The sequence below is a fragment of the Spermophilus citellus genome (assembly GCF_964194105.1).
Source record: "Spermophilus citellus genome assembly, chromosome: 17".
Classification (NCBI taxonomy): domain Eukaryota; kingdom Metazoa; phylum Chordata; class Mammalia; order Rodentia; family Sciuridae; genus Spermophilus; species Spermophilus citellus.
The window spans coordinates 25,127,527-25,265,049 of NC_138199.1; the positions used below are offsets into that span (position 1 = coordinate 25,127,527).

Consider the following 137,523-nt stretch of genomic DNA (forward strand, 5'->3'; position numbering starts at 1 on the left):
AAGTGGCCAAGTACAGGAGTGAGGAGCAGAATCCAGGGCATATTATCAAGTGGAAGGAGGAGACTTTGCAATTTGTTAATTGCAATTCCTCTGTTTTTCCACTCATTCTCTCTTTTCTCTCTCTCTTTCCCATTGCTTGCTACCTGTCCAAAGAGACCAAGAAAGAGCAAGGAAAAAAAATTAAAGAAGAAATCTCTAACTTGAAAGAGTCTTTTTAAGTTTTGGGGAGGATTCTTGGGGATTTTGTTTTGTTTTGGGGTTTTTTGTTTTGTTTTGTTTTGATTTGATTTTTGTTTTGCTTGTACTTCTTTTCATTTTTATTGTGGTAAAATATATAACATACAAATATTTATACGTAACATAGAATTTACCCTGTTAACCATTTTAAGCGTACAATTCAGTGACAGCAAATATGTTCACATTGTTGTGCATCCATCTCCAGAACTGTTTCATCATCCCAAACTGAACTCCTGTACCCACGAAACAATAACTTCCATTCCCCAACACCACCTCCTGGAAACCACTGTTTTAATTTCCACCTCCATAGATTTAACCATATTACATGGTGTTTTAAATTGCAGTGACTGAAAGGAGACTTTGAAACTTGAAGTGACCCAGAAAATGTTTTATCAACAGAGTGTTCCAGAGAAGACATGAGCCTACTCTATGTTCAATTCAAAAGAGTAGTGATGTGGCTGGGAGCTGTAGTAGTGGAGCACTAGCCTAGAATTTGCAAGGCCATTCGTTGGATTCCTCAGTGCTGCAAAGAAAAAGGGGGGAGATGATGGATCATCCCCACAATCTTCATTTGAATGAAGATTGGGAGGTTGTTAAAAAGTTACTTTATGCCATAAACATACATTGGAGAAAAGATGGCCTCTTCAACAAATGGTGCTGGGGAAATTGGAAATCCATATGTAGCAAAATGAAATTAGACCCCTATCACTCACTCTGCCCAAAACTCAACCCAAAGTGGATCAAGGACCTAGGAATTAGACCAGAGATCCTGGGCCTAATAGAAGAAAAAGTAGGCCCAACTCTCTGTCATGTTGGCTTAAGAACTGAATTCCCCAACAAGACTCCTAAAGCTCAAGAAGTAAAATCAAGAATCAATAAATGGGATGGTATCAAACAATCAAGAACGTGAAGAAAGAGACTACAGAATGGGAGAAAAATCTTTTCCACCTGCACCTCAGATAGAGCATCAATCTGCAGGATGTATAAAGAACTCAAAAAACATAACACTGAAACAATAAATAACCCAATCAATAAATGGCAAAGGAACTGAATAGACACTTCACAGAAGAAGAGATACAATTGTTCAACAAATATATGAAAAAAATGTTTAACATCTCTAGTAATTAGAGAAATGCAAATTAAATGTAGACAAGATTTCATCTCACTCCAGTCAATTATCAAGAATACAAGTAACAATAAATGTTGGCAATGATGGGTTGGGGGGGAGATACACTCATACATTGCTGGTGGGACTGCAAATTGGCACAACCACTCTGGAAAGCATTCTGGAGATCCCTCAGAGAACTTGAAATGAAATCACTATTTGACCCAGTTATCACACTCCTCATCCCATATACCCAAAGGGCTTAAAATCAGCATACTATAGCAATGCAGCCACATGAATGTTTAGAGCAGCTCAATTCACAATAGCTAAGCTATGGAATCAACCTAGGTTCCCTTCAACAGATGAATGGATAAACAGAATGTGGTATATATATACAATGGAATATTACTTAGCCATAAAGAAAAATGAAGTTATGGCATTTGCTGGTAAATGGATGGATCTAGAGACTATTATGCTAAGTGAAATAAGCCAATCCTCCAAAAAAACAAAGGTCAAATGTTCTCTCTGATATGCAGCTGCTAACATACAATAAGGGGTTGAGGAGGGAAGAATAGCAGTTCATTGAATTAGACAAAGGGGAATGAAGGGAAGGGAGGGAGGTTGGGAATAGGAAAGACAGTAGAATGAATCAGACATAACTTTCCTATGTTCATATATGAATACACAACCAGTGTAACTCCACACCATGTACAACCACAGAAATGGGAAGTTATACTCCATGTATGTGTGATATATCAAAATACAATCTATTGTCATGTACAACTAAGAGGAACAACTTTTTTTAAGGAGTTTTTTAAAGTTTTTTTAGCCAGGTGCAGTGGAACATGCCTATAATCCCAGCAACTCAGGAGGCTGAGGGAGGAGGATCACAAATTCAAAGCCAGCTTCAGCAATTTAGCAAGACATGGAGTAACTTAGTGAGACCCTGTTTCAAAATAAAATATAAAAAGGGCTGGAGATGTGGCTCAGTGGTTAAGCACCCCTGGGCTCAATCCCTCGTACAAAAAAAAAAAAAGTTGCCTTATATCAATACCCCGTGAATTCTATTTCTTCAACCTCACAGCTACACAAATAAGTTTCTTTTCCCTATAGGACCCAAAGTGTGAATGTAGGGAGTTCAGGGCTGATATCATTGGTTGAGGAGTCATCAGAGCCCACACTCCCTTAGCTTCTTGCTGCACCATCCTCTAGGTCCAGGTTCTGAGTTCCAGGCAGGAAGAAAGGAACAGAAAAATGCTTTGGGAAGAAGCGGGGAAATACCACCCGGATCATTTCCTGTGCTGTGTGGTTCAGAAGAGGGATGACCCAGTTAACAAAACCTGTTCCAAAGGTCCAAGGAAGCAAGGAGCGTGGTAGTGTCCTGGTAGGACCAGGCTGATCCACAATTCCTATTTCCATATGGAAGTCACATGTTCAAATTCAGAGAGGGAGGAGGTCAACCGAACGTAGCCACACATTTGCCCAGAGGCTGTATGGTAAGGCGGCATGACACTGAACATTATTAGCCTCTGTCATACAAATAGGCTAACATGGGCCCTGCATATTAGTCCCTATGATTTTTACTTCTTCACAACAGGACTGTTAGAGACCCGTGGAGCCAAACTCAAATGTTTACACATCTAATTGCCTCCAGCACAGTCCAAGCAAGCACATGTTCAGCCACTTACAGCCTGCCTGTTTTGCAGATTCTACCAACACCTGCTGGCCATGAAAAGGCCAAGCCCTGCAACTATAAAAGTCTGAGCCACTGCTGCCCTTTGGAACTTCTTTGACCCAGAGACACCCTCGTCATGCAGACATGTAAATCCCCTTTCTGATCCCTCTCTCTGGGAATTCCCTTGCTTTCTTCCCTTTCTGGGTGGAGGCCCCACAGCACTATCCATAGAAAGTCTCCTGCTATGAGGGATTTCCCCTAATGAGCACCCTGGCCAAGCCCTACCCAAAAGTTCATTGTGTGCTACTGCCACCTGGTGGTCATCTTCTCCCTTGCTCAGCCCCCAAATCCTAGAACTCAGTACCACCTCTCACCAGGACTCCATATGATAGAGGAGGAATAACACCCCATTAGAAAATCTAGATTCAGTTAGGAGAATAGAGAGAAAGGAGCTAAAAACCTGATGAATGTTCACGAAGTAGGTAATGCCTACAAGAAATAAGACTCTCAGAGGCTGGGGATATAAGCTCAGTGGTAGAACGCTCTTCTATCATGTGTGTGGCCCTGGGTTCTGTCCCGAGCACTACAAAAAAAGAAGTAACCTAATTGTCATTGCTTGCAGATGTGTGAATTTAATTTCTCAGAAAAGCTCGGAGAACATTCAGAATTAGAATTGACATCATATTCACACTTTAGGAATGACTGAGCCAAAATAGAGTTAGACCCTTTGCAAAGTTTCTCAGCACAAAGGAAAAGGGCTGGTACCTGAAGCCAATTGGAATGCTTTTGATAAAAGAAATGAATAAAGAACTAGATGCTACCATGAAAACAACATCACAGGCACTTTAGAGTTTGTCCCTTCTGCTTTAGAAATATTGCGGGGGTGGGGGGGAGGACTGGGTATGGTGGCAGATGCCTGTAATCCCAGCTACTCAGGAGGCTGAGGCAGGAGGATTGTAAATTCGAAGTTAGCCTAGGCAACTTAGTGAGACCCTGTCTCAAAACATTTTTTAAATGGTGTCTGGGGAGATGTCTCAGTGGTAGAGCACTGGCCTTAGAAAGAAAGAAAGGAAATTTACAAAGTGATAAATGACCTCTTACTGGAATTGAGCTTCCTCCATTCTAAGTCTGGGTCTAAGAATACTTCCTAGGTAACAGCAGGGTCAGGACCACACAAATGTCTTTCTTGCCCTCTTGAAGTTTTAGAGACTGAGAGCCAGTGTCTGCACTACATTGTGCTCCCACTTCAAGTTGCAGATGACATTTGCTACCCTCCAGGGACTCCTAGAAGTATGTGCATTCATTGGCATTATTAATTGTAAGCAAAAGACACTTCTGCAGGACTTAAGTAGAAAATAAATTTATGAAATTTCGGTGGGCACAGAAAATGGATGGTGGGCTATTGGGGAACTGGCTCAGAAGTTATGCAGCCAGGACCAGTAGTCAGAATCACACTGTAGAAATGTCTGGTGAGGGCACGACAGTCTCCACCTCATCTGAGAATCAGCTGCCACAGTTTGTATCCCTGACACTGAGCTGTAGAACTGTGGTGCCATGACTCTGAAGGAATACCAGCAAAGTGTACTGCTGACCCTACTAGGTAAAAACAAATAACTTCTGGATTCTCTGATTATCAGGATCAAGAACAAAATGTTCATCATGGGCTGTGTTGGTTTTTCCCAACAAAGAAATACCTGGGATAGCAGCTGCAATTTGAGTTTTCTGTTTTTACTGTATCTACAGTTCTTTTCCAATACCTATCTTCTGCATTATACAGACCACTACATTAAGTTGAAATATGATAGCAATCAGTACTCTTTTGTCTTTCAAGTGTTTAATGGCAGCATGCATTTTTGCAATTCCTCCAAAAAAGCAGTATTGATTTTGGTTTTCTATTGCTCTTATAGAGGGAGCCCTCCTGAGGTTTCCAGTTGGCTCTTATTATGTTAAAATCTCTTATTCTATGAGTTGGAGAAATGATGCAAAGATTATAGTTAATGCAAGGAATATTTTTTCCAACCACATTCTCATAGTGTGGAAATAGCCACAGGATGGGCTCAGAATTCCATCAAACCTACCATGAAGTACATATAGATGCCCCTTTATCAATGATCAGAGTTCTCATTCTAACTAATGAACGACAGTGGCCTTCAGAAATCACTAGTTCAGAGCCAACATCCAACAATCCCTGAAAGATGTGGGTATTTCCATTTCCCAAGTGGGCACTTATCCTAGCAAATGCGTCTACTCATTCTAATTCCACCTCCCCTGTCAGCTGTAGTCCTGATTGCTTAAAAACCCCATGCTGTGGTTTCTACAACTGGAATCCCCTGGAGTGATTTTTCTAAAAATTCTGGTCAAATCAGAGAAATGAAAGGCAAAATTCTACCTTGTCTCCATGGCTACCATTAGAGTCAAGTCCTAGCAGGCTCCATGGGGGCCAATTATAAAGTCAACCTAGGGAAAAGCTTCTACACAAATACTCTCACACTTAGCAGATCTGAGATATGACCTGGAGAGCTGAGCAGGAAATTCCCTTCTGGAGTTCCAGGGGATTGTAGAAATGCTGACAGCTGGATCCTTATCTTTCCCATCTCTGGGATCCCTTTCTGGTTAGCAGGAGCCACCAGGGCTAGAGGACATGTCTGTGGACTGAGGGACATCCATCCTTCAGCTGTTTCCCAGGCTCCTGATGGTCTTCCCCAGCACAGGTGCCTTAGATTAGGTACTCGGAGAGTATCTGCCATATCCATCTGTGAGGATATTATAGGCTGCTATTATTGGTATCTCCCAAATACCAATAACAACCACCAGGGGAGCTTTAAAACTATCATAATCACCGGCTTTTGTTTCCAGAGATATTGATTCAAATTCAGTTGGTGTGGGACTGGGAGACAGAGAGGAACCTGGATGTTGGTAATTTTTTTAAACACTACAGGTGATTCCAGATTATCTGCCTTATCTAATTCCCAGACTAGGGAGTTAGATAAGGCAGTGATTCTCAGCCACACCTGCATATTGAAAATGCCCAGGAAGATTTTTAAAGATGCTGATGAATCTCCAAACCAAAGAGTCTGATTTTGGTTATTTAATTGATCTGCCTAGGTATTAGGATTTTTTTTTAAGTTTGCCAGGTGGCCCTAATGTGCAGTTATGGCCATTAGGATTTTTTTTAAAAAAGAATAAGAAAAATGAATTAATCTATAGCCTTACACTTCAGACTCAGTCTCTTGTGTGTGTGACAGAGAGAGAGAAGAAGTTAGTTTCAGGAGTGAAGATTATCCATACCATTTAGCATGGGGGAGACTGAGGCCTGAAGAGCAGAGAGGAAATAAGGAAAGAACTCATTTTTGGAAGGTCTGTTCTTTACCAAGCCTTACCCTATGTGCTTTAAATGTTTTTATTTGTTTGTTTTGGTTTGGTTTGGTTATGGGGATTGAATCCACTGGTGCTTAACCACTGAGCCACATCATCCCCAGCCTTTTTCTTTTCTTTTTTTAAAAATTGTCCTGAAACAGGTCTTGCTAAGTTTCTTAGGATCTCCCTAAATTGCTGAGGCTAGCTTTGAACTTGCAATCTTCTTGCTTCAGTCTCCATAGTCTCTGTGATTACCAGTGGGCACCCTGCTCAGCAGCAATTCAATTTTGCAAGCTCCCTGGTGATTCTGATACACACAAAAGTTACAGAACCCCTGTACTTGAGGATGCCAAGAGAAAGAAAAATGACTGGAGAAGCATGTGAAATCAAAGGATTATTTTGTGCTGGTTGTCTTCATTTTGTTACTTATTTATTTGTTAATTTATACCAAAAATTGTAAATATTATTGGGGTGCTGTAGAATGTTTTGGATGCATGTATATATTGTCTAACGTTTAAATCTGATTAAAGAGCCAGGCACAGTGGCACATGCCTGTAAACTCAAGAGGCTGAGACAGGAGGATCACAAGTTTGAGCCCAGCCTCAACAACTTAGTGAGGACCTAAGCAACTTAACAAGACCCTGTCTCAAAAATATTGGAGGTCCCATACCGAGATCTACACCGAGGTAAGCGCCTCTCTACGCACCCCATGTCTGTTTGAGGTGCATCTTTCTCTCTCTTTCTTTCTGGAGGTAAGGTGGGCACCCGACGGCTATTCCACCTCTTGGGTCCCCTTCTTCCTCCGGGAGAAGTCTTTTCTGCTGTCCTTTAATAAACTTCTAATTTCTACTCTGAAAAAAAAAAAAAAAAAACAAATAAATAAAAAGGCCTGGGAGGGCTGGGGATGTGGCTCAAGCAGTAGCGCACTCGCCTGGCGTGCGTGCGGCCCGGTTTGATCCTCAGATCCTCAGCACCACATACCAACAAAGATGTTGTGTCCGCCAACTAAAAAAAATTAAAAAAATAAATAAATATTAAAAATTCTCTCTCCTCTCTCACTCTCTCTTTAAAAAAAAAAAAAAAAAAAAGGCCTGGGAGGGGAACTCAGTGGTAAAGTACCCCTCAGTGAGTCCCTAGTGCCATAAATAAATAAATAAATATCAAATTAAACATATCTATCTCTTTATTTAGCATGCATCTCTCCCTCTCTCCCTCACTCCCTCCCTCTCTCCCTCACTCCCTCTCTCTCCCTCTCTCTCCCTCACTCCCTCTCTCTCCCTCTCTCTCTCCCTCCCTCTCTCTCTCCCTCCCTCCCTTTCTCTCTTCTTCCCTCCCTCCCTTTCTCTCTTCCTCCCTCTCCCTCACTCTACCAGGGATTGAACCCAGAGGAATTCAATCACTGAGCCACATCTCCAGCCCTTTTGTTTAATTTTTTATTTGGAGACAGGGTCTGGCTAATTTGCTTAGGGCCTTGCTAAATTGATGAAGCTGGCTTTGAACTTGCAGTCCTCCTGCCTCAGCCTCCTGAGCTGCTGGGATTACAGATGTGTGCCACCATGCCTAGCCCTATCATCTCTTTATAATGAAAACGTACAAAATCACTTCCTCTAGCTTTTTGAAATGTACAGTGTACAATTATTATCTATAATCCCCGCACTGTACAATAGCAGCCCAGAGCTTCTTTCTCCTTTTCTAACTGTAACTTATTACCCACCCATCAGCCCTTCCCCTCCCTCCCACCCTGCTCTCCCCAGCCCCTGGTAACCACCATTCCACTCAACCTCTATGAGATATGGCTATTGTTTTAATGTAGAATATACATGAGCTTTGTTATTTACTTTGTAATTAAAATACAGTATACAGAAAATTGCAGGTTCATAAATGTACCTTGTGATGTATCTTCATAATCAGCACATCCATGACACCAACCCCAGGATTAAGAATCAGACATTTACTCTGAGCCCACCAAGCCACCTACGGAGGTAAAAACTTGATGGACAAGAAGTTCTCACTGAAGTTTAATGGTGGCAGACATGTCCAAGAAATATTTGGGGGATTTTATTCCTTTATGAATTTTGTGACAGATGAATGTGCAGAGATGGCAACTAATGCTCAACAGAACAGTACCGAAATAGTGGTAATAGGAAGGAAGAGTTCCACCCTGTTAAACGCCTTGGAATGAGGATAAAGAATGGCGGAGGAATCCATGTCCCTTTTCCAAAGGTCCTGTTTTACTATGACATACAAATTAGGCCATGTACATTTTCGTATTAAACTTTTTATTAAATAAACACATGTAACTTTTCCAAAATAAAAAAATAGAATAGAAATAGACATCACCAGCTTCCCTCCTCCAGTCACTCTGTGACTTCCAACGGCAGATGAGTTTTCCTGGTTTTGTGCTTTAAATAAACGAAAGCATATACTGCTGCGCCTTTTCTTGGCTAGCTTCTGTCACTCATCATCATGTTTCTTAAGATCCATATATTTTATTGCACATAATTGTAGATCGCTCTTTCTCACTGTTGCAGAGCATCCCATTGACATGACTTACACCATTCGTTCTGTTGACAAAGGGTGTTTGGACAATGTCCAATGTGGGGCTGTTACAAATACCGCTGTTTATCTTGGAACAAGTCCTTGATGTGAATCCTGGAGGGAAGGAGCTTGGAAACGTGGTTTCCAGGCTGCAGCTTCCCACAGAGGTCTGTGGCGCCGCCTGCTGGACAAGAGTCACATGACATGCCCCGGGTTTTGCCTTCACCGCCCAAGTTTTTTCCCAGACCTCAGATCCTTGTTCCCACCTGGAGACCACACCCCCACCTGGAGACAACACCCCCCCCACGTGACCGGGTCCTAGGCTGAGCCACCACCCAGGCCGCCAAGTAACCTTAGTTACTTAGTCCTCAGTCCCTAGAGTCTGGAGCAAGCCAGGAATCTCGGGGCTGCTCCCCCAAAAGAAAGAGGCCTTTGGATGTCCCTACCAATGTTCGTGGCTTTGGGGCTAGGCTCCTTGACCTTGCTGAGCTGAGGTCCTGACAGGCAGCCTCACTGGGAACCTGTCATGAGAGTCCCTATGCCCTAATGGGACAAGCTCACCCGCAGTTTCCCTGGCCCCACCCTGCCCAGACCTGTTCTAGATTCCTCCACCACCCTTCCCCAAGGCCACTGCACCTTCTGCCCGCCTCGCTGAGCAGTGCCTCCTAGTCTCAACCCGGAAGGCTGGCAGGACGACGGTTGGGTTGTCTCAGGGGCCATGGAAGCCTCGGCAGAGCCTGTGCTCTATCAAAAGCTGCAAATCTGGGAGCCAAACATGGAGTCAGAGGAGGAGGAGGAGGAGGAGGAGGAGGAGCAGGAGGAGGAAGAGGAGGAGACATCAGAGTCCCTGGTTCTCTACCTCAGGAGGCCCCTGGATGCCCCTGGGTGAGTTGGGGAGGGGTGTGGATCCCTGATCCTCAGACTGGAGGCTGTCAAGTTCCTCTCTCTGGGACCCTGAAGCAGGGCAAACAGGGCCAGCTCAAGCTTGGCTCAGCTTCAGGGACTTTCTGGATGAGTGGGGGAGGGGGGTCCCAGGCTGCAGCCCCAGACCCCGCTGAACCAGTCAGAAGTCTATGAGTCCAAAGGGACATCTGTACAAGCCAGTCCCTGGCCTATCCTGGCTGTCTTAGGTTCCCAGCCCCTAGCCCCCGCCCCCAACACACACACCTGCTGGACAGATTAGGGCTGGGCTACACCTGGCTGGCCCCTGCTCTCCAGCCTTCTCTCCTGCCTGCCAAGCCCCTTCAGGCTTCTCTCCAAACTGGCTGGCCCCTGCCTCTCCAACCCTGCTACAGACAATCCCTCCAGAGCAGGCCACAGGTTCCCCAGCTCTTTCCCTCTCTGGGTCTTTGCCCATGCTGAGCCCTCTGCCTGGAAGCCTTGCTCTTCTTGGCAAACTTGTACTCTTGCAAAATCAAACCCTTTGGGGAAACATTCCCTGTGTTTTCTTGGGATTCTTTGGTATCCCCCTGCCTCAGCCCCAGCTCAGAACACCCGTCTCTGCAGGAACAAGGTTGATGGGCTTCCCGGAGCGTGGGCCCGGCTGGTGGCAGCTCTGCTGCTGCTGGCTGTTAGCTGCTCCCTGGCTGTGAGGCAGTTCCAACGGAGGGGCAGCTTGACAGGAAGGTTTGGCTCGGTGGTGGCCCCTCCAGCCAGCGTACACTCCCATCCCACTGGAGTATACCATCACGGTGCCATCATCAGCCCTGCAGGTCTGTGCTGGGAGGGGAGGGGTCAGGGGTCACTTGTCCCCGCCACTCCCCCATAACAATCCCTTCCTTACTGCAGCCACGTGCTCCCACCTGGGCCAAGAGCTACTTGCTGCTGGGGGCAATGTCGTGGATGCTGGAGTTGGAGCCTCTCTGTGTCTGGCAGTGGTGCACCCTCATGCCACAGGGCTAGGTCAGTGACCCATGACCCTGGGCTGTGACCTGAAATTAGGCAGTCAGTGGCCTTGACCTCAAGGCCAGCTAGCCAACAGCACTGTTCTGTTTTCTGTAGTTTGAAAGTAATGTGACTGGCTTCAACCCTAGGCTGTGACCCTTGAACCCAGGTCTTTATAACCTTGACCCCAGGTGTACTATCTACCTACCCAGTTGTGCTAGGGCAGTGGGCTATAGGTCAAGAGCCCAAGAAAGACAATATGGGGATAGGAGATATGGGGTTCATTGAGAAATGCTTCTAGGAAGGTCCATTGGCGATGGGTGGGGCAGGTGTTCCTCTGCTCCACACAGTGCCTTTGACACCTCACCTGAATGTACGTCTCTTTCATCTTGTGATACTTTATCCAGAGGTGGCCTCCTTGAACAAGTACATCCCTCTCCACAATGCCCTGATGTGTCCCAGTTTCCAAAAGGGCAATTTTATAGGTTGGGTTGCAGAAGTAGTAGTTGCTTTGCTGTTTGCAGCTGTCCTGGCACATGTCCAAAACAAAACCCAGCTTTTTTTCAGATCATACTAACTTACCCTAGTTCCCAGCATACATGACAGAAAGTTTATGTCCTTCTAGTTTATCTGGGCATTCCTGACCAGAGCCCACTCTTCTAGTTGCCTTGACCTGGTGGGGTTCCTGGAAATTAAAGGAATGTTCTAGGGATGTGGTGTCTTTTTGTCCTCCTTTTAAGGATAATACATTCCCAGGCTCATGGATCAGTCAGTAACCTTTCACCTGAGGATGCTGAGTGGCTCTGAGCCCAGTCCTGGCCAGCGCCCCTGACCCCTTTGTTACCCCTTTATCTCCTGCCAGGTGCCATGTTCTGGGGCCTCTTCCACAATAGCTCCTCAGCAAACACAACAGCTCTGATGTCAGGCCCAGCCCAGACCCTGGCCCCTGGCCTGGGGCTGCCCACTGCTCTGCCTGCCCTGCATTTGCTTCATGCACACTTCGGCCACCTGCCTTGGTCACACCTGCTGATGGGTCCAACCATGCTGGCTCAAGAAGGCTTCCTGGTGGACGAACCCCTGGCCAGGGCTCTAGCAACCCAGGGCACAAAGGGCCTGTGTCCACTGTTCTGCCATGCTGACGGGACCCCCTTGGGCCTTGGGGACCGAGCCACCAACCCAAAGCTGGCAGCTGTGCTAGGCAGGGCAGCACTCACCCCTACTCCAGCCCTTGCTGGAGATGAACTACTGAGTCTGCTGGCCAGAGATCTGGGGCTGGAGGAACCCTCAGCTAGGCCCATGCCCACCTTGGTGCCAGCACTGCAGTTTTCTATGGCCCAAGGCACTCTATTCACCACCCCTGGTCCCTCAGCTGGCCCAGAACTGTTGGCACTACTGAAGGCAGCCCTGCACTCTGGAGAACCCCACCCTGACCCCTGCCCACCCCTCCTGCAAACTGCTGTGACCCCTGTGAGTAGCATCCTGGCTACCGTGGACAGCAGCGGCGCTATGCTCCTTCTCACCTCCTCACTCAACAGCTCCTTTGGGTCTGGACAAGTGTCTCCAAGCAGTGGGGTTCTGCTTAGCGATCTAGTGGACAGGTCTGCAACTAGTGCCTGGGCCTGCCCCCTCGTTCTCCGTGTCAGTCCGAATGACACAGAAGCTGATGTGATGGGACTGGTGGCCTCAGGAAACCCCAAGATGGCCAGAGCCATGACTCGTGCCTTGCTCAGCCATCTCACAAGGCCGCAGACCCATACCCAACACCAGCAGCAGCCCCAACAAGGACCAACAGAGAGTTCCAGCACTTGTGGCCAAGGGACCCTACTCCAGGTGGCCACCCATGCAGAACACTCCCATGTCTCCAGTGTCCCTAGTGGCTGCTGCCCCTTCGAGGGGTTCTAATGGAGGGGCAGGAATCTGATGGGAGACAGAGTTGTCTCAAGCCTGAGAGCAGGAGCAGAGCAGACTCGGCAACAATGGGGTGCATAGAGACTGTGCATCTACTATATGCCATTGTTGGCTCAGCCCCCAAACTCTGGACTGGTCAGTTACCTGAGCTCAAGCTCTGGTATCCAGAACAAGCTGGATCACTCTTCATAGCATGCTCACTGGATGGAATTTCTGGCTTTTTAAAAAGTCAGATATAGAGCCTGATGATAATGAGGAAAAAGCATCAAGTCCTGGGCCTAGCTCTGAGTGCATATCACCTCTGGGAAAGACAAATGGAAGAATACCAAGCCCCTAACTAAGCTCTGGGCTTCATGGGATAGAGCAGGCGGTACTCAGGATCCTGCTGGTATCTCTGGCTTCCCCTCCATAGCCATCCTCTGCTGATCTTCTTCAACTGGATTGAAAATAAATAAACATCAAGTCTCCAGGGTACCAAGTGCCATTCCTGCTTTTTGATTAATTTTCCATCTGCCTTGGAGGCACCTGATTTCAGAGTTTCCCCCATGACGGCACAGGTGACCAACATCCAGGGAGGATGTCTGAAAGCTTTCCTTGCTCTGCTTACCTCGTGCTTCCTGGGGCACCAGACATGCAAGGCAAATCTTTTTAAGTTTGCTTGCTAGAACAGACAAGAGTGGGGCAGGGTTTGCAGGGTTACCGTTTACCTTGAGTCCTGCAGAAGCACAGCAAGGCAAGCGTGGAGTAGAAAGTAAGAAGCTTCATTTAAAGAGTAGTAGAACAGATTTCTCCCAGGTGGAAGAAGGGGACCCCAAAAGGCAGTATCTGTTGGATGAAGAAGTCCCAACCCTTTTATACATCTAAAGTTTTCTTTGTCCTTTTACATTCCTCTCCTTTATCTTGTTCATTTCCCCTCATCCTGTGTATGTAATGGGAGGAGGGGGTTGCCAGTGGGAAGGCCAAAAGCTGGGAAACAGGTGGGCTGGAGGGGCCAGGGAGAAGTGATCCAGGCAGGAAAGGGGGCCCAGGGGAATTAATTAGCAATTCCCCTCAGGAGTTGCTTCATTAACAATTCTTTCTTTCTTTTTTTTTTTTTTTTTTTTTTTTTTAATATACCAGGGATTGAACTGAGGGGCACTCCACCACTAAGCCACATCCCCAGCCCTATTTTATATTTTATTTAGAGATAGGGTCCCACTGAGTTGCTTAGCTCCCTGCTTTTGCTGAAGCTGGCTTTGAACTCGTGATCCTCCTGCCTCAGCCTCCCAAGCCGCTGGGATTACAGGCATGCACCCCTGTGCCCAGCTCATTAACAATTCTTTAGGATGGGCACTAGAGGCAGGGCTTTGGAGACCTTAACATTTCAATCTCTCAGGGGCAGTTTCCTAACTCAAATGGGACTCCAGCAGACCTGACTTACCTAGCTACACTAACTACCTGTCTTTAAATCTGGCTTCACAAGGGTAAGTAGGAGGTGTCCCAGGGAACTGGTTACCAGGGGACTGAATCTGGGTGTATGGTATTCAAAGGTCAAGGTTGGCCCAGACCTTCTCTCTAGGACTGGGGTCTCTCTGAATATGATACCACCGTTATTGGTGCTGAGTGCTGCTCCCTCACGTGTTGAAGTATAACATTAGAGAAGCACTCCAAGACAAGCATTTGAAGTAGGGTTTATTTAAAGAGGGGTAACATAGAGTTCTCCTGGGAGGGAGAAGTTTACCTTCTCAATAGGTTGGAGCAGGGGCAGATTTTTTTGTGGGCGTGTGTGTGGTGCTGGGATTGAACCCAGGGCCTAGTACACACCAAGGCAAGCGCTCCATCAACTATATCCCCAACCTGGGAGCTGGTTATCTTGATAGGGTGGAGGAAGGGCTCTGAAGGCATTAGCATTTCAATCCCCCTCCAACTTCCCAGATCCAAATTGGCCTTCATTCTGACTGATGACCTAACTTTAAGTCTGGCTTCAGATACAACCCTTTCCAAGCCAAGAAGCAGGGGTGGCCAGAAGCCACCCCCTTCTCTGCCATTGTAAAGAGCATCTCTGATTTAATAGAACTCTCCATCCCACCATCTCTATCTCCCCCTCAGAAAAAAAAATAAATCTTTATCTCCCAACTTAGTAATGTACCAAAATCTATCTAGTTATTTTAGCCCCAAACCTGGCATCCCTGTCTATTCCTCTTCCCTGACACCCAACCCATCACCTCCTCCAATCCCCACTCCAACCAACTTCTAATTAGCCCAAATCTGATCTGTTTTCATATCACAATGGTTTAATCCACGCATCTTCCATCTTCCTGCTTCTTCTACCTTTGCCTGCAATCCATCCCACACACAGCAGCCAGATAATCTTTTTAAAATGCAAATATGATGTGAAACTCTCCAGGGAGCTCCCAGCACACTCAGAATGAAATCCAAACTCCTGATCCTGGCCTGGGGTGCTGTAGGGGCTTGCTTCTCTGAACCCCACCCCCACCCTCTACCAGCCTCCTCCCCTTTATCTCTAGGGTTTCTGTAGCAGCAATGTCCTTTGCCCCTCCTAGAACTTTGCCCTAGGGGAGAAAGGGTTCTTCTCGTCATTCACGTCAGCCCACAAGTCACCTCCCGGTGACTGACCACTCCCTCAAATCAGTATTTTAGAACTTACTGAATTCTTTTCAATTAGCAAGATTTTTTTTTAACGGGCATTGTATTCACACGCTTCAAAATTTTAAAAGCTGCCTCTGACCTCCTACATTCCTTCTTCTTCTTTTCTTTTTTCCATAGTTATCTTTGTAAGTGTATTTGACTACTTGTTCTCAGCCGCCTCCTCCCATTAGAAAGAAAGTACATCTAATTGGTGGCTTTGTTCCAGCCCGCGGCCCGGCTCAGCACGGTGCACAGCACCCAGTAGAGCTCAATAATTGTTGAATGGCTCAATGCTCGCAGGGGCCGCTCTGGAACGAGATGGATCGATCGCCCTCACTTGGACCTATTTTCCGAGTGGGATATGCAGGAACCCAAGCCGTAAGCTGAAAAAGAGAGGAACGAACTGAGGGTTTTCCACCCAGGGAGCGGAAAGGCGGGCCCTCTCTGGCCCCGCCCCGGCCCGGCAGGCCCCGCCCCGGCCCGTAGGCGGGCCGACCCAGTACGCCTGCGCCGAGGCCTGACCTGGAAGCTGCTGTCTTGCGACCCCACGTGTTCCGTGGAGCATGGCGGAGATCAAGAGTTGCGATGTGGCGCAGCCTGTTTCTACCCAAGATGCGACGCAGGCCGACCGCCATGGCCTGCTGGAGCATAGCCGCGAGTTCTTGGACTTCTTCTGGGACATTGCAAAGCCGCATCAGGAGACGCGGCTTGAGGCCACCGAGAAACTGCTGGATTACCTGCGCACCAGGCCGACGGTATGGTGGCGGGGCCTGGCGCAGCGCGCCGCGGAAGTCCCGGCTAGGAAGCTTCCTCGGGCCCCGAGATTTGGGACAGGGACCTGTGGTAGCGACCCTGGTGCTAAGGAGGGTGAGGGCGGGCCCTTTTGTCACTGCTCCACACGGGGAACGCTGTTGGTTCCTTAGGGATCCGAGATGAAGTATGCCCTGAAGCGCCTAATTACTGGACTGGGGACGGGGAGAGAAACCGCTCGGCCGTGCTTCAGTCTGGCTCTGGCACAGGTGAGGCGGGGCTCCTGGGCAGAGTGGTGGGGTGCAATGAGAACGGATGTCTCCGCTGCAGGAAAGGGGGCCGTCTGAGTGAGAAGCCAAGGGCATCCTCACATGGAGCTAGTGTGAGCAAGGCCTGGCTAGGAAGAAATTCGGGCAGGTGGAATAAAAATTTGAACAAGTTTTCTTTAATGTTTTTGAGACCCGGGCCTGGCTGTGTTGCCCAGGCTTTCCTCGAACTCCCTATCTGCCCCCATCCCCAGCATACTGAGTACCTTTGATACTTAAATTAGCAGCATACCTCTTAGATGTGGCTGCTGGGATCGGGAAACTTTGGAGTGGTCTCCAGCAAAGCTCAGCTCCCTGGCCACATGAGGGATTTCAGCTGATCATGGGCCATTCTCTGAGAAACTTGTACAAAAGAGTAAAAACTTACTTCTTTACGATCAGCCTAAAGAGGCTCAGAGCAGGTGGTGAGAATGGGGTGAGTTGTCTGGGAATCACAGGCAAGCAACCTAAGGGGCATAGCCACTATAGACCTACCTTCTGAATCCCTGGTCGGGCCAGGGCAGGGAAGCAAGATTCAATTTCATTTGAGCCGTGGTAGTCCATCCTCAGGCATCCTTGGGGAGCCAGGGTTTCCTGGGAAAAGTTGAAGGAAGAATGGAGGTTGGTGTCTGGTGGCACATAGCTGGGCCTCCCTGCTAAGCCCCTTTCTTCCTCCCGCCCCTACTCCTGGCAGCTGTTACAGTCTTTTGAAGACATCCCTTTGTGCAGCATCCTGCAGCAGATACAAGAAAAATATGATCTGGAGAAGGTGAAGAAGGTGAGCCGTCCCTAGGGAAGTCAACAATCTCGCTCTCACCCCGGGTGAAGTGATGGGGGGATGGAAAGCATTTGGGCTCTTCTCACCTAGGTCTGGAATCCTTTTCTAGGCAATGATGAGATCTGCTCTCTTTGCGAACCTGTTTGGGGTGCTAGCCCTCTTTCAGTCTGGCCGGCTGGTAAAGGTAAAGGCTTTGGGGATACAGGGGGCACATGGACTAACTTGGAAGTGGGGTGGGCACAATAACATTTAACACGCCCTCTGCCCTCTATATACCAGGACCAGGAGGCCCTGCTGAAGTCAATAAAGCTGCTGCAAACCTTGGCCCAGCACCACAACCACTTACACAGTCAGCCCCTGAAGGCCCTTATGGACATCCTCTCTGAGGTATGGGCTTACCACTGTGGGATCTATCATGGGTCACATTATCTGCTATGGAAACATTGAGAAGACTCCAATTACCACATGAGAACACTCTAGAGTAGCACTGTCCTATAGAATTATAAAGGTGTGTAACTGGAAAGTTTTTAGTACTTGCGTTGAAAAGGTAAAACTAAAGCTGTAGTTTGATAATATTTTACTTAATCTAGTAGTAAGTCTAAGATGCTCATTTAAACATGCAATCCATGTAAGGACATATTCATTCTTTTTGTATTATATCTCTGAAATCAAGCATGTATTTCATACTTAGAACACATTTCCTTTCAAGTAAGATGCATTACAAGTACTTGGTAGCCATGCATGGCTAGTGGTTTTCCTGCTGGGCAGCACAGGTTTTGGATAATGCCTGACACACAGTGAGTATGTTAAACATTTCTTGTTATTGTGTTCAAGGCTGACCTTTCATGGGCCTCCATTGCCCTTCCTGAGACTGAAGTAAGTTCATACTAGAACCATTTGCTACTGAAGAAAAAGGAAGGGGCCTGACATGTCCCAGACTGGCTTTCTATGTGGTCTTACCTCAAAGCCAGAAGGACCTGAATCCAAATCCCATCTCTTCACATAGGGCCCCTTATATAAGAAATGGGTTCATCCTCTATAAGACCAGAAAAAGAATAACTTGAAGCATAACTCCAGGCCAGTTAGCATTAATGGGGTGCTTTACAAACTCAGCTTCCTGGGAATTTGAGATATTTCTAACAAATGCCCTGGTACCTGTCAAGGTAGATTGTAACTATCCTACTTCAGACTAACATAATGCCATGAAGCCCCATAGATAGAACAGGTCCCAGAGGGAGCTACTTTGTCTTAACCTGTCTCCCCATTACCAGGTCCCAGAGGCCACATTCCAGGAGATCTTGCCGGAGGTCATCACAGGTGACCTGAATGTAGTTCTCAGTTCCCCTCACCACCTGGAGCTCTTCCTATTGGCTCAGCAGAAGGTACCCACAAAGCTCAAGAAGCTGATGGGATCAGTCGACCTGCTGTCAGATGAGAATATTCCCAGGTGTGAGGGAATTGGGTCGATGAGCTCGCCCTGGGAACACTGCACCCTTGTCTGCTAGTGGGTGTTTACTGAGTCCCCTCTGCCATCCTCCCCAGTCTGGTGAATGTACTGAAGATGATGGCCACCTCTGTGAAGAAGGAACACAAGCTGCCCAGCCTGGCTTTGAACCTGCTCCGCCTGGCACTGAAGGAGGACAGGTTCTCACGGTTCTGGAAGGAAGTGGTAGAGCAAGGGCTGCTAAAGAAGCAGTCCTGGCCAGCCTGGTGCGTGTGGCATCATCTCCCCTTCACCCCCCCCCCTCCCTGTATGGGTGGGACCTGCCCTGCAGTCCAGTCTGGGGCACTGGGAGCTCTGACCAGGCTTTGTCCCATTCCTTAGCTACCTGTGTTTCCGTCTGCTGGGCGCAGCCCTGCCCCTGCTATCCACAGAGCAGCTTCAGTTGGTGATGCAGGGAGACTTGATCCGCCTTTTCGGAGAACACACGGTCACTACTAAGGTGGGCTTTATGCTGTGCTGTTCAGCATTGCCAAAAAGGAAGGGCCAGACAGCAACCTCTTCCTGCCAAGGAGGAGGGTCTGGGGGCCTGGGGGGTCCCTGGCCTCTGGGTAGGGTGAGCTGCCTGACGCCAGCCTGAAGGGAGTTTGGACAGGCTCAGGCCCTTCTGTCGTCAAGTCCACTTATAAGTGAGTGTAGCCAGTTGTCTGTTTAGACTTCCCAGATTGCAAAGGATATGAAGATTAAACAAGTTGCAAGAAAATGTAGCATGGCATTGACACATAGTAAGCATGTGAGAACTGGTGGTTTTTTAATTCTAGGATAGTGCAGCTAGAAAACTGGCATAGCAGGATTCAAGCCCAGGTCAGCCTGGACTCTTAACCACCCCTCCACACTGCATCAAGCTGGGAAAGCAGCCCATCCCCGTTGGTTGAAGTGAAATGGGGACCTTCTGAGGCTGGCGGTGCAGAAACAGGAGATGTCAGATATAGGGAGGCCTTGACACCAAACAGAAGTGATGGGGGAACAGGGAGTCATTGCAAGTTTTAAGTTCAACCCAGCTGGGTACAGAGGAGGGGTTCTGGACCTGGGTTTAGCCTGTAGTGGAAGAGGCTGGTGGTGCTAACCCATGCCTAATTCTTACAGCTCCCGAACCAGTTCAAGTTTGTCCCAGAAATGAGCGAGTACATTGGCACTTTCCTGGAGGGGAGCCAGGATGACCCTGAGCGGCAGTTGGCTGTGCTGGTGGCCTTCTCATCCATTACCGAACAGGGCATCCCTGTCATGCCTACCTTCTGGCGGGTCACGCAGTTCCTGAATCCCCAGGCCCTGCAGGACTATGTGGCCTGGCTACAGGACATGTTTCTTAAGCCCAACCTGGACTCCTTGATTGAGTTTAGCACCACCAACCAGAAGAAATCCCAGAATGCTTCACTCAACATGTGAGTGGGCCTGGGGACAGGGGGCGTACCCAGGCTTCTGGAATTTTCTTCCTGAACTACTGAACCCAGACTCTCCCAGTGTTGTGGCTTCAAACTACAAAAGGGTGCAGGGAAGAACCTTAGCTCTTAAGGATGGTCTTGGCCTTGCCACCCTGGTGTTCAGGGCAGGAAGATCTTGGTTTCCTGTCAAGATGGGGCAAAAGAATATCCTGCTTTGGACATCTCTGAATGGCTTCCATGACCTTAGCTACTGTCTCTCCAGGCCTGAGCGAGCTGTGTGCCGTCTGCGGAAATGGATCATCCACCGAATGGTGAACATTGTGGACCAGTTGCACCAGGAGAAGGAAGAGGCCTTGATTGATCAGGTGGCCAGGTACAAAATGTGTCTGCTTCCCAACTCCCTGTGGGTGGTATGGCCAAATAATTGGGTCCTTTGCCTAGTCCTAGTTTGGGTCTTCATTGAGCCAGATGCCTTCAGGTTGAGCCATACTAGGGAGCAGCAAGCAGAGGGATTTAGAGGAATTCTCCAGAAACCTAGGAAGTGTGGGGCTACAAAGGACTGACAGGCTCAGGCTTGCCCTGCATGTCCTACAGGCAGCCTTTGCACACGGATGTTGTATGGGAAGCTCCAAATCTCCCATCTGCCAGACACAGAGCCAGGGTTGGGGGGGGGGGTGTTTGTTCCATGCACACAATCCCACGGGAAGCAGCCTCACCAGCCCTGCATGGGCCTTGGCCATTGGCTGCACAACCTCACATCTGCCTTGGTCCAAGGGGGGAGCTCTCCTTTTAGCTCCATGCTCAGTTGGGGATTCGGGCCAGAGAAATGACCCCTTCCTGTCATTGCCTGGCTGCTTCTGGCCTTGCCCCGTAGGCTCCAGAGTCTGTGCCCAAAACCAGAGTTATGGCTCCTTCCTCCTGGTACCACACCATCTATGGTGCCACCTCAAGAGGGGAACCTGTCAAAACAAATGGTGCTGACAGGCAGCACTCATTGCTTTCCCCAGGTTTTGTTTGTTCCACTCGTTCTTTAAGACAAAGAATCCCATGGATCAGATTCCAGAGACTAAGCAGCAGCTTTCCATCCCTCTGGATGTCCGCACCAGAGATTTCATCATCGCCGCTTTCTTCAGGTGGGACTTGGGCAACTCAGGAGAAGCCTGGGGGGTGACAGTGGCCTTGAGAACACTTGCTTCTTCCTATTACAAGCTGGGAGCAACAGCAAAGTTCCAGTGTATTCTTCTAGGTCCAGGGCCTGGGGACTGAATCCTGGGGTGGGTAGAGGAATGGTGTCTTGTTCACTAGTAGAGACCTGTGACCCCTGTCTCCACTCTTGCCCAGCCTGCTACAGACACTCAGCATAAAGTTCAAGCAAGCACCAGACCAGACCCAGGGTGGGAAGTCTTGGACGTACCACCTGGTGCGGTTGGCAGACACGCTATTGAACCACAGCGGCAACGTGGACGCCGTGACACCCTTCACAACGGAGCAGCGCCAGGCCTGGGACCAGTGAGGGCATGGAACTTCAAAGGTGGGTGGGACACTTAGGTCTGGCTGGCAGCAGTCGTCTGCAAACATCCCTATCTTGCCACAGGATGCTAGAGACCCTGAAGGAACTAGAGGCCCGCTCCTCAGAGGCAAAGGCCACTGCCTTCCAGCACCTCTTGCTCCTGGTGGGCATCCATCTCTTCAAGGTATGGTGGTCTGGAAGGGAGAGACATAGGAACTTGGTGTTCTAGGGCACAATGGGTCCCATATTGAGAGGCTCAAGGGCTCTCTGATGGCCAGGGAAGGCTCTGTGGGGGCAGAAGTTAGGTTTCCCAAGATATCCCAGTCCTATGCAGACTTTGCAACCCAGGGGAAATCTCTGTCCACTTGCCAGACACCAGACAGCATTCCAAGCTTTCCATGCAGGGCCTCTTGTAATCCCCACAGCTTTGAAGTAGGCACTTCCCCGCATCTGAATTATAGGGAATCAAAAACAAGTAACTTGTCCTGTACCTCATAATAAGTGGCTGGGTTACAATTGTCCCCCAGGACTTACCAGATGTTCCTCACTGACCAGAGGTGATGGATTAGAAGGAGAAAATGGGCCTTGGGGAGGCAATCCCAGCATCCATTGGGTGTGTCATTTTGATAGTCAGTTAAAAATGGTACCTAGTTTTTATGTTTCTCCTCCCTGCAGGACAGCGCTACCGCTTGAGCCACATCCCCAGCCCGGGTCATTAGCTCTTGGGCTGCCCCCAGTCTTCCATTCTGGGTGATGACAGTGACTGTCACAGGGCAGAAAGTTACCAGAGTGTTCAAAGCCTCTAAAGTGCCAGCTACTCCTGTGTGGTCAGCCCCTCCCCTGACTCAGCAGGGGCATGAGCAAGGCCCCACCCCTGATTTCTCTTCTGCCCTCAGTCTCCCACAGAGAGCTGTGATCTCCTAGGTGACATCCAGACCTGCATCAAGAAGAGCATGGGGGAGAAGACCCGCCGCCGTTCCCGTGCCAAAGCCACTGGTGGGTCATTGCCCCTGGGGTAGGGTGGGAAGGGTATGTCCTTGGGGGTGATAGGGAGCCAGAACAGGGCTGACCTGGGTAGCCAGGCCAGCAGTATTGTGCCCAGACTCAGCCCTCTTCCCTGCTTACAGACTCACAGGAACCGCCATGGGTGGAGGTGATGGTGGAGATCCTGCTGTCCCTATTGGCCCAGCCCAGCCACCTGATGCGCCAGGTGGCCCGGAATGTGTTTGGCCACATCTGCCCCCACCTGACCCCACATGCCCTGCAGCTAGTCCTAGATGTGAGTTGGGCCTTTGGGAAGAGGAATCTGGGGTGGGGCTCACCATATACCATGCTATACTAGGGGTGCCACATCATCCCTCTGTCCCCTGCTCTAACCGGCAGTCAGGGGGCATGGGGTCCTTGCTCAAGCTGTTGCCCTGCCAGCCTCTTCCAGGCACCTGAGGCTTGTCAAGGAGACACTGGTAACCCATTTTCTTCCTGAGAGGAGAACCTTTGACCAAGACCAGTGTCCTGAGGTGGGCTGGGGTACGGTGCAGTAGGTAGGAATTGATCTGGGAATCCTTCCCAGGTGCTGAACCCTGAGACAAACCAGGATGAGGATGACAACGTGGTGGTCACTGATGATTCCGATGAGAAGCAACTAATGGATTCAGAGGTACCTGGTGGTGAGGGGCAGGGCTGGGTGGGCAGCTGTCAGCAGGCACGTGGCATTGGGGAGGTCTGACTCACATGCCACCACAGAATGAGAATAAGGACAGTGAAGACAATCGAAACTCAGAGAGTGAAGAAGATAGTGAGGATGGAGAGGAGAGCGAGGAGGAGGAGCGTGATGAGGACGTGGACCCCGGCTTCCGCCAGCAGCTAATGGCCGTGCTACATGCTGGGAAGGCGCTGGTGAGCAGGAGCCAAGGGAGGGACTCGTGCATGGCTGTGTGTCTGTGCCTTCCTGAGGCCAGGCTGATGGCTGGGCCCCTGCTTCTCAGGGTGGAGTGGATGGTGAGGAGGATGAAGAGGAGCTGGGGGATGAAGCCATGATGGCTCTGGACCAGAACCTCGCCAGCCTCTTTGCTGAGCAGAAGCTGCGTATTCAGGCCCGGAGAGATGAGAAGAACAAGCAGCAAAAGGAGAAGGCGCTCCGGGTGGCCTTCCAGATCCGGGTGAGCATGCAGGTCGCCTGGGCCCTGCCTCTCCCCTCCCTCTGCACAAGCTCCCATGCTGGCTGACCGCTCCGCCCCACCTTGGCCATAGGTGCTGGACCTTATTGAGGTGCTGGTGACCAAGCAGCCTGAGAACCCCTTGGTCCTGGAGCTGCTGGAACCGCTGCTGAGCATCATCCGGCGCAGCATGCGCAGCAGCAGCACCGCCCGGCAGGAGCAGGATCTTTTGCACAAGACGGCCCGCATCTTCATGTGAGCAGGGCAGGGGTGTAGAACAGGCCCAGAACCAAGGCTGGGAATAGCCAGACCTTCAGGGTTACCCAGATAGGAAGATTGAGCCAAGATTGAAACCCAGGTCCAGTAATTCGAGCTCCCTGCTCTGACCTGCGGCATGTGCCACTCAGTAACTCACAGAGCCCTTAATGCATCCTCCCATTCTCAGACTTCATGCCACCCAGACCCCAGAACTGGGAGTTGGGCCCCAGCCCTTCCCTGCCCTCGCAATAGTTAGGACACCAGTCATCCAGTACCGTAGTCCTACCAGGATGACAGGCCTGTGGTAGGGGATTAGAGACAGTGGGAGTCCACTGTGGGGGTCACTAACCCAGTCCTGGGAGAATTGGGAGCTGCAGAATTAATGGGAGGTCATCAGGGGCCTAGGGCAGGACAGATGGGAGGAAATGTGAGGAGCTGGTCACGGCAGCTGCAACTGGAAGGCAAGGCAGGCAGCGTAGCAGGAGGGCCCATATGGGCCGAGCTGGTCCATGGAGCCATTTTCCACAGGAACTAGGGGGCAAGGGAAGGCCTGGGATGGAGAGGGTTTGGGGAGGGCTGTTCTAGAGGCAGAGAACTGGGCTAGAGCAGCAGCTGGAGAGAGACAATGTCTGTGCCAGTTTCTGACCTGCCTTCCAGAACTCAGGTGCTAGAAGAGAAGGCCTAGGGACCTGGGACACCGAGTAACATTGCAGAGACAGGGTAGTGGCCCCCAAGACAACCTCGTGCCAGCTCCAGGTCACGCTTGTTTAGACAGTTCTGCCTTCTGCTTGGATAGTGTCCAGTTCGCCAACTGTCCTCCCTCTCATCCCATGCTCTCCTACGAGAGACTGTGTAGGATGTCGATAGAAGATGGGGACCAATCGGGGTGTTGGGTGCCTGGGCAGCTTTTTCTTCCCTTTGCCTCATGACCTCAGAGCAAATCCATAGGACCTGAAGTGGGGCTTAGGGTCGTTCCTCTTGTAGTTGGTTGGCTTTGCTTGGCAAAAAGTAAGGTGGACAGAAGTTCTCATTGACTCTGCCTCTCCCACCCCAAGGCAACACCTGTGCCGCGCCCGGCGCTACTGCCATGACTTGGGTGACCGGGTCGAGGCTCTGCACACAAGGGTGGAACAGCTTGTGCAGCAGGCCAGCCGCCAGGCCGACTCCTCTGTCGCCCTTTACTACTTCAATGCCTCTCTCTATCTGCTGCGTGTGTTGAAGGGCAACACTGTCAAGAAGGTCATCCACAAGAGCCAGAAGCAGAAGAGAGCCAGCACCAACATAAGCTCCGAGCCACAGGAGCCACAGGTAAGCCAGGCCTGTCCTGAAAGGGCTTGGGAGAGGCCCTAAGCTCAGCACAGGAGGGGGGGGGGTGCCACCTCCAGCATTTTACACCTGGGGGTTTGAAGATAAGATTTCCCTGGGACCCAACCCTTGGCCTTCTGAAGGCAATCTGGGCTCTGCTCTCATCCTCACCCTGCCTCTCACCTGGCCCAGGCTGCCAGCTGCTTGGACTTGAACCTCGTGACCTCGATATACTCAGGAGCACTGAGTTCCTTCCTGACCAAGCGCAACAGCCCACTCACTGCTGCCATGTTCCTCAACCTCTTCTCCCGGTTCCCAGTAAGTATCAGAGCCAGCCAAGCCCCCTAAGGGTCCCTACCCAGTCCAATTACCACCTTATGGCTCTTGTCATCCCCTATAGGTGATCTGTAAGAACCTGCTCCCCATCCTGATTCAGCATGTTGCTGGCCCGGCAAGGCCCCGCCATCAGGTAAGGGCCTTCCTTGGTCCCAGCAGAGCCTATGTGAATTACTTGCTTAGCTCCCTTCTGCCTGATTATTAGTGAAGCCCAGAAGCCCTGCCCTGCTGGTCTTGGCTGTGGTGCATGCTCTTCAACAAGCAGGATGGCTGATCTGAGGGGCAAGGCCAGCTTTGCTCTTGCAGCAACCACTTTCAATCTGGCCTGAGCCCTTCATCTCCCTGCAAGAGAGGCACAAGAGATGCCTGGGTGTCTAGTTGGGTGCTGAGGCTGTTGAGGCGGCTGGAGGGAGGTGGCACTAAGTTTATAAGAGGGCCAGGAACTATCCCAACCTGAGATCCCGCCCCCAGCCACTTGGGCTCCTTGCCTGTCCCCAGTCCTCAATGTCTTCCACCTATATGAGAAGGGACACAGGTGGATGATCACAGAGCCAGAACAGCAGGGAGTTCATTGTGCATCACCTATAGCCACGTGACCTTATTTATGAGGTGTCCAATGGATTCCTGAGCTCTCAGTGGTTCCTGAGCCTTGGCCCAGCTTGCCAAGGCCCCCCGTAACCACCATCTATCTCCTTGCTGCAGGTCCAGGCCTGCCTGTTGCTCCAGAAGACTTTACCCAGGGGGGAGCTGAGACCATGTTTTGAGGAACCTGAGTGGGAGCAGCTGATTGTCCAGATTCTGGTGAAGGTTACTGAGGTAACAGCCATGGAGCGCCCTCCTTCCAATGCATCAAGAATGGTTCTCTGGGAACTTGAGCCTCCAGAGTGTGGTTTGAGGGTGTCCCAAGAGACATTTCCTCCCTCTGGGTTTGTCTGGTGAGTGGGAATGGACAGAAAGGCCTCAGGCAGCTCTCCCAGTGCCTGATTCTGACTACTTCCTCCCTAGAATCTCCGCACGCTGGGGGAGGCGCAGAACAAGTCGGAGCACCAGAAGGAGCTATCTTCCCTGGGGCTGCTCAACATTCTCCTCAAGAGTCACAAGGTGAGGCAGCAGCCTTGCAGCTGGGCCCAGTCAGGAACTTGCATTGCATAGGGTTCTGGCAGCAGACTTCCCGGGAGAGTCAGGGCTTCGTGGCAGCACGGAGATCACCAGGCAGGACTGTGGGGGCTGGGTGGCAGTGGGAGGAATCAGACTGTCCTGATTTAAGTGACTATAGAGCCATGTGTGGTTGAAGGTGACACTTGGGAAGACAGCACCACACCTGTGACTGACAAGGTGGAGGTGGGTATGGGGTGTTTGCAGGCTTCAGTAAGAGAACTGAGAAGGGTCTGGGAGCACTGGAGGCAGTGGGTGGAGTTGGAGAAGATTGAGTGTGGACAGCAACTAGGAAGGAAGCCCGGCCTTGAGCAAGAGGACATGGAGGGGTGCTGAGGAGTTGAGTCGAAGCTGGTGGGGTATGAGATGTTCACAGACTGTCAAGGTAGAGAGGCAGCTGGAAATGGGCCTCTGGGCCCCTCAGTCTGGCCAGAGGGAAGGGTTTCAGCCAGGGTGGAAGGCAGGCTTGGGCTCTGAGCAGTGCTAAAGGGAGAAGGCAGGACTCAGGGCAGAACCTTGCAAAACAGCAACATAGGGGTAGCAGCTGGACTAAGGCAGGAGGCCTGGGGCCCAGGAGCCAGGGAGAGGCCCTGCCTCCCATCACCACCGCAGCTCCAGCCTTCCCTTCCTCTGCAGAGGCGGGCTGGGAACCTGACCACACTCCTAGACGTGCTGCAGGGCCGGCAACAGATCCTGCAGCAGAGCTTGCAGCAGGGAGAGCACTTGATTGGCTCCACCCGCCTCCACGACCTCTACTGGCAGGCCCTGAAGATGCTGGGAGTCCAGTACGTTCTGGGAGGAGGACCCTTACCTTGGGAGGGGGCTGGAAAGACCCTCCCACCAATGCTGCACCTATTTTGGTTTGCGTTCTTGGGCATGGGAGCTTTGGGTACCTGGGTCCCATAGGAACTCAAGGTAGAGGTGGCCCTGCCCTCACTGGATACTTTCTTGCCTTGCTCACTACCTCCCAGGCGCCCAAAGTTGGAGAAGAAGGATGCCAAGGAAGTTTCCAGTGCCACCCAGAGTCCTGTTAGCATGAAGCGGAAGAAAAAGGGGTTCTTGCCAGAGACCAAGAAGCGTAAGAAACGCAAGTCAGAGGATGTCACAGCCATAGCCACCGGTGAAGACCAGCCCCCAAGCACGGGCAAAAGGAGGAGGAAGAAGATAAAGGCCAAGACCTCAAAGCTGCAAAACAGAAGCGAGAAGCTGTCCCAAGTGAATGGAGTCACTCCCACATCCCCGGCAGAGCCTGCAGGCAAAAAGCAACAGCAGAAGGCTCTTCCCAAAAAGGAGGTCTCAGGCAAATCCCCACAGTCCGCCCTGCCTCGGAAGAAGGCAAGGCTGTCTTTGGTCAGGAGCCCTAGCCTGTTCCAGGGTGGGGCCAAGAGAAAGCGAATGATGCGCAAGAAGGGGCGAGCGGCGCAGACACCCGCCTGCCCTTCCTCCCCCGCCACCAGAAGCCCCATAGACTCCTAGTTTTTTTTAATAAATAAGCTGCAGTCTAAGATACCAACTGCTGCCTCTGGGGAGTGGGTCAGTTGTTAGTCTGTCAGGCCGTATTTCCCCAGGGGTCCCAGGGTGGTACAACCCGGAGCTGTGGTGTTAAGTCAGGCCAGTGCAGGTGTGATCATTTCCTGGGTGCAACCCCCACCCATCCCTAGACCATTTTGCAACAGGAGCCATCAGGACATGATTTAAATAGGTTTATTTCTTCATTTACAAGAGGAATATATTTGGCTTCTCTCTTAAGACTCTGAGATTCACAATCAGCAGCTCTAAAAAATAAAGGAGCAGTTTGGCTTCCGGAAGGAAGAGGAGGCAACACTGGACCTGGTTCTTGTACAACAAGAAAACATTGCTGGGGCCCCGGCTGAGGCTGGGTGGAGGCCGGACTGGTCTTTGGGGGATACCATCCCCACCCCACTCCCTTGTCCAGCCCCCAGGGTGCCCCAGAGCTTGGTGGGGTGGGTATTCCACTAGCTAACACCACTGAAGCCACAGCCAGCCAGTAACTAAGGGGCAAAGGGAGCATTGTCCAAGCTCAGGGTCTCCTATGGGCCATGACAGCCCCCCTGGACCAGAGCCACCTTGATTGCAGCAAATGTGCAAGGGGGTATGGAGCAGTGGGGATCAGCTCCCCCAGGGGCTGGTGTGAGGTGGCAGCTTTACCCTAGTGTGTGGTTTCAAGGATAAGTGTGTGTACAAAGATGGGACTGGGTGAAGGCCTGCCCCCGCCCCCCCCCAGAGTCAGCTGAGAGTGTGTGTATGCGCGTGCCTGTGAACCACTGCAGCCTGTGGCTGGTGGTGTTGGCTACTGGACAGGCCTCAGCCTTCACAGACCATCTCCTGGGCAGGAAGCTGAGTGCATAGCTGCTTCCTCCAGCAGCCAGAGCGCTGGCTACTGCCCCCTGGGTTCTGGGAATTGGTCTCTGGGCCTCATCCTTAGAAAAGGCTCAGCCAGCCTGGGGGGAGGGAGTGGGCCCCTGGCTATCTGTGGGGTGTCAGTGAAGGTGCTCCAGGGGTCCAGCAGAGGTGGGCTAATGGGTAGCTCCCAGAGATTTCAAGCCTGGTGTGCAGCTGCTGCCAGCTCCCTGTAAAGGGACAGTCCTCACCTGAGACCTTCAGGTGAAGTGCCAGCCTAAGGCAGCAGGGACAAGTGTCCTCCAGAGTGACCAGCCAGGGTAGGAAGCACCCAGTGAAGGGTGCTGGGTTCCATGTGCCAGCTTGAATCCAAGGTCAGAGCATGGTCTCTGTGCCAAGCCCTTCACGGGGCTTCAGAATTTGAATTGTGGCTCTGAGGCCTGAGCCATCTCTTCTCAGTATGGTCCAGCACCCACTGGGTCTTCAAAGCTGTGTAGAGTGCCTTGCCCAACATACTGTGCGGGGAAGTCCAGCCCCCTGGCCCCATGACCTCGGGAGGGCAGGGGCTTGCCCAAGATCACATAAGCTGGTGGCAGGCCAGGTTCTCCCAACACACCCACTTGGGGCTGTCTTCTCCCTTGGCCCCAGGGCCCCTGAAACCCAAACCCAGGACTGGGAATCTGTCCAACTGAGTGGCTCCAACACACACAGCCTTCCAGGTTAACTGAGGACGCAGCCTCCTCTTGGAGCCAGGGCCACTCAGCAGTCCTAGGCCATAGAGAATGGGTGCCCAGCTGTGAGTCACACAGAAAGCTTTGGGACAGCCCTGTAGGTCCGGGATGCTGAAGGACATCTCCCAGACTAGGGAGGAGCGAGGGTTCTTCACTGTCCCAGCAGCACCTGAAGGGGGAGATGTTAGGTCAGAGGTGAGGCTTTGGGGGCACATTCCAAGCCTTCCCTCCTTCATTTCCTTGCTGTTTGGAGGCCGACTGGTCTTGCACTGCCAGGAAGCTCTAGTTCCTGAGGCCAGGCCCTAAGGAAGATCACAGCAGGAGTTGGGCTCTGCCAGCTCTAGGAAGATTTGGAAGTGCAAAGCTGGGGAGTTCCTGGTCAGTCCCAGCCCTGACCCACAACCTCAGCGCTTCTGAAGGAGGGAGCTAATCTAACAGAAGCCTGCCTGCCTTGCCTAAATCAGTAATCTCTGGGCAACACTGCAAGAGACCAAACCCAAGGTTGGTGGGATGAGCTTCTCCGGGATGTCAGGGAAGTTGCTCCGCTAATACCCTGTCCCTCTCCCACGGGCCTGTGGCCTGCACTCACCACCTCAGACTTTCATGGATGCGGGTGGCATCACCAGCTGGTTCACCCTGGGGGAGAGACGGGCGGGGATCAGGGTGGCGCATCAGCGGGGGCTGGGCCCGGGCACAGCTCTGGCACATCGCATCGCAGGGGCCGGCTGACCGGAGGTGCTGGGCAGGGACCTCGTCAACCCCAGGGGGAGGTGGGAGAGCCCAGGGGTGAGGAGAGAGAGAGAAAGAGAGGAGTAAAGAGAAGAGGAGAAAGAAGTCAGAAAATGAGAGGAAAAGGAAGGTTAGAGGGTCCCAGCTCTGAAAACCCTGGACCTAGGAACCCAAACCCCATCTAGAACCACTGCAGACTACCTGGGGCCACTACTGGCCCAGTGTGTGATGGAGGCTGGGAGCTGGGCCTTGGCAAGGCCTGTGGCCGAGGTGTGGTGGGGCTGGGCCCTGGACTACAGCAGCAGGTTACCCCCACCCCAGGACAGCGTGGAGGGGCTGCCACACTGTCCCTGCTTCACAGGGCCACCCCCTGCCCCACTCACTGCTGCTCAGCCTTGGCACGGTCACTGAGGAAGAAGAGAGCAGTGGCGAGGAAGAACATGCCACCCAGGACCACGACGAAGGGGCAGAGCATGAGGGCATAGCCCAGGCTCAGGAACTCCCAGAGCGGGGAGTCCTTGGTGCTCTGGCGGATCAGGTCCGAGATCTGTGAGGATTTGGTGGGGACGGAGGTGAGGGCAGGGCCACCTCCTGAATTCCCCCAACCTCCCCAGGCCAGTCCCACTCTCTGAGCCACTCACAAAGCCTATGAGGTAGGGGCTTCCGGCATCGCCCAGCAGATGAGAGGTGAAGCTCTGCAAGGCCACCGCAGTGGCCCGGCGGGTGGGAATGACCACGTACTGCAGGAGACAGAGGCAGTCAGTGGCCGGAGGGGCCAGGCCCACCCCACACCCAGTCCTATTCCTACAGTATGACACTTCCAAAGCCCCTACTGCCTCGGACTCCTGCCCTGGTGTCTTCCCCTTGCCCCTGGGGGTTCCTCTGTCCCCTTCCCCTGCCCTCTCCTTCCCTGCCTACCCTGTAGGTATGGCTGTCCCTGTGGTTCCTCTGCTCTTCCTGCCTGGAGCTGTGTCATACCCACAAACAGCTCTGGTCACTACTGTCCCCAGCCCAGGCCACTCTGTCCTCCTCTAGACCTCCCTCCATCTCAGAGACAGAAACCTTCATCTCTATCCTTAGCACATCCAGTCAAGGAGAGAACAGTTTGGGGGTTCCCCGGTACCAGCCCACACCAGCTTCTTCAGGCCAGAGCTCTTTGAGCCTTTGGGAAGCTGAACCCTGAGGAAGAGCTGCCGCCTCCCCAACCCACTCTCCCTCTGCTCAGGATGCTCTGCACTTGGCAGGGAGCCAGGTGCTATGGTCAGTGGACACTGATGCCCAGAGAGGAGCCAGCCATTCCTGTGGGTCACACGGAGTCCTGCAGTTCTAGAACTAGAACTATGGCCTCTTGCCCTTACCTCCCACCAAACATCTTGTGTCCCCCTCCATGTAGATCAAACAAGACTAAGGCTGGGACAGTGGGGACATGTGGCACAGGGCCCTGACCAGAAAAACTTCCTCTTGAATCTATGGGCACCCCAAGTACTAAATGCCAAGAATGGCTGGGCCTCAGACACACCCCCACCAGTCCAAGCAGGCTCTGACCCCTCTCCAAGTCAGACAGAAAGGGTGGCAGAAGAGCAAAGCAGGCAGGGGGTGCCCTTTGTCCCTGAGCCCAGCCTCATCAGCTCAAGGTTGTGGACAATGTGGGAGCAGTCAGCATCCACCAGGCACCGTAACTGGGGGAGAGAGACCTGGATCTCCCAGGTTAGATTAGATTGCATGGCCCCATTTCCAGCAATAATTAGTCACTTAACTGTGACACTTAATAAACTGGGACATGATTTCCCTGGGATCCGGACCTTGTCAACAGCTGTCCGGGGCTGCCCCTGGGGATGAGGCAGGGAGGAAGTGCTGCCTGGCACCAAGGGCTCTTGACGCACACGGACTGGCTCCCTGCTTCACTCTGGGGCCATCCAACCCCTGCCACCACCCAGCCCTGCACTGAGACACAGAACTGAGTCAGAAGCCCACCACCTCCACCCAGACATGGACTGATGGGGGACAAAGAGCGATGGCAAGGGGAAGCAAAGAAGAGGGAGGCTTGGGGCGGGGCAGGGCAGACTTCCTGAAGCAGAGGGCTAGCAGGGGCCCAGTGCCAGACAGAATGTGACCGCCTGGGCCGTCCCATGTTTTCAGGCCAGACTCAGAGCACCCTCAGTATCTCTCTCCCCTACACCTCCGGGCATTCTCCCCCACACCAGTCCTCTGTACTTCTTCTCTTAGTCCTCTCCTGACCCTGACCAGGAGGGTCCCCAAGGACTGGAACAAGGGTCATATCCACCCTGCCCCCCCCCCCGAGTACCACAAGTAACTAGACCCACTGCCCACTCCTGGCTCCTCCCAGGCTGCTCCCGTCCCCACCCAGGGACACAAGCCCCTGCCGGCTGCTCAGACAGCCCTTTGTCCCTGGCCGGCTGGTCTGCAGCCCATTGTTGGCCCTGTGAAGACGGCCTCTGTCCATCCAGCCCAGCCGCAGGCCCACAGGCAGGCAGGCGTGCCTGGGATCCAGGCTGAGCCGGGAGGGCAGAGTCCACGGACTTTCAGACCCTGGGGGAGGAGTGCTGGCAGGCAGCACCACCTCGGTGCCAGCCTGGCACCACCAGCCTCCCAGCCACAAACCTGAGCCTCCAGACAACTCCCTTTCCCACCCCCACATTTTATCCTGGCTGCCGGCTCAACCGTTGTTTTCAGGGCCTGCCCTGGTGTAGACCTCCAAATCTCTAATCCACTCCCTGCCTCTGGGTTCACCCTCCCAGAAGGCCTCCCTGCCGAGCCCTGCCAGCTCTCCCACCTCCTCACTCCCCCCTCCCCAGCTGCCCCTGTGAGGTTAAGGTCTGGGTCAGCACATGGTGACCTCAGCCTGCCTGGCTCACCATGAGGATGTCCGCAGTGATGGCCCAGTTAGAAAATAGCAGTGTCTCCCCAACGAAGATACAGATCTAGCCAGGAGAGAGAGAGAGAGAACAATCATCAGGCGAGCCCTCCACCCACTGGCAGCCCCATCATACTGGCTCCTATCATGGAGCCCCAAAGCCTCCAACCCTCCCAGGGGACCCCCACCTCCTGATGGTCAGGCTCTTGAGGAATGGGTCAAGCCATGCCCACAGCGCTGAAGGACACCCAGAGGCCCTGAACTGAGCAAAGGCAGGCAGGCGGCCAGAGGACAAGAGCCTCCCCGTGGGGACAGAGGGTTCAATGAGTCAAACTGCACTTCCAAGCCCCCGAGCCTCCTGCCCCCCTACACTCACATAGGCGCCCACAATGCTGCTCTTGGCAGCCACGAAGATCAGGCAGATGAAGATGGCGGAGCCCAGCATTCCCACAGCACACACCAGTGGGTCGGCCCGCTGGGTCCTCAGGCGGCACCAACGCGTAGCTCCAGCACCCGTGACCACACCCAGGAAGCCCGTAAAGCAGGTGATGGCCCCAAAGATGAGGCTATGAGGACACAAGACAGTGTAGGGCATGAGTGGAGTAAGGTGTGAGTGGAGGGGGACATGGCTGGGGCAGAGGTGCCCTCTCATCCAGTGTTCCTCACCACCCAGGGCCCAGCTGAGCAAGGCCTACCTGTCCTTGGCCCCGCAGGGCGGGCTGCTGCATGGCTCTGCTGTCTTCTGCACAACTTGGGCACGGTGCAGATAGAGCGGGATCCACATGCCCAGGGCCCCTGTGGCGAAGGACACAGCCGACGTGGCCAGGGAGGAGAAGACGTAGCTGCGGCTGGGGAAAGGCCAGGGCAATGACACTGAGCTGAGGCCAGAAGCCCCAGCAGCTGGAGTAAGCAGCCCCAAGCATGGTGGCCCAGGAGGCTGCCTCTTCTCCCCCCCACACCCAGGTAAAAGCCTGTCTCCCCCAGACAGGCCTCACCCCACACAGGCTCCAGGGTGAGGCTTCAAGCTGCAGGAATAACCAAGTCTAGGGGCCAAAATGTCACTGCCAGCACTGCCAGATGGCAGGTGTCCGGGTGAGGGTGCTGGGCAGGCCACTCCAAGAGCAGGGCCCTCACGTGGCCGCACCCCTCCTTCTCCCTACCAGACTCCTCCCAGCAGTACTCACTTTCGGATCAGAGCCTTCATGTCCCGGAGCCACGATGTCCGTGCCTTGAGCTGTCCCCTGAGCTGGTCGGCATGACCTCTTTTAGTGGCTGGGACCAGGACAAGGATGAGTGTTCCTGTGATCATGCCCAGGACAGGGGACACCTGGCAGAGCGGGAAGCATAAAGTCAGGACACTAGGGCCCTGTGAGCTTTGTTTGTGCCCCTCGAGAGGCTCAGGCAAGCCACGCCTCCCCTAGGTTCCAGACCCTTCCTCTGGACTAAGACCCGTCCAGCCTTCCTGTCAGGACCACTGAGGAAAGTGACCGGGGATGAGGTCAGAGAAGGGCTCCGGGGTTCAAAGTGAACTGTCCCATCCAGAGAGGAGGAGGCAAGAAAGACTGATAGGCTGAAAGGAAGGAGGGAGGGATACATGGATACTTGAATGAACAATGGAAAGACAAAGATGTAGAGATGGAGAGAGAGATGGAATGACAATCTTGGAGGAGGAAAGAGAAAGTTCCTGAGGGTGGAGAGCCAAAGACCAGCCCTGCCCCATCCCCTGGGGCTGGGAGTGTTCCCCAGACCCGTTCCTCACCCCTTGAGGCACTGGGAAGTGACTAGCTGTGCATGAAACCTCCAGCTAATAGATCAGGTAGGCTATCCTTGAGAGATGCCCATGTGGGTCACTTTGGGTCTTCCCTGTGTCCAGCCTAGTGTCAAGAACTGACTCCAATGCCGCAGGTCTCTGTCCCCTACAGGAGAGGGGCCTCACAGCAGCCCAGATTCCTACACAACAATCCCTGAATCCACTAACCCAGGAGAAAAGAGAAATTTGTCCCCACCCCCACAGGCCTGGGAGTCCTTGGGCTGGGGAGTTCCTCTTCATGCCAGCCCCTCTCGCCCCCCACCAAGAAATTCCACGGAGGCTGCTCCCTTCCTGCTTTTGAGGAAAAAACACTTTGTCTTAGGCTTCCGCTCCTCCGAGAGACGGGGGATCTCTGTTTCCTCCGATTGCACTGTCCTGGGGCCTTGGTAACTTGCCCCCAACCCTCTGGCGGGACAGGAAGTGGCTCCAGACCCCAAGGGCCTCCACATAGAGGTCTTGTCCCAGCCTCACCCTAGCACAGAGCCAGGACTGGAAGCAGGAAGCTCCGCCATGGATCTGGAATTTCCTGACACGGTGAGAGAACCCTTCGTCCTGTCAACCTGGGCAGGGCAGGGGTGGGGGTGGGGGTGGGGGTTAGGGATGTTTCCAACCCTGAGACTGAGGCCCTGAGGGCAGTGAGGCTGTCCAACTCCCCGGAGACCTCAATCTGGACTAATCTAGAAGGACAAGACCGCAGAGGCCAGGTTGCCCCTGGAGAGTCTGCTCAAGGCTTGTGCCCTAGCCTGGGCAAAGCTGGCATCTCTGGACCAGCAGGGGCAAGGGCTGGACTCAGGGGGCGACCTCATGGGAGGGTACCTAGGCCTTACCCGCAGGGCCCAGTGCCAGTCTCCAGCCGCTTGCTTCACACTGGAGCCAGCGATGTAGCCCAGACCGCTGCAGAGGAGACAGACACATGTCAGCGTATGCAGAGACAGGGACTGGGGTGCGGTGTGCTCCCTGGTCTACAGGGCAGGCCACCTGCCCTCACCACTCAGCCAGCCAGTCAGCCAGGCATCGGGTCAGGGAATTCTCCAAGGCTGACTACTCAAGTGTCTGGTTCACTGAGGGGGTGGTGGGAAGACCCCTCCAGGATCCTCACCCAAACCAAGACACCTCCCCTCTCACCTGCCCAGTGGGATGGCAAAATAGAAGACAGACAGCATGAGTGTGCGCGTGTTCTTGGTGAAGAGGTCGCCAATGATGGTGGGCGCGATGGTGGAGTAGCTGGCCTCGCCAATGCCCACCAGACCCCGGGACAGGACCAGCAGCCAGAAATACTATAGGGGAACGACAGAGAATGCTGGGGACGGCCCTGCCCTGCTCCTCGGCCTGCACATCCTTGCCTCCACTGTGCACCCCATGCCCTTCAGGGTCCAGGAGCCAGGGGAGAAGATGGAACCCAACCTTTGCCTCAGCGGTGACTCTAACCCCATGCCACCTGGGCTTCAGGTTACCCCAACACCCAGGTTGAGAGCAGTATGGCTCTTGGTCCCCATAAGCACTAGGGATATAAGCCTGTGTCTCTACCTGGGAGACTTCTTCCCCGATCCTGGCCCCAACTTAGGAGCCGCAGGTCACCCCTCAACTCTGTGCTCATCCCCCAAGTAGGGCAGGTGGGCCAATCCTGGCAGCACTGAGAGCCCAGTGTGAGCAGGAAACATGCAGAGCAGCCCAGAGGGCTCAGAGTCCCTCCCCCCATACACATCAAAGGGCAAAGCCAGCTGAGCAGGGAAGGGTGGGGCCATGCCAGCTGCTGGTGGTCCTACCCCTTTGATGTGGACCTGCCCCCTCGGTCCCCCCAGCTGCCCAGGGCTTGAGAACCCAGCCTGGTCATCTTTCCCCAGCCCCACCCTGACCACCCATCCAGCCAGCATCGCCCACATCCAGCCTCCCCCGGGCTCCCCGATTCCCTCTCTCTAGTCTCTCCTCTGGCTCCTGGCAGGTCCTCTGCTACAGTGCTGGCCCTTCACCTTGACCCCCTTGTTTCTGTAGCCATGTCACCCACTCCCCAAAGACTCCTGGTCTTCCCTTAGCTCTTTGCCTGATTCTCTTCCTGGGTCTCATCTGCCCATAGCCTTTGCCTCTGGGCTGTCTGGGCTGGTTTTTTTTTTTTTTTTTCTCCTGTATTGATTTATATTAGCTTTTTCTCCACAGAGCTTGATCCTTTATCATCTGTGTCCCCGCCAGCTTCTGTCATTTTTCTCTCCACTTTGTTTATGGAGAGTTTACACCCTTTTGCAGGCTTCCGGATGTTCTCTTTGATTTGATGCCGTCAAATCTGTTGATTTTTCCTGAAAGCCTTGTTCAGGAAGGTCTACTCCATCCCCGAAACACAAAAACATTTCTCTTCTATTTTATGTGTGTTACGTTTGAGAGAGAGGACGAGAGGTGGGGAGATGGTGTCAGTCATCCTCAGCACAGTAGCCAGCCACTGCACCCACGGAAGCCCATGGGACCATGTACTTGCTATGAATCCGTCTGTGCCTGCATTGCACATGTAGGTACCAATAAACAGCACTCAGTGTCCTCTGTGTGCTTGGAAAACATGCACGTAAAAGGGACCATCCCAAATCCCGCCACTTGCTTTCCCGCTCATTCTTATCTTTTTGAAACCCATTTGCACTGGTTAACACAGATCTAGTTCATCCTTCCACTGCCCAGAGTCTCACAGTATTAATACACCCCATTTATCTGTGCAGTCCCCTAGACAGCTTCCTCTTTTATTTTCTAGGACAGTATTACAGCAAGCACCCATGCACACGCGAGCCCACAAGTTAGAGTTGCTCTCTTGTCTGTATAAGGCTGGGCCAAGCAGGGTGCACAGGGAGAATTTTACAATTTCTTGCCATTCTGATCTCCAAAGAGACTCCTACCAATTTACACTCCCCACCAACAGCGCCTGAGTCCCGGATTCCCCACAGCTGTAATAACACTTGGTATTGTCAGCCTTTTTAATTGTCGCCAATCTGATGGTGTGAAATGGTATCTCATTGTTGTTTTAATTTGCATTTCCCTGATTACTCGAGAGGCTGAGCCATCCCTTCCTACATTTATTGGCCGCTTGTGTGTTTTCTCCTGGAAAGGCCTATAACGATCCTGGGCTTGTTTTTCTACTGAGTTATTTGTCTTTTCCTTGTTGATTTATAGTTCCAGATTTTTAGCTCGTGTTTTGGCTTAACTTTTCGCCTATCTGGAATTCATTTTGCAGTATGGTTTGAAAACCAGATCAAACTTTATTTTTGATCCAGATATAGATAGTTCTCCCCCAAGCCACTGATCTGAGATGCAACTTTTATCTTACATTAAATCCCGGTAGACACGAGGACTCGGTTTCATTGATCTCTAAGTCTATCCCTTGGCTACGGTAGTTAGAATAGCCATTAATTTGATAACTGATAGGGCAAATTCCCCTCTCGTTGTTATTTTTCACATTGTTTTTGGCTGTTCCTGGGCATTTTCTCTGCCAAATTAACTCCAGAATCACATTGCCGAGGTCCACCAAAAACCCCCATGGGACTCGGGCTGTGATCGCAATGAATTTACAGATTAATTGGAAGTGATCTGTTCCTCTGCCTTTGTTCATCTTCTCTCCCCAGCTCATAAGGAAACCAATGTGGTCCAGTATTCACTGGTCAGTTCCAGAAGCAGCCTCAGGGGCCTCCTTGGGGCAGGACAAGGCCCAGGGAGGCCCGAGAGGCTTCTGGTCCGGTCTCTATATCCTACTGTGGCTGCCAGGCTGCACCTGGCACTGGGCCTGGAACTCCCCTAAGCCTGACCCTCCTCCATGAAGCAAAGTTGTTCCCCACAAATCTGTAGGTTCTTTGCCCTCACCTTCACTCTCCCCTTCATCAGTGTGAATCTGACCCTGACCTTGTCTTTGTTGGAACTTTTCCAGGGCTCAACAGGCACACCAGTCCCCCCATGAATCAGTCCCTGCCTTCTTTCCAGCCAAAACACTCACCTCCTGGTTCTCTCGACACCTCTGCCATTCGGCACCTGTGAGTGTACTCCTCTGTCCAGGACATCGTCACCAACAGACCTAGCCTTCCAGTCCCAACTGCCTGGCTCAAGTGCTACCTCCTCCAGGAAGGTTTCCCTGACCCCACAGATTGCAAGAAGCTATGCTGTCTTTCATGAGAACTCAGCACATTGCAGGTCTTCAGGCTCCAAGCCAGGGACTCCTGTCACATCTGCCCAACCCAGGCTCCCAAGGTCAGGGCCAAACTGAAAGTTCTTGAACACAGATCCTGACTTTCCCCTTCTTCCTCCACCTCTCTCTACAGCAGCTGTCCATGATTGCCCACCCTCTGCTTGAATACTCCTACTGATGGGGAAACTCACTACCTCCCAGGGCAACATATCTCCTCTTTGGAAGAAAGAACAGAAATAGAGCTGTGTTGAACATTTTCCATGTTCCAGGATCTGGACGTTCATTAACTTACTTGTTTCTCACAAGAAACTTTCAAGTATTATCCCCATTTTAATAAAGAGGAAACTGAGGCTCAGAGTTGCTCCAGGTCCCAAAGCTGAGTGGGCAACAAGAGTGGGGATACTCCAGCCCAGGACTGTGAGAGCCAAGCGAGAAGCATCTTTATTTGAATTGATGCTTCCTTCCCTGGAACTTGGACTCAAGCACGTGGCTGGCCATCTGACAAAGAGCAAATTGAACAAGAAACAGAAAGGGGAAGGGACTCACCCAGGGCCACATAGCAGGCCCAGGGCTAGAAGCCAAGGTCCTCACCCCTAGGCCAGATTTGTGTCCACATTCCTTGTACCTTTCCCAAGTCAGAGGGAGGCTCAGAAAGAGTCAGGATGTCACCCAGGCTGCACGGCCCTCAGTTACAGCCTGGGGAAGACCTATCTGCACAGTTGATTTACAAAAGCAGTGAAGACCCCCCACCCCTGCCTTCTGCGCTGTTAAGGCACTGTCCAGGGTTTAAGCTAAGGAGCTAAAACTCCCAATAAAGGCGAACAAAGCCTCGTCACCCAATGGAGGGGCCAGGAGGGTGGGCCTCACCTGCTGGGGGATGAAGGAGCTGGAGAAGGTGACTGCCGACCAGAAGAAAATGCCGCAGCTGAGGATCACCTTTCTGTTGAAGCGGTCACCCAGGTAGCCGAAGATGGGGGCAGCCACCATGAAGCTGCAGATGAACACTGTGCGGGGAGAGGAGAGCTGGAGGGGCGGCACAGGGTCCCTAGGCTTGGCCAGCTACCCAAGGCCAAGTGTCCATGATACAAAGCTCAGCCTGGACCCCGACCAAGGAAGCTGAGCCCCTGCCCCAGGGAGGGAGAAAAGCCTGACTGGGTTAGGGTGATACAGAGACCACATCCTCTTCAATGCACGTCCATTTTGCCATTTTCTTTACACCAAGTGCTGTGGTCAGGGCGCACCACCGTATTTCAGCTCACCACCCACCGCCCCAATGAGGAGACAGGTTCAGAGATGGAAGGTGACTTATCAAGGCCCCACAGGCAATAAATGTCCTCGTGGGAATCTTGACCTCCAGAGCCCATGTTCCTTACACTTTGCCACATAGCTCTCTCTTTTTTTTTTTTTTTTTTTTAAGAGAGAGAGAGAATTTATTTAGTTAGTTTTCGGTGGACACAACATCTCTGTTTGTATGTGGTGCTGAGGATCGAACCCGAGCCACACACATGCCAGGCGAGCACGCTACCGCTTGAGCCACATCCCCAGCCCCCACATAGCTCTCTTTATTGTACTTGGTTCAGAGAGATGAAGGGATCTACCTAAGTTCACACAGCCAATCAGGGCAGGACTGGGCCTGGCACGGCAGCTCTCAGTACCTGCCAGATCACCCAGCTACCTTCACTCCCAGGCTGCAGAGGCTTCCTGACAGTTTGTAACCCTGTCATGCATTCATTCATCTATTCATTCAACTGAAATGTTCTTGGTCCCTATAATGTACCTGGCAATGTTCTAGGTGTTTGGGATACAGCAATGAATAAACAAAGTTCCTGTCCTCTCGGAGTTTTCTTTCTAGTGAGGAGAATAGACAATAAATAAATAACAGTTTATCAGATGGTGATAGGTGCTAAGGAAGGTAAAAGGGCAGAAACAGGAGACTAAAAAAAATGCACGAAATAGAGAAAGAGAAAGCAGAGGTTTCCATTTAAAATAGAAGGATTGGGCTGGGGATGTGGCTCAGTGGTAGAGCGCTCGCCTAGCACGCATGAGGCACTGGGTTGGATCCTCAGCACCACATATAAATAAATAAAGTATTGTGTCCAACTAAATATATATACAAATATATGTATTTTAAAAAATAAAATTAAAAAAAAAGAAGTATCAGAAAAGGTGGCATTTCAGCAAAGATACAGAGGAGGTGAGGAAATAAATCACGCTACCATAGGGGTAAGAAGAGCGAGTGCAAAGGGCCTGGGACAAAAGTGTACTTAGCATGTTTGAGAAAAAGCAAAGAGGCGAGAGGCTGGGGCGAGGGACCAAGAGGGCAAAGGGCAGAGACAGTGTTGAGAGGCCAGAGAGGGTAGAACAGTGTGGCCCACTGAGACTAGCGTGACTCCAGGGGTGAGAAGGGGAATACTAGAGGAAGCTGAGCTGGGTTGGTTCTTCCAGAATAAGGGAGCAGTAGCGCCTTAGAGGACTTCACAGGGAGGCCCCCATCGGTGACAGGAAGGGGCTTAACGGTCACAGGAATGAAGAGACCTAGGAGGAGGCAGGGTAGACCCTAGGTCACATAGCAAGGCAGCCCCCTCCCTCCCCACAGAAGGCGGTCCCACAGCTGACAGGCAGATGGCCAGACAAAGACCCAGTGGGCTGCCGATGACCACCAGGCTGAATGTGGTCATGGGCTCAGCTGCTCCCTCCATGGACCTGAGTCCCCAGGGAGACGGGGACTAAAAGAGGCAAGGGAAGGAGGAGGGCGGGGGTGGGGGTGAACAAGGGGAGAGAAGGCAGAGGGCAGAGGTCTCCTGACTAGGCTGGAAAGGTGTGGTTGTCCCTGTCTTATTCCAGCCCAGAGCAGGACAGCAGGTGTGTATGGGTGGGTTGGGGGACCTGTTAATCCAGTTCTGAGTGATTCGGGCCTTGGGCAGGATCAGCATAGAGGTGCACAAAGTGGGCGCCAGAGACACTGCTTGTAGTCAAGTCCGGCTCTGTTCCTCCCTACCTGGGTAACCCTGGCCAGGCAGCAAATTTTCTGGGTCTCCCCTTCCATGGTGTGCTGGTAAGTGTGTAACAACTGGCTCTCTAAAAAGGGAACCCGGGAGGGGGAATCTGCTCGGCAGCCTCTGCCAATCTCCATGGTGTAAACTCCTGCTGTGGCTGATGTCACGTCACCTATCAGAGCTGGGAAGAGATGTGCCGTGACCCACCATTGTGTGGTTCCTTCCCCTCAGAAAATATAACATAATTAACCATCAGAGCACAGATAATAAAGTCGTAAAATAAGTGGGAAGTGATGATGTTTGAAAACGTATCGTTTTAATATAAATTATTTAATAGTAAGTTTATATAACTTAGTTTTTAACAATGGTTGCATCTAACAACCACTCGCACGATTCCTGAAAATCTAACAATCGACTCTCATGAGCCAGTAGGAGCCAGTAGGAGCCAGCTCCGGCACGCCAACTTCCTCATCTGTAAAATGAAGATAAAAATAGCAGCTCCCCTGGGCTCCTGCTCAGGGTAAGGTGCTTCACGCCACACCCTGCCCAGAGCTGGCCAGCCCGGTCAACACTGGGCCCTTGTGTAGATCAGTCACAGCCGGATATTATTTCCTCAAATCTAGAAAAAGAATGTTTTCCCGCTGAACCTGCCTCCCAGGAACTGCCCGAGATCAGATTAGGATGTGGGCAGGAAGGAGATCTCAGGGGCATCAGGATTTACACACGTTAGGGCAGAGGACAAATTGCTTTCTCTGTGCCTGTCTGTGCCAGGTGGGGGGTGGATGGAAAGATCAGAGTAGGGGATGCCCCCTGTCTAATCCCATCTCTAGGTTGCCCCACTTAAAGGGCTAAATGGCTGGAGAACCAGCAAGGAGCACCACGTCCCACCCGGATAGTGAACAGAGGTTTCATGAAGGCAGTGATGTCCACGCTGGGCACTGAAGCGTGCATAGGAGTTTACTGTGATGATAGACCTCAAGTCAACAGTATGTACTAAAATGTAAATTCCAGATCTTCTGAGCAGTACCGTATAAGGGTTGGCGGGGCATAATGCCTATTGCTGATACCTACACTTATCATTTCTGAAACACTGTAGGCGAGGCCTGGGACACACCCTCCACCTATTCACAATTTTCTCAGTGGATTCTCACTATTATCTTCATCTTACCAAGGAGACAATAGAGGCTGAGAGAAGTGATGTCACACAGTGAGTGTGGCCGAGACAAAATTTAAACCCCAATTTGGCTGACTCCAGAGTCCTTCCTCTAAATCACACCACAGGCTTGCCAGACTGGGAAGGGGTAAGGTCCCAGCTGATGTGCCCAAGGTCAGAGAAAGGTCAGGACACGCTGGGGACAGCAAGGAGATGGGTTGGGCTGTGGCATGGGAAGGCCATGGAGGAAGCAGGGGGAGATGAGGCCCTGGAGGGAGACTGGGCCCTGAAGACCAGGACTAGGTCTAGGTTCTAGAACCATGGTGTGCTCTGTTCTTCCCCAAGAAGGGGGCACTTCGAAAAGCACACACGGGGTAAGCAGAGGAGGCTGCAGCAAGTAACCCAGGCCTTGGCCAGACTCTGGGTGCCCTGCTCCATCCCACTCTCAGGCCCACAGGGCAACAGAAGAGAACGTCCCCCTTCTGACCCCTGAGCTTCTGCCTGCTCATGTGGGCATGGATAGGAACAGCCGGAACCATGGATGGACTCCTTTCAGAAGCAGTACGCCCTGCCCTCACCTACCAGCCCCAGCCTGGCCAAGGTCACCAAGCATCTGCATGCCTTTAGCTCAGATGAACCCCATCATTCTGTCCCCATTTTACAGATAGGGCCACTGAGGCCCCAAAGGGTACAAAATTTTGCCCCAGATGACATAGACGGCCTGCCCCTCTGTGTCTTTCCCTTGGAGACAAAGAAATCCAGAGTCAGGAGGGAGATTGAGTCCATCTTTGTAGCCTCACCCACCACTACCCCACCCCACCCAGCCCCACACAGGAGGGAGGACCCCCGCCAGTCCTCAGGGGGACCTGGTACTGTAGGGGTAGAGACAAGAGGAGGAATTTTCCTGGCAAAGGAATTGTACCTGATGGGGACCGCAGAGGCTCATTCAGCCAATAGGCAGCTCTGCAAGAAATACACTGGCCCAGGCCAGAAGCTTCCCCAGCCTGCCCCCCCAATGCCCATCCCCCAGCCTGTGGTCTTTGTTTGTTGGGGGGAGCTTTCTGGCCAGATTGGCTGCCCCACCACCTGATTTGGGTAGGGGTGGCTTTCCCAGCAGTTCCCGCAGGAGGACATCCTGTGGCCAGGGTGTGGGGAAGCCCTGCTCAGCTCACGTGTGCTGAGCCCACAGGTCTGGGACAATGGAGCCACAGGGCAGGACGCCAGGCCAGGGGGGCAGGGCCACAGGCAGCAGGGTGGGAGGGGAGAGCCTGATCCAGCAGCGGGAACTTGGGCTCAAAGCCTCACTCCCTCTTCCTCACGGGCTGGCCCAAGGCCATCAGAAACACAGGGGGCCGGACAGGGTGCTATCCACCTCCCCCAGTAGTCCCAAAGTCCAGGGTGCAAACGGCAGCCAGAAGCTCAAAGCACCCGCACAGGGGACTCAGTGTCCTTGTAGGCAGCCACCCAAGACCCAGTCCATGGTGAGGGAAGCCACCCTCACCACATACCTCACATGTGGCCTGTTTGAACTCAGAAAGTGGTCCTAGGGTTGGGATGGAGCTCAGTGACTGACTGCATGCTAACAAGTGCAAGGCCCTAGGTCCAACCTCAGCACTAAAAAAACAACAACAAAAAAAGCAATGTGGTCCTGGTCCTGGAGCAAGAGAGGGCAATATCTGAGCTAGGAGATCCCTGGCCTCCTACTTAAGAGCCTGCATTTAGTTCCTGCCTGGGCCTGGGCTGAACCAGGGCTATTTTTACAAAGCCCAGGCTCCAACTGACCCGTTATTTTGAGAGATTTGCCATCGTCCACATCCTGTGGGTAGGGACGGTGCTCCAGCAGGATGGATTGGGTGGGGGTCAGGCTGTGTCATTCAAGGACAGCCCAGCCCATCCCAGCTAATGGGGAGGCCCCCAAACAGATGGCAGCCCACTATGGAAGCCCATCATGTTCAAATGTCCCACAGGAAGGACAGGAACCACCTCCCTTTTCATGTCCTGCTTGGGATAGAAACCTGTGGCCTCAGCAAGCAAGGCTCTTAGGCCGCCTTCTGAACGGGAGCCCTGGGAAGATGGTCAGAAGGGCCGCCCAGCCTTGCCTGCAGAACCTAGGCCTGCTGGAATGGAGGATGTCACAAAACTGGCCAAGCCCTAGGGGAGAGGAGTAAAGCCAGGAGACTTGGCCCCAAAGCACAGGCACTGTCTGGTTTCAGTCTGAGCTGGCTCTTCCTCCATCCCCACTCTCCCCAACCCTTGCGCTTCCTCCTGACCCCACAAACCCCAACCCTGAGTGTGTTTTAACCTCCTCTGCCATCCACTCCTGCTCTGGGCTCCACCAGAACACCGTGATGCGTGCAACTTCTGTCTACCCTGCTCCAAAACCTTCTCTGGCTCTCCATTGCCCCAAGACAAAACTGGAGATCTTATCCCAATCTGCAAGCCTTTCACAGTCAGACCCACCCACTGCCCTGCCTCCTGTCCCTCCATTCTCCCTACTCCAGCAAACAGCTGACAAACCACAGCTCACTAAAGCCAGGCACTGTCACAAACGTCACTTTTACTCTCTTCCCTGGCTACATTTATGCCAATCCTTCAGCCCACAGTCAGAATTACAGCTAATAATTCTCATTTGCTCATAATTCTCATTTGCTTATTTTCTTTTCAACTACATCTATTCTGCTTGTTAACCCATCAGATTAACACATTTTTTATTTCAATACTTACATTTTTCCCTTCTAGAACTTCGGGCTTTTAAACATCTCCCCGTTCTTTTCTCATAATGTGCTATTCTTGTCTTATCAATCCTAATCTTTCTTTTGAACTTTGAAAATTAAGCTCACCTAATTTTAAAGTCCTTTTAAAATGACTCTATTCTCTGTAGTTTTTCAGGCAGCTTTAGGGCCCTCTCGTGAAGACGAGTTTCCTGCTGGGTGTGGTGGTGCACCCCTGTAATCCCCAGGAGCTCAGGAGGCTGAGATAGGAGGATCATGAGTTCAAAGCCAGCCTCAGCGTCTTAGCAAGCCACATAGCAACTTAGTAAGACCCTGACTCAAACTAAAATATAAAAAAGGGCTAGGGATGCGGCTCAGTGGTTAAGTACCCCTAGGTTCAATCTTCAGTACCCCCCAAAAAAAGAGAGATGAGTTTCCTGTGTGGTTTGTTAATTTTGAATTTTTAGAGTTTGCTGGGAATTTTCATCTGGGCCCCATGCAGGCTCTGGGATATGAACAGTTTGGGATTTGCTTCTTTTGGATCCCCTGAAAACACAGAGCCTCCATGGAGAAGGTCCCAGTCCTGTAAGGAGTAGGAACAGGAACCAGCCTCTCTGCATAAAGCCAGAGCCAGGAAGGAAGTGTCCATCTATGTAGAGAGGCTCTACCAGCATAAGTGCCTGCCAGCTTGGAGCACAGTTTGGAATCAGGGAACTTGCCTGAGCTCTGGGAAGGACACTGAATCATCCCCCTGACCCTGGAGCCCAAGCCTGCACTGCCCAGTCATCAGAATGAAGAAGCCCTGAGCCAGGAAACTGGGCCAGACTGTGATGCTTTGATGAATCTGGGTGATGAACATGTGAAAATTTGTTGTCCTCGACTCTCTACTTTCACATACGTTTAAAATATTCCATGAAAAAAAAATGTTTATATTAAAAATACTATAACAAGTGTTGAAGGCATGAATCTGATCTCTAAATATTCTGAATTAGTTGGCTTTGATTCCAGCTCCCACTCCAGTTTTTGACTTCAGCTCCTTGCTTCTGACACCTGGGAATTTCCCCATTAGCTTTAGCTTTCAAGCTCAGCCATGTAATTTAAACGTGTTTTCTTGGCATATTTTATCTAGCTTGGAGGGGAGAAGAAGGTTTCCTCATATCTACCGAATCTGACAAACCAGCTACATAAAAGTCCTTTCCCCTGAACAAACCCTAACTCATCCTTCAAAGCCCCCATTCAAATGTCCCCTCCTCAGAAGTCTTCTTCATATGCCACCTAGGTGGCTAGGTACAAACTCTCTACCATCCACCAGGCTCCCACAGTACCCCCTGTGCCTGAGCGGTGATCTGATGAGCCATCAACAGAGGGAACCTACCTGAGGGTAAGGACTGAGTCTGGGCAGAACCCAGCATGGGGCCTGCCAAGCGGTAGGTTGAGAAGCAGCTGCCCCTTTAGATGTGGGTTATGGGGGATTCCAAAATTGCAAGACCCAAGAAAATTGCAAAAGCCATAATTCTGCGGTGGGCTGTCACAGAGGCTAAGCTATGGTTCTTTCAGGTGACCCAGGAGCCTGGTCTGAGCTAGCAGCCAAGTGCAAGGGGAATGCTGAAAGTGGGCCCTTCCCAAACCAGTGATGTTCTGGTCCCAAGGGGAAACAGCAAGGGCAGGCCCAGGCCTAACCCTCAGTTACCCCCCACCCTGCCTCCCAGCCCAGCAGCCCCTTGTGCCCACAAATAAGCAGGCTGCCACTCCCAGCCCTGGCCCTTTGATCCGGGCAAGCACCAACACCCAGCTGGCGCCCTCCACACCGGCTCCAACCTTATCAGGCTTGGGGAAGAGACAGGTGCCTGGGGCACAGGCCAATTAGGTGACTTGTTGAGTTACCCACTGAGTCACATCCTGGTCTAGCACGACTGGCTTCAATGGCCAAAGAGGTAAGGACACTCGGGGAACCATCCCAGGGGTGCCAGTTGTGGGTGGCAGGCTAAAGGCCACAGGGTAAGGACTCACACAAAGAGTCTATGATTGCTGGAAATTCTCACCAAGCCCAGAAATCTCTCCCACCCCGGTGAGATGCCAGACATGTGGACTCCCCCCCAAGCCAAGTGGGCTGCCACTACAGAGGCCTCCTGGGTCCCTATTCCAGGCCTGCTACTCTCTCACCATGAGACCTTAAGCAAGTTGGTTTGCTCTCTTGACCTGTCTCTTTGTTGGGCAAGTGAAGCCGGAAAAAGCTGTGTGGCCACTGGAAGACCCAAAAGAGATGATGCTTGTGGGTGATGTGTCTACATACGCTGGGGATATAGCACATTTGGTAGAGTGCTTGCCTCGTATGCACAAGGCCCTGGGTTCAATCCTTAGCACTACCAAAAAGGAAAAAAAAAAGTGCAGAAGGAACCAGAACACTGACCTGCACAGCTGTCTTGGGGCCAATGCCCCCCACCCTCTCCCTGGAAGGCTCTGTGGCCTTGAACATGTTTATGTAGGGGTGTTAAATGGAGGAGGATCAGGGTAGAGCCTCCTTCCAGATCAGTCAGCAAGGCCAGAACAATGAGGCTCAGGGGCTGCGAGCTGGATGACTAGGGTGACGAGGCTCCCCCCTGCCCCTTCCTCACCAGCTTGGCATCCTACTTCCTTCCCAGATCCCACCAGCTTGAACCCATCTTCTTGGTCAGTGCTGGTCACTGTGTGCAGGGCCCAGGAGGCTGGAGGGAGCTGTCCCAGGCTGTGTGGCAGGCTGACTTATTCTGGCACAGACAGGGAGGCCCAGGAAGGAGCAGGGGAGGGGGTTGGGCTCCTGGCCTGGATAGAGGCGGTGTCTGCCAGGGCAGGGACCTAACCACTTGTGGGGGACGCTGAGCCACATTACCTTGCTCCAACCTCGCTTAGTAAGTCTCATTTATTAAGACTGAGCCCAGGAGCCATGATATCCCCTCTCTTTCAGCCCCAAGACCCCAGCTGGGATGTAAGGACAGGTGGACTGACTGAGTGGCTGGGGCACTCTGTGAGCTCAAGGAGGCATTGTACATACTGGAATGCTACCTAGACAGGTCAGGCAGGTTCCTGGACAGAGCTGGCACATTCCATCCCCTCCCTCCTAAGAACCCCAAGCTGGGGAAGGGGTTCACAGACTCAAATGCACATCAGGGATCTTCTCCCACACATCTGGCTAGGCCTCACAGCTAAATGGAGTCCAGGATCAAGGGCCCAGAGATAGGCATTAGGCTAGGGTCACACAGCAAGGCTGGGGCCACATCAGGACTAGACCTCCTCCCCTAGCCCTGGGATAAAGCACTAGATTGAATCTCCACCCAGGCAGCCAGGACCTGCTGAGCATGACCAGCAATGGTAACAACCAGTGGATAGGCCAGGGAGCCAGGGCCTCAGTCCCTTGGGGTCGTGGTGGGGCAAGAACCCCGGGGACAAGGGAGACACGGTCTCTTCACAGACGGAGGGGCCAATAGGCTGGGATAACTGCTCAATGGCCTCCCACATAGCCCTTGCTCAGCTTATAGCGGCCTAGAGGGGCTCTGCCCTACCTCTAGCAGTCCATCAGAAGGTTGAGACTCCAAGGGAAAATGGGGCAGGGACTCTCAAGCCTCAGTTTCACCCAGGCCCCAGGTTCTCCGTCTCTTGCCTGGGTTTGGGAACCTTCAGGGGTTGACCAGGTGGACTCTTTCACTTTGCCATCTAAGAGGTGGTTCCCAGGGTTAATGGCAATGGAAGGAATTGGGAATCGGGGGCAGGAGATGGAAATGGTCACAATGGTTCACTGGCATTGCCCAACCCACTCATCTAAGGAGGTCCCTTCATCAGCCTTGGGAAGGGACCCCGATCACTAGGTCTCAGTGAGACCCTAGGATACAAAAAGGTCACACAGGGTTTGGGCCCTTGGCCTCAGTGTGTCTGTCTCCCAAGCCCCTGGGGCAGGTGGTATGTGTTACAAGAAAAAGCAGCAGAGGCTTGGACAAGTGCCATTTGTGGGTGGCAAGGGTGAGATCTGATGAAAAGCCTGTGCTGCCTCTGGGAGTCAGGACTCGGGGAAGAAGAACCCTCGGCCAACAGGAGGAGATGCCAGCACCTGGGCGGGCCGCAAAGGCGGGAGGTGGCCTCACCTGACTGCAGCAAGCCAGCGCCTCGGTCTTTGACCCCAAAGTGCTGCTGGATGTCCAGAAGGACACCTAGAGAGGAAGACAGAGGATGTTTATCAGCAACGTGTAACACCTGGGTACCCCATCACCCCACCCCACCTAGGAGACCCCTCAGCCCAGCCCAGCCCAGCCCAGCCCAGCCCAGCCTCCTTTCCCACCTTCAAAGCCCAGCTAGGTCCTACCCCAGAACCACCCTGCTATGACCTCCCCGCTGCCCAGGCCTCCCTCTTGGCCCCACTGGGCCTCCCATGTGCAGCCTGGGGATGGGGCCCCACCCCAGTGTAGGGGCCCACAGTGCAGAGAAGGGTGAGGCTGCCCTGTGGTCACTCCACCCTGGGGGCAGCCACACCTCCTATCTGCCAGCCTAAGCCTTTTGCCCACCTGTGGCCGAACCCTGGCTCAGACACAGGGACCTAAGCAACAGGTAGGTACGGGCCCAGCCTTGGGGGAAACCACAAAGCCCAAAGGGCAGGGGTGACTCCAGGCGTATATACAGACATGAGCGCACACATGCTAGCTCCAGCTGCCCTCCAGATTAAAACCAGGACTCCCTGTTTGTCCAACCATAGGAGGCAGGATGCAGTCTGAAGCACGTGGGGCTCCAGGCCTGCTTTTTTTGGGAAAAGGAGTTCTTGAGACCATGCCTGCTCCCAAGTCCCAGCTACCTCCCCTGTCCTCTTAGAGCTCTGCCCGTCAAAGGGGAACCTGGAAGCCTTGAAGCCACCCACAGTTGCCCACAGACAGGCAGACAGACAGACCCAGGCTACGGGAGGCCCAGCAGAATCCTGGGCCCCGCCCCGCCAGCTCTTAGCCAGGGCTCCTGAATCAGCCCCTGGCCCCACCAGCCCCAGGGGCCCCACCTCAGCTTATCTCTGAGGACAGCAGGATCTGGGGGGCCACAGGTCTCAGCCCCCTTCCTGAGAAGGGGTGGGGGAGAAAAGAGACAGGGCCCTGCAGGGGACAGAGGCCTCTGGGGGACTCCCAGAGCTCTTGGTGAGGATAACAATGATGGCCTTATACGTGATGGTAGTTTACATTGCTGAGCATTAAGTTATTCATTTGTTAAACCATCATATAGCCTAATCAGGCAGGTGCTATTATCTCACTTGCCAGATGAGGAAACTGAGGAGAGGAAGTCCACTTATGGGTTCAAAGTCACACAACAGGGAAGAGGGGCAAAGCAGAACCCCCGGGCACTGTATCGGGGTCCAATCTGGCAGCTGGGGCTTGGGATTCAAAAGACACCCAGAGGCTTGAATATTAGGTTCCTCTCAAGACCCAGACTGGGAAGCTGAGCAGTTTTCCAGCTGCAGGGTCAGACCCAGCTGGTGTTCTGGCAGTCTGACAGCCCAGAGAAACTGGCCTCCTCCTCGTTAATGCCCTGAGTGAATTCACCACAATTACCTTAATGAAGAGGCTGTGTGAGGCTCAGTTAATGACTTAATAACCAAAGCCTAATGGGGCGACAGCCTTGCCTTCAAGGTGGAGGCCAGGGGCCAGTCCTGGGCTGATAGGTCCCAATGGGCCTCTGGGCCTGGGTCAGAGCACTTCAGCATCCCAGTTGGTGGCCCTGCCATCCATAGGCCCACTGCCATTCCTTTAAGGTTATTTCAGTTGCCTCCTCTTCTAAGTAGTCTTCCCTGATTTCTCCCCTTTCCTCATCCTAAATGAGTTACAGTGCCCCATCTATGTCCCCAGCCCCATCTATGTCCATCCTAGCTTTGATACTGCTCTTTAGGACAAGTTAAGATTCTATAGGGAAGACACACAGAGATGGGGATATGAACTACTGGGACCCAGTGTGGCCAAAAGCTAAGAGACAATATTTATTGCTTTTTGCTAACTTCAGGGCACGGTGAGGCTTTAAGGATGGCATTTCTATCCTTGGCATGCATGCTGGTATTTGTAATTATCATTTCCATTCTGCATATGAAGAAACCAAGGCTCTAAGACCCAAAACTCTTTGTCATGCAGCACATTAGTTTTTGGAGGTCTGAAAATATAGATAAAAAAAACAAACTCCATTTCCTCCCACTACACACTCATAACAAACTGCTTCTCTGACCAAACTGTGGGGGGGTGGGGGTCCCCACACATCAAACAGGCAATTAACTCTGCAGCAGACACCAGCTGGGTATTCTCTAATTCCACTCGTTTCTGACACTATCTACCCCAGAGAGCATCAGATCCCCAAAGCAGAGGACTCAGCCCCAAGACCATTCCCCCCCACTTTAGATGCCCACCACAGCCCCAGGCTGTTTTACCTGTATAAATTGGGGTTCCCACAATCCTCTCCTTGGGTTTGATCAATTTGCTATAGCAACTAACAGAACTCATTTGCTTGGTTTATTATTATTTTTTAAATATTTTTAGTATAGATGGGACATATTTATTTTTATGTGGTGCTGAGGATCAAACCCAGTGCTTCACCCGTGCTAGGCAAGCACTCTGCCCCTGAGCCACAACCCCAGCCCCTCACCTGATTTATTATAAAGGACATCACAAAGCACACAGATGAAGGGATGCTGGAGAACATGGAGCTTCCACGTCCTCTCCAGGCTCACCCGCCTGCAGGCACTTCCACTATCCCCACGCTCTCCAAATCTGGGGCTTTGGGGGTTTTATGAAGGTTTCATTGTATAGTCACATAGTCACAGCTGATTATATCTTGGCCAGGTGTGATCAGCTCGATCTTCAGCACCTCTCACCTCCCTGGAGGTTGAAGGTAATACTGACAGACCCAACCCTTAGCCTTCCCTGCGACCTGCCCCTATCCTAAAGCTACCCAGGGACCAGAGGGCATCAGTCATTCATTAACATAAAGAGACTGATCATTTTGAAGATTTCCAGGATTTTAGGAGCCCTATGCCAGGAGGCAGGAAGAAGACCAAACACATTTTTCTCAATATCCACCCAGGGTCTGCTCCTGAAAACCAAAGTTTGCTCTTCTGTCACACTACCTCTTCATGCTTTGCTCTTGTCCCCAGCCCACAGCCCAGCACATAGCTGGACCTCAGGGACTCTGTGGGGCAGATGCACAGATGGACAGGTGGCCATGAACTGGGCACGGGACATGGTGAGTCAGCTCCAGAACACAGAACAGGGACTGTTACAGTTTTGGTAGATGAAAGGATGGGTGGAGTTGGGAGATGGTAGGAGAGTAAAAAATCCCCAAGGCCCAGGACTGTGGGTCTCTATCCACAGCTCAAAGGAAGGACGTGGGTTGGAGGCAACCAGAGCTCACAGTTCCACAGCCAAAGCATTCTTGCTTCCTCCCTGCATCACAGCAACTAGACCCTTCCCCATCCATTGATTTCAAGGCCCAGCATTTGCCTCTGCCTCCAGGAAGCCTTCCCTGACTTCTTCCCCCACACAGAGTTCTTAGTAAGGGGAACAAATATTTCTCCACATCCAGGTAGGCATCCAAGGCCCCTGGGAGCTCCTGAGCAGTCTAGAACCCTGGACATAGGAAACCCTGGATCCCTACCACCACCCATTTCACCATCAGGAGGGAGCATAGCCTTGAACTCCACCTGAACTCCAAGAAGAGGGCCAGAGAGCAGGACCTTTGCAGGCTGTGAGGCCCATGGCCAGGCTCTGTCTGGATGAGGCCATGGCCATAGGAGGGCAAGATCCTGCTGGCTGCTGGCACGGGAAGCGTGTGTCACAGCAGCTCGGCCGTCGTCTCACATTTTCCTCCAGGGCCCCAGCCTGGCTGGGCCCGCACACCCCCGCCCTTCTTGACCACAGCCTTATTTTTAGCCTCTTTCCTGGAGGCTGAGGTTTGGTGGGTCACAGGATGGGCCTCACGCCCAGGAACAGCTTCCCACAGCTCAGGCCAAGCCAAGACCCCAGCCCCACCATCTTCGGGACATGCAAGGTGGGGCTCCCACCCCAGAGGCAGCCCCCAGCCAGCCTAGCCCACAAGGCCAACCTCTCTAGGCAGCCACCCCTAATCCACATCCTGAAAGGCTCTCTGGCCCCAGGGTCCCCATCCCTCCAGGACACATTCTGGAACCACAGGAGCCCCTGAGTTTTCTCATCCACTCACACCAGTCTTGCCCATCACGGCTCCCTCCCCCAAGGCGGGGGTCTCTGTGATCTGAGGCCCACTCTCTCCAGTCCTGCAGAGATCCCACCCCATAAGCCCCTGATTTGGGCCTGGGTTTTCATCCTCCCCTTGATTTTTGTCTCCCACACAGCAGCCCAGACACCTGCTCACATCTCGCTCACCCCAGCTATGAGGACAACCTTGATCTGTCTCCTTCGGCCAATACTCCTCCTCCCTCTTCCTACAGAGTGGAAGTTGTTGTTGTTGAACCAGGGATTGAACCCAGGGGTGCTTACCCACTGAGCCACATCCCCAGCCCTTTTTAAAATATTTATATTTAGAGACAAGGTCTCAGTGAGTTGCTTAGGGCCTCGCTAAGTTGCTGAGGCTGGCTTTGAACTTGTGATCCTCCTGCCTCAGCCTCTCACACCACGTGTGCCACCATGTCCGGCTCAATGGAAGCTCTTGAAAGAGTTCTCTCCCCCAATTCCGTGTCCTCACCTGCATTACTGCCCTGAGGCCAGCCGCCTCTGTGCTCATCTCCACAGACTTTCATGCCTCCATTTCTCAGCCTCCTGGGCTCTCATTCCACAGCTCTCCAGCTGGTCCCCTTCTCTGAGCGGCATCAGTGCAGCACCCAAGCCGAGTAGCTGGCAGTCAGCTGTTACCTTCTTCCTGCCTCCCTGAGCCCCAGGAATAGGCCCCAGCAAGCCGTCTCTTCTTCACCAGCCAGCCTCCTCCCCAGCCTTCTCGCCTCCAGCCTCTGCTGACCCAGCCACATCCCTCGTGCAGTTAGATCTCATCAGCACTAAGCAATCACCAACTAAGTTCTAGGCCCTGAGCTGGGGCTCTGGAGCCCTCAAGGCCATCTCTGAACTCAAGGAGCTAATGCTGTGGCCTTGTGGGTGTCATCTCTTGCCACGCCTCAAGTCACCCAGGACTTTCTCAAGATCTACTGCCAGGCCCCTGGTTCAGCAATGCTAACAGGGAAAATATTTATGTGAACTGAGTGCTTCCTGTGTGTCAGACACAGTCTGAAGAGCATTAGCTCATTAAGTGTGACTGCCCAGTAATGCACAGTGGCTCCCCAATCGCTGTCTGAATAAAGTCCAGAGCAATAGAGCCCTGGAGGCCCCCAGGATCTGGCCCTAACCCAGCCAGAGCAGCCACTATCTGGGCCTCCATTTCTTCCTGGGTAAATAAAGAGGTTAGGAACTTCAGCGGTGCCCAGGCCTGCCCGAGAATCCCAATCCCCCTGAGAGAGGGTGCTTGTTAGAATATAGCCTCCTGGGCCCCACCTAGGTCTGCAGAATCGCCCAGAAGGGAGGCCCCTGTGACTTGCCCATCACAGTCTGCAGCTCCAAAACCCAACTACCTGCGTCCTCTTCCTGCCCCATCCATTTCTGCCTCATCCTCCAGGGCCCAGATCCAAGGTCATGCCTACCAGGGTGCCCCCTCCCTCCTCTGAGGCTCTTGGTAAAGTGGACCCTAAAGGGGCCCCCCAGAGCTTGATGGCCTCTGGCCCTGATTCACCCAGAGGGCTAGTCCTAGATACTCATGGTGAGCACCCATCACAGCTGGGTGGCCCCAAAAGAGTCGAGTCCAGATCTCAGGACTCCTGGTCTCCTCTAGCCAGGTCCAACCTGCTGACATGACGGAGTCCTTGAAAGGCCAAGGGGTAAGACAGCACTGACCTTGGGAGCACTAGCTCAGACAACCTTGGATACCAGGTGCAGAAAGCAAGATCCTGAGGTCTCTTCCTGTCCACTCAGCAGGAACAGGCCCCTGGGTGCTCAACCTTGTTCCCCCACACTCCCCAAGCACTGTCTTTATCACCACCCAGTCCCTCCTCCTGAACATCTCTCAGAGCAGCAGGCAGCTTAGCTGAACTGTCAAGAGCATAGGCTTCAGAACAAGACCATCTGGGTTTTACACCCCAATTTTTCCACTTTCCCTGCTGTGTGACCTTAGTCAGTTAAACTACTTAACCTCTCTGACCCAGTTTGCTCCTCTGTAATATGACTTGGTTTCAAGACTGTTTCCACATGGTTGTTTTGAGGTTTCCGTCGTTTAATCCACCTAAAGTGTTTACAACAGTGGCCGGCACATGGTAGGTACTCAATAAACGTCACAAACGTTATCAGTCATCATTAACTAATGGCACAGGAACAGCCCAAGTCAAGAATGATGTGGAATCCTCCCCTTGGTTTTCTTTTCTCCAAAATGAGAGCAGGCACTTAGAAAGATAGACCCTAGGGACCTGAAGGGATGGACTGCTGCCATTGGTCAATCCCTCTCAGAGGGACCCTGACCTCCTGTGGAGGCCTCAGCGCTGGCTCAGTTTTGCCCCCACTCCAGCGCTCAGCCACAGCTCCCACCCCTGGTAATTACAGGGGCCTAAGAGCCGGGCTCTGCTGACCTTGCTCGGGATGGTGAAGGCTGGGAAACCACAGCCTGGCCCCTCTGGCACCCCCACAGCCAGGGGCCCGCCAGGCAGTCCCTGAGCCAGGGACCCCAGCTCCCAAGCACACACACTCACACCTGCCCTGTGATCTGCCTCCTATCTCCAGCGACAAGCCGAGTAACCCCTTCTCTGAGCTTCTGGTTGCCCTGCTATGTCCATTCCTGCATCTCAACTGAGTTTGCTTTAAATGGGCCAACCCTCCCTCCCCCAAGCCACTCTACAAACCTGTCATTCATGTCAAGACAGCCTAGAGGTTATCTCTGCAGGCACCATGAAGATGAGGCCCTCCAGAGCTTTGGCCCCTTGGAAGAACACCCCATCCCCACCCAAGAGCCCTGCCTGCAGACCCCACCAGCCCCAGAGAGGCACCATCCCCGGAACCCAAGAGCCCCCCCCCAGCCACTTCTCTCTGCCTAGAGTGGGCGGGGCCCACAGCCGGGCCTCTGGTCTGTGGTTCTAGCCTATCATTTGGGGCCAGCTTTCCTGGAACCAGACTCTGCCTTAGCAATTTGGGGGCTCTGCATAGCCACTCCTTCCCAGCTCAGCCTCCCAGCCCTGTCCTGGCCCAGGGACTCCCCAGACCACCAGGAGTCAGGAACGAGGTGGCCATAGCCTTATTATGACCCTCAGGGGATGTAACTGGTACGTTCACTGACCCAGGATAAAGCCAGGGCACAGGGACAGAAAGGGTAGGGGGAAGATAAAGGCCCCTCGGAGTGGCGCAGGTCAGGCCCTCACACCCTAAACCTGCTCTGGTGTGTGGCTTCAGTGACCGAGGAGAGCAGAGACCCCGGCTCCCACTTCTCGGGTGGAAAACTGAGATTCAGGTGAATGGACAGAGGCTGAGGGATCAGGCACGAGCTGTCCTCCAAGCTCCTAGACCTGGCTGTGTTGCCACCCTCAGCTAGAAACTTCTAGAAAAAAGGCAGCACCTGGCCCCCGCACTCAACACTCATGCCAGTTGCCCTCATATGAGGGCTAGTAATGGTTTTTTTTTTTTTTTTTAAAGAGAGAGTGAGAGAGGAGAGTGAGAGAGGGAGAGAGAGAATTTTTAATATTTATTCTTTAGTTCTCGGCGGACACAACATCTTTGTTGGTATGTGGTGCTGAGGATCGAACCCGGGCCGCACGCATGCCAGGCGAGCGCGCTATTGCTTGAGCCACATCCCCAGCCCCAACTAGTAATGGTTTTGTGCCCAAGTAACCACCACTGCCCAGGCGCAGCCCTCCACAGTTTTCAAAGCCTAAGCATGCTCCTGGCCCCAGGGACCCCAGCCAGCACGCCATGCTCAACAGTGAATGGCCACAGAGACCTGACAGAACGAGGTGCAGGGAGACCCTAGCAAGGTCTCCAGGTGGGGAGAAGACTGAGGAGGAAGCAGGTCAGGGCCCTGTCCTCCAGCTCCAAACTCTAGCTCATGGATTAACTCTACCTATTTCTTGATCTAATTTCCATTCTTCTGCCCTCAGACACCGGTTCTCCAGGATTCCATTCACCCACCTCTCAGCCACCTGGAGAGGACCAGGCCCAGAGCAGACCAGTGCTGTCCTTCACAAGGCCTCGCTGGGTGACCCAGGCCCAGCCCTGTGCCCTCAATGCCTTATCTGCAGAGGAGACAGGGCAAAGACGCCACTGTGCCCTCCTGGATGTCTGGAAGTCACTGTGCCCAACATGGGGGTGGGGTTGACCCATTGTCAAGACTGAGGACAGGGCAGACAAGGACTGCCTTGGACGACTTCCTCTCGTTTCCTTCCTGGAGACATGAGGCCCAAGGCTCATTGTGTGCCCTGGGCTGGACAAAAGGGCAGCACCAGTCACTGGCAGAGAAGCCCTGGCCTCAGCAGCAGTGGCCTGGCCCTTAACCTATCCAAGCCAACAAATGCCCTTTCCACCCACCCTGCGGTCAGACAGGACTGGGTCAACCCAAGTCTACCACCCAAGCCTGGGCCAGCCTCACATGCATGCTGGGGTCACAGATAGATGGCCCCTTGAGGCTGGAGGGAGATGGTGACCTTACATGGGGACAGGAGCTGTGATGGAAGCAGAACAAGATGCAGCCAAAAACCAAGAGTTAGAGGCTGGGGGTATGGCTCAGTGGCAGAGCACTTGCCTAGCATGTGAGAGACCCTAGGTTCCATCCCCAGCACCACCAAAAAAAAAAAAAAAAAGAAAGAAAGAAAATAAGAACAAACAAACAAACAAAAAAACCCAGTGTTAAGTGCCTAGTTCCATCCAGAGAATTGGAGAAGCCATCCTGGAAGGAGCGCAGAACACTACCAGGACCCACCAGGGCAAATGGAGGCTGGCAGCTCCTGGGGAACAGACCTGATTATCCTGGGGGAGAGAGATGCAAGCACAGCCAGCAAAGCAGACAAAAGTTCCGGAGACCAAATACCCCATGAGGACCTGACCACAGCAAGAGAGGGACAAAATCTCTATTCAGGGGCTGGGGATATGGCTCAAGTGGTAGCGCATTCGCCTGGCATGCATGAGGCACTGGGTTCAATCCTCAGCACCACATAAAGATAAAATAAAGATACTGTGTCCACCTAAAGCTGAAAAATAAATATTAAAAAAATCTCTATTCAGGGATGGGGGGGGGGGTGTCAGGATCTCCCTTGAGTCACACAGCAAAACCAGCAGCAAGAAGCTCAGCCCCAGAGACACTCAGGGCCCAAGAGGGAGCCCAACCCCAGAATCCTGGGGCTCTGGAAGTGTTATTTGCCTCCCCTTTTTCTTCTTTTTTTTTTGGTGTTACTGGAAAATTGAACCCAGGAATACTCTACCACTGAACTGCACCCCACCCCAAAGTCCTTTTTAATTTTTATTTTGAGACAGAGTCTTGCTAAGTTGCCTAGAGCTGGCCTTAAACTTGTGATCCTCCTGCCTCAGCCTCCTGAGTTGCTGGGATGATAGGCGTGAGCCACCATGCAGCTTGCCTCCCTTATTCTTATCTGTCTCTCCTCAAGATTTCAGTCCCCCACACCCAAGCAGAAACAAAAGCCACTTCTTTTTGTGGAAGGGTCTAGGGAAGGGATGAGGAGCTCTGTCCCTGGGCAGCTCTGTCTAGGGCAGCCTCACTCCCAGGACAGGCTATGAACTGCATGCAGTCAGTGGCCTTCCTGCCCCAATCACAAAATGGGAAACTGAGGCTTAGGCCAGGGATGTGTCTGGCGCAGGGTCCCAGGCTAGGTGAGTCTCATGGCACTTCCTCCGACAGGTTAGCAGCACAGTAGAGGTGCTGGCAGAAGCAGCAGGAAGTGCCTGGAGAGAGAAGCAGCCTTGAGGGAAAGGGCAGCTGGTGATCAGTCACTGTGGCCTCACCTGAGCACATCCTCTGCCAGAAAGGTGATCAAGATGCTCCACCCCTCAGCCCTTAGCTGGGACTTCCCCACTGTACAGACATGGCAATGACCAGGACAGAGCCACTCAAAGGGGCAGGGCAGGGACTATGTTTATCCTTAAGGTGACTACCTATCTCTTGGATAACCACAGAGTCACTAGGCTCTAGGACTGGCTTGGTACCTATGTGAAAGACCCTAGGCCTCAGTTTCCCCATCCGTCAGCTCCTGATAGACTTTACTGGACATAGGGAAGAAAGCCACGGGGAGAATGAGCCCCAACCTGACAGCTCCTCCCCGTCTGTATTCAGCAAGGCCACTCAGGGGAAGCCCCCTGAGCCCCAGCTCCTGGCTGGGTCCCTGGGCTCATCTCTCCTTCTGGGTTTGTGTTAGTGAGTGGTTGCCATGGAGACTGGTCTCAGCTTCTTTGGCAGAAAAGGACTCCCCCAGGGCAGGGCTCTGCCTCTTATCACCAGCCCCCACTCCGCCCAACTCCAATGCCCAGTGTGTGGTGGACTGGATCAAAGGGAAAGAAAATAGATCTTGGGAAGGGAACAGGTGCCTCAGAAAAGTTGGGAAAGAATCTCAATTCTCCAATAGTCATTCACCAACCATAATTAGGGCCTGGACCAGCTCCCTCTTGCTGGGCCTGGTTCCAGGAGCAAAATGCTACCACCTACACCCTCAGTTCTACTTCCATTTTACAGATGGCAGAATGGGATCCCGGGGGGCAGAGGCCGCTCTGGCATCAGGAAGCAGAGCTGGGAAGGGAGCGGGTACTTACGACCCTCTCCTGAGGGGCTTCCTCCTTCCTCTGACCTGGCAGCCATAGGGGGCTCAGAATACACAGTGGGTGGCTGCTGTGTTGGCAGAGCCGAGGGAGCCATGTGCCCTAAGGGAACTCAAACTGCCTGAACTAAATGGAACCCAAATTCACCTCTCCAGGAGGGCTCTTGCCCTGGCCAGCAGAATCTCTGAGCTTCCAGATCAGAAGCAGGGGACATGCCCTACCTTCACCCAAGGTTCCTGGAGCTAGAGGGCCTGCTGCATTGGGGCATGCCATGTGACACTGGGAAAGTTCCTTTGTTCTAGGCATCAGTCCCCATCTGCACAAGGAGGTAGAGGGAAGGATTTAGATGAGATTTCTAGACTACCTCAATTTCATCCAACCAAAGCAATGCTCAAGAAGAAAAGGGAATGGGTGCCCGGGCCTCCTCACCTGGGTCTGAGGCCGGCTGCCCTCAGGGGGTTCTCATGGGGAGGTGGAAAGACCATAATTAACAGGATCCCTGGGTGGCGCTGGGAATGCTAGGGCAGAGGCAGAAGCCACTCGGTTCCCAGGATAGAGCCCAGCCCTGGTGCAAAGGGAGGAGCTAGCAAAGGTGTCTGAAAGGGACTATCACAGACAGAGAAATGGGAAGGACATTCTAGCTGGGGACACAGCTTGAGCCTCTGCATGGAAGAGAAGGCAGCTGACATTTGTAAAGCCTTCAGAGCTATCTGGCCTAGTCCCAGGTGCTTTGGATACATTCTCATTCATTCCACACAGCCCAGGAGGTTGAGATGATCCCACAGAAGGCTCAGGTGATGGCTGCAAGGTCACGCAGCTGGCCAAGCTAAAGAGCGTGGACTCTAGACCAGTTATTGTCCACGCTGGTGACCCCCAGCCAGCTGGTGACTGTCCACTGTGACACTGACATGTGCTGAGAAGGTAAATTATGCACTGGATTTCAAAGACAGTATGAAAAAATGCAAAATATCCCAGTAATACATTTGATATTAATTACACATTGAAATATGTTGGATACATTAAGTAAAATATATTATTATTTAATTGTATCTTATTTCTTTTTTAATCTGGTTACCAGAAAATTTGAAACTAATGTGGCTTGCATTATATTCCTCTTGGACAGAGTTGGTCTATACCATAAAATAAAGAAATGCACAGGATAAATGTAAAGGACAGTGGGAATTCCTTCCTTCTTTGATGGGGCCCAGTTGTGAGGCTCTCAGAGTCCAAGTGGGCAAATATCAAAGGTGACTGAACAGCAGAGTACCTGCATCCTGCCTCTGTCCCAGGAGCCAACAGGTAGACACAGGCCCTGGCACGAGGAACATAAAGCCATAGTAATTTTACCATAGAGACGGTTAATGTTCCTAAAAAACTGAACTTGGGGGCAGTGGGAGGGAAGTGTCCCATAAAGAGAGAGGTAGCCAGGCTTATCCGGAGAGGAAATCAGCACATGTTATGTGCTGGGGGCGGGGTGGTGCATGAGCTCCAGCCCTGGGCCTCCACAGGGCAGGATGCACAGCCTAAGCTGGGTGTTTGCCCAGGGCTTTCCGGGCCTTCCTCCCCACTGCCCCACACCCCTCTTAGTCACCTATTCCCATCCCCCTGACCAATTCACCAGAAATTAGCTATCTTGTTCCCCCATTCTGACAGTCTAACCCATGTAGAGGTAGGAGCAGATAAGCACCAGACCTCCTGATCCCACCCTCTCCCCCTGGCAGAGTCAGTTCCCTCAAGAATGTCAGAGGGGGTGGTCTAGAGCCAGAAAAAAAAATGAGTCGGAAAGTGTTACAGTCCAGATCAGCACCACTCGTTCCTCAGCTGGGAGAGAGTGGGGAGACCTCCAGACAGACTTACTATTAAATCTAACACCACCTTTGTTGTCCACCTTTGGGGCCATCTTGGATGAGGGCCTGTCCAGGGGCCTTGATTCCCCCATCAAGGTGTACAGAAGGTATACAGAAGACTACTTTGCACCAATTACAAGTCCCTGATATTCTCTGACTTCTCCCCACAGGGTGGCAGCTAAGCTCCTAGGCAGAATGGCACAAGTACGACAGAGTCGGTACACTGGGGTGTTTTTGTTTGTTTGGGTACTGGGGATTGAACCCAGGAGCACTTTTTAATTTTTTATTTTGAGGCAGGGACTTGCTAAGTTACTGAGGTTCTCACTAGGTTGCTGAGGTTGGTCTTAAACTTGCAATCCTCCTCTCCTGCCTCAGCCTCCCGAGTCCCTGGAATGAATTACAGGCATGCGTCACCACACCCAGAATTTGGGGAGTACTCAATACTGCTCCTGTTCACCAGATCAAGGTAAGAGTCTCTTGGAGATAGCTCAACCCATTGGAGTACTGATACCACTAGTACCTACTTCCAACTCTCCCCAGTGGAGGGACAGAGAGCCCAAAGGGTTTTGCAAGCATGAATTGGGAGAAGGGGAAGCTTCTGCTCTCCCATTAGAGTTTTTCCCTTACACTTGATACAACTCCATTCAACAGACAGGAAACTAAGGCCCAGAGAGAGGAACACCCAGGTGGCATGTATTTAATAATTCACTTGCCAATCATCCCTAAATTTTCTTTAGAGTCTATCCTAAACCTCCCTTTTGTTCTGTGGTGGCAGATTCTGGACTAGCATGTCAAATATCCAGAACTGCTCTCCTCCTGCAGGGAGCCTCCACCTATGCCACCCTGGCCAGATTCCTTTCCTCTCAGCACTATATCATTCCCAGTCGGAGGCCCATCCATCTAGGGCAAGTCCCTACTTCTTGACCCCTGAGAAGTCAGGGAGAGAGGCCAGCAGAAGGGAATCCCAGAACCGTCTCCATCCCAAGAGGGGTCAATCAACTCACAAATAGGGAGACAGACCTAAACATAAACTGAGACTGGCCCAAGGTCACACACAAAGCACATTTGGGACAAATCTGGGATTAGAATCCAGTTGTTCTATCCATCTCAATCCCATCTTTATCGCTGATTCCCAGAGGTGTTCACAGAGGATGAGGCCTCCCCTCTTTCGCCCCAGAGGCCGGTGCTGTGCCCCAGGCCCCAAGCGCCATAGAGCAGGGGGAGGCGTCTTCAGGCCTGTAGCCAGGGCCAGCTGCAAACCGCATCCAGGGTCCCCAGGCGCCGCGGACCCGCCCCGCCCCTCCCTCGGCTCCCCGCAGGCCGGAGCCTTTGTCAGCCACGCGCTCACAAGCTCACACACACATCCGCGCCGCCACGAGCGCACACACTTAGTCTCCCTGGCGCACACCCGCAAGGGGCGCACACACTCTGGGTGGTGGAAGCGGCCGAGGAAGGAAAGAACTGACGGGCCCTGGATACACAGACGGCCTGAGCTAGGGGAAGACGAAGAGAGGCCCGGGAACCTGCGGCTGTGGCGGGAGGGGACGCAGAGGAAAGAACGCAGAGACGCAGAGGAGAAGAGGAAAACGGAAGGGCCGTCAAGGGCTGGCGAGGACGCGCCGGCTGATTTAGGGATGGAGACTTGTCCAATCCCTGTCCCCTGGTTGTGTGTGGGGGTTTCAGATTAAACCCGTGGAGCACCGGGGCATCACTTGCTCAGTTGTGCCTGAGCATACAGTCCTTGGGGGACTCCACGTAGGGCTTGGATATAGGGAGCCTGGGACCAAAAAGCTCCCTAGGGTACTTCGTTGGGGCGGGGGCTGGGGGGGATTCCTGGTCCTCGGGTTGGGTGGGGCACTTGCTCACCTGCCACGGTGTACCTGTCCAGGTAGTTAAGCACGTTGCCCAAGCTGAGGATGGCGGCAGCTGCCCCCCGCCCGCGGCCCAGGGTGGCTGGTTTGGGCTGCTGTGCGCCGGGGCCCTTGGCAGCGGCTGCGCAGCCCGGGGTGCCGGCGATGCTGGGGGGTCCGGACGGGGCCCGCCTCACGCTGCCGGACAGCGTCTGCACCTCATCGTCGGGGGCCACAACTCCAGCGCTCCCGGCGCCCCGCGCCCCGCAACAACCGCTACCGCCGGCCCCTCGCTGCGCCCCCCGGCGCCGGCGCCGCCGCTCCGCGTCCGCCTCCTCCTCCTCCGCGCCGCCCGCCGCCGCCGAGGCGCATTCCAGGCACATCATGCCGGCCGGGATCGGGGCGGCGGGGGGCGCGGGGGCCGCGGGGCCCAGCTTGGGCCCTCTCAGTGCGTGCGTGCGCTGCGGAGCCGCCGCTGCACCATCCCGGCTGGGCCCCGTCGGCTTCTGAGCTCGGGCTCGGGCTCCGGCCCCGGCTGCGGCGCTGCCACTGTTCAGCCCGACGCGCCGCCGTCGCCGCGGCGGCTCTGACAGCTGCGGTCCGGACCCGCCCACCAGTTCCGCGCCCAATCAGCTCCTTGCTCGGTCCACAACCCCGCCCCGCACGTGCTGCCCCGAGGGGCGGCGGGGGGGCCTGGCCGCAGAGCCCCACCCACCTGACGGGGGCGCTGTCACGCTAGAACCGTGCGGCCGCGGAAGCCTGCAAAGAGCTGGAAGGGTTTTGCGGGGAGCTACCCAGCTGGGATTGGGGTGCTGGAAACAGGAATCTCTAGCACCTACTCAGTAATCTCCACCCAATCTCTACCATGAGAGTGAATTCCTGGCAGAGACTGGGAGAGGACGGAGGGCTTAAGCCTAGGATATTTGGACAACCTGGAGAGAAGGATCTCAGATGGTCAAAACAGAGACACCTGTTGGAAAGCCTGTGGCTCTAATGGCTGCTCAAGTTCCATGATTCAGTCAGCTCAGGGAGGGCTAAGTGATTGGTCGGGGCACAGCTCAGGACCCAGACCTCCACCAGAAAGGCTGTGCTGCCTGCCTCCCCAGGGAAATACAGCTCCAGCCCCAAAACTACCCGGAGCCCACTCGTGTGTGTGCACCCAGATCCTACCCATGTCTCACAGAGTGGCATTCCCAGGTAGGGAGACCCAGGGTTCCGATTAGGGTCCAACAGAAACCAGGACACTGAGGAAGAACCTCCTTTCCAGACAATGTGATACAAGCTTATAATCTCAGATACTGATGAGGCAGGAAGATTGCAAGTTCAAGGCCAGTTAGGGCAATTTAGTGAGACCCTTTCTTTCTTTTTTTTTTTTTTGGGGGGGGGGGCGCTACGCAGGATGGAACTCAGGGGCACACGACCACTGAGCCACATCCCCAGCCCTATTTTGTATTTTATTTAGAGACAAGGTTTTACTGAGTTGCTTAGCACTCATTTTTGCTGAGGCTGGCTTTGAACTCACAATCCTCCTGCCTCAGCTTCCCAAGCTGCTCGGATTAGTGGTGTGTTCCACCCTGCCTGGCCTAGTGAGACCCTTTAAAAAAAAATTATTTGGGAATGTAGTTCAGTGATAAGGCACCCTTGGGTTCAATCCCCAGTGCTGCACACACACACACACACAAAGGATAGGGGCCTGTTCTCCTGAAGGTATCACCTCCCCAGGCTTCAGACTTCCAACTGTGCACTGGGATGGTACAAAACAATTAAGGGAAGTCAGGAAACTGGGGTCCTAGCCCAGTGGTGTGTGGCATGATCCTGGACAGGGCGCCTACCTCTCTCTGGGTCTCAATTTCTCTGTTGGGGGGTAGGTAAGAGGAGGGGAGTCAGAGGGTCTGAAAGTGAGGGGTCACTGCTCTCTCCCAGGGAGGGATGGTCCTGTCTCCTCTGGATAGTGGCCAAGTAACCCCTGTGTTCAGAGCCATCATCACTGCCCTGACACATTTTAGGATGTGCTGTGATTTCCTTTTTCTCCCCCATTATCTCTTTGAGATTTTGATTAAAATTAGAATCCTGTACAAAGTGCCGAAGACACAATATTAGAACTGGACAGACCCTCAGAAACCAGATTTTTTCCCCCATTTTACAGCCAGGTCCCAGGGCATGGAAATGACCTCTGCATGAACATGCAGCTAGTCAGTGGCAGGGTTGGAGCTAACCCAGGGCTCTGCTATCCTGTAGAGTTGAGAGCTTATATCCTACTGCAGGCTGCTCCAGACCCCATGGCCACAAGCAAGTGCAGTTTATTGAAGTGTCAGCTACAGTGAGTCATGGCATAGCCAAAGGGTAATGCAGCATGAGGCACCCCACACATACACTGTCTCTGGTGAGCAGAGTTAATCCCCAAGCTGGTGTTTCTTGGCGCCTTCGAGGTGTATTTTAAATTCTGCGAAGTGACTAAAAATATGCTTCAGTGTGTTGGGTATGAATGACTGTGACAGGAGGGTTAGGAAAACAGATTTCATTCTGAATGTTGTCCGCTGCCTCTTGCCAGCTTGCTGAACTCGGGCCTGCAAAAGTCAGATGAGGGAAGTTCCACTGGGTGGCCTGTGATGACAAGTGATTAACAGGCAAGGACAGACCTAGGAGCTCCATGGGGAGAGAACTGGGCCCAGCCAGTGATCCTCAGAATGATGTGATGGTGCCAGCTTCGGAGTGTCTGGCTGTGGGACCTGCCCAGCTGAGGAGCAGTGAAGAAGCCACAGCCCTGGCACCGAGCCGCACCTCATGCTCCCGTTCCCATTCCCTCTAACTGCCCATCCTTTCCCCACAGCCCTGTCCAGGGGAACAGGACTTTCCCCTGGACCCAAAAGAGGATCATTCTTTTTCCCTTTCCACTACTGGATAGAAAAAAAAAAAAAACCCAAGTTTTGAGTCTTTTGAATTTGGGGGAATTCTGAACTGCTACCAAGCAATTCAGTCATTCCTTCTATGTGAATTTCTCTGGAATTTTAACCCAAAGGCAGTTTTAGAGTTGGTCCTGTGTGGAATAAAGGACCACCAAAGGCAGGGTGGTACAGAGGACAGTAAGCCTTTTCTGGCCATGTGGCCCTGGGCAAGTCACAGTGGTTTTCTTAGAACCTCTGGCAGTATCATAGGACCATTGGCCACAGAACTTAAAGGGTTCTTATCTCTATCTCACTGATGAACAGACTGACGCCCAAGAAAAGAAGTAATTTGCCCAAGGTCTCATACAGAGCAAGTGATGGACTAAATCCACGTGTGTCTACCTCTTAACCCAGCATGTTCCCAAATGCCCACAGTGCTGCCCTGAGCTGCTGCAGCAATGATTTTCCTATGGGTACAACAGGAAATGAGCTAAAGGGGCTTCTGATTGGGTACAAAACAAATGGGGCACAGGACATTCATGGCCATTATTTCAAGCACAAGTGTACTTGGGAAGTTGTAGGGTGAAACAGAGAAGCAAGTTTCCCAAGGGATTTTTCAGAGCCTTTACTATGAGAGTATATATTCTGGGTCTCTCAAAGGGAGGTAGAGATTGCCATGTGTTCACATGACTACAATTCCCCAAAAACATTCAGAAACGCTGGCCTATAATGTACCAGCTCCCCGAAGGCTGATAACTGGAAGTTCAGTCCACCTTCCCTCTGTCCATTCCCCCACCTGGGAGTGTCTCCAAGGTTCAGGCCTCAGTTTCTTCCCTTCTCATTTGGCACATGCTCTTTTGGAAGCCTCTCACCCACGCCGCCCAGGCTCTCATTAATCATCCATGTGCTCGTGACACCCCATCCTCCATGCCTCTCTATGTGCCTCATCTCCAAGCCCTAGATCCATATGCAGTCTCCTGCACACACCCCCTCCCTAGGGACTCTGCAGACACCTTAAGCTCAGTACATCCAAAACTAAATGCCTCATCCTTCCCCCAAACCTGCTCCCACCTTGGTATCATTTATCTCTCGAAAAGTGGCACATCACAAATGGTGTCAACAAAAAGGAGACTTGGGGGCCATTTGGGTCTCTCACTGTCACACCGTCTTTTGGGACTCAACTCTCACATCTAGAGACACAATTTTTTTTCTCAATGCCCCCACAGCCCACTAACATCTCGGACCTCTCTGCATCTCCCTGGACCCTTGTAAAGTTCAACATCACCATTTCCAGCATCTCCCTCTAGGCTTTTCTCCATAGTGCCTACTGTTGACTTTCTCAAACATATGTGACCCCATCACTACCTGGTACAAAACCTTTCCATGGATCCCAACTGCATATAGAATTATAAGTATCTAAGTTCCTTAATACCATCTGCATGACTCTTTACAACCCACGACCCCCTAGCCCAGCTCCCACTTCCCCATCTCTCAAAATTCTTCTCCACCCCACACTGAACACGGAGCCCCCTGAACTCAATTACAGCCATTATACTTTCTGGAGTCTGGGTGAGTGGCAAGAGTTGGGTCACAGTCCTTGCCCTCCCCTTAACAGAAAAGCCCTGGTCCTGTTAACCTAATGATGGTTCAGGACCATGGAGAGCGTCACACATGCAACCCCCTCCCCCGACCCTTTAGTAGGACTCTGGCTAGCTGTCTACCTAGCTCCCTCCTCCCGCTGGTCCTTCAGAAACCCAACACAGACATGGCTTCCTCCAGGAAGCCTTTCCTGACCCACCTGAACAACCAAGTCATTTCCTCTGGGCTCTTGAGTAACCTGTGCATCTGATTATGTTTTGTGCATCTGATTATGTTTGCATAAGAGGCCACAGGTACCACCACCCCATGACAAACCATAAGCCTTGAGGGCCCATACCTTGTCTGATTCATCTTCAAGATCCAGCACAGAGGAGGTGCTTGGAGAATGTTTGTTGATTGAATGAGTAAATGACATTTAGCAGGTGCAGGAAATGTGTGTTGATTTGTATCATGTATCTGTTGCTCTGAGTGACTCAGAAACCAGCCAGATTCCTTTCCTGACCCCTCTAGAAAAGGCATTTTCTCCCTGTCTGACTCCACCCTCCATTAGTCGCCACATGACATTTACCTCCACCCTTAGATTAGCCTTCCCTACAGGTCACCACCCACGGGTGGGGAGAAGGCACCTCTTCTCTGTTCCTGCTGTTACCAAGCAGAGGACTCACTGGAGCACTCCATCCCCCAGCCTGAGCTTGCCTCATAAGTCTTGTTCAGAATGCCTCATTGCTGCCTCTCTCGCGCCTGCTCAGAACAGATGGCACTGAGTCCCCACCAACACAGAAGTTCCTGTTCTGTCATCTGAATATTTTTAACACTTTCTAAATTATAGAAATTTCAATCCCCTTTGATCATGGACCCAGACAATCAGAAATGAAGAACCCCTTGAGGGACATTGAACCCAGTCTCTTCACCATCCCATGAGAAGCTACATCCTAGGGAGGGTTCGAGGCCTGGCCAAGATCATTGCAGCGGACACTATCTTTGTTTTGGGCTTTTGACACTTTTTTCTTACATTGTTTTTTTGTTTGTTTTTGTTTTCCTGGGGCTTGGTATGGAAACCGGGACCTCACACACATGCTACCACAGAGCTCCAGCCCCAATCTTGCTGTCTTGTTTTGATGATTAGAATTCATTCATTCCTCTTCTTAACAGCACTCTGGTCTCCTGGTCTTAATGGAGTGATAAATCAAGGTGTGGGCATAGCATCCTAGCTAGTCCAACTAGACTCTTAGGCCCAGGGCTTTAAATCTTGAATAGATGGCAAAAAAAAAAAAAAGAAAGAAAAAATGTCTGGAGCTCCGGAGAAGACCCCCAAATAAGATGGCCCAGCAGTGGATCCCACTGTTATGTATAATTATAATGCACCAATAAAAAGGAGGAAAAATAACAAGTATTTTTTAAAAAGAATAAAACAGCCCAGGAACCCCGACCGCTGAAATGCTAACATTCCCATCAATTCTGTAAGCTCCTGATATGCTTCCAATGAATGCCTTCCCTACTTAAGTCAGCCTGTTTCTGTTGTATATAACCCCCACATCCCAAACTGATGTGATCACCCAGGTACCACGTACCTCCCTGTGTTGGGAGAAAGGATGGCTCCAGCCATCTCTGCTGCCTCCTGCCTGCTTTTGGGGGGGGGTACCAGGGATTGATCCCAGGGGCATTCAACACTGAGCCACATCCTCAGCCCTTTCATATAGATAATATTTTATTTAGAGACAGGGTTTTGCTAAGTTGCTTAGGGCCTCGCTAAATTGCTGAAGCTTGCTTTGAACTTGCAATCCTCCTGCCTCCCGAGCCACTGAGATTACAGGTATGTGCCACAGCACCACCAGGCTCCTGCCTGCTCTTTTACAGAGACTTCTATAGCTCAATAACCTCTCAAGTCCACCCAGGCATAGGCGAATGTCACACACTTCAGAGAAATGAGCCAGACCGACTGAGGGCTGGTGTTGCAGGGGAACAAGCCAGAGTTAGGGTGCAGGAATCTAGACCCACATGCTCAATCCCCAAGCCTTAGGTCAGAGTGGAAAAAGAACTTTTATCAGTACTTTATAAACATCCCTTCATGCTTGCAGCCCAGTATAGAGATTAGCAGGCAAACAGGCAGAGGGGCAGCCAGGATCTCACCTGGCAGTCATTAACACATGAAGTAAGCAGGGTCAGGCTTAAGGACTTGTCCTGCTGAGCAGCATTTTCCCTCCTGTTGACATTCCCAGTAAACAAGTCAGGAGTATCAGCAACTGGGATTACCCAACAAGTGCTCTTTAGGCCTGGACGATGTTCCTGTTTACCAGACTCCTCTACTCTAGCCAGGCTCTCCCAGCCTCTCACAGACCCAGACCTGAGACCTCAGCCCACTATGACTGGCCCCAAGGAGGCAGGAGGTGGAGGCTGAGTGAAGCCGGGGCCTGGCAGGTGGAAGATTCAGACCAGGAGCCGGGCTTCCATGGGTCTAGACCCAGCCTGAGAATCACATGAGGCCTGCTCTAGCAAAACCACATTCAATTCACCTCTTGCATCCACTGGGAAATCCATAGCTCCAAGAAAAACAGGAGGTAGCCCCAGTCACACAGCCAGTGAAAGCTGAGATGACCCGTGGTGTCCCAGCTCCAGCCTACACTGGCTGCCTCCTTCCCAGGAGAAACCAGTTTTCCTCACAAGTGCATTTCCTTGGAATTCCAGGGAAGCCCATTTCCTGAGCACCCATGTGAAGGCATAGAACCAGGAGCTGGGCAGTCTGGTGATGCCCACTCTGGGAGGAGGACTGACCCTGGGGGTCAGGTGCAGGCTAATCTGGAGAGTCCAGTTCCTGGGACCTGTCACAGCCAATGAAGGGTGGGGAGGGTTCCCCAGGAGGCAGGGATGGAGCAGACAAGGGTCAGGAGCTGCGAGGGAGTTGGGCCACTGTTCTGCCCACAGCTGCTGGGAGGTAGGCACAGTGGAGGTGGCAATCAGCAAGTGAGCAAGTGATCGCCTGGCTGGGCTCCAGAGGAGGGGACAGAACCTCAGTTTCCTGGGCAGAAAGAACATGCCTCCCTACTGCTGCCCACCTGGAAGCTGTTGATCTCTTGCAGGGCCCGCTGAGCCCAGCTGCTCTGAACCCAGTGGCAAGTGTGGGTCCCACAGAGCTGGCCCTCCTTCCAGGTGGTGCTGGGGTCAGAGCGTGGGCTGAGGGTGGCGCAGGGAATAGGGCACGGCCAAGAATACTGGTGCACGACCATGCAAGCCCCTCTAAGTGGCTCTAGGGCAGCTGCTTCTGTTTCTGTGCAGGCTTGGGCACCCCTCCGGGTGGTTCTCACTTCAGGGACCACCCTGTACCCTTTGCCTAGGGACTGCCCACCCCTTCCTCTCTCCCTCCTCCTTTCTTCAGAGGCATGCAACATGAGGCTATAAATAACAGAATTGTTTAAAGACCTGATATCCATGGGCTTTGTACCAGTCACACTTTAATTGGGTCCATCCACAACCAGGCTGAGGACCCTTGGCTGGAAGGGCCTTGTGCTGGGTGCAGGTACAGTCCTCCCTCAGAGGGTGTTGACAGCTCAATTTCCAGCCCAGCCATGGGCCCTGCCAACTCTCTTACTGGGAGCGAACAAGCAGCAGGTGCAGCTCAGCCAGAGTCCCTGAGTCACAGCCAAAAGTGGGCAGAGGCACTGCCACTGTGGGACCAGTGGGAGGAGCGTGGACATGGCAGGGGGTCTCCTTGCTGCAGGGAAGGAGCCTCAGGGGTCCTCTGTGGAGGCACTGATGCCAGGAAGCAGGCCTTTGCTCTCCGTGTCCTTGCTGTCCAGGGTCCCTGCAGGAAGAGAGAAGCTCAGCCAACCCAAAAGGAAGCAGAAGGGATTCTGGGACCAGGTCTGGAAACAACATGTCAGGAAATCCTCTAGCTCTAATTTGCAAAGTAAATTGCAGATCCAACCCCATGGCATTGCCATCAGTGCCACTACTGTGGTCTTAGCACTACTTCTCCACTGGCTGCTTTCAGAACTTCCTGGGGTCCCTCTGTCCCAACTCTGAGCCCTACAGTCTGTTCTCAAGTAACAGCAATGTGATACCTTCACAATGGAAATCAGATCCCCTATGGCTCCTTCTGTGGAAACCCCACAGTGACTCCCATCATATTCAGAATTAAGGGCACAATCCTGGCAAGGATTCTCCCCCACCCCCCACCCCGCTCTGCCTGCCCTGGTCTTGTTACTGCTGCCCTTATCACTGTGCCTCTTATTCCTGCTCCAGCCACATTGACCTCCTTGTTGACCCTCAACACATTGGGTACATTTCTACCTCAGGGCCTTTGCATTCCCTGTTCTCACTGCCTGGAGCCCCTTCCACCAGAGAGCTGCTTACTCCATCGCTTCCTCCAAATCTTTGCTCCAATGTCACCTGTGCAGAGAGGAGCTCCCTGCCCCCACCCATCCCTCTCTACCTCCACTTTATGTCTAGTTATAGCACTCATCACCTCAAATATATTACATCGCTCACTTTTTTGTTTATTTGTCTCTGATCTGTCTCCATACCTTATAGAGTGTCAGCTCCCTGAGGGCTTACTTAGACTTGGCCTAATTTGGTCACTCCCCAGCATCTGCAAGCTTGCCTGGCATATAGCAGGAGTGTAATAAACATTTTTGAATGAAAACAAACAAACAAGCAAACAAGCCAGCCAGGGACTGAGGATGGGCCATTGCTCCTTGCCTCTAGGTGTTTAGCCCTGAGCCCAGCATGGGTACAGGGCAGGAGTACCTGTGTCAGGCTGCTGGGCCTGGGCCTGGGCCTGGGCCTGGGCCTGGTCTCTCTCCAGGTGCAGCGCCGTTAGCAGGAAGCAGCCACCACCCAGGATGATGACAAAGGCACAGCACAGGAAACTCTGCTGCAGGCTGAGGAAGCGCTGCAGATAGGAGTCCAGGCGCCTGGCCCGCAGGGCACTAGAGATCTGCAGAGGACAGAGGGCTGTTGCCAGGGAAGTGTGGAGCCTCCCCCAGACCCTCCCCACCCCCCACACTCAGACACGCCTTACAAGTCCAGTGAGATAGGGGCTGCCCGCGTCTCCCAGGATGTGGCCCACTGTGATCTGAAGCGCCTCTGCTGTCCCCCGGCACCTGGGCACCACCACAGACTGCAAGACATGGGAATATCAGAGGAGCTCCCCCAGCAAAGACTCAGAATAGGGGGGTCCCCTCACACCCACTTCCTGTTCCCCCCCTGCCAAGGGCCTGCGGAGTTAGCCAGGTGAGTGGGATGGGAGGGAATCAATGACCCCAAGGTTATAGCACCCCCCCTGGCCCAGCAGACCCCTCTGAGGCTCTGGAGCCTTCCCCAGTGCCCAGGGATGTGGGTACTGAGGCCCCTGATTAGGGTCACCCCTCTTGAGAGTTTGCTCTTGAAGTGAAAAACCCAGCCCCTACCTCAGAGCAAAGCCTGTCCAAGGAAGGGGGCGTGACCCTTGTCCTTGGAAAGACCCACAGAGCACACCTAGGCACAGACCAACCCTGCTGAGTTGTTTATCTACAAAAAACAGGAGAGATCTGTGGAGCCAGGTGTCCCTGACTAGGTCAGGTTAGATGGAGACCCATAGCAACCCCCTAGCAGCCACCAATCAACATGAGACAGGGAAAATACCTGGGATACCAGATGACCCTCACAGTAGTTTATGGTGGTTGATAACATGTTGGGAAACCATGTAGTTCAGCTTGTACTCCCCTCGTGGCTTAAACCAATCAGTTCAAACGAATCCCTCTCTGGTACTAACCAATAGACCCCCTACCCAACTTGTTCCCGCCAGTGAATGTGCTAATCATGTTTTAGAGTTGTTTTATGATTTTCCCATGGTGTGTGATGATTTGCTAAGAGATGCTATGATGTATGTGAAGTCCCTACCTTCCCCAAAGAGTGTATAAAACTGCTGCAAACCCTGAGCTTGGGATCTCTCAGCATCACCAGTTGCTGTGTGCGCGCACAGAGGACTGAGCTAGCTCGCAATGAATACCTCTTTGCTGCTTACATCGATCTTGGTCTCTGGTGGTCTTTTGGGGGTCCCGATTTCAAGCTTAGCAGAAGTACACAGGGACAAGGCCTGGTTGTGACAGCAGTGAGGACGCTGGGGTGTGACAGGTCAGGGACCATGAGGCACTAGTGCAGGCTGGCAGGGTACACAGCCAGGGGTCTGCATGTGCAGGCAGTTAGGGCAAGGGTGGAACTCAAGCCCCACTGTGCAGAAACCAACAGAAGCCATGTTGGGGAGGCCCACATGACTCTGGGGAAGAGGGCAAGGAAGTTAAGAATATCAATTCTGGAAATCAACCTGTCTGGGTTTCAGTCCTGAATCTCTCATCCACTAGCTGTGTGACTTGGCACAAGTCACTACATCTTTCTATGCCTCGCTCTCCAAATGGAATAATAATAGAAACTACCTCAAAGGTTGCATTCACTATCATTACTCAGCTGGCACCCAGAGTTGTCATGTGGACACCTGCCCTATAAGCAGAATGCTTTGGTAAATGCTGTGCTTTCTTCCTGGCATGCCTCCCCGTCTCTGGTCCAGTTGGAGCATCTCTCTTCATCATTTAGGACTTACCTTTGCATCACCTGTGTGAAGCCTTCTCAGAGTTCAGGTGCCTTCTCAGATCACCCACAGCCAACATCACACCCCTAAGTGAACGCACGCCACCCAGGGTTGGGAGGGGTCCTTTCTTTATTCACCTCCCCTTATCCCTTACACTGTAGGCAGCAAAGCCTCTAATTTCTCCTGGGGTCAGTACAGTAAGACATGAGGCCCAGAGTAGACCAGTGAAAGTTTGTCAAACAAATAAGTTTAGAACCTTCTGGAAGACTGGTCCCAGAAGAAACCCTATCAGACCTAGGGCTTCAGCCCACTAGGGCAGCCACAGGGAAAGTTCCTACCCTGGAGCCTTGTCCCCAGGACTTTAATGTCCCTAATCTGAGCCCTTCAGAGAATAGCAACAAGGATAGCCCCGTGCAGTGACTCATGCCTGGAACCCCAGTGAATTGGCTGAGGCAGAAGGATGGCAAGTTTGAGGCCAGCTTCAGCAACTTTGTGAGACTCTGTCTCAAAAAAATAAAAAATAAGAGCCAGGCGTGGTGGTACATGCCTTTAATCCCAGAAGCTCGGGAGGCTGAGGCAGGAGGATCACAAATTCAAAGTCAGCCTCGGCAATGGTGAGGCTCTAAGCAACTCAGTGAGACCCCGTCTCTAAATAAAATACAAAATAGGACTGGGGATGTGGTTCAGTAGTTGAGTGCCCCTGAGTTCGATCCCTGGTACCCTCAATAAAAATTTAAAAATTAAAAGGGCGAGGGGTGTAGCTCAGTGATAGAGTGCCCCTGTGTTAAACATATACACACACCCATACCACAAAAAAATATAATAATAATAATAATTGCTAACATTTATTGAATACTTCCTGTATGCATTTTATATAGCAACTTGAATGACCCCTGAGGGAGATATGATTATTACCTGCATTTTATAGATGAGAAAACCTCCCCAGGTGCCCAGGGTCACCCAACCAGGTATAAGAAGGCTGAGATTAGATCCCAGGCCTTCTCCCTCCAGGGCCTGGTCTTTTGACAACTCTGCCATTAGGGGCAAGGAGGAATCTGCATGTTGAACAATATTTATGGAATGTTTAGAAAGTGAAAGGAAAGATAAAGAGGACAAGTGCATCAGTAGCCCTGCAAATCAGCAGGAAGGGAATCAATACCTGGAAGAGAGATAGGCAAAGGCCCCCCAGGCAGGGACAGTGGCAGGTAAAGCATGGAGCTCAGAGACCAGAGGCACAGTCTCTGGATTCCAGAACCCCAGAGGACAGACGCAGGGGGTCTAGTGGAAAGAGTCCTTGTGGGTGGGCAGGGTGGAGTGACAGGTGTCCCTGTGGGTGGTGAGCCAGTCCAGGGGTCACTGGCACTGAGCCACTCCATTCAGGTGGTGAGACAAGCTGGGCCCCTTGCCATCTCCAAGACCTGCCAGCAGGCTTGAGAAGGAACTGACCACAGCTTTGTACCTTCCACAGAACTTCCCTCTTACCCCATAATTATGTGATTACTCACCCAATGGTTCTAAGGAGGGAGGCGGGGCTTCCTAGAGGAAGAGCCTTGAGTGTCCAGAAAATCCATATTGGAGCTGAGGCTGCTTGGACCCTCAGAATAAGGCTCAGGCAGCCTGGCCCCTTTCTTCCCTCCCAGGAACCCCAACCTGCAGGGCCCAGACCAGCTACCTTTGCCTGCAGTGGGAGAGGCAGGTCTCCACCCCACCTATTTTGGGTCCCTATTGTTCCCATACAGCCTGGGCCCAGGGCTGGGCCCAGCAGCATCTGGAGAGCCCAAGAGGTAATTTTTTAAATGAGAGGCTTTTCAGTTCCCAAAAATCTAGGCTCACTCTATTCTGAGACAAAAAAAACACCTCTGTTGTTGTCTGGCCCTTCTCAGAAAAGCTGTTCCCTTTATAGCCCAGGGCAAAATCAGCTCCAGCCAGGGGCTCAAGGAAAGTTGGATCCACTACCACCAGGTGCAGCCTGCCTCCTGTGCTCCCCACTAGGCCCTCAGGCACAGACACCCCTGGGAGAGTGAGACAGATCTGTGAGCAGAGAGCTACCTAAAGGACAGAGGCAAGCAGGGAAGCCTTGAAATGGGGGGCAGAAGGGCAGGAGGGAGGGCGGTCACCTTTGAGAGGAAATCTGCTCAGGAGGTCAAAGGGGAGCCTGGCTCTTGGATTCCAGAACCCCACCTGGGAAGGAGGAAGTGAGCTCCCCCTCTGCCCTGCTCCCCACCCTGGGAGGCAGGGTGAGCTGGCTGTAAGCCATCCTGACGGGGACCCAGATAAAATGTAAGCTTGGAGGGGGCTGGAGACTCCATGAGCAGGCTTGGGGAGACAGAGAGCTCAGCCCAGGGAGACACAGGCTCAAGAGACACTTGGCACTAGCTCAGCCTTCCTGGGAGCAAGACCCTTGGAGATCCAGCTGGGCCAGCGGGAGTTGCCAGCGGGAGTGGCCATGACTGAACTGCATCAGTTTTCATAAATGCAAAGGCCCAGAGGAGGCGGGGGTGGGGAGGGGCTGCTCAGGGTACAGAAAGTAAGCTCCCCTTTGAGGGGCCTGTGAACAGGGGGCTGGTGGGAATTTTGCAAATTTTGCAAATTTTGACTGGAGAACTGTGTGCACTAGATCAGCACCCTGCAGGTGTACTCTGAGGAACACAGGATGGGGGGTCACTCAGGAAGTTCATTAGAAATGGTGGTCCCTGGACCCGCCATGGAGTCACTGAATCAGACTCCTAGAACAGAGGGCCTGGAGTTAGTAACAGACTCCCCCAGACCTGATTCTTAGGCTTAATGAAGTTTGAGGGCTGGGGATGTGGCTCAAGTGGTAGCGCGCTCGCCTGGCCTGTGTGCGGCCCAGGTTCGATCCTCAGCACCACATACAAACAAGGATGTTGTGTCCGCCAAAAACTAAAAAATAAATATTAAAAAATTCTCTCTCTCTCTCTCTCTCTCTCTCTCTCTCTCTCTAAAAAAATTCTAAAAAAAAAAAAAAAAGTTTGAGAGCCACTGGACCAGAAAGTTCCAGAGGCCCCTTCTCCAAGTAGAAACAAGATTCTCCCCCTTGTGGATTAGGGATCAAAAAGAGCAGCGGGGGCCCACACCAGCCCTCAGGAGTAGGTATGGCCTCAGCTCATTTCCTCCTTATAGCCTGAGTGTAATTAGCAAGGAGCACCACTCTGCCTATTGTACAATTGAGCAAAACAAGACCCAGAAAAGTTAAGCCACTTGGCCAAGGTCACAAAGCTGGTGGCAAGGCTGGAAGTAGAAGCAAATGAAATGATTCAGAGTCCTCAAGCCAGGGCTCTGCTGTCCTCTCCCCTCTGACCTTCCCGGGCGCCCACCCTCCAGAAACCCACAGTCTCTCCACCCCTGTTTCCCCCTTAGCCCTTGGGGCTCCCTCTCCAACCCAGAGCTATGCATCTGAATCACTCCTTCTCCTCAGCACCTTGCCTTCTCCTTCTGCACCCCATGCACACACACACCCTGGGGCCTCCAGGCTCCCTGGGGCTCTGTCCAAAGAGAAGCTCACTTCCCATCTTAGGGAGGAGTACTGACATGGCCTTCCTTTACCTCCTGCCATGCACCTTTCCCCACACACCTCCTGCCCCTGCCCTGGACCCCACACCTTTCTCACCCTCCACCCCCACACACAAGGCTTCCCCTCTCCAGGTGTTCTCCTCCTGTCCCCTGGAGGCTGCTCTGCCTGCCTGTGAAAGACTAACTTCCTGGGACCTTGTGCCATGTCCAGGCACTGTCCTCCCTCTCCTCCCTGGTCAACCTGTGCCCTTCCACTGCACACATGAGGTTCCCAGAGCTGCCCGCTGCCTGCACAGACCCTCCTGAGCGGGGGGAGCTCAACTCTGGGGGCTGCAAGAATTGGTCTAGCTCCCAGCAGCAAAGTGCAGGAAGGTGGTCCTTGGCCAAGGGGTCCCAAGGAGAGGGAAAGAGTGCAAGATGCATGCCCTGGGGTGGTAGGGATCAGGGATCCTGGGAGTTAGACCATGTTCAGCCAAACTACAGCTGGCCCTGGACTCCCCCTCATGCGCACTCGCTGCCCCTTAGCTCTCTGCAGAGCCTGGCTGTGCCAGGTTAATCATTCCTGCAAACACAGACACCAGGCGGGCGGGTGACAAGGTGCAGTCTTCACATAACTGTGGGGCTGTCATGTGGAAAAGGGAGCCACGCAGTGGGGGGCAAGCAGAGGAAGCCGCAGGGAGGCTTGTTCAGCTCCCTTTGAACCACCCAAGAGATTACAAGCGAGGCTGGGGGCGGGGTGTTCACCTCCCCGGTGTGTCCTGAGCACTTCCCTGCAGCAGGCTGGCTCCCTCACCCCACCCTGTGGGATATGACTGCCTCTGTTCATAGACACGGAAACCGAGACCCAGGGCCATTCAGCAGGTCTGTGGCTGGAGCCCAAGTTTCCTATCTGGAGAGAGGGACAGAGAAGACCCACCAGCCCAACAGCTGCTACACTTCCTGGGAGCCAAAGACAGGGCAGCCCTGTCCACAGGGCTGTTGACAGGAGCTGCTGGGGAGTGGGCGAAACATCTCAGCAGGGAGTGAGAACCCTGTCAACACTAGTATTCAAGCAGGCTTTGCTGGCTAAGTAAAGGACTACATATTCCCACAACCCTTTCAAACTCAGAGTCTAGGATGCCAGGATTCCTTTGAAGAATAAAAGATGAGCCAGTGGAAACCTCAGAATCACTGTGAGAATTCTGGCCTGCATTCTCTGTGCCAGGCACCAGCAAAAGGGTTCCCATGAACAATCTCACTTCACCTTCAAAACAACCCATGAGGCAGGTACTACTATCATTCCCATTTTACATGTAAAGAAACTGAGGCTCAGAGACACAAAGTGACGTGCCTCGTCACATAGCCAGTGGCAGAAGCAGGGTTAGAACCCACGTTTGTTTCCTGAGTCCAGGCCCATGCCCTGCACTAGGCGGGCCTAGGGACAGCCCTCTGCCAGTTGCCAGGCTGCCCTGGCTCCTTGTGCCCAGCCTGCCAGGAGGCAGCAGGAAGGTTCTCAGGGTGCCCCCAAGGCCTGGGAGACTGTTATCAACAAGGGCGCAGCCCTTCGAGGTGTTCAAAGTCCTTCCCTGTCTGTGTCCCAGAGGCAGAGAGACTGGATAGACAGTGTGTGGCCTGGGGAGGGACTGAGCTGGACTCTGGACATTACAGAGTCATGTGTGAGGACCATGTTAAACCTCATTATAGCTTGAGCCATCTCCATGAGTGACAGCCCATAATACACCAGTGGGGGTGGGCTGAACATGACTGGGCTCAGTGACTACTGCCCTGGGGTCCTAGCCTCTTCATCTGCACATCCCTGAGTGCAGGCTTGCTGAGAGTGGCTTGGTAAAGAAAGGGTAGGAGGAAGCTGGTTGAAAAACCTGGGCTCGCCTGTAATCCCAGTGGCTCTGGAGGTGAGGCAGGAGGATCGCCGGTTCAAAGCCAGCCTCAGCAACTTAGCAAGGTCCTAAAGCAACTCAGTGAGACCCTGTCTCTAAATAAAACATTTTAAAAGGGCTGGGGGCGCTGGGGCTGTAGCTCAGTGGTAGAGCACTTGCCTCGCATGTGTGAGGCATTGGATTTCATCCTCAGCACCACATAAAAATAAACAAATAAAGGCATTCTGTCCATCTACAACTAAAAAAAAGGTGTGTGTGTGGTGGGGGGGCTGGGGACATGGCTCAGTGGTTAAGTACCAGTGGGGGTTTAATCTCTGTTACAAAAAAAAAAAATATATATATATATATATATATATATATATATATATATATATATATATATATATATATCTGGGCTCCAATCCTGGCAGCCCTCGATGTAATTATACCTGCTTCCATTTGCTCATCTGCAAAGTGAGGGTAACAATCAGAGGAAATGTGTGAGAGTGTTCAGGGACCTGGGGTCTGAGGTAACCGAATAGTGGTTTTGGTCCCCCACACCCCAGCTCTCATGGTCTCTGAAGCCCCTACCAACTCCTAGGCTGCTCAACAACAAAGGGCCAACCCTGAGCCGGAGAGAACCAGCTCCCCCAGCTCAAGAGGGAATGTCACCTACCAGCAGGATGTCAGCTACCACAGCCCAGTTGCAAGACAGAAGCAGCTCTCCCAGGGCCAGGAACACCTGTGGACAGAGGGTGGCCTGGTTGAAGTTCCCCCAGCCTCAGTCACCGATGCGTCCCTACAGTGTCTCTTCCCACCTGGGAAGAAAAGAAACCGAGGCTCCACAGAGGAAGGCATTACCAAGACTGACTGGGGTGGGTGAGGCCTGGAACCATCTTTCCAGTTCTGGTAGCCTCAAGGGTGAAAAGACAGACCCAGGTGGACCAGGACCCACAGGTGAGTGTCAGGCCCTAGGTCTGAGAATCAAACCCTCCCTCATGGACGGCCTCTGGGACCCAACCCTTGGGGCCACCCATGGGACCCCAGGAGGAAGCATCCAGGACTTCCAGGCCACTTTCAAAATTGAGGAAACAAGACTCCAAGAAGAGGAAAGTCAAAAGTTCTGCTCAGACTTTCTGCTTCCTCCTAAGGCCTGCATACCCTGATAAGGCACCAGCTGGCTGGCCTGACCCCCAGCACCCCATCAGTGGCTCCCAGGATATCCATTTCCCAGAACCCTAGTACAGCTCAGGGAAGTTCTTGCATACCCATTGTGCAGACAGTGGAACTGAATTCAGTCAAGGTCAAGGCCTAGGTGAGGTCACTGGCTGGCCCAGGGCAAAGGCAGCCTTCAGCATGAGGCTTCCCGTCTCTGTCCAGCATCTACCCCTTGTCCAGCTCCCAATGTTTTCTGGTGACTACAGGCCACTGCAGCTCCCTGAACCCTGCCCCCACCTTGTGCCAGGAGATTAGGACAATCTTCATTCCCCTCACTCAAGAAGAGTTTAATGAAGCAGCAAGAAGAAAAAGGGAGGGGGAAACCATCTCATTTCTAATAGTTCCCAAGAGCTCATTGTTGGGGAGGTATTAGTCATTCCTGGAGTCACGGGTCTGAGCCCCAGGCAGCCCAGGCTCAGACACTCAAAATACCTGACATTCTGGGGCCTTTGAGCACAAGGGCAGAGGGATAAAGGACCGCTGCCTGCATACCTACTATGCACCACCCTTGATACCCATCTAACCTCTCAGGTCAAGTAACCTAATAAGGCCAATGTGATTACACCCACGTCACAGATCAAGGAACCCAAACCCCAAGCCTGAGAGCATAAGTCAAGCCATTTCCTCAAGACCCTCTCACCCCTGTGTCAGGTCCATGTAAGGTAGGATGAGGAGGTGTTTGGCACAAAATTGCTCAGAGGGGCTTCCAGTAGCCACAGTGTTTGGCAAAGCTGGCACCGGGAAATCAGGCAGGAAGGGAGCCCTTGGATGGAGATGAATCCTGAACAGAGTCCCAGGAGGCAGACAGGATCAGGATGGGCTGAGAAGAGCTACAAGATCATGCCAGGCAGGGAAACCGCATGAGCAGAGGCAAGAAGCTGGAATGGGCCCACCACTCTGGGTGGGGCCGGAGTTCTGACACAGGGAGGGAAGACAGTCTGAGGAGGCCAAGCTGTCTGTTCTTTCTGTCTAACCCAAGTCTGTGGTTGCAGCCTCTGGCCCTTGGCACCCAAAACAGGAGGCCCTTGAGGGCAGAAGGGGTCTCCCTCTGGGCCTAGGACATGGGCTGGGCACCCACAGTGGTGGGAATCAGGAAGTGGCTGGAGGGCGGGTCTCAGGTGGGGCCCAGGCAGGCCTCCAGCCAGCATTCCAGCTTGACAGGGTCTGCCAACCCTGCCTCCTGGGGCCACATGAAAGCCTGGCCCACCTCACACCCACCCTCCCTGCAATGTCATCGGGGCCACCTCCACCTGGGCCACCAAAGCTCTCCTCTCCTCATGCCTCAGGCTACCTCTGTGACCTCTCCCTCCACACAGGCCAGACACCAGCCTCCCCGTGCTGGGTGGCTGTCCCTCCCCTGTCCCCTCCACACCCACAGGACATACTGAAATACACCTTTTCCTTCCTCCAGCTGGAGCAGGGTGGATCCTGACCCCAAAATAGAGCCGATCCGAGGGAGGCTGCAGCCACAATGGGGCCTTTCAGGCTGAACAAGCCGCACAAGGATGCCAGGTTTCTTCAGACACACCTGGAAACCGGCACGAAGCCACCAAATCCTCAGCTCCACTCTGCGGCTTTGAGGGGCAAAGGGCCGGCCAGGGAGAGGCAGCCTTCTCTAATCCCGTAATTACAGAGGCTCCTGAGGCAGGCCACCTAGGCTGGAGGAGGGGATCTGCAATCAATGGGTGTGATCTCTGGGGTGTCTGGTGCCCCAGCCCCACCCTGACTGCCGGGAGACCCTCAGGCCTGGTTTCCCTGACTGAATGATGACAGGGGTCCCAGAGGCCTAGCCGGGCTCCTATGGCACTAACAGACTGTGTTCCTGACACTGTGGGCTCGCTGCACATGTCTGTGGTCTCTACAGGCAGAGTGCAAATCAGGTCCTGGTTCACTGACTTCCATGACCGATTCAGGCTTGAGGTCCTCAATTAACAAACAAAACAAACAATCAAAAAGGGCCTGGTCAATCCCACACTTGGGCACTTCACACTGACTCCCAAGTTTTTCTCCCTGTACTGCCACTCCCCGCAACCCACCACATCATGGTCCCTGCCCAGCATGGCTGAGCCAGCCAGGACACACGCACAGACTGGATGCCAGCAAACTTCTAAAACACTTCTTCTCTAGCTCAGGGGAGGAGGACAGTGGGCAGGATGGGCAGGGAGAGCCCAGGCCAGATGCCAGGGCGATCCTATGTGCCTCACTCCCCCTCCCACCCCTGCAGTCACCGACTCCTGGCCATTCTGCATCCTAGATGTGCCTTGAACCTGCCCCCTCCTCCAGCCACTGCTGCTGGCCTGGCCTAGGCGCGGTTTCCCAGACCCCACCATCCCTCCAGACACCAGCCCTGGAGGGGACTTCCAAAAGGGAAATCTGACTCTGCTTTCATCTCCTCGGAGCCTGTGTGGCTTCCCTGTACCCTGACTTAGTCCCCCCTGGGCAATAGGGCCTGGGAACACAGCCTGGGGCCTGAGAAACAGGCTGAGCCTGAGTCCCTGGCCTTTGCCCGTCCAGATTCAGAGGATTTCCCCCTCCAGCTGGGTCAGCGATGACGAATATCTCTGGCCTTAGTCATTCCCCACCAGAGAGGCTGTGCACGGACTCACACATACGCATGGACACAAGCATTCACTGACACTTGCAAGCATATGCAAGGCCTCGGACATATGCACACAAGTTTCAGCACACATGTCCACTTACATCTGCACACACACCAACACCCATAACCTGGGAGATAGGCACAAAACTCACCCACCACGGGTACGCATGTATGCAGGTAGCAGGGATGACAGTTAAAATATCAATAATCTCAGCTACTCAGGAGTCTGAGGCAAGAGGATCACAAGTTCAAAGCCAGCCTGGGCAACTTAGTGAGACCCTGTCTCAAAATAAAAAATTAAAAAAGGACTGAGGCCAGGTGCAATGGTACATGCATGTAATCCTCGTTACTTGGGAGGGACTGAGGTAGGAGGATCACAAGTTCGAGGCCAGCCGAAGCAACTCAGCAAGACCCTAAGCAACTTAGCGGGACCTGGCCTCAAAATAAAAAATAAAAGAGGACTGGGGATATAATTCAGTGGGTTCAACCATCCCTGGGTTCAACCCCCAGTACCACAAAATAAAATATCAGAATGTATGGTGTCAGGCATGGTGGCCTAGCTATACTCTCAGCTTTTCAGGAAGCTGAGGCAGGAGGATCACTTGAGCCCAGGAGTTCATTACCAGTCTGGGCAACAAAGGGAGACCTGGTTTCAAACACACACACATACCCATGTACACAACAAGGGCATAAATCAGGCAGTGATGTTATTAAATACTAAAATTAAAGTACACAGGCTTGCTGGGTGCATTTGCAAAAAAACAGCCCCTCACATGTTCCCATGAATAGTTGTGGTTTCATGAGAGGCATAGATAGCAAGGCATGTAAAACCGTGCTCATGACCTCACACTCATGCACACTCGTGCACACGATCATACACACATCAATACCTTCACCCGTACACAGTTCACAGCATGCACGTCTGCACACAAAGGCAGACATGCGGAGGGAGCATGGAGGGAAAATAGAGCACTTGTCCCGGAGAAGAGTCAGCCCTGGGAGGTGGAGAGCCAGTGTCTTCAACCTTGGTCCATCTCAGGCTTCCAACTGGGCAGTAACTGACCTCTGAACTGCAAAGAATGGATTCTAGGCCCCTGATGGAAAGGGAGTTGGACAGTGTCCCCCATGAACTCATGGTGTGGGAGACAGACCTGAGACTGGATCCTCCCCTCTTAAGGACCAGTCAGAACACAGGCCCCAGGGCATCGACTGGCCGCCAGCAAGCTGTTTCTCGGGCTGGCACGCTCAGCCTGAGGCCTGCCAACCTGTAATTGCGGGGACTGGCATCAGGGCACAAGGGTATTGCCTGGTTTCCAGGGGCATCAGCTCAATAATCTGGTAGACAGGCAGGTGGGGAGTGACACCGTGAAGGGAAAACAGCTTTGGGGACTTCTGCTAGGATCATGGGCTCTCCTGGTGGATCACATTGCCCATGTAAGACATACTCACTAGATTCTGGTGGGGAGATGGCGCCTTCACCAGAAGGGCAGGTGGGCCTCTCTCAGCCCCTCTGAGGCAGTCCCTGGTAAGGCCTGCTTACTTCAGTCCACAAAGCAAGAGAAAAAGAGCTTATCTAGGAAGTCCCTCTGTGAGGCCCACATCTGGGAAGGGATAAGAGAGCTCCCAGGAGCTAGGACTCTCACACAATCCTGCTGTGAGTCTCACCTCAGGGGCCAGGGAGCAGAACCCAAAGCAAAATCCCCTGAATCCTCTGCTGACCATCAACCATAGCTACGGCAGACACACATCCCGGCTGATCCCTGACAACCATCTCACAAACTCCCCTGGGAACAGATTCCAAGTCCTTGCTCAAGGTCTTCAGGACTGAGAAAGCAGCACCCCTCCCAAATGTAGAGACCCCACTGACAGCCACACCAGCTCTACACCAGTAGTGGGGGGGCCCCACCACCTTGGGCAAGGAGGGAACTCAGAGTCATGATCAAGTTTGGGCTTGAAGGGGTCTCAAAGGTCATCTGGGGCCACTCGAGGATAAAGACAAAAGATGGAAATCTCATCAGGAATTTTCCTTCTCTCCAGAAGCAAAAAAAAAAAAAAAAAGTAAGTTAGGGGAAAAAAAGAAATTTTTTACCAAAGGAAAGAACTAAATCTAATGAAATAAACATTAAATATTGGCATGCAAGCAAAAAGAGAGATGACTCTGCAGCTTAGCCCTTCTTAGATTCCCCTCCCAAAGCCCTCAACAACTCTCCTACCTGGAGGGAAACAAACTGAGTAGGTGCCCTTAATAGAAAACCAGCAGGAAAAGCTGCTGGGGAGAAAAGGGTAAAATGGAAAATGGAGAACGGGGAACAATGACACTGCCTCCATTCCAGGCCTGAGGGCAGCCACCATCCCAGAAGGGGATGCACCCAGCAATTAAGCAGCAAGAACCCTGTTATACACAGCATTTACCTAAATCCCAGAAGAGAGAGCAGAGCCCAGGTGTTCTAACAAAGACTCATTGCTGCCTGCCCGAGCCCTACAATTCCCCCAGGCGACAGAAAAGTCCACAGATCCTAATGTTCAACTCTTAAAATATAGCCCTTTGCAGAAGAGAATGGTCCTGGAGAAGCTGGATGACAGTCAGGGACAATGAATGGCTCACACTACAGCAAAGCCAAAGCAGGGTCTGAGCACAGCTGCCCACACCCAGGTCAGGGGAAAGCACCGGGCATGTGAGGTAGGAAGAGTAGAGAAGGAGGGGAGGGAGGGAAAGAAGGAGGGGAGGGAAGGAGAGAGGAAGAGGGAGGGAGGCAGACAGAATTCAGCCTAGAAGAGAGAGGACAGGAGAAGGAGCAGAGGACATTCCCTATAATTGCTTCAAACTATAGAACACTGTAATAGGAATATTAACCCAATGAAGAAAGCACTCCAAGATAAAACAATCATTCGATAGGATGAGTCATAAAGGGAGACTGCAGGCCTAAGGAAATAAATGGAGGAGCAAAACAGTGAACAACATCATTACAAAATGAATCAATTAAAATAGCTAGAAATGGAATAGATACTGATGAAAGTAGAACAACTGACAGAGATAAAAGGCTGGGAATAATCTCATTGACTGGCAGTTTTTAAAAAGACAAAGAAAGAAGTCATATAGAAGACAGAAAGATGACCAGCACTGGGATTCAGGTCAGACACGCCAGGCATTCGGGCACAAAATTGAGGAGGCACCTACTCTCAGGGGCAGCAGGACCAGATCGGCATCTGGGAGTCAGTGCCTCCTTAAATTTTGCTCCCTAGATGTCTGCTTGCCTCACCCTAGTCCTGGTCACAATCCAACATAAGTAAAAAACATGACCCATAAACCTATGAAATATTCAAAGAGATAAAATGGGAGCAGGGGTTCTCGATTTTGATTCACAGATAGGAAGAACCCTGTAATGAGGAAATTTTGACATGATATGGAATATTTAACATGGAGACATCTCCTGGCGGTGGTGAGTAGCTTCAGACCTCAATTCCCTTGAGAGTCAGCGGAATCTAATGACTTGCTTTGAATAAGTAGAATCCAGCAAAGGTGAGGGGAAATCACTTCAGTGGTTAGGTTATAAAAAAGACTATGACTTCCTTTTTAATAGACCCCTTTATAGTCTTCTCAGCCTGCATGCCATGTGAAAAAGGTCCAGGATGGGGGTGTAGCTCAGTGGTAGAGTATTGCCTAGCATGCAGAGGCCCTGGGTTCAATCCCCAACAGTCCTCCCCCGCCAAAATAAAGAGGCTCATGTAACAAGGAACTGAGAGCAGAATCCAGCCAAAAACCAACAGGGAACTGAGGCTCCACCCAAAGGTCCAAATGCTGCCAATAAAAGCAGAGTGAGGGTAGAAGAAAATCCTTCCCCAGATGACCTTTCAGATGAAACCACAGACTCTGAACCAACACCTCAATTGTGGTCTTGAGGAAGATCATGAAGCAGAAGACTCTAATAAGCTATATCCTCCACCCTGGATTGTTGACCCACAGAAATTGTAAGATAATGAATGAATGGTGTTGGTTTTTGTTTGTTTGTTTCTTTCTTTTTTTTTTTTTTTTTTTTAGTTGTAGAGGAACACAATATCTTTACTTAATTAATTTATTTATTTTGATGTGGCGCTGAAGATGGAACCCAGTGCCTCATACTTGTGAGGCAAGGGCTCTGCCGCTGAGCCACAATCCCAGCCTATGAGTGGTGTTTTATACTGCTGGGTTTTAGGGTTATTTGTTATACAGCAACAGATGACTAATATACTAGCTAAGCTATCGAGCTTCAAGAATAAATAATGAAATCTTCCAGTATTGCAGATGTAAAAACTGAATCAAGTAAAGGATTTTTAAAAATCAGGCTAACTTTATTGTCCATACCAGAAGACAGCAAAGCAAATATTTACAAATTAAAGAGGGAAAGAAAAGGGTGACTTGAGAATATTACACCCAGTTAGACATTCAAGTAAGGAGCCCCAAACTGTCTTAAACCATTTAGCCACAAAATTTACCCAGTTAAGGGTTGAAGCAAAATAAACTCAGGAATGGAGAATCTGTGTAACAGACTGGTAATGAGCATTGAATCTAAATATGGGACCACTGTCAAACAACTCCAAGGATTATATATAGAGAACAGATTGTGAATGTTAAAACTGTAGAAAATTCAAAAATAAAATATAACGAACAAAAATCAGGAGGTTGTGGGGAGAAGAAGGAAGGACGGAGGTATGGCATTCTCTTTCATATCTGGGATTCCTAAATCCAAAGCTATACAATTTATTTGCATTTCTTTTGATCTCACTGCAATTTCTTTCAGTAGACTCATGAAAATTAATTAAACATATTATATGATCCTATTTATATGAACTGTCTCTAATAGGCAAATCTATAAAGACAGAAGTAGATTAGTGGTTGCCTAGGGCTGGGGTGGGGAGGATAGATTGGGTAGAGATGGGAAGTGACTACTAATGGGGATCAAGTTTCTCTCTGGGGCGATGAAAAAACTGATGTAGTTGGTGCAGTGGCATGCACACACCTGTAGTCCCAGCTACTCAGCCATGTCACAGTCGGGCACGGTGGTGCACACCTGTAATCCCAGTGACTCAGGAGGCTGAGGCAGGAGGATCATGAGTTCAAAGCCAGCCTCAGTAAAAGCGAGGTGCTAAGCAACTCAGTGAGACCCTGTCTCTAAATAAAATACAAAATAGGGCTAGAGATGTGGCTCAGTGGTTGAGTGCCCCTGAATTCAATCCTCAGTACCCCCCACCCCCAAAAAAAGAGGGGCTCAGGTTGTGGCTCAGTGGTATAGCACTTACCTAGCATGCATGAGGCACTGGGTTTGGCACCACATAAAAATAAAAACAAGTAAAATAAAGGTATTGTGTCCATCTACAACTTAAAAAGAAAAGAAAAACCCTGTCTCAAAATGAAATAAAATTGATGTGGTAATGGTTACACAACTCTGTGAATATACTAGCAGCCACTGAACTGTATACTTTAAAAGGATGAATTGTGTGTTATTTATGAATTTTATTTTGGTAAATCTGTTTATTCTTTGTTTCCAATATTGAAGATTGAATCCAGGGCCTGATACATGCTAAGCAAGTGCTCTACCACTGAGCCATACCCATAGCCCTTTTTAAAATTTTGAAACAGGGTCTCACTAAATTGCCCAGGCTGGCCTCATACTTGTGATCCTCCTACTTCAGCCTCCCGACTTGCTGGGATTAGATGCTTGTCCTCAAAAAATCTGTTCTTCAAAATGACACTACCATATGACCCAATTTTAGTAAAAGTATTTCCAACGAACCACAAACCTGTGTTTTCTATAGAAAGACACATACAGATTGATGGTCTCCTAATGAAATATATACATAGAAGCAAATAGGCCAAGATATTAAACATAGTTAGGTCTAGGAGACAGAAATATGGATAATTGGGGGGAGTTTTCTTTTCCTTTTTTTAATTTTTTAATTTCCCCCAAATAAAAAATATGTAATATATATAATATATAAATAAACATATATGTGTGTGTGTGTGTGTATATATATATATATATATATATATATATATATACATAGAGAGAGAGAGAGAGAATTTTTTTTTCGAGAGAGAGAGAGAGAATTTTTTAATATTTGTTTTTTAGTTCTCGGTGGATACAACATCTTTGTTTGTATGTGGTGCTGAGGATGGAACCTGGGCCGCACACATGCCAGGCGAGCGCGCTACCGCTTGAGCCACATCCCCAGCCCCAAGAGAGAGATAATTTGATACAGTGTGGTAGCCTGAGTTGTTGTCCCAACCCTCGACTTGACTATGATGACACTCTACATTCACATCCTCCACTTGTGAATGCCCAGAGTTTAATCCTCAGGGCTCCTTTTTTTTCTTACTCCCTGGGTAGCTTCATTCAGTCTCCTGGTTTTAAATAGTCCATGTAGACCTCTCTCCTACACATCCAGTTTTTTCTTAATGTCTCCAGTCGGATGTCCTAGGAAGCATCCCAAATTTAATGTGTCTAAAAATGGAACTCTAAATCCACCCCTTCCAAAAAAAAAAAAAAGCTTTTAAATAACCACCTTGCCTCTCCCATAGTCTCCCCATCTCAGTAAATGGCAACTCCATGTTTCTAGTTGCTCAGGTCAAAAAATATGGAGTCACCCTCCACCCTCTCCTGACTACACACCTGATGTGTCAGGAAATCTTGTCCATTTCACTTCCAAAATATATAAAAAATCTGACCACTTCTCCATACTTTCTCCACAAGGACCCTGGTCCAAACCACAGCCGTTTCTGGCCTATATTATTAGCAAACCTCCTAACAGGTTTTCCCGCTTCTACATTTATCACTTTTCCTTCTATTCTCAACACAGCAGCCAGAGAGATCCCATTCAACCACGCGGCCTCTAGTTACAAAATGGTCCCAATTAATCAGACCACTTCACAGTCACACCTTGGTTTGTCCCCTCCTACGGTGAACCTGGGCTGGCCTGCCTACACCTTGCCTTGGTCCATATATAAAGGTGGAAGTGATGCTGTTCCACTCCTGGTCTGGGCCTGAGAGACTGTAGCTTCCACTTTGCCTTCTTACCATGCTGCTCTGAGACGGCCATGTGAGGCAGCCAGTCCAGCCTCACAGAGGAGGAGACACCCCATGGAGAAGAACCAAGGAGCCTCAGCCAACAGCCTGACCTGAGGCCATCAGCCTGGACACTTCAGCCCAAACAACCCTGGCCAAGGTGGCCACATGAGAGCAGAACCAGCAGAGGAACTGTCATGCCAACCACAGAATCAAAGGAAATAATAAGTAGCTGTTTTAAATCACCACATTTTGGGGCGATTTGTTATATAGCAATAGATCCCTGATACAGTCATAAATCAAATCATTTCACTTCTGTGCTCTGCACCACTAATGATCTCCCATGTCACTCATTTTTTCCCCCCTTTGGTACTAGAGATTAAACCCAGAAGCACTTAAGCACTGAGCCACATCCACAGCCCTTTTTATCTTTTATTTTGAGACAGGGTCTTGCTAAGTTGCTTAGGGCCTCACTAAATTGGTGAGGCTGGCTTTGAACTTGCGATCCTCCTGCTTCAACCTCCTGAGCCTCTGGGATTACAGGCATGCGCTGCCACACCTGGATTCACTCACATTTGGAGCCATTCAATGTCATTATGCATACAAGGCCCTTCACAGTCTGTGCCCTCTCTCCCCCACTACCATCTCCCCTGCCCTCACTGCCTCTCTTCCTTCCTGGCTCAGCCCACCGGCCACACTTCCTCAACCCCACCAGTCATGCTTTTTTTCTCAAGGTCTTTGCACCTGCTGTTCCCTTTCCATAGAGGGTTCTTCCCCCCTCCAATTCCACATCCTAATGACTCCTTCCTTAACATGCTTCTGGTTGCCACTGAAATGTCAATGTCACAGCGAGCGCTCCCTGACGCCTTGCCCCCATCACTCTTGTCCCCTTTCCCTGCTCTGTTATTCTCCACAGAACCCATCCTCATCCCACATACTATTTACATATCTATTTTATTTTGTGCACATTTTTGCATGTATTGTTCAGTGCTGTCACCCCAGTGCCTAGAACCGTGCCTAACAGGTGTTTGGACATATTTGACAGAAGAGTGAATGTTGCCAGGCGTGGTGGTGCACGCCTGTAATCTCAGCAGCTTGAGAGGCTGAGACAGGAGGATTACAAGTTCAAAGCCAGCCTCAGCAATGGCGAGGTACTAAGAAACTCAGTGAGATTCTGTCTCTAAAGAAAATACAAAATAGGGCTGGGGTGTGGCTCAGTGGTTGAGTGCCCCTGAGTCCAACTCCTGGTACCCCCACCACCAAAAAAAAAAAAAAAAAAAAAAAGAGTGAGTGTCGCTGCTCCTCCTGGTAGAGAACTGCTTTCCTATTACCTTGCTCTGCCCCTCGAGGTCTCTGATATGACTATTTCCTCTGCCCAGGAGGCTGAGCCAGGGTTTGAAGGTGAGCTCTTAGCCTCCAGATGACCTGAGGAGCGGCATGAAACTAGAGACCCATACCTGGTGGGTTTCCTGATCACATGACGGATATCTTTCCATGTGAGGTCAGACCTCAACAGGACCTAGAGCACAGGGGGACAAGGTGCCCCTGTGGCACTTGTCAGACTTTATTTTCCATAGATAGCCACTACAATATTTCAAGTTCTGCATGCTTTTTCAGATCACCAATCTTCCCATAAAAATATGGAGTTCAAGCCAGCTGAGACAGGAGGATCACATGTTCAAGGATACCCTCAGCAACTTAGTGAGACCCTGTCTCAAAAAAAAAAAAAAAAAAAGGGATGGGGAGGTAGCTCAGTAGTAAAGCACCCCTGGGTTCAATCCCCAGTACTAAAAAAAAAAAAAAAGGTGGAGTCTATTTCCATTTCCTTACTCTGTTAACTTAAGCAAAGAATAGAATACAGTAAAAATGTCACTTTCAAGAGTGACTTTCCTGGGTAGGTCATATAAGGCAATATGGATTCACCTGGCTTTCTATCTCAGGATGCTAGTCCTTGGAATCTGGCCACCATGTTGTGAGGAAGCCCAGGCCACATGGAGAGGCCCAGGTTAGGTGTTACAGCCAATAGCTCCAGCAAAGTTCCCAGCAAGTAGCCAGCATCAACTGCCAGACATCCCCAGCCTTTGATGATCCAACCTAGACCCCCAACGTGCCTCACTAAGATCAAGTGGAAAAAAGATGACATCCTCTCCTGCCCCCAGTTGAGCCTTGCCTAAACTAAAATTCTGTGATCAAAACAAATGTTTTGTTGATTTGAGCCATCAAGTTTTCTTACATAACTATAGTAATTAGAACAGGTTTGAAAGTTCATTTATCTCTTCAATGAAACCAAGTAGCTCTCATTTTATTGCTGAGAAAATTGAGGTTCAGCAAGGTCAAGATCTTGCTCTAGGTCACATGGTTAGCAAGTGAAGAAGCAGAAATGACATCTGGGTCTTTCGGTCTCCTTATGAATGTTCCCTCCCTGTGCTTCAACTCTGGTCACTCCATCTTAAACACACAGCCCATCAAAAATGGGACTACCAACCAACATTCAGCCACATCCTCCAGCCACTAGGCCAGCAACAGTGTGGAGCCCCTGCCTTGAGCTTAAGTGCAAACCCCTTCTCCTCTGAAGGGCAACAGCTCTGGGAAGAAGGCCAGGGAGAAAGGGTGTGAGCCAAGACCTGCTGCGCATGTGTCTGGATCCTAATTAACAGCCGGGAAGTCCATTTCCCTTGCCAAGAGGACTGGAAAGATAGAAGAGACGGAACCCTCCACACCTGCAGGTGAGCCACAGGGCCTGGGCTCCCCCAGGGAAGGCCCCAGACCAGACTTCATAATGCTCAGAAAACTTCATTTCCATGAAACATGCCCCACAATGTAGCCCCTACTTTAGGAAATTTGGGAGCAGACACTGTGCCAGCAAAAACCCCTCCTTCCCATGCAAGGTAGTTATAGCCACAAAAGTAGCCAGAGAAAAGCTGTATTCAATTATATACAAACAAGTGAACACTCATCCCATGTCATTATCTGCATAATCTGATACACATATATGGGCACACGCATGCCCAGACATGTATACAAAACAGCACATGTAGACACACTCACACACACTGTGTACATACATATGCACAAATTAAGGTAAATACATGTACACACTATATAGTTAGCATAAATATACACATACTTGGCAATATATACACACAAGAGCACACGGGTACCCAGTTCTATCCATGAACTTGAATACATTCACACTTAGATGCATGCACACACTGGCGAACATGCACACCCTCCCATGCACCTTCCCAAGAAGGTCTTGGAGACTATTTCCCCAGATTGGCTGCTGCAGCAACAGACACAGTGCACAACCTTGGTTCCTATGATCTGAGAGGTTGGATGGATTGGAAGGATAGACAGAAGGAAAGAAGGATAGAGGGAGGGAGATGGATGGGATGGAAGAATGGATGGATGGATGGATGAGTGGATAAATGGATGAATAGAAGAGGCTAGCATGACTCTTCCTATTTTGAAGGCTGACAAAAGCCAAATCCTCAGTCCCTTTTGGACACCCTCTATAATTCTGACTCCGGTAACCCTCCAAAACCTGATGACATTCATCATAATGGCCTGCAACCAATTTCTACCCATTGAAATTTTAGGGATGATGCCGTGTCCTATGGACCTCAGCCTCCTCCTGCATCTAACTCATGTGTTGGGGCAGGTACTGGGGATTAAACCCAAGGGCACTCTATGTCTCCAGGCTTCTTTTTTTTTTTTTTTTTTTTTTTTTTTTGAGAAAGGGTCTCACTAACCTGCTGAGGCTGGCCTCAAATTTGTGATCCTCCTCTCTCACTGTTCCACATCACTGGGATTATAGGTATGTACCATCGTGCCTGGCTATATGTAGCTCTGTACCAACACCTCCAATGGGACGTCAACCTCCAACATAAACTCAGAATATACAAACCAAGCTGTTGATCTTCCCCAAAAACCTGCTGCTCCAACTCACTTTCCTATCTCAGATAACAGCCTCTCCCTCCTTCCAGCAGCTCAGAGCAATATTGCAGAACTCACCTGTGACTGTTCTTTCTCTCGTTCCCCACATCAGAATCATCAAGAATTAGGGGCTGGGGCTGGGGCTCAGCGGAAGAGCGCTCCCCTAGCCTGGGCGAGGCCCTGGATTCAATACTCAGCACCACATAAAAAATAAATAAATAAAATAAAGGTATTGTGTCCATCTACAACTAAAAAACAATATTTAAAAAAAATCATAAAGAATTGCTTGCCTTGTGGGCTGGGGATGTGGCTCAAGTGGTAGCGCGCTCGCCTAGTGTGCTTGAGGCACTGGGTTCGGTTCTCAGCATCACATAAACGTGAAATAAAGATACTATGTCCACCTAAAAACTAAAGACATAAATATTTTTTTTAAAAAAAGAATTGCTTGCCTTGTATATGCAAGGCCAACAACAACAATAAATAACTATCAGGAAATTCTTTTTTTTAAATGTTTTTATTTATTTATTTATTGGCGGACACAACATCTTTGTTTATATGTGGTGCTGAGGATCGAACCTGGGCCGCACACATGCTAGGCGAGCGCACTACTGCTTGAGCCACATCCCCAGCCCACTATCAGAAAATTCTGATAGCTCTACTTTAAAACATGCCACCATAACCCAACCCCTCTCACCCTCTCCATGGCTGCCACTCTGGCCCAAGTCCCATCGACTCTTACCTGCAGCACATCAATACCTCCTGACCTCTCTGCTTCTGCCCTCAGCCCTGACCTCAGTCTACTCTCAACACAGTAGTCAGGGTAATTCTATTAAATAGAAGCCAAAGAGCTGGGGATAGAGCTCAGTTGGCAGAGTGCTTGCCTTGCATGCACAAGGCCCTGGGTTCAATCCCTAGCACCACCCAAAAAACAAACAAAACAGAAGCCAAAAAAAAAAAAAGAACAATTGAAAATTCCTGAAACCAAATGTTGGTTTTTCTAAAAGATTAGCAAAATTGACAAACTATTGTTAAGCTGACACATTAAAAAAAAGAGAGAGGGGGGCTGGGGATGTGGCTCAAGCGGTAGCACACTCGCCTGGCATGCATGCGGCCCAGGTTCAATCCTCAGCACCACATACAAACAAAGATGTTGTGTCCGCCGAGAACTAAAAAATAAATATTAAAAAAATTCTCTCTCTCTCTCTCTCTCTCTCTCTCTCTCTTTAAAAGAGAGAGAGAGAGAGAGAGAGAGAGAGAGAGAGAAGTCATATTACAAAAAATCAAGAATGAGAGAGGGGGCTGGGGTTGTAGCTCAGTGGAAGAGTGCTTGCCTGGCACGTGTGAAGCAGTGAATTCTATCCTCAAGCACCACATAAAAATAAATAAATAAAATAAAGGTATTGTGTCCATTTACAACCAAAAAAAATTTTTTTTTAAATGAAAGAAGGGACATAACTGCCGACCTTATAGAAATCAAAAGAATTATAAGGAAATATTATGAACAATTGTGTGCCAAGAAATCAGATTAATCTAGATTAAATATGCAAATTCTTAGAAAGATGCAAATTACTGAGACAGACTCAAGAAGAAATAGAAAATCTGAATTGACCTATAACAAGTAAATATTGAGTTCATAATCAAAAAACATCCCCCAAACAAAAGCCCAGAACCAGATGGCTTCACTGGTGAATTCTACCAAATGTTTAAAGATGAATTAACACAAATCCTTCATAAACTCTTCCAAAAAAAACAGAGAAGGAAGGGACACTTGCCAACTCATTCTGAGGCCATTACCCTGATACAAAAATCAGACAAAGAGATAGGAATATAGATGCAAATATATCTCCCAATAGCCCCATAGCCCTTGTTTAATGTAGATGCAAAAATCTTCAATAAAAGACTAATAATCCAGATTTAAAAAAAGACTAATAATCACATAAAAACAATTATGTTTTTGTTTCTGGGATTGTGGCTCAGTGGTAGAGCACTCACCTGGCACGTGTGAGACCCTGGGTTTGATCCTATGCACCACATAAAAATAAATAAGCAAAATAAAGATATTGTGTTCATGTATAACTAAAAAAATATTTTTTAAAAAAAGTACACACCATAACCAAGGGAAGAATATACCCCACATGGAATGCAAGGTTGGTTAAACATATATCAATCAATGTCCACAGGCCTAACGTGATATGACCCCCATCAGTACTCACCTCCCTCTCTTCCCTCTCTTTCCACACTAACCACAGTTTCCTCCTTGCTGAGCACAGTGGCAGAATGCTTGCCTAGCATGTGTAATGACCTGGGTCTGATCTCTAGCACGGCAAAATTAACAATAATAATCACCTTCTCTGCCAAGCATGTTGGTGCATGTCTGTAATCCCAGTGGCTCCGGAGGCTGAGGCAGGAGGATTGTGAGTTCAAAGCCAGCCCCAGCAATTTAGCAAGGTCTTAAGCAACTCAGCAAGACCCTATCTCTAAATAAAATATAAAAAGGGTCTAGGGATGTAACTCAGTGGTTAAGTGTCCCTGGGTTCAATCCCTGGTACCAAAAATAAATAAATAAATAAATAAATAAATAAATAAATAAATCGATCGCCTTCTCAGTGAGCCCTTTCTGGCCATACTATATAAAATTTTGGTCCTCTCCCCCTAACATTCACACACTCCCTATTCCCTTCTCCACTCTACTTTAAAAAAAATGTTTATTTATTTGTTTATTTTTATGTGGTGCTGAGGATCGAACCCAGGGCCTCACACCTGTGAGGCAAGCACTCTACCACTGAGCTACAGCCCCAACCCCTCCACTCTACTTGTATCCTATGCATTTATCACCTGAAATATCATAAATTTTACTTACACCTCTTGTTCACCTACTTCCCCCAACTAGAATGTACATTCTGTAAACAAGAGATGTTTTGATCTATTGTATTCACTGCTATATCTGCAGCATTTCAACTAGGAAACCACTGAATCAACCCTCAATAAATGTCTATTGGATAAATAAATGCATGTAAATAGCGTATCATTCAACCAGCCGTGATTTGCCCCCACCTCCGCGTGCCTGACATTATGCTCTGGGCTGGAGTGCTAAGAAAGAGCAGAACCAGACCTGGACCCTCCTAAAGCTCCCAGGTTGGGGTTGGGAGAGGGTCAGAGCCCAGGAACCGTGACACAAGGAAGATGGTGCTAAGGATAGGGGAAGGGTCAGGCAGGGCTCAGGGAAGGCTCCATGAGAGATAGTGCTAAACCCTCACAGGCCCAGGGCCATCTGGGCTTATGAAGAGGGGACTGGACTGGGGAACAATGGAAGGAGGAAGCATGAAGCATGTCCTAGGAATTAGGAGGCAGGACTGCCACAGAGGGAGAAGGCCAGTAAGGTTGTCAAGATAGTTCATGAGGGACTTTGAAGGAGGTGGGCCTAATTTCAGAGGCACTAGGAAGCCATACAAGGCTTGGGGGCAGGGAAGGTCCATGGTTGTTAGAAAGCTCATCCTGGCCATGTGGGAAGAACAGATTGTGGTGGGTGAGCAGGAAGGAAAAGAAACCAACAAGGTAGTTCCCGGGCAGTCCTGGAGAAAGATCACAAGGCATGAGCCCAGGAAGGGTGCAGGGGGTGGGCAGGAGACAGTGGAACTGGCAGATGTTAAGGGCTTTATGAATGATAGCTGGTCGGGGGAGGAGCCGGAGCCTGAATCTCAAATCAGAAGGTCTAGCTGGACAGCAAAGACACAGACAGAGCCACAGGGCAATGGAGGCTGGAGTCCTGGCCACAGGGCCTCAGTGGCACTGGGTATCCTGCAGATCGAGCAGCTTCCTGGTGCTAGAGGATAGGCACCTTCTGGCCCTATCACCTTTCTGACCCTCAGCCCCTCACCCCTGGGCAGGGCTGGAGAAGAGTTTGTCCAGCTGGCTCCATCGGCCAAGACTCAATGTCATTTCTAGATGAGCCATCCAGCTCTGGACATGTGCCAGGCTACAGGGTGGGGGACAGCTGTGTCCCCAATACACAGCCAAGGAGCAAATTCTCAGAGCCAACCAAGACAGTGGCAGAAGCAGAGCTGGCAGGGGGTCCGTAGCTCCAGCTGGCTGATCAGGGACAGGCCTTTGACAGGCCCTCCATCTGCCTGGGCCTCACTCTGTGAGGTCAGACCCCCTCTGCTCCCACCAGTCAAAACTGATGGTGCCGGGGGCTCTTTCCCTCCCCACCCCAGTCAATAAGCATGAAGGCATTTATTAGTGCCCACTGTACCAGGCTCAGTTTCTTTCCCTGACTCTCCACGGCTGCTCCTGGCCACAGGGTACAGCTGGAAAGGCCACACTTGCACCAAGGAATTGGGCGATGCCAAAGTCAATGCCAAAGGCTCCCCCACACACACACACACACAAACAAGAAATAAAAATGTGTCCCCAAGCCCATTGTCTGGGCATATGCCACACAGAGGGCCCTGACAGCAAATGATCAGTAATCCTTGGCCATTTCTGCTCCTCCTTCCTTGCCTACTCAGCCCTGGAGGGGCTGAATCATGGGGATGAGGGACAGAAGATGGAACAAGGAACAAGACAGAAGACTGCAGCTCCCCCTCTACCCGGTATAATTTTCAGGGGCTGGACAGCATTGTATTTGGAAGTAGAGCCCAAGTTGTGGTTTAAATGGAACCAGTCCACGACTGACTAGAAATACGAGGAGACCTTGTCGCAGATGAGAGATTCACCCAAGGTGGTGAGAAATCACTAACGCCATTGTTAACTCACTATCTGAGTCCAGCGTTTTCAATGAACTTGGTGCACAAGTGCAAGGGCTCAATGTCTAGCTGCTTGCCCCAGGTGCATGATCTGACATCTACAGGGAATGTGACTATGGGCCCTTGACCAGACCTCCCCCGGCCCCTCCCTCTTAAGTGATGCTCCTAGGGCCTCAGAACTCTGATCAAAGATCCATGTGCTCCCCTGCCCTCCCCAACCTGCTGTCCTGCCTCACCTTAGGGATGTCACTGCCCAGCAGCTCGGGGGCCAGCCTGCCTCATCTCCTGTGATCTTCTCCACCCTCTCACCACCAGAACAGCCCCACTCAGAAATCTTAATTTTAGGATCCCACTCTGACCCAAAACTTTTCTTTTCCTGGACCCCCTGTACTAAAAGGAACAGAGATAAATGAACGTTTCCATAGTGAGCTCCTGTGATACACATAATGAGCTCCCTGTCTGGGCTGGGGACCCCTGGGCCAGACAGAACCCAGGGCTGTGGAACTGGGGGAGAGGAAGAAAGCCTGGTTGCAGCTGAACTGGTGCCATCTTCCCACAATCAGTGGTCCCTTCTTATAACAGGCAAGGCTAGGGCTGCAGGGAGCCAGGGACCCTGATGCACACAGAAATCCCAGGGATCTGGTCCCTGCCCTTTGGGCTCCCTGTCTGTGGATACAGCCCCACACAACTGAGTCCCAGATGGAACTCCAACACAGGCTAAGCCCAAGCAAGAACCATGAATTCCGATGTGAGGGTAGGACAGACGGAGGAGATTTTTGGAGAAAGTGACCTTTAAGTTGGCTCATGCAGAAAAAAGGATTTGGGGATACGCTGAAGAGGGAATAGTGCCTTTAGTGAGAGGAATAAACACAAGATGATTAGGGACTTGGAAAACCTTCTGTCATCATGATCGTCAACCTTCAAGTAGGTCCACAATGGTGGTGACCAACCCCGACCTCCCTTTCCTCATCTGTAACCTGAAGAGAATCACCCTCTATCTCCTTGGGCTCACAACATGCCCCGGGAACAGATGTGTCCCACTATCTCAAATCAAATCATCCAACAGAAACTCACAACCCCAGAGCCCACTAGCCTTCAGTTCAAATGCCAGTTCTGCCCCTTCCTAGCTGGGCAACTCATGGTAAGCCTCCGTTTACTCATCTGTAAAATGGGGATAACAAGACCTACCTGGAAAGAGAAAGATTTGGCAGTGTGCCCCCATGTCCACAGGGGCTCCCCACCCACCTCCCAGGGACCCTCACTTACATAGGAGGCCAGGAGGGTGGTTGGGGCCAGGACAAGAGCCAGGTAGAGGCAAGGGGCTGTGGCAAGCAGGCTGGAGGCACAGATGAGGGGTTCGGCCCTTGGATTGACTTTCTTGTACCTCCTCGCAGCCTCTGCCCCCAGGATGACACCAATAATACCAGTCACAACGGTCAGTGTTCCAAAGATCAGGCTGACAGGAAAGAGCAGAAAGGGCTTAGTTAGCACTTCATCCTGCCTTACGCCCCAGTCTAGCTGCCTGGCCCAGACGCATGACCCGACACCAACAGGGAATGGGGGCTATGGGTCCTTGACCAGATCTCCCCCTTACCCTCTTTCCTAAATGATGCTCCTAAGGCTTCAGAACCTAGATCAAAGATCCATGTACTCCCCTGCCCTCCCCCACCTGCTGTCCTGTCTCCCCCTGGGGATGCCACTGGCCATTCAGTTGATCTGCCCAACACTCCAGCACCTTAGATCCCAGTGTGCTTCATGTCCAGAGAGCTTCTCTACCCTCTTACCACCCAAAAAAGACCCCACTCAGAAATCTTAATTCTGTAGTCTCACTGTAGCCCAAACCTTTCTCTGGCCCCAGTGTTAGAGGAATGGCGATAAGTGTATGTTCTGTACCGAGCTCCTATGGTACACCCAGCCCTTGTGGACATACACACATTCCCTCCTTGATGCCACCCTCCCACTCACCATCTGAACACCCATCAAGCAGCCCCTTCTGACCACATTGTCTTTCCCTCCTACTCCTAGACCCACGTCCACTCCAGTTGCCCCACCCCCACCCCCGTACATCCCAACTATGGAGACCTGCCCCTTCACAGTAATGCCCATACAGACCCTCAGAGGGTGCTTCCTAAAACACAGATTGACTGTACTCTGCCTACCTCCGGCTAGAAATTCCCCACCTACAAGACTCGGTCCCAACTCCATGCGGCATATGCTGTCCTTCCTGGTCTGACTCCAGCCCACTTGGACCAAAGGTGCAATTCTGTTTCCCTCTTCCTCCAAACTGGTTGCCATCTGCACCCCACTCCGCACCTGGTACTTTCATTCCTTCATCTAGAACACCCTTCACTAGAGTGAACTCCTATTCAGCCTTCAAGATCCATCACAAATGCCCCCTCTTTGGGGATGCCTTTCCCTGTTCCCTTGCTGATTCCTTCACCATCAGTTCCCATCACACTTTCACTTTCTGTATCTCTGTTACCAAGATCTTTTCCAGGAATTCCTCGCCTGTGAATTCCCGGAGAAGAGTGACAAGGTTTGGTTTACTTCCTTGACTCCATGCTGGAAGCACAAAGACTAGAAGACAAGAAACATCCATTGAGCAAAGGAACTCACTGATTTCCTGCCAGGATTCTAAGGAGAACAATGAAGAAGGCAGGGCTGAGAAAGGTCAAGGCCAAGATTACCAAGCTAATAAACAGCAGAGCCAGGAATTGAGTATCCATCTTCACCCTCCTGCTTCAGTCAAACCACCTTTTTCTATTCTTTTTTTTTTTTTTTTTTGTACCAGAAAATTAAACCCAGGGATGCTAGAGAGCCACATCTCCAGTCCTTTTAATTTTGTTTTGTTTTTGGTGCTGGGGATCGAACCCAGGGCCTTGTGCATGCAAGGCAAGCATTCTACCAACTGAGCTATATCCCCAGCCCCTCCAGCCCTTTTTTGTATTTTACTTAGAGACAGGGTCTCACTGAGTTTCTTAGGTCCTCACTAAGTTGCTGAGGCTGGCTTTGAACTTGCAATTCTCCTGCCTCAGCCTCCTGAGCTGCTGGGATTATAGGCATACCACCACCATGCCTGTCAAGACACTTTTTAAAGGAACTCAAAGTCATAGCTGAGCAAGACATGGGGTTACACACCTATTATTCCCTGCTACTTGGGCGGCTGAGGCAGGAGGATTGCAAGTTCAAGACCAGTCTCAGCAAATGTGCAAGATCCCGCTTCAAAATAAAAAGATCAGGGGTGTAGCTTAGTGGTAGAGCACCCCTAGGTTCAATCCCCAGTATGCCTCCAATGCCCAAAAAAGGCACAGCTGAGACTGTGAGCAGCATGAACTCTTGGAAACCCAAATCTAGCCAGGATCTTTCTAGCCCCTTGAGGTTCTCTGCTGTCCTCTTATGCAAGTCTCTGGCCAGCACCAATGGCCCTAGGGGACTGGCCCCTGCTGACCTGTGTAGCTTCCCTTCTCATCTCCCTCCCTCACATTGCACAAATGACTGAGAATTCTCTAAACTCACTCTATTCCTCCTGGCTTCCCTGCCTTGGCCCACACTGTTCCCTTGGCCTAGAGCTCCGTTGTCCCTACCTCCCTTTCTCTGCCTGGCCACATCTCTTTCCCACATCCAAACAATTCCAGAATTGTGTGGGATGGCCAAGGGCCCTGTTATTACTCCAGATCTGCCACCAGGATGCAAGAATGTGATCTGTGTATGAGGACCACAAAAGTACCTCCCCCCTACACATATTCTGTGAAATGCCCCTCCACAGGCTGAGGATTATCCCCATCCCCTCTGGGTATGGGAGACAGTATGGCGCCCATAGAGGGCAGGAACTTGCCTGAGGTCACACAGCCTCTCAAGGCAGAGCCAGTGTCCCCCAACCTTCTGCCTGCCGGATAGAGGCATGTGTGTTCCTGGAACAGCTTAAAGATCTTCGCCAAAACTTCCCAGGCTCGGAAGCTTAGCAGAGCTCTGGCTCAGCCAAGTCAAGTGACCCCCAAATCCCGGATGAATGTCACCCACGTCTTGAGTCCTGCTCTGAGCCGGCCTCTGTGGGTTCCCAATACCTCTGAGAAACTTGGGACTGATTATTCAAACAGGCATTGTGGCCGGGGCCCTCCATTAGCCCTTGAGCAAGAGAAGCAACCAAAGCACATGCCCCAGCCACCAAGCCCTGCCACACACACAAGACCTTCCCAGGATCCTAGATTCTCAGAGCCAAGTTCTATGCAGCCCTGGTAAGCAGCTGTCCAAGTTCCACTTACACACCGCCCCCAGGGATTGGAAACTCACTGCCTCCCCCTGCAGCCCCTGCCATTGGACCACTTCTGCTCTGAATGTTGGAAGTTCTCCCTGTGGCAAGCCAGAATCTTGCATCCTGAAGCTTCCTGCACCAAAGAAAGTACATTAACATCTGAGGTCTGTATAGACCCCAGCACAAGGACCTTCTGCCCACTATAGTAGTCTGAATGATAGCCTCCCAAAACGTCCTAATTTCCAGAACATTCTATGGAAAAGTACATTTGGCAGAGGCTGGAGCTCCAAGGAAGGGCACAGAGCCATGAGGAATTCTAAGCAATGAGCGGGGCAGGATCCAAGAGAAAACAGGGCCACAAGGAGACAGAAAAGCATCAGCCAGAGAAGAGGAAGAGGAAGTAAGACTGAAGGTGTCAAGGAGGAGGAATCCTTGGAGAATGGGCTCAGAGGTGGTGGGGACAGGAGAGGAGCCCAGCAGCGTAGGAGGGATGGCCAGGCAGGAAGGTGAGAGGGTATCCCCTGAGGACAGAGTATGGCCCCTCCCACTCTCCCAACAGCTTTCCCAGGGGTTTGGGTATCACAAATGAGCCAGAGAATGAACAAAGGCACAGGTGAAATCCCTAAGTCAGAGTTGTAATGAGGTCTTCTACTGCCTCAATTTGCAATCCATATAATGGGGTGACCTCAGAGAAAATCCTTAAGGCCCCTCGGGAGGGTGGTTGCCCAAGACTCCCCACAAAAGCCTCATTCCCCTTTCTGCAGGTGCCTTCAGGAGTCCCACAGCAGCCCCTAGAGGAGGAAGACAGAGATTTCAGCCCAGAAAGGACAAGGGAGCTGCCTAGGACACACAGGGTGGCAGAGCTGATCCCACAGAGTGAGACACAAACCTCCCGCCTGCCAGCTGGTCCCCAAGCCCTCCCCTCTTCACCTTGTGCCCAGAAAGACCGAGTCTGGGGGCTCACACCCTCCTGAGAACCTCCCCAACAAGATTGTCCTGAGTTGAGCTGAGTGTCCCAGCCTCCCAGAGGCCCCTCACCTGTCCTGGCTGCTTCCTGGTTCCTGGAAATCAGGAACCTGCCACCCGTGGATCACACGGGCCTCAAACAGAAACTTGGGGGCCCAGAAGCCCAGGGCTCCAGTCACAAAAGCCATGGATGTCACTCCGAGAGTCGACCACACAAAACTCCAGCTGCAAGAGAAGTAACCTGACTGAAGTTGGGAGAGGGCTGGGGCCAAAAGGGCCTCTCCACTCCACCACCCCCCCAGCCCAGGTATGCAGGCCCTGGCTTCCAGATTCTTCCCAGAAGCACTCTGTGCTCTCGCCTCCCCAACATTCCTGAGCCTCCCTGCTCAGCCCCCTCCACACCCTTGGCTCATGCTGTTTCTTCCCCTCCTCTGCAGATTACAACTCCCTCCTGAGAGGCCCCAGCCCAACATCACATTCTCCAGGACAGCTGCCCCCGCCTGCCCCCTTTCTCCTTGGAGTCCCCTCAATGGGTCTCATGGCTCTAGAATGAAGAGAGTTGACGTGACAGTGGATCGTGAGGCCTGCCACTGCAGTGGGCTCTCCTTTGCCTCCCCCAAGGTGCCTGGGAGAGAGGAAGATGTGTCCCCATGCATCTGGGAGAGATGAGCAATGAGCTCCCAGCAGCCCCGAGGAGCAGGCAGGCCTGGAGAAAGATATCCATTGAATCAACTAGGAAAGTGAGGCTCCGAGTCTCAGGCTCCCTTGGGGGGGGGGGGCAACAGAGGCCAGGCTGGACCTGGTGCCACCTGTCCACCGTCCAGCCCCATTTTAGCATGGGGAGGCCATGAGGGCTGAGTCCCGAGTGATGAAGGGGCATCTCAGTAGGTAAGTGGAGCTCAGAGGAGGAGGAGGCTTTGGACATTGAGACAACCAGGAGGGCCAAAGGGAGAGAGGGAGGCTGGGGCAGACAGACAGGGTTTTTGTGGCTTGCAGCAGGCAACAGGGACACTTGCTTTCTTCCCAGGTATCTGACGTCCTCACACCAGCTGCTCCTCAGGGTCCCCACAGCCTTCTCCCCCTGCTTCTCAGCTGCTCCTCGAGGAGGGTCTGGAACCAGCAGGATAAGCAGGATCAAGGCGACAGCCTCCAGGCAGGGCATGATCTGGGGACAGGGGGTGTCCAGGAAGCTCAGAGCTACATAATACCATAGCCCAGGAGACCTGAGGAGGGCCAGCCACTGTGCCTGAACTCTGGGGACCAGATCCTGGGTCCTAGGTCCTGGTTATACACAAAGCTGGACATACCACACTGCTCCTTACCCCTTACCTCCAAGGATAGCTTCTCTGGGGAATAGGGTCCCCTTAGGACCTGATTAATATCTATCTGTTCAGTGCAGATGCTACTTTACTTGGGGTCAGTGGGTCTGGGATGGTTGAAAATGGGAGCTCTGAGGCCGGGCACAGTGGCACACACCTGTAATCCCAGCTCCTTGAGAGGCCGAGGCAGGAGGATCGCAAGTTGGAGGTCAGCCTCAGTAATTTAGTGAGACTGTCTCAAAAAAAGTTTTTAAAAGGGCTGGGGATTCAGCTCAGTGGCAGAAAACTTGCCTAGCATGTGCAAGATCCTGGGTTTAAACCCTAGAATTGCAAAACAAAGAAGGAAGGGAGGAAAGAAAGAAGAAAGGGAAGGAGGGAAGAAGGAAGGGAGAAAGGAGGGAGGAAGGAAAGAAATGGCAGCCCTGACCCACTGAGTACTTGCTTCCTCAAGGACCTTCCTGCCCACACAGGTATCTCTCTACCTGACTCAGACCATGAGGAGATTCTTATTCAAGCCAAGTCAGACCAGCTTCCTTGAAGCCCACCCATCCCGGCTGCCTTCCATGGCGTCACATGCCAACTCAGCAGAGCCCTTCAAGCCCCCAGCTCCTTCCACCACTGAGTTCCTGCCCCTTGGGACAGATCCACATCCTTGTCCAAGACGGAGCTTGGCTGCAACCCAACAGGGCCTATCAGGCATGTTCTCAGATACTGTGCCTCCACGACCTGAGCAACCCCAGCTGCCAGTCATTGAGGGCCTACTATGTGCCTGGCCCTGGACTCTCCAAGAAACTTTTCAATCCTTGTCCCAAAATAATCCTCAAGATTCTCCAGGTAGTATTCCCTCCCCCCCCCACCCCCACCCCCGCTACTTTTCAGATAGGCAAACGGGGGCTTCAAAGAGAGTGGCAACTTGCCTGAGGTCACACAGCAAGTAAACTAAGCATCTGGGACTTGAACCCAAGGTTATGACTTCCCCAGCCCACGTTCCACATGAGGCCCCAAGCATCCAAAGCTGCCGACGTCTGACACCCCCCCATGGCGCCGGGTACTGTGCCAAGTGGCTAAGGCCATGGAAGGCTGGAAAGTCCCTGCCCACCCAGGGGGAAAGTAGAGGAAAGGAAAGGAAACCGGACTCACTCGAAGGGCCCAGCGCCAGTTGCCTGTTAGCTCTGCCACAGCCGACCCCAGCACGTAGCCCAGACCACTGCAATGGAGGGGGCAGGGGAGATGGGAAGTGAGGTAGGGGGCAGGCTCCAAGGCCATCCTGAACCAGGGTGACCCCCACTGGCAGGTTCTAAGCCCTTTCCCCGAAAAATGTGATCCACGTGAGGCCCAGATGTCCACTGCCCTTGCTCAGGTCACCAGTGACCTCTGGCTCCTGGCCCACCCCCTAGTGCCACTCTCTCCCCATATGAGGACACACATATCCCACCCCCAAGCCTCATGCCCAAGGCTCAGCTCTGCTTGAGTCAGGCAAGTTCAGGAAACCTGGGTCACAGCTCAGGGGCCTGACAGCAAATTCCACTCTTCCCCCCCACCAGAGGATGGGGACAGGGTGTGGCCCAAACACACTTCCTCACCTCTCTGTCCAAGGCCAGCCCCTCTCTGAGCAGCCATAGGGCTTTTCCTAATCATGCTAACCCACAGGGTATGTCCTTATCATCTCCAATCCTTCCCACAGCCCCATCAATTGGTGTTACTGCCCCCTTAGAGATGAGAAAACTGAGACTCAGAGAAGTGAAGTGACATGGTGAGGAATGGGCAGCCCTGGGATTCCAATCCCAGTCCTCCTGGTTTGGCCTCTCCTATCTCCACCCCAGCCCCTGTTCTGACTCCCTCGGGCCTCAGGTTACCTCCTCAGGATACAGGGGTGATACCAACCTCCCCACAGGGATGAAGATGTAGAAGATGGCCAGCACACGGGTCCTCTGGTCCTTCACGAAGAGGTCACCCAAGACTGTGGGTGCGATGGTGGAGTAGCTGGCTGTGCCTGTGCCCACGACTCCTCGGGACAGGAAGAAGAGCCAGGAATACTGGGCGAGTCAGGCACAGGACCAAGGTGAGTTCCAGAAACCGTCCACGGGGTAAGGGACCTCATGACATAGGTCCAAAGGGGAAGAGTACTAGGGCGACAGAAACCTCACTTTCCGCAGCCCTGCCCTGCACCCTCAAGTTCCTAAAATGACACATGTGCCCCCTGCTGGTACGTACAGCCACCACCTGCCCCACATCCAGGGGAGCCCTTCTCCTGGGTCTCTTTGCTAACCAGGTCATTTCCCCAAGGCAGTAGCTGTTACCCCCACCCCCACCTCCAGCAGAGCTGGGCAGAAGTGAAGCAGAGGGTGACAGAGGAAGGTGCAAACCAGGAAGCCTCCTGTTAGGAAAGTCTACCCAGCTGTGCTCCACCTCCTCTCCCAGCCCTGCCACTACAGTCCCTGAGTCAGACAGGGCCAGGGACAGAATGACTTGTCCCACCCTCCCCCTTCCACTGATGGGGCTGTGTCAGGAAGCAGAGGGGGAAGGACGGTCCCAAGAGCCTTTGCAGGGATGGGGGCACCTACCTTAGGAGAGATGAAGGAGCTGGAGAGGCCAGCCCCTGACCACAGCAGAATCCCGAAGCTCAGCGTGGCCTTGCGGCTGTGGCGGTCACCCAGGTAGCCAAACACGGGTGCAGAAAGCAGCAGGCAGCCTATGAAGACTGGAGGAGACATACAAGGGACAGCTTGGATCCCTGCCCCTCGACGGCGGGTGGGCAGGCGGCCCACAAGCTGGCATCTTGGCAGGGGGCCCGGGGCATGAAAAGAAAAAGATAAGGTGAATCTTACAATCCCTGTCTAACAGGCAACCCATCATCCAGAGCGTGTGGCACCAGACCTGAGCCAAATCTCAGTTCTGCCACTTGCTGGCCTTGAGGCCTCTCTGGGCAAAGCCACAACCTTGCAGAAGCAGACACAGCCCTCCCAGGCTCTGTAAGGGGAGAGGAGAAGTGAATGTGGAAACCGCCCCCCAACGTGGAATGGATGCTAGTTTCCCGTATTTACAAGAACATGTGACCTCTATCAGTATTGGGACTGATCTGATTTGTCACTTGTACACCTGCTGCTAGCAGGAGGAAAGTGAGGTCAGCCTGGGCCCTGTTTCAATCAGCAGATAAGGACGGCTTTGAATGAGCACACTGACTATAAACCAGAGGCTGAGAAAGAAAGAGTGTGCTTTCCTAAGTAGGTACAATATTCCCCAGACACTGACAATTGTGTCTTTGTGTGTGTGCGTGTGTGTGTGTGTGTGTGTGTGTGTGTGTGTGTGAGAGAGAGAGAGAGAGAGAGAGAGAGCACCCTACCCAGGCTTTTTTAAATTGTTTTATTTTGAGACAGGGTGTCACTAAGTCACTGAAGTTGACTTTGAACTTGTGATCCTCCTTCCTCAGTCCCCTGAATTACAGGTGTGTGCCACTTGTATCATTAATGAATGTGTTTGCTCTTCGGGGAAGACAAGGAAACTGCCCTGATTTTGCTTGGCTGTGTACCACATGGCTAAGTGAACACATGCTTCTGTATCTTAAGTAAAATCGCCTCCACCTTTGGAAGATGGTGAATCCCTGCCTCCAAGCTGGAAGAGCTGGCAAGTAGACAAAAGGAGGTTTGGACACTCTCCTTCACTCAGTCTCAACATTCAAGAGCCTTAGGCTTTGGAGGGCAGTGCCCAGCACTTAGGTCTGTATTCCCTGAACACAGATGATTGACCTTTCCTTTGCCCAATGAATATTCAGATTCTTCCCAGCTCCTGTTCCAGCCCCTCCCATTCTCCCCTGACCCGCTCTAGTACTGGGTTAAGCCGCATGCAATTGTGGAATTTAGGCCAGTTTTGACCTACAAAACTGGCAATTTAATATGGTTCAACCTAATACTCCACAGAGAGTGATCTTTGGTGTCAAAGGCATTTAATATTTTAATACTACTGCCAAACTAGGGCTCTGAAAAGTCTATATCAATTTACACTAACATAGAAGGATAGCCAACAGCCTTGCTGACACTTGATATGACGGATCATTTTATATTTGTACATCTAATGTAAAACAAATGGTATCTCCCTGATTTTCTAATCTGCATTGTCCTTACCTCCTGGTGAGGTCAAGCAATGAATGGTTCCTATGTTTACATCCTCTGCCATTTTCCTATTGAGCTGTTGTTTGTATTTAACATAATTTGGAAATAATTTTCCCCAGTCATTTACATTAGGTTTTAAGGATTTAAAATGCAAGCTCTAGGCTGGGATGGTGACCATTACCTGTAGTCCCAGCTACTCAAGAGGCTGAGGTGGGAGAATCACTTGAGCCCACCAGTTCGATACCAGCCTGGGCAAAATAATGTTACCCCAAGACCCCATCTCAAAAAAAAAGAATTAGCCAGGCATGGTAGCACATGTCTATAATCCCAGCTAATCAGGAGGCTGAGGCAAAAGGATCTCAAGTTTGAGACTAGCCTCAACAAGTAAGTAAGGCCCTCTGAAAGTAAGCCAGGCAGACCCTGTCTCAAAAGTAGGGATGTGGTTTAGTGGTTCAGCACCCTGGATTCAATCAACTGTATCAGAATAAACAAATAAATGATAAGTAAATAAAAACAAGTTCTAGAACTAGATCATTTGGGTCCAAATACTGGTCCACCACTGTCTAGCTATTCAAATCTTGGTCAGATCCCTTATCTTTCCCTGTTCCCCTTTCATCAACCGCTCTACAGTAGTAGTACTTCCTCTATAAGGTTATTGAAAGAATTAAATAAATAAAGCACGTAAAAAAATACCTGAATGGCTTTATGTAAATGCTCAATAAGTGTTACCTATAATTATTGCTAATTGCATAGTTTCATTTGCTATCACATGGAAGTCTTTAGCTAGGATAGAGACAAATTTATCAGTCTTCCTCTGGTGGAGGAAGGTTGTTCCTTGTCTCGTTTATGCATCTCTTCTTTACCAGAAGTTGATCGAAATATCTCACCAAATCTTTTAGTGCTTTCATGGGGTTTGGGGCAGGGATCATTTGCAGGACATAAATGTCTTCAATCTGCAGGTACTCTGAATGTCTGCAAGTACTTTTCCCAAGGACAAGACTGGTCCTCATTCCTGGCATCTCCAAATTCAAATCATTCCTGTTCTAAGGTGGGAGGAATTAATGATGGAGTCTAGAATCATATTCCCTGGATTGAATCCCAGCTTTGGCAAGACCCATAGCCTCTCTAAGCCTCAGTTTCATCATCTGTTTAACAGGCATAATAAAAACAATACCGTCCCGTGGTATTCTTGTGAAGGTTAAATGAGTTTGTATTTAAAAGACTTGGTGGAGCTGGGCTAGAACTCAGTAGAGAAAGCTTATTTAGCATGCACAAGGCTCTGGGTTTAACACCTAGCACTAAAAGAATATAAAACATTTGTAATAGTGCCTGGCATGTGGTAAGGGCCAAGTTCCTGTTAGTTGGGTTGTTTATTTGTTTGTTTGTTTGTTTTTTAGTCTGGATTGAACCCAGGGGCACTTTACCACTGAGCTACATCCCCAATCCTTTTTGTTTTTTGAGATAAGGTCTCACTAAGTTGCTTAGAGCCTTGCTAAATTGCTGAAGCTGACCTCGAATTTGCAATCCTCCTGCCTCAGCCTCCTGAGTTGCTGGGATTATAGGCGTGTGCCAGGCACCCAGCTCAGGGTTAGTTTTAAATATTATGAATGAACTATATCCAGTAGCTTCTCTGTCCCAAGGGAGGTGGAGGGGACCTGACCACTGCCTCCCCCACCTCCCTCCCCACTCATAGCTCCATCAAGCTCTCTCTTAGCCATCTGTCTGTACTTCTCTGCAGTTGGAGACAGACAGCAAGGCAGGTTTTAGAGACATTGCTGGTGACCTAGAGAAGTAAAGAGACTTACCTGAGACCACCAAAAACCCAGCCTGAACATCAGAACTCCAAGCCCACTGCCCTTTCCACACACCTATTTGGGCTGCTTCTGCAAAGAGGGTCTTTTCCTTCAACCATTCACCCACATACACACACCTCCCTCCACAGCACCTCCCCTATCAGAGACCTTGTAGTAATAATCCTGATCCCCACAGTAAGAATCAGAGAAGGGGGCTGGGATTGTGGCTCAGCAGTAGAGCGCTCACCTCTCACTTGCGAGGCCCTGGGTTCGATCCTCAGCACCACATAAAAATAAATAAATAAAATAAAGGTTAAAAAAAAAAGAATCAGAGAAGGGAAATGTTGATTCAACAGCCATTATCTGTTGAATCAAAAAGGTTGTGGGTTGGGGCTGGGGATATAGCTTAGTTGGTAGAGTGCTTGCCTCACATGCACAAGGCCCTGGGTTCAATTCCCAGCACCACCAGAAAAAAAAAAAAAGTTTGTGAGTGTCAAGCCAAGAAGGTCTCACTTTGCTAAGATATAACTAGAAGGTCAGCATCCGCTGCCCACCTCTCATCCCCGAGAGTTAGGGACAATTGGTAGAGATCCCTAATCTTCAGTGTGGCCTCGCATAACTCTGAAAGAAGCTTATAGAACAATGTATTCTCACACATTTTCAGCTTGCATTTCAAACATTTCTAAAAATATTGTTTTAATTGTCGATATACCTTTATCTTATTTATATACTTATATGAAGTGCTGAGAATCGAACCCAGTACCTCACACATGCTAGGCAAGCACTCTACCACTAAGCTACAACACCAGTCCCCATTTCAAAATTTTTATCATAAGTTTTATCATTAGTTGCAGAGGATGTGATTTCTAGAATTCCTGTGTACAGTTGACCCTCTGTATCCACAAGTCCCATAATCTTAGATTAAAAAAAAAAAAAAAAAAACCAGGGGTCAAAAATGTTTGAAAAAATTAATTGCATCTGCACTAAACACAGACTTTTTCTCCTCAGTATTCCCTAAATAATGAAATATAACAATTATTTACTTAGCATTTACATTGTGTTCGGTATTATAAGTAATCTAGAGATGATTTAAAGCATACGGGAGGATGCACATAGGTTCTTTGCAAATATTACACCATTTTATATAAGGGACTTGAGCATCTATGGATTTGGATATCCAACGGGGGGGGGGGGGAGGGGGGTCCTGGAACCAATTCCTTGCAGATACCAAAGAACAACTGTGTTTTTTAAACTTTATTTTCATTCAAACCCTCACAGCTGCGGATAGAGTTCATTCAGTTGACAGCATTTGTTCCCCATAAAGCCCAAGTGGTAAAGCCAGCCCTCCCTGCCAAAGCAATCCCACAAATCTCACTGATTGTGAGAAAAAATGCTGGCTTCATTCTTTCAATCAAAATAAATGTGTTGACACCCATCCCTGAAACCACTTTCTCACTTCGGAATTCTAATTTGTAGATAAATAGCAGACAGTCACGCACAGCGGGCTGGCTAGGTAAGAGGTTTGGCTCGCTGCCATGGGCATGTGGCCTGGTGGAAAGATCCCCAATGTGTTTCTATTGATGCTCAGTCTGTTTAGTGCTCTGGGCCTCTCTGCAGAAGCCACAGTGGTTCCTCTGCTTGGCGCCTTGGATTTTGATGCCCAGAGCAGTGCATCTAGGCTGGGGGCATCTCTTTCTGCTTCAGATGGAAGACAGGGGATCTTACAGGGGGAGATGAGAAAGGAGACCCAGGGGTAGGGCTCAGGCTTGCTCTCAGGCAGATCCATGTTAGGAAAGAGACATCCAGGCTTGGGAAACTAGAAGCAGATCTCTCAAAACTCTGTATGTTCATGTAGCTCCTGGGAAGTACTTCTGTATCCCTAGGGCTACCTGTACCTGGTTCGAGAGCCATGTTCTAAAGCACTGAGATAGAGTGGACTGTTAGGAGAGGGAGGAGACTACAGAGAGAAGCCACAATGTGTGCTAGTTGCTGGGTGGGGTGTAAACATCTAGGTGTCATGTGTTGTAATCAGCCGTGCATGCATGCATATATGGGAGTGGGTGTCACTATCCTGGTACTCACAGGGCAAAGGTTAGTTCAAGCCTCATGACCCCAAATGCCCCCACCTTGGAATGGGACATGTGGGTGCTCTCTCATGTCATGGGAGTATGCATTGTTATCTGTCTATCTGTCTGTGTCCTGGTAGTCAGATTTTTCAGCTCTGGCCAGGTGCCATGTGCACACCTGTAATCCCAGCAGCTCAGGAGGTTGGGACAAGAGGATCACGAGTTCAAAGCCAGCCTCAGCAATGGCGAAGTGCTAAGCAACTCAGTGAGACCCTGTCTCTAAATAAAATACAAAATAGGGCTGGGGATGTGGCTCAGTGGCCAAGTGCCCCTGAGTTCAATCCCCAGTACCCCCCACCCCACCCCACCCCCAAAAAAAGAAAGAAAAGATTTTTCAGCTTTGCAAGATAAAGCACACATCAGAATTTCTCAAGCCTCCGTGAGTCTCTGGTACACAGATGAGCTAACAAGCATGGAGGGAATGAGTGACAACTCCACAGTGGAGACATGATGCTCAGCGGGCTTCCCCTGCTTCACCCCCCTCTGCTCATCCTTCAGCACCTAACACTCCAACCTACAGGGGCCATGCGAGCCCCAGGCCTTCATCCCTATCCTCTCCTCCTCTACCACAACAGTCCCTCAAACTCAGGTCCTACTCCTTCTCTGTGCAGGGGACTCTGTAGGGCCAAATCTGAGCATGGGACCCATCCCCCACCAGAAGACCCCACCTCAGTGCGAGCTCAGGTTCCCAGTTCCAGGTCTGGCCACTGGGTCCTTACCTGTCTGAAGCAAACCAGCATTGCTGTCGCTGATCTGAAAGAACTTCTGCACATCCAACAGCACTCCTGTGGACAGGGGGACGGTGTTCAGGAAATAGAAGTAGCCCACCAGATCTGTAAAGCTCAGCTTCCTCTGCATTTGGGACAGGACCACTTCTGACCAGCACAGCAGAGGACTTGGTCACTGTTCTGTTCCCCTCTTTCCCACATATTCAGCAGACACCCAGAGAAACCATGCACATCAAACACACACAGAAACAAGCACCACAGACTTATGTATGTACACATTTGGACACAAGCATGTCCTTGCAGACATGTAGATGCACGTATATACCTAACACAAGCATTCCCAGAGAAACACACCTGCAGAGACACAATACACAAACAGGAACCTAAACTCACAGACAAATAAACCCAGACACACAAAATCATACACCGCTGATATGTACACATAGATACCCACAGGCAGGCATGTGTATGCGCACCCTTAGTCTGCCATTCACACTGTAATCAGAGCAACTGGTTGTTGCCTGTGGCTGCATAGTGCACGGCCCTTTATTTAGACTACTGTGCAAATGGATGTCCCTGGAGGCCCTACAAACACCAAAATGCTTAGCCATACATATACACACATACATATGCCCATACAAACACTCATGTGCCCTGGCCTATACATCTCTACACACAAGCATATTCTTCCAGAGGTTTAAGCACTCAGATAAGAGCATGCACACATAGAGCTTCAGAGACTTGGGTCTGCCCTCTGTCCCTCCTTCCTGAGGATAGCAGTCTCCTATGCTATGCTAGCTGGATCCCTAAAGCCACTTCAAGAACTTGCTAAGATATAGGCTGGGACAGTGGGTGCTCAGCCCAATGCATTGAGAAGAAGCAGCCCTTCTAACACTGCAATTTCTTCCCTGAAATTCTCTTATCCCCTGAGTGGTATCTCAGAAAGGTCCAGAGTCTATGGTACCTGTTCATGTGAGCCATATGACTGTGGCCTTATCATTATCATGAAGAAAAATATCCTAGTCCATTTTGTGTTGCTATCACAAAAGAGCCAAGGCTCAGTAGTTTATAAAGAAAAGTGGTTTACTTAGCTCACAGTTCTCAAGGTTCAAGAGCATGACACCAGCATCTGCTCCACTCTGGTAAGGGCAAGGGGCATGTGTGGAAGAGAAATTTAGGGAAGGTGCCAGCCTTGTTTATGACAACACATTCTCTCAGGAACAAATCCAGTTTTACTGGTTCTGCCCCATGGCCGTGAGACAGCATTAATCCATTCCTGAGCCTCCATGACCCAATTACCTTCTACAAGGCCCAAACCCTTAAAGGTTCCACCACCTCCAAACCACCACAGTGGGGACCCAGCTTTTAGCACATGAAATGCAGGGGGACAAGCTATATCCAAATCATAGCAAAGAACATCCTCAATTTATTGACTCATGAGATGGCTGAGAACCAGGCCCTGATCTGCACGTGTACAGTTGTTCCCCTAAGAAATGGGACCATCACTGTCCCCATTATACAGATGAGGACACCAGGCTCCAGCCACCCAAGATTGCGGGACTGGAACTGGGAGCTGGGACATAACTCTTAGACAAAGGCAGCCTGCCCTCTCCCACCACCACCTAGCAGCCAAGAAAGGGAGCAGCAGCCCCCAAATGGGACCCTGCAGAAACACCCACACCAAGAAAACCCTGTATCCACACCTCCCAGACCAGCCAGCAGGGGAATAAAGATCAAAGGATGACAGATGCCAAGTAAGAGCGTGTTGTTTAGTCATCTAACTTGGGCCCCATTGCCACAGAATCCAGGAATACAAACCGTTATGTCTTGTTTCCTCTTTTAATGACACAAAGAAGACGTAGTCATTGAAGAGAAAAAAAATAGACAACCCAAGTAAGCAAAATAACCGACTCAATCCAAATCCACTCTAATTGCTGTCTTTAGGAAAGAGGTCCCTTGTTTTGTCTCATCCGGGGCATTTCCTGACCTTGTGGTGCTCTGTGGGTGGCCCAAGGCCAAGAGCAAACCCAACTTCACTTTGACCTGTTCCCTCCACCCTGGGCTCCCAAAGACCTGTTTCCCACACGAGAATGTTAGCTGCTGCATGAACCTTATGTCCCCAACAGTCCTCGGGAGATCGGCATGGTTTCACTTCTCTTAGTCTTCATCCCCACAATAACCACAGCCAAAGGACGTCCTGAAGGGGAAGAAATCCCAACAGGCAGAATTCTGATGACCCAGCCAGGGGCCCACTGAGCAAGTGGAAGGGGAGCAGGCAGCCCAGACTCCCAGGCTCATAATCTGCATGCCGCATGTCCCCAGCGCCCCTGTGCCTCTCGCCCTTCGTACCTCTTCGTGTCCCCAGCTCAGGCTCAAACTCGGGCCTCCTCAGCTTTGGCCTGATCCCCTGCAGTAGCCTGTGAACTGACCCCCCCCTCCCCAGCTCAGTTCACCTCCATCAAAGCCTCAGATACAATTGTATCCTACCATTTAAAAAACCATCCCATGCCTCCCCATTTCCTGAAGTGGAAAGTCCAAGCTCCCAGGATGGCACCCAAGAAGCCCATGATCTTACCCCAAACACCCTTTTTGGAACTATTTCCTGCTCCCTTTGCTTCCTGCCATCCCTGATCAGCCCATGTGCTCTCACACTCTCTCATGCTCATGTCAACCCCTCTCAGAATGTTTTCCCCGACTTCATTGCCTTTCCGGTCTTCTCAGCTTTCGGGGTCCAAACCAAACACCTCCTTGTGTGCAAGTTCTGTGGGACCCCTCCATCATTTGTCCTCAGGGCCGCCCAGCTTGCTCTCACCCATTCTGTTCTTTATTAGAGTGACTTATACATGTGTTCTATGTCCCTCTGAGCAACTCAAAGACAGAGACCAGGTCTGGTGATGTCTGCAGCCCAAGTCCCATTCATTCATTGAAGCTGAGCCTGTAACTGATGCTTCAATGCTCTGGCCCGAGGGATGCCCAGAAGCTGCAGGGCCCTCTCCTGAGCTCCCCAGCCTGGTCTGTTCCTGCTGGTGAGCTTCCTCCTGTGACTAATATGGTCATTCATGCATTCAGAAATTACAAGTCTGAGTTCCTCACAAGTCTCCAGGGCCCGCCAAAGGCTCCTGCCCATAGTTAGTATTTGATCTTGAATCAATGGGTCATGAAAAAAGAAAAGGTTTCTGGGTGTGGTAGGGTACCCCTGTAATCCCAGCAACTGGGGAGGCTGAGGCATGAAGGTTGAGGGCAACCTCAATGACTTGCTGAGACCTTCAGCAACGTAGAACCTATCTCAAAATAAAAAGAGGTGGGGATGCAGCTCAGTGGCAAAGAGCCCCTTGGTTCAATCCCCAGCATGAGAGAGAGAGAGAGAGAGAGAGAGAGAGAGAGAGAGAGAGAGAGAAGAGAAGAGAAGAGAAGAGAAAAGTTGGTTCTTGAATGAATGAATAAGTGAATGTGTGACAAGAAAAGTAAGCTGAACCCCAGTCATTCTTCAATGAATGAATGAATGAATGAATGAATGAGTGAATGAATGAATGAATGAATGAATGAGTGAATGAATGAATGAATGAGTGAATGAATGAATGAATGACAGAAGACAGAAGCAGGTTGCGCCTGGAACCTACAAGAAAGGAAGACAGAATGTGCAATATCTGCCAGCTGCCGGGGGTCCCCGAAGCAGACGAGTAAGAGTTATTCTTGCGGGTGTGGTGGCACACACTTGTCACCCCTGCAACTCGGGAGGCTGAGGCAGGAGGAGCACACGTTCAAGGCCAGTCTCTGCAACTTAAACCCTAAGCAATTTAGCGAGACACTATTTCAAGATAAAAATAAAAAGGGCTAGGGGTATAGCTCACTGATAAAGCATCCCTGGGCTCAATCGCCAATACTAAAAAATAAAAACTTATTCTCACCTGGGAGCTGAACCGAGGCACCCTGTCCTCTAGAACCTCGCCCTGCAGCTCCTCCCAGAACCTTGAGCACATCATCTGCAAGGCACTGTCCTTCTTGCTGCTCTTAGCCACCCAGCCCTCCTCCAGTCCCTGCCCTCACACCCAGTGTGGCTCCTCTTAGTCTGGGACTGGGTTGGGAAGTACTCTTCATTCAGCCGTGCCTGGAAAACACCTCCAGGGGTGTGAACACCAGAGATGTGCTCCAAGAAAAGATACTGGATGGAAAGCCACCAAGGACATGCACCCACAGCCTGCTGGGGTGGACCAGTGGGTGCAGCCCCAGGATGCTTGTCCCTTCCTCACCTGCGATGATGAACCAGTTCATGTAGTTCAGGAGGTTGATGTAGCAGAGAACAGCAGCAGCCACGTATGCTCTCCAGCGAGGCAGGCTCCATGGGGCAGGCATGCTGGGAGGGGGATACTGATCTGAGACCAACGTCCCATAATGACCACCTGGTCTCAGGGCCTGGCTTTGTGGCTCTTCTGGCCCAGGATCAGGGCACTCAGCAGACATCACCCACTCGTTGCCAACCTGCAGCTCCTGTCCCAGGACGGGTGCTGGGTTAAATGTATCAGCTCAGCACCAAGTCACTTCCTGTGGGCCCCCAGCCTCCCGACCTCAAAGCAGCTGCCCTAACTGTTAGACATCTGATCACAAGTTCCTGCTGAGCCCACCACAACCTCACTGATAAAATTTCACCATCCTCAGCCTCCAAAGCCTGCTGGCAGGGTGAGGAGGGCTCCTGGCACCCCCACCCATGTGCCTGGATAACTCTGTGGTCCCCTGAATCTACCCTGTGGCTTCAGTGAGGAAGGGAAACTCCTGGGACAGGAAATGTCTCCCCCGGACCCTGCTGATTCAAGCCACTCAGCACCCAGTGAGCCAGATCAGGGAGGCTGGGTGTTGGCCAGAGGAGCAGCATTGGACTAGACAGTGAGGGGAGGTTGGTGCCTATTCAGTGTCCAATGTGACAAAAAAAAAAAAAAGATCTGGGGGTGGGGGGGGGAAGCCTATAGGAAGTCACCTGTGGGCAGCACACACCAATAGAGCTTAGTCTAGGGGTCATTTTTGGAGAGGGACAGGATAATGGCATGGGCTTAAAGGTGTCTCTGTAGATTGCTCGCTAGTAGCAAGTGGGACAAAGAGCAACTACACAGGGCTGGGGACATAGCTCAGTTGGTAGAGTGCTTGCCTCACATGCACAAGGCCCTGGGTTCAATCCCCAGCACCACAAAAAAAAAAAAAAAAAGAGAGAGAGAGAGAGAGAGAGAGAGAGAGAGAGAGAGAGAGAGAGTAACTACACAATAGAGGGGGCAGACATCTTGACCAGAGATTAAAAAGCATCACAAACGGGGGCAGATGGCAGTGGGCCTAAAGCCCTGCACCCATCACCATGCAGTGTTATAGCCAGAAATGCATAATCTGAATCTAATTACAAGGAGACATCAGATAAACCCAAACTGAGGAATGCTCTTTTTTTAAGGGACTAACACTATGATTCAAAAATGTCAAAGCGGCTCAGTGGTAGAGTGTGTGATTGGCATGCATGAGGCCCTGGGTTCGATTCCCAGAACTAAAAAGAAAAACAATCAAAGTCATAAAAGACTACAGATTAAAGAGATAAAACAGATATGACAAGTGTAACACAGAATTCTAGGCTGCATCCTGTACCGAGGAGAAATACACATTACTTGATCAATTGATCAAATTGGAATGTAGGGCTGGGGTTGTGGCTCAGTGGTAGGGTGCTCGCCTAGGATGCATGAGGCACTAGGTTCAATCCTCAGCACCACATAAAAATTAAATAAAGATATTGTGTCCACCTAAAACAAAAAAATATTTTTTAAAAAATTGGAATATAGCCAGGTGCAGAACACTCAGGACACTGAGGCAGAAGGATCACAAGTTTGAGGTCAACCTATAGTGGCCCTAAGCAACTTAGAGAGACCTTGTCTCAAAATAAAAAAAAAAAAAAATAGGGCTGAGGATGTGGCTCAGTGGTAAAGCACTGAACACCCTGGGTTCAATCCCTGGTACCAAAAAATAAAGGATGTGAAAGGATGTAGTCACAGAAGAAGATAGCATGGTAGTCCTTGAAAGTTCAAAAAAAAAAATAAGTAAAATAAAATAGGAATGTAGACAGTAGATTAGGAAGAAATTTTTTTTTAAAGAGAGAGTGAGAGAGGAGAGAGAGAGAGAGAGAGAGAATTTTTAATATTTATTTTTTAGTTCTCGGCGGACACAACATCTTTGTTGGTATGTGGTGCTGAGGATCGAACCCGGGCTGCACGCATGCCAGGCGAGCGCACTACCGCTTGAGCCACATCCCCAGCCCCAGGAAGAAATTTTATATCAGTGTCAAATTTACTAAAGGTGATCGCTGTGCAGTTATGTACGTAAATATACTTATCTGAAGCATCTAGAGATAAAGGGCTATAATATATGCAATTTAATCTCTCATGTAGTTCTAAAAAAATTGATATTTATATATGGTAAGAAAGCAAATGGCCAGGCACACTGGTACACACCTGTAATCCCAGTGTCTCAGGAGGCTGAGGCAGAAAGATCACAAGTTCAAAGCCAACCTCTGCAATTCAGTGAAGTCCTAAGCAACTCAGTGAGACCCTGTCTCAAAATAAAACATAAAAAAAGGCTGGGGATGTGGCTCAGTGGGTTCAATCCCTAGTAACAAAATAAATAAATAAATGAAAATAAAAATGGACAAAGGACTTGAGCATTTTTCTCCAAAGATATACAAATAATTATATTTCTCCAAAGATATACAAATAACCAACGGGCACATGAGAAGATGCTCAGGGTCACTAGTCATGAGGGAGATGAAAGTCAAAACCACTTTATACCCAGTAAGATAGCTATAATAGAGAAGGGGAAAGGAAAAAAGTGTTGCTGAGAATGTGGAGAAATCGGAAGCCTCAGGTGTTGCTGGTGGGGATGTGAAAGGATGTAGTCACAGGAGGGGATAGCATGGTAGTCCTCGAAAGTTCAACACCAAACTACCATCTGATTAAGCAATCTCATCACTGGATGTGTACCCAGTAGAACAGAAAGCAAAACTCAAATACCGCTCTATACCCTGGTTCATAGGAGCACTATGCACAATAGTCATAAGGTAGAAATAAAGCCAGGCATGGTGGTGCCCACCTATCATGCCAGCAACTCAGGAAGCTGAGGCAGGAGGATCACAAGACTGAGGCCAGCCTGGGCAACTTAGCAAAACTCTGTCTCAAAATGAAAAATAAAGAGGGCTAGGGATGTAGGTCATAGAAGAGCATCCCTGGGTTCAATCCCCAGTACCACACACACACACACACACACACACATAAAAAAAAAATGAAGTATCTATTCATGCTGTATTGTAGATGAACCTCAAAAACAAACTAAGTGAAAGAAGCCAAATGCGAAAAGTCACATATTTTATGATTACATTTATTTGAAATATCCAAAGTAGGTAAGCCCACAGAAACAAAAAGCAAATTATGGTTGCCAAGGGCTGAGAGGAGGGAAGGATACTTAATGGATATAAGGTCTCCTTTGAGGACAATGAAATTATTTTGGAACTAGATAGAGGTGGCAGAGGCATGTCATTGAGAATTACTAAATGCCACAGAAGTGTATGTTTTTAAAAATATTTACAATTGGGGTTGGGGCCATAGCTCAGTGGTAGGTAGCTTGCCTCGCATGTGTGAGGCACTGGGTTCAATCCTCAGCACCACATAAAAATGAATTTTAAAAAATATAGATATTGTGTCCACCTACAACTAAAAAAAAAAAAAGTTAAAATATTTACAATTGGGCTGGGGATGTGGCTCAAGCGGTAGCGCACTCGCCTGGCATGCATGTGGCCCGGGTTCAATCCTCAGCACCACATACAAACAAAGATGTTGTGTCTGCCAAAAACTAAAAAATAAATATTAAAAAATTCTATCTCTGGGTTGGGGATGTGGCTCAAGCGGTAGCGCGCTCGCCTGGCATGCGTGCGGCCCGGGTTCGATCCTCAGCACCACATACCAACAAAGATGTTGTGTCTACCAAGAACTAAAAAATAAATATTAAAAATTCTCTCTCTCTCTCTCTCTCTCTCTCTCTCTCTCTCTCTCTCTCTCTCTCCTCTTTCACTCTCTCTTTAAAAAAAAAATTGTATCTCTCTCTTTAAAAAAATATTTACAATTTTTTCAGGGCTGGGGATATAGCTCAGTTGGTAGAGTGCTTGCCTTAAAAACACAAGGCCCTGGGTTCAATCCCCAGCACCACAAAAAAAAAAAAAAAAAAAAAATTACAATTTTTTAAGAGACAGGGAGGGCCTGGCTATGTTGCCCAGGCTAGCCCTGAACTCCTGGGCTCAAGTAACCCTCCTGCTTCAGGTTCCCCTGAGGAGTTGGGACTATAGACCCATGATATCACCCTGGCTGAAATATTTACAATTTTTGTTATGTGAATTTCACTTTGATTTTTAAAAAAGGTTAGAAAGCAGGCTGAGTGTGGTGGTGCATGCCTATAATCCCAGCTACGGGGAGGCTACAGTGCACTATACTGATCAGGTGCCTATACTAATTTGGCACCAATATGGTGACCTCCCAGGAGCAGGGGACTATCAACCAGGTTGCATGTGCTGATTCTAATGGAATCACACCTGTGAATAGCCAGGGCACTCCAGCCTGGGCAACATATATTAAAAAAAAAAAAAGTCACAGCAGGGGTAGGATTGTAGCTCAGTAGTAGGTCATGTGCTTAGCATGGTCAAGGACCTGGGTTCATTTCCCAACACAAAGTAGAAAAAAAAAAAATTAAAGCAAACAAACTGAAAACTGGTCTGGCAAGAGTGTGAGCTCTATAGTGTGAGTTCAAATTCCAATTTTGTAACTTCCTTGTTGTGAGCTATAGGCATGTTCCTAACCTCTCTGAGCCTCAGGGTTCTCATGTGTGATAGAGAATAATTAATATGAGCTTCAGGGATTAACTGTGAGGATGAACTAAAATAAATGCATGGGACATTCCTAGTATACAGCCTGACACATAGTAAGTCCTCAGTGGTTTTTTTGTTTTTGTCTTTTTAGTACCGGGGATTGAACTCGGGGATGCTTGACCACTGAGCAACATCCCCAGCCTTATTTGTATTTTATTTTTTGCTGAGGCTGGTTTTGAACCTGCAGCCTTCTGAGCACCTGGGATTACAGGCATGCACCCACTTGTTTTTGTCTTTGTTTTACACTGTTAGGGGGCCTCATGCATGGTAGGAAGTGTCCCACTGAGCTATATCCCGAACACTTTTGGTGGTGCTGGGGATTGAACCCAGGGCCTTATGCATTCAAGGCAAGCATTCTACCAACTGAGCTATATCCCCAGCCCTATGAGGGGGTGGTCAAACTCTGAGCCTCCAAAAGGAGGGCATGCAGGCAGTCCAGCATCCTGGCTAAGATCCTGTACTTCAGAGTTACACACTGGCCATAAAAACTCAGGTAAATCAATTTATCTCTCTGTGCCATGGTTTTCTCATCTATAAAATAAGATAGCAATAGTAGTTGTGGCTTAAATAAGATAATGTTCAAAAAGTGCCTGGAACTCTGCCTGATATTGAGGAAGTGCCATGTGCTAATTAAGTACAATGGGGATTTTCCCCGCACTTATAGATAAGACTCTTGGCCCCTGCCTTCCGAGTCCAGGAGAAACAGGCAGAGCTACATCCATGACTATGAGTGTACCCCGGCACACAAACACACACACCCACACTCACACTCTCACATGCAAATCACACAACAGTGTCCCAGCTAATGAGCACCAAAACAGAGCTGCCTCCACCCCAGAGGTAGCTGCCCCATCCTCCCCTCTTTCCAGGGTGCAGACCAGTACAGACCCTACCATGGCTTTCAGAGTCAGTTCTATCCTCAGAGAACAGAACGCCCAGGAGTTGGTCAAATCGGGGAGGTAGGTATTGGCCAGGAAGGCAGCCTTGGAACATGACCACTGCTCTGGACTCCTCCACTTAGTTGACCCCCAGAGGGTTCCTTTTTTTTAACCTTTGTACTGGGGATTGACCCGTCAGTACTTTACCACTGAGCCGCATCCCCAGTCCTTTTTATTTCTTTATTTTTCAGACAGGGTCCTACTAAGTTGTTTAGGGCCTCAATAAATTGCCGAGGCTACCCTCCTACTTGTGATCCTCCTGCCTCAGCCTCCTGAGTTCCTGGGATTACAGGTGTGTGCCACAGCCTCCAACCCCAAATGATTTCTTGTTAAAGACGCTTTGCCACAGAGGCCTCTTGGAAATCAAGCTAAAGAGCACCCCCAGGAGCAGGAGTCCCACAAGGGGTGGCACAGAGCCATGGACATGGAGGGACATCTGGGTTCCAACAGGATGCTTTCCCTCCCAGTCTCAGCTTCCCCAGTCAAACCCTGGTGACCATGCTGGTGGAGGGATTGGTTAGACCCAGAAAGTCCAGTTAACTTTCATTTTGTGTGTGTGTCTGAGGTTCCCTGAGGAATGAGGGGCCAGCAAGGAAAGCCCATGGATGTCTCCAGAAACCACTAGGCAAGAGAAAATGGCTGTTGCCACCGTCACACCTAACACATGGGAGATAAAGTAAAAAAAGGCCTGCTTTTCAGAGAACAGAAAAATGTCCACATGGAGACTGACAGGGAATACTGTTTTGTTTTGTTTTGGGGAACATACCAGAGATTGAACCCAGGGAAGCTTAACCACTGAGCCGCATCCACAGCCCTTTTTATTTTTTATTTCAAGATAGGGTCTTGCTAAGTTTCTTAGGGCCTTGCTAAGTTGCTGAGGCTGGTCTTGAACTTGCAATCCTCTTGCCTCCGCCTCCAAAATCACTGGAGTTACACTGGTAGTCATGCTGGTAGAGGGAAAACTATTTTTAAAGAAAAATATAGGCTGGAAAAGACAGCTTTATGTGGGATCTGGAATCCCCGACATAGGAGGAAAGGGGAAGGAGAAGGATCTTCTTCATGCTGGCTACCAGTCCTTCAACATGAAGGGCAGCCTCAGAAAGACTCAGGCTGTCTGGCACTGTAGTTTTTGCAAATTAAGTCATAATATGTTCAAAGTCACCTTCTCTTAAAAGTAAATGTGCACTTCTGGTACATACCCAGAAACATGGAAAGCAGGGGACTGGGGTTGTGGCTCAGTGGTAGAGCACTCACCTAGCAGGTACGAGGCCCTGGGTTCGATCCTCAGCACCACATAAAAATAAATAAACAAAATAAAGGCACTGTGTTCAACTACAACTAAAAATAAATAAATATTCTAAAAAAAAAGAAAAGGAAAAAAAAAGAAATGGAAAGCAAGGACTTGAACAGATTTGCCAGTACTGGAAACTGAACCCCCAGGATCTCATGCACACTAGGCAAGTGCTCAGCTACAGAGCTGCATCTCCAGCCCATTGAGCAAATGCCCTTATTCAGCATTATTCACAATAACCAAAAGTGGGAACAACTCAAGTAAATGGATAAATAGTCAATGGACTGATATATAAAGAAATTGCAATATACATACAATGGAATATTATTCAATCTTAAAAAGGAAAGTGGAGAACACAATGGCATGTGCCTGTAAGTCCCAGAACTCAGGACACCAAGGCAAGAGGATCACTTGAGCCCAGAAGTTCAAGACAAGCCTGAGCAACACAGTGAGACCTCATCTCAAAAAAAAAAAAAAAAAAAAGGAAGAAAATACAGGTACCCAATATATGCTACAGGTTAGTCCAAAGATATTTATCTCAACTGGACATAGTAGCACATGACTGCAATCCCAGCATCTCATGAGGCTGAGGTAGGAGGATCATGAGTTCAAAGCCAACCTCAGCAACTCAACGAGGCCCTGTCTCTAAATAAAATATTAAAAAGGGCTGGGGATGCAGCTCAGTGGTAAAGCACCCCTGGGTTCAATCCCTGATACCAAAAATAAAAAATAAAAAGAGGTTTGTCTCAATTGATTGTTCGCAGTCAGTTCCAGATATATGCTATAAAGTGGATGAATCATAAACACATTCTGCTAAGTAAAATAAGCCAGTTACAAAAGGACAACTCGTGTCTGACGCCACTCAGATGAGGTATCTAGCTAGACTAGGTGAATTCATAGAGATTGAAAGTAGAACAAAGGTGATCGGGGGGACAGTGGGGTGGGGGTGAACAGGGATGGGGAGTTTCAGAAGATACAGAATTTCTAGATAGGGACAATGAAGACGGCTGCACAACAATTTGAATACACTTGATGCCACTAAACTGCACTTAAAAATGGTTCAAGTTGGGAGCCAGGGTTGTGGCTCAGTGGTAGAGCACTTGCCTAACATGTATGAGGCACTGGATTCAATCCTCAGCACTGCATATAAATAAACAAATAAAATAAAGGTATTGTGTGTTCATCTAAACCACACATAAAAAAAATTGTTTTAAATAGTTCAATGGGATGAGGTTGTGGCTCAGAGGTAGAGCGCTCGCCTAGCATGTGGAAGGCACTGGGTTCGATCCTCTGCACCACATAAATTAAAAAATAAAGACTAAAAAATAAATATAAAAAAATAGTTCAAGTGAGCCTGGGGTTGTGGCTCAGTAGTAAAGCGCTCCCCTAGCACATGTGAGGTACTGGATTGAATCCTCAGCACCACATATAAATAAATTGAATAAAGGTATTGTATCCACCTACAATTAAAAAAAAAGTTTAAATGGTTCAAGTTGGGCTGGGGTTGTGGCTCAGTGGTGGAGCGCTTGCTTAGCATGTGCGAGGCCCTGGATTCGATCCTTAGCACCACATAAAAATAAATAAAATAAAGGTACTGTGTTCAACTACAACTAAAAAATAAATGATGGGGCCGGGGAAATTTGTTAGGTGATGTTAGAGCACTTGTCTGGCATGGGCAAAGCCCTGGAATCAATCCCCAGCACCAGAAGAATAAAAAAGAAAGGAAGAAACTTGTTAAATAAATAGATATTGAAAGGCCTGGAGCTTTTCAGTCTGGGGCAAGAATATGAAAGAATGTGGGCTCTGAGGGAGGCTTGGTTTCACATTCTTGCTCTTTGACCTTGGACAAGACCTCAGGACAAGTGACTTGACCTTCTCCAAGAACCTCTATTTCCTTAGGCAAGTGCTCTGCCACTGAGCCACATCTCCAAATGCCTCGTTTTTTAAAATGGGCCTACAATTATATCTACCCTTGCAGGGTATTGAAAGATTCGATATATGCCTTCTACTTCTTTCAGTTCATAACCCACTTGAATCAAAGTGTGAAATATGATATATCAAGAACTATGTAATGTTTTGAACAACCAATAAAAAAAATTAAAAAAAAAAAAGATTCGATATATGCAAAGCGGTTTCCCTCCCTGGTGTAGAACGGTTTTCAATAGATAGTAGTGTGCTAATTACTTCTACTGATGTTCTTAGAATGGCAATATAATGAGATGGACATAGAATGTTGTGACAGACAGATAAGGATTTGAATTCAGGCCCTGTCATTTGCTCTCAGAGATCCCCTTTGCTCTCAGGGGTCTCTTTGCCTAAATAATGGGTGTTGCCAGGTCTCTAAGCAAGGCATTGTGAGAAGTCACATTCAGGCTGTCCACCCACCTGCCTGGGATGCTATGGAGAGAACTTAGGATTTCAAAAGATCCTGGGAGGGACGCTTTTTAAGGACTTGCTAGTCTAGCAAGACTGGACTAAAAATAATAGCTTCTGAACACTGGCAGATCTGGCAGCAGGGTTGACCAGCACATCTTGAGAGAGAAAAATCTCACCTTACCACACCCTTTAGTATCAGCACGTGAGTGGGGAAAGGGGTACCACCTGTCAAGATGCTATAGCTGGAGTATGCAGCCCATAACTCAATGGTAGAGCACATGCTTAGTATGCTAGAGGCCCTGAGTTCAACCCCCAGCAGGGCAGAAAAAAAGAAAAAAAAATCAAGATTCTAAAGGCAAAGAAATATCCTAAAGGCACACAAACACTTTGGCCTAACAATGCCACTTCCAGGAACCACATTTCAGGTACGTGTTTATAGGTGCACAGAGGACCACAACACCATTGTCCATGGTAGAGAGACAAGTGATAACTTGAATGTCCATGAACAGGAGCTCCAAAAACACACAGAAAAACAAGATATGAGCTTCCTGATTGGCAGAGACCACTCATTCCTGATGTCTACAATTGAATTCTGGTCCAGTAAATATTTCTTTTTCTTTTTTAAATATTTATTTATTTATTGGAGAGAGAGAGAGAGAGAGAGAGAGAGAGAGAGAGAGAGAGAGAGAGAAGGGGGGGCATTTTAATATATTTTTTTTTCAGCAGACACAACATCTTTGTTGGTATGTGGTGCTGAGGATCGAACCCGGGCCGCACGCACGCCAGGCGAGCATGCTACCGCTTGAGCCACATCCCCAGCCCCCAGTAAATATTTCTAAATGAATGAATCAATCCAAATAATAGGATATTCTGCAATCAATAAAAAAAGAATGAGGGGGCTGGGGAAATAGTTCTGTTGGTAGAGTGCTTGCCTTATATGCACAAGGCCCTGAGTTCAATTCCAATAATAATAATAATAATAATAATAATAATAATAATAGTAATAATAATTGAGAAGCTGGACACAGTGGCACACACCTATAATCCCAGCTAATTGGGAGGCTGAGGCAAGAAGATCCCAAGTTTTCAAGGTCAGCCTGGGTACTTAGAAAGACCCTTTCTCAAGGGATGGGGATATAGCTCAGTTGGTAGAGTGCTGGCCTCACATGTGCAAGGCCCTGGATTCTATCCCCAGCACCACAAAAAAAGAAAAGAAAAGAAAGAGAGAGAGAGAGAGAGAGAGAGAGAGAGAAAGAAGAAAGAAAGAAAGAAAGAAAGAAAGAAAGAAAGAAAGAAAGAAAGAAAGAAAGAAAGAAAGAAAGACCCTTTCTCAAAATAAAATAAAAAGGACTGGGAGCTGGGTGCAATGGCATACACCTACAATCCCAGCAGCTCAGGAGGCTGAAATAAAAGGATTGCAAGTTCAGTGACTTACCAATGTCCTGACCAACTTAACAAGATCCTATCTCAAAATTTTTAAAAAAATTGAAAAATGGGCTGGAAATGTGGCTTAGTGGTTAAGAGAGAGAGAGAGAAAATGAATTAGAGAAGTAGGCACTATCAGGGTTGGTGAGTGCAGTGGCATCATGACATCATCAAAGACTCCAATGCCTTCATCTTTTCTCTGAAGTCTTTTGTGTTGGATTCTGGTTCCTGTACAACCCCCAACATACCCTGCCCTGAATTACAGATTTAAATACTAGGAGATGTTCATCATCTCTTATACTTTATGTGGGTCAGAAGTCTGGGAGTGCTTTGGCTATGGTTCAAGATCTCTCATCCTTTCATTGAGGGTTGACTGAGGCTGACTGAGGCTGGAGGCCCCAATTCCAAGGTGGCACACTCACATGGCTAGAAAGTGGGTGCTGGCTGCTGGTTCCTCTCCACATGGGCCCTCCACAGGACTGCTTGAGTGTCCTTACAATATGGTGGCTGGCTTCCTCCACTGGGAGCATCCCATAGGGACCAAGGCAGAAACTGCAACACCTTTCATGACAAAGCCTTCTAGCTCTGCATTCTGCTGCATTCTATTGGTCACAAAGACCCATCCAGGTTTACTGTACTACCCAAGGGCATGAATACCGGTAAGCAAAACTGACAGGAGGGCATCATGTACCTCCACATCCCCCATCCTGAGGCTTGCCTTCTCACATGTAAGGGAGGAGAGTCCAGGTGTGGTGGCACATTCCTGTAATCCCAACTACACAGAAGAATCTCAAATTCAAGGCTGGCCTGGGCAATTCATTGAGACCCTGTCTCAAAATAAAATTTGAAAATGAACTGGGGATATAGCTCAATGGTAGAGCACCCTGGGTTCCACCCCAGTCCCGCAAAAAAAAAAAAAAAAGAGCTGCTAAACACTGAGGACCACAAACTTGGCATCTCAAGACCAGGATCCTCCTAGTTGAGCGTGACATGTTTTCAAAAAGGATAATTCGCCAGCAAGTCCCAGGGACTGACGGTCTGAATCAGGCTTCAATAGCGACACCATGTGGTCATATGAAGAAACAGCAGTCATGAACTATTCGAGGCATAGCGTAAACTCCCAAAGTTTCTGGATAATTCAAGGTGATCTCAAGCACCTGGATTCCTTGTTAATAAATAGTGTGCATGCTTGAGCCATTAATTTGGATAAGAGCTTATGACAATATTGTATTCCAAGGTATGGAACTGATCATATTTCTATAGTATATGCCCACAGCATAAGAAAGACAGGATATATCCCAAAGGGATAACAGTACTCATCTCAGGCTCATAGGACTAAGTGAACATTTTTCCTTTATTTTCCCCTTTTTTTCTTTTCTTTCCAATAATAATAATATCAATCAATAACAGTACATACCATGTGCTATGCACCTGTGAATTGGGTATAATAACTATACTTAGTTTTTAGGTAAAGAAACTAAGGCAGAGAAACTAAGTAACTGCCTCATGTGACCCTGAACTCCAGGCTTCTTTCTTCTGTACTATTTTCCCTGTCTGATTTCTACATACTAACTTTTCTGCATCATATTGCTTGTGTAATAATAATATAAGGAAAGAAATAGTGGTGGCACATATACTTTAATAATTTTTAAAAACAATAAAACAGGGCTGGGGATGTGGCTCAAGCGGTAGCGCGCTCGTCTGGCATGCGTGCGGCCCAGGTTCGATCCTCAGCACCACATACCAACAAAGATGTTGTGTCCGCCGAGAACTAAAAAATAAATATTAAAAAAAAATTCTCTCTCTCTCTCTCTCTCTCTCTCTCTCTCTCCTCTCACTCTCTTTAAAAAAAAAAATAAATAAAAAAATAAAAACAATAAAACAGAACAAAAATACACATATGGTAGGTGTGCATCCCTACACCTAGCTCCCGTGGATTTCTTGATGCCTGACCTGTTTCTTATTTAGGGTGAATTATTTTTGCAGGAGACAACCCAGACCTCCATGCAAATCCCTGGTATCAAAAAACAAACAAACAACACAACCCCACACACCTTCTACTTGATGTCACCTTCCTCCGGGATGCCTCCAGTTTTGGCTAAATGCTTATCTATCATGGTACCCACTGCTCCTCATTAGGATTTCTGGTATTCTGTCCTGATCAGCAAGTCCTTTAAGGGAAAGGTAGGTATCTGAACCCTTTTTGTCTCCCTAGAGTCTGGCCCAAGCCATCTTGACTAGAGCAAGCCTTGACAGAACAGGAGTTCTGCATGAGTGAATGAATCTAGCTTCTCAATTTCAGCAAAGGTATTTCTGTGACTGTGACATACACAGTGCAATAGCGGGATCCTTATTCCTTTGGAAAACACAACCCCAACTGGGCACAGCGGCGCACACCTGTAATCCTAGCAGCTTGGGAGGCTGAGACAGGAGGATTGCAAGTTCAAAGCCAGACTCTGCAAAGGTGAGGCACTAAGCAACTCAGTGAGACCCTGTCTCTAAATAAAATACAAAATAAGAGCTGGGGAAGTGACTCAATAGTTGAGTGCCCCTGAGTTCAATCCCTGGTACCCAAAACAAACAAACAATACAACCCCACCAACTTTCTTTGGGATTGTGCGGAGGGGGTTGCTTGTACAGGGAATACCCTTTCAAGTACAAGGCACCTAGGTACTCTGTATATAGAGGCATCCTTCTGTGAGGCTCCAGGGTCTTTCAGGGATATGAGGAAGCCACTGCTGATCATGTTCAGCGTGCTCCCTGGCTTGAACCAGGAGACAAGGACCAGAGAACAACCAGGGCAGGGGGCAGGGAGCAGACACTTGCAATGAGCCGTCTGATAATGAGATTAAGAAAATTCCATCCACAGGAGCAACACATTACCCCTCTTTTCTCAGAACCTTGGAGCAAGGTTATTGTCTCTCTTGCTCCCTCTTGCCACTTCCAAACCATTTTCCTTCCTTGTCTCTTAAAACTCCAGTTCCTATGAATTTCATGCCAACAAACTCAGCCATGCACTCCTCCTCCTTCTCTTCCCCCTCCCCTTCCTCTCCCCTCCTCCTCTCCCCTTCTTTTCCCCCCTTCCCAGTCTCCTTGCCCATGACTTCAATGGACCCCTGATCATCCTCTCATTCACCCAAGACTCGGATGCCTCTGACCTCTTTCCTTCTTCTGTCCTCTGGTGGCATCACCAACCATGTGGATGGTCCCTACATTACATGGGCCCCTGGCTCCTCCGATTCTCCTACAACAAGCTCTCTCTCCTCCCCACCATCACTCCCAGGTCATCACCAACATCAGTGCCACTTTTGGAATCACTCCTTAAGCATCCCCTCTTGGACCACAACTTCCCTCACCCTGTCCCCACCTATAAGCCTCTTGCTGGCCTCTCTCTTCAGTCCTCAGGAGACCTCCAGCCTCCCAAGCCCACCCCATGTTCACGAACTATCACCTACTCATGCCTTCTTCCTCCTCATTATCGTCACCCTTAACTTCTCCAAGGCTCTCTTCCTCCCTTGACTGACCTGCCAAAGCCCCAACTCTGGCCTAATCTGCCCTTTCCTTCTTGCACCCCAAAAGCTAGATGTTGCTGGCGGCGGGTGGGCCAGAGGAGCAAACCATGCTGTTCCAGGGAACAGTTCTGAATCCCTCCCACAGACCTAGTCGCCTGGCAACCTTCTGCTCTCTGGATTTTCCAGTGCCTGGCTGACTCCTCTTTCTAGGTCTCTAGGGCTTGGGTGAAGTACTGCTGTTTAGCTGGGCATTATGACACACATCTGTAATCCCAGTTGAAGCATGAGGATCACAAGATCAAGGCCAGCCTCAGCAGCTTAGGGAGATCCTGTCTCAAAATAAAAAATAAAAGGGGCTTGGCTTTCCACTCTCTGATCATGATATGAGTTGCTTCCCTCCGCCACACTCTTCCACCATAATGTTTAGCCTCACCTTGAACCCCAAGGAATGGAGCTGGCCTTCTGTAGATTAAGACCTCTAGAACCTTCCTGGCAAACATGGAAAATTAATGCACATTTTTTGGGATGATATAAAATGTCAGAAACTCATTATGAAAGCAGTGAAGTATCATTTATTACCAGAGAGACAACCCATGTTTTAAAGTCCTCAGACAAAACTTAGGAAATCAACCGTTGGTACATTATTTGCAGTTGGAGGAATGGATTCAACAAAAGGACCAACAAGCATTGAAAAATATGATTGTGGTGGGTGTAGTGGCACACATCTGTAATCCCAGCAGCTCAGGAGGCTGAGGCAGGAGGATCGTGGGTTCAAAGCCAGCCTCAGCAACTTAGCAAGGCCCGAAGTAACTCAGTGAGATCATCTCTAAATAAAATACAAAAAAAAAAAAAAGGCTGGGAATATGGCTCCGTTGTTGAGCACACCTGAGTTCAAGCCCAGTACCAAAAAGAAAAAAGAAAAATATGATTCATCTACAAATATGTACAAATATGGACTCCCGTGGCAAATATGAATGGGAGGAGGCTACAACTCATGTTGCAGTGTTAAATGACAAACTGTACGTGGTTGGAGGGAGAGAGGAACTGAAGAATTTGAATACTCTAGAATGCTACTCTTATGGCCCAGGCTATATGAGCAATGACCAAAAAGACTCCATTTGCCCTGAGACTCCACGTCATGTGAAAACTACTTCTCCCATGGGAAAGCTCCGCCTCTGTACCCATCAGCAGTTGCTTAGCATAGCATGTTTGGCCACACGAAATGGCAATTCTTCTGCAATGTAAAATTGTTCTCTTTTTGGTTCCTATTTTTCTTGGACAATGTACCCTGTCAGAGATCGATGTCTAGATGTTAGTAACCATTTTTTAACTTGTACTCAATTAGGGACTTTTTTTTTTAAAGATAGAGTGAGAGAGGGAGAGAGAGAGAGAGAATTTTTCAATATTTATTTTTTAGTTATTGGCGGACACAACATCTTTGTTTTGTATGTGGTGCTGAGGATTGAACCCTGGCCGCACGCATGCCAGGTGAGCGCGCTACCGCTTGAGCCACATCCCCAGCCCTCAACTAGGGACGTTTTGACCCACTCTCCCTTCTGCTTATGATTTTAGATCTCATGAATTTTGTTTATGGTTTTGAATCATAGCAACAGCCACTTACAATTAATGTGGTTTTGAATTATAAAAGGTGTACTGAAACCCAGGAAGGGGTCAAAGGGTGTCGACTTGCAGCCTGCCCCTTGGTCCACTGGCTGATGGATCTGGACCGACTGCCAACTGGTGAATAAAGGTTCTGTTTCCAGTTTTAAGATCAACTCTGTGATTTATTGTAATCTTGCCACAACACTACAACCCCAAAACAAAACGTTGAAGAATGATGCCTCCAATGTCCACATGTAGACATGGCGTTAGTGTGGCCGTGTTGGAAGGCCCCATGTACACAGTAGGTGGGCGCGATCGCTGGAGCTATCTGAACACGGTAGAATGATGGGACCCCCAGGCTTGTCGGTGAAACTTCGTTGTCACTATGTCCACCCCAAGAAGCACAGCAGGTGTGGCAGTACTAACTTCATACAGTTGGCGGTGGTGATGAAAGTTCTTATCTCAAACCAGGAGAATGCTTTGATCCTCATATGAATAAATGGACACGGTGTTCACAAATGTCAAAAAGAAGAGGTGGCGTAGGAGCGACAACCTAGAATGGACGGCTGTATGCTATTGGAGAACACTATGCCCCTGCATCTAACTCGACTTCCAGACTCTTCAACTGTGTGGACAGATATGATCCCAACACAGACGTGCGGACTGAGGTGGCATCTGTGAGCACATCAGAGGTGCAGTGGGGTTTGTTTACTGGACAATAAATTATATGCCGGTGGGGGATACGAAGGACAGACCTACCTTAACACCGTGAAGGCTTATGATCCCCAGACAAATGAGTGGGCCCAGGTTGCTCCACTGTGCTTAGGAAGAGCTGGAGCTTGTGTTGTGAGAGTAAAATTAAGTAAAATGATAATTTGGTGCTTTGTTTTCTAAATGACAATATTCTCTTCCTTTATTAATTTGCTACATTATACTATAACTATATTATACTATGATATTGTTAGTAAGTGTGCAATATCATATTCCTGAGCACAGAGTGCCTCATTTCAAGGTGATGATGTTAAAAAAGGAGAGAGCAAGGAGTGGATGGACCAGGATTAAATACTTTCATTTCCTAGATCAAAACTACAACAGGTGGGGCTGGGGATGTGGCTCAAGCGGTAGCGCGCTCGCCTGGCATGCGTGCGGCCCAGGTTCAATCCTCAGCACCACATACAAACAAAGATGTTGTGTCCGCCGAAAACTAAAAAATAAATATTAAAAATTCTCTCTCTCTCCCTCTCTCCCTCTCTCTTTAAAAAAAAAAAACTACAACAGGTGAACATATGTCCTGATATGAAATATGAGGACAAGGTAACTACTCCAAAACAATCCAGAGTTAACCGGAAATTTCATTTATTCATGATTAAGCACATATTACTTACATTATTCAGATTGATTTTA

At 50.5% G+C, this 137,523-nt stretch overlaps 4 protein-coding genes across 5 annotated transcripts; 2 read left to right on the forward strand and 2 right to left on the reverse strand.

The window, feature by feature from the left end:
- Positions 1-9,630: 9,630 nt before the first annotated feature.
- GGT6 (gamma-glutamyltransferase 6) lies at positions 9,631-12,698 on the forward strand (the record flags this gene model as incomplete). Its single annotated transcript, XM_081272466.1, has 4 exons — positions 9,631-9,797; positions 10,419-10,624; positions 10,701-10,814; positions 11,659-12,698. The coding sequence occupies 4 exons, from the start codon at positions 9,631-9,633 to the stop codon at positions 12,696-12,698; spliced, it is 1,527 nt and encodes a 508-aa protein (XP_081128592.1).
- Positions 12,699-15,873: 3,175 nt separating this feature from the next.
- Positions 15,874-28,248, forward strand: MYBBP1A (MYB binding protein 1a). The gene is made up of 26 exons (XM_081272883.1): positions 15,874-16,087; positions 16,256-16,351; positions 17,082-17,165; positions 17,275-17,349; positions 17,445-17,552; positions 18,437-18,612; positions 18,708-18,875; positions 18,991-19,108; positions 19,753-20,048; positions 20,311-20,421; positions 21,056-21,181; positions 21,390-21,557; positions 21,643-21,742; positions 22,455-22,554; positions 22,686-22,837; positions 23,129-23,215; positions 23,302-23,454; positions 23,544-23,717; positions 23,809-23,969; positions 25,028-25,280; positions 25,470-25,595; positions 25,678-25,746; positions 26,316-26,429; positions 26,619-26,714; positions 27,405-27,553; positions 27,740-28,248. Exons 1-26 carry the CDS (start codon positions 15,896-15,898, stop codon positions 28,242-28,244), a joined length of 3,957 nt encoding a protein of 1,318 aa, XP_081129009.1. The 5' UTR covers positions 15,874-15,895; the 3' UTR covers positions 28,245-28,248.
- A 1,642-nt stretch (positions 28,249-29,890) lies between these two features.
- SPNS2 (SPNS lysolipid transporter 2, sphingosine-1-phosphate) lies at positions 29,891-65,362 on the reverse strand. 2 transcript variants are annotated; one of them, XM_081272905.1, is made up of 13 exons: positions 64,796-65,362; positions 50,400-50,465; positions 40,292-40,428; positions 36,400-36,551; positions 36,102-36,168; positions 34,649-34,791; positions 34,160-34,312; positions 33,841-34,030; positions 33,466-33,531; positions 31,231-31,329; positions 30,973-31,136; positions 30,450-30,496; positions 29,891-30,029 (listed from the first exon to the last, which is right to left on the reverse strand). In XM_081272905.1, the coding sequence occupies exons 1-12, from the start codon at positions 65,163-65,165 to the stop codon at positions 30,454-30,456; spliced, it is 1,650 nt and encodes a 549-aa protein (XP_081129031.1). In that variant the 5' UTR covers positions 65,166-65,362; the 3' UTR covers positions 29,891-30,029; positions 30,450-30,453. The 2 variants fall into 2 exon arrangements, 1 of the variants encoding a protein (XP_081129031.1); XR_014019530.1 differs by having other exon boundaries at positions 29,928-30,029; positions 30,450-30,610.
- Positions 65,363-72,686: 7,324 nt separating this feature from the next.
- On the reverse strand, positions 72,687-120,665 carry SPNS3 (SPNS lysolipid transporter 3, sphingosine-1-phosphate (putative)). The gene is made up of 12 exons (XM_081272791.1): positions 120,294-120,665; positions 116,035-116,100; positions 109,852-109,988; positions 109,172-109,323; positions 108,428-108,494; positions 106,985-107,133; positions 106,041-106,193; positions 102,017-102,206; positions 81,889-81,954; positions 74,281-74,379; positions 74,007-74,196; positions 72,687-73,062 (listed from the first exon to the last, which is right to left on the reverse strand). The coding sequence occupies exons 1-12, from the start codon at positions 120,502-120,504 to the stop codon at positions 72,989-72,991; spliced, it is 1,554 nt and encodes a 517-aa protein (XP_081128917.1). The 5' UTR covers positions 120,505-120,665; the 3' UTR covers positions 72,687-72,988.
- Positions 120,666-137,523: the final 16,858 nt, after the last annotated feature.

Excerpts from the sequence above, each read along its gene's own strand:
- SPNS2 (XM_081272905.1), bottom strand. The coding sequence starts at position 65,165 with ATGATGTGCCTGGAATGCGCCTCGGCGGCGGCGGGCGGCGCGGAGGAG. Across the intron at positions 40,429-50,399 it reads CGCTGGCTTGCTGCAGTCAG|TGTTCATCTGCAGCTTCATG; the intron begins GTGAGGCCACCT and ends CTCCCCGCACAG. Across the intron at positions 33,532-33,840 it reads GCAGCATTGTGGGCGCCTAT|ATCTGTATCTTCGTTGGGGA; the intron begins GTGAGTGTAGGG and ends TCTCCTGGCTAG.
- MYBBP1A (XM_081272883.1), top strand. The coding sequence starts at position 15,896 with ATGGCGGAGATCAAGAGTTGCGATGTGGCGCAGCCTGTTTCTACCCAA. Across the intron at positions 20,422-21,055 it reads TTGATTGATCAGGTGGCCAG|GTTTTGTTTGTTCCACTCGT; the intron begins GTACAAAATGTG and ends TGCTTTCCCCAG. Across the intron at positions 22,838-23,128 it reads CCCTGCAGCTAGTCCTAGAT|GTGCTGAACCCTGAGACAAA; the intron begins GTGAGTTGGGCC and ends AATCCTTCCCAG.
- SPNS3 (XM_081272791.1), bottom strand. The coding sequence starts at position 120,504 with ATGTCTGCTGAGTGCCCTGATCCTGGGCCAGAAGAGCCACAAAGCCAG. Across the intron at positions 109,324-109,851 it reads GCTCCTTCATCTCTCCTAAG|TATTCCTGGCTCTTCTTCCT; the intron begins GTAGGTGCCCCC and ends TGACTCGCCCAG. Across the intron at positions 74,197-74,280 it reads GCCCCTATCTCACTGGACTT|ATCTCTAGTGCCCTGCGGGC; the intron begins GTAAGGCGTGTC and ends TGTCCTCTGCAG.